Source organism: Aythya marila (genome assembly GCF_965140915.1).
Source record: "Aythya marila genome assembly, chromosome: 22".
NCBI classification, from domain to species: domain Eukaryota; kingdom Metazoa; phylum Chordata; class Aves; order Anseriformes; family Anatidae; genus Aythya; species Aythya marila.
Window position 1 is genome coordinate 2,853,997 of NC_139063.1, and position 138,691 is coordinate 2,992,687.

The 138,691-nt window shown below is 51.0% G+C and overlaps 6 protein-coding genes across 10 annotated transcripts; 2 read left to right on the forward strand and 4 right to left on the reverse strand.

The window, feature by feature from the left end:
* Window positions 1–19,727: 19,727 nt before the first annotated feature.
* ZC3H12A (zinc finger CCCH-type containing 12A) lies at window positions 19,728–30,033 on the forward strand. The gene is made up of 6 exons (XM_082777573.1): window positions 19,728–19,864; window positions 19,995–20,588; window positions 25,125–25,264; window positions 26,054–26,288; window positions 26,830–26,936; window positions 27,026–30,033. The coding sequence occupies exons 2-6, from the start codon at window positions 20,038–20,040 to the stop codon at window positions 28,024–28,026; spliced, it is 2,034 nt and encodes a 677-aa protein (XP_082633699.1). The 5' UTR covers window positions 19,728–19,864; window positions 19,995–20,037; the 3' UTR covers window positions 28,027–30,033.
* A 10,039-nt stretch (window positions 30,034–40,072) lies between these two features.
* On the reverse strand, window positions 40,073–47,133 carry MEAF6 (MYST/Esa1 associated factor 6). 4 transcript variants are annotated; one of them, XR_014318955.1, is made up of 9 exons: window positions 46,975–47,133; window positions 46,701–46,816; window positions 46,517–46,604; window positions 46,093–46,138; window positions 45,044–45,233; window positions 43,342–43,481; window positions 41,784–41,841; window positions 41,117–41,150; window positions 40,620–40,642 (listed from the first exon to the last, which is right to left on the reverse strand). XR_014318955.1 is itself a non-coding variant. In XM_082777607.1 (7 exons), the coding sequence occupies exons 1-7, from the start codon at window positions 47,068–47,070 to the stop codon at window positions 40,634–40,636; spliced, it is 579 nt and encodes a 192-aa protein (XP_082633733.1). In that variant the 5' UTR covers window positions 47,071–47,133; the 3' UTR covers window positions 40,073–40,633. The 4 variants fall into 4 exon arrangements, 2 of the variants coding, with proteins under 2 accessions (XP_082633733.1, XP_082633734.1); XR_014318954.1 differs by lacking the exon at window positions 43,342–43,481 and having other exon boundaries at window positions 40,073–40,642; XM_082777607.1 differs by lacking the exons at window positions 41,784–41,841; window positions 43,342–43,481 and having other exon boundaries at window positions 40,073–40,642.
* A 1,765-nt stretch (window positions 47,134–48,898) lies between these two features.
* Window positions 48,899–52,925, reverse strand: SNIP1 (Smad nuclear interacting protein 1). Its single transcript, XM_082777595.1, has 4 exons — window positions 52,724–52,925; window positions 52,538–52,634; window positions 51,600–52,189; window positions 48,899–50,935 (listed from the first exon to the last, which is right to left on the reverse strand). The coding sequence occupies exons 1-4, from the start codon at window positions 52,912–52,914 to the stop codon at window positions 50,671–50,673; spliced, it is 1,143 nt and encodes a 380-aa protein (XP_082633721.1). The 5' UTR covers window positions 52,915–52,925; the 3' UTR covers window positions 48,899–50,670.
* A 243-nt stretch (window positions 52,926–53,168) lies between these two features.
* DNALI1 (dynein axonemal light intermediate chain 1) lies at window positions 53,169–57,155 on the forward strand. Its single transcript, XM_082777652.1, has 6 exons — window positions 53,169–53,252; window positions 53,342–53,481; window positions 53,575–53,744; window positions 54,538–54,716; window positions 54,993–55,157; window positions 56,544–57,155. The coding sequence occupies exons 1-6, from the start codon at window positions 53,172–53,174 to the stop codon at window positions 56,571–56,573; spliced, it is 765 nt and encodes a 254-aa protein (XP_082633778.1). The 5' UTR covers window positions 53,169–53,171; the 3' UTR covers window positions 56,574–57,155.
* Window positions 57,156–57,408: 253 nt separating this feature from the next.
* Window positions 57,409–68,760, reverse strand: GNL2 (G protein nucleolar 2). The gene is made up of 16 exons (XM_082777651.1): window positions 68,645–68,760; window positions 68,421–68,505; window positions 67,143–67,237; window positions 66,505–66,644; window positions 65,384–65,568; window positions 64,919–64,985; window positions 63,429–63,587; window positions 62,754–62,867; window positions 61,839–61,967; window positions 61,549–61,653; window positions 61,280–61,438; window positions 60,756–60,863; window positions 60,009–60,433; window positions 59,283–59,362; window positions 58,488–58,582; window positions 57,409–57,703 (listed from the first exon to the last, which is right to left on the reverse strand). The coding sequence occupies exons 1-16, from the start codon at window positions 68,706–68,708 to the stop codon at window positions 57,554–57,556; spliced, it is 2,160 nt and encodes a 719-aa protein (XP_082633777.1). The 5' UTR covers window positions 68,709–68,760; the 3' UTR covers window positions 57,409–57,553.
* Window positions 68,761–73,743: 4,983 nt separating this feature from the next.
* On the reverse strand, window positions 73,744–101,189 carry RSPO1 (R-spondin 1). Of its 2 annotated transcripts, none has more exons than XM_082777285.1 (6): window positions 101,082–101,189; window positions 80,232–80,622; window positions 78,247–78,438; window positions 77,351–77,500; window positions 76,755–76,943; window positions 73,744–76,126 (listed from the first exon to the last, which is right to left on the reverse strand). In XM_082777285.1, the coding sequence occupies exons 2-6, from the start codon at window positions 80,323–80,325 to the stop codon at window positions 75,969–75,971; spliced, it is 783 nt and encodes a 260-aa protein (XP_082633411.1). In that variant the 5' UTR covers window positions 80,326–80,622; window positions 101,082–101,189; the 3' UTR covers window positions 73,744–75,968. The 2 variants fall into 2 exon arrangements, with proteins under 2 accessions (XP_082633411.1, XP_082633410.1); XM_082777284.1 differs by lacking the exon at window positions 101,082–101,189 and adding an exon at window positions 87,957–88,133.
* Between the last annotated feature and the right edge of the window lie 37,502 nt (window positions 101,190–138,691).

Below are 138,691 nucleotides of genomic sequence, written 5' to 3' on the forward strand. Positions count from 1 at the left end.
TGCTTCGAGCCCCTGTTCCCCACTGAGGGAAGAGACAGCTTTGTCTTGTCCTTCAGTGAGCGTTTGGGGTGCATGTGGGGAAGAACACTGAGGAAACACACGAAAAATGATTAATTATCACTTCTAGAGATACAAGCGGAGCTGGCTGCACTGCATTTGAGATGTAAGCTGGGCACAAGGCAGTGTCACCTACCTCAGCCAGGAGGAGCTGCGGGTGTTTGGGGAACATCTGGCAGGGGGAGCGATGCCAGAGCCTAGTGGCTGCCATCAAATTTCATCCCCATCCCCCTGTTTCAGTCCTTGAGTCCTCCCAGCTCCTCCCGTGCGAGGTTTCTGTGCCTCTCGTAGGGGACGTGCAGACCCCCGTACGAGGAGCTTGGTGCCGCTTTCTGCCTCGGGTTGATTTGAATATTAATTGTGTGTGACCCGTTGACTTCAGCTCAGGCAGAGCCCACCCCACAATTAGTTTACTGAGCTGCTCCGTCTCCTGCAATCGCTGTCAAGAATAATGAATTAACCCTGAGTTTGATCCTGAACAGAGGAACTTTGCTGGAACAAGTTTATTATTTCATGTGCTCTTCGGAGTTGTTGAACTTGGTGTTAAGATCTAATCAATTGAACATCTGGGTTTCCTGGAGGCTGAGGCAGGATCATGCAATATTCACGTCAATATTCCGAGATCAAAGATCTCCACGGGTCTTGGGAAAAAAATCCTCAAAGGAGAGGGATAAAGCAGAGCAGAGGAAATCGGAGCTGAGATCCAAGTCCCACCTTGTCCAGGCAAAGCCTGGCTAGGAGGGGACAGAAGGACGAACTCTCCATGGGTAGAGCTCTCCCCTGGGGGGGTCTGAGGACCTTTACCCATGGCTGGAGCTCCTGCCTGGGCATCCTGCCAGGGATGGGGCCAGCCAGACATCCCCCCTGTGCTGCAGCCCTGTCCCCATCAGCTGCCTGTGTGGGGACACCTCTGGATGTGCCCGATGATGCTCTGGGAGCAAGCTCCTTTGGTTCACTCTCAGAAAGATGCGAGGAAGGCAGCTTTATTGGCTTTCACCAAAATGAGAGGATCCCTTTGCTGGTACAGCTCCTGAAGAACTCAGTCTCTGTATGTTTGGTGCATGCCTTCCCTTACATGTGGCCATAAAAATGTGGCACCCTGGGGGACAGGGCACTGCTTCCCTCTCTGAAGAGACGGAGAGGCACAGAGTGCTGAAATGCACAATTTAGCATTTAATTAGGGAGATTTCTGGCAGGCTCTCAAAGAGCACTGCTGTCTTTGCTGGGTTTGTGAGGTCCGGGCTTTTTTCCCACCGGTGTGTGTGCATCTTACCTGTTTATGCACAGGAGCTTGTTCGTTCCCAGGCTCCCTCCCTAAAACCACCACATTGCTAAACTGCTCTTTGCTTCAGCTGTGAAGGGGAAGGAAGCCCCTTTCATGCCAAATTTTGCAGAGGAAGTTCTGTGACCAATTCCCCACGAAAGCACCCGAGAGCTGGAGGCAGCGGGAGATGGATGCTGATGGCAGCACCAGCCCGCTGCCGGTGCGGATACGGAGGAGAGCAGAGAAAGGTGAAAGCAGAAACCCTCGGAGATCTCATTAGCAGGAAGCATCCTCCAGCAGGTGCCTTATGGTTGTCGAGCCAGGGCCTATTCAAGCATTCAGCCAAGAGGATGAAGAAATCCGTGCCCTGCATGGGAGGGGGAGCACCGCGGATGGGCTGGGCCCTGGAGGTGCGATGATCTCCGATGAGAGAGGTCTGGGTTGTGGTTTGTACCCGTGTGTGCTGAGCTGTACCCATTATCTGATGAGCTGGACCCATCTGTGCTGATCTGTACCCATTAGAAGCCGAGCTGTGCTGGCAGCCTGCTGCAGGAGGACAGCGGCCTGGCCTTACCCACCGCAGCAGCACAAAAGTGAATAGACCGCTGCTTTTCTCACAGAAGCATCTCCACCTCCTTTTCATTTGGTGAACGACACCAAATAAAAGCTGTTTTCCAAGCCAGCACACCCACAAACCCACACGTGGGTTTCGCAGCCCCTCGCATCCCCTCCTGTACGGTGGTGCCAGGTCAGGGCCAAAGCAGGCCCCAAATCCGAGCTGCTGCCGCTCGGCCTGGCCGTGCACAGCCTCGGCTGGTGGAGGTTGAGCAGGGCCAGGCCTCGTTCACCCCTTTCCCTGTGCTGATAACGAAATGGGCAGTGGGTTCTGGCAGCCCCACGCTTACAGCCTCATGACACAGGGCTGAGGCACGTTCGGGTGCAGAGCGCCCGGCAGGCAGCTCCCTGATTGCAGGTTTGCTCCCTGAACAAGTGATTTCTGCCACGCCAGCACTTCCCAGAAGCATCTCCCTTCAGGGACGCTCTTATTTCCCATGCCATGAAAAATGTAAGCACTATTTAGGGCCTGTTTTACCGCTCTGGTATCCATGCAGCTCTCATTAGCAGTAGTGGGAAGCATTGTGCTGCACTCGGGGTGAAAGTGACCCCCGTGTTTTTAAGTCAGACACCACAGAAATACTTCAGGGCTCCTTCAGAAGAGAAATGAACACAGCTCTCAGCACTGCAAAGAGATCCTCGGTCCCTCTGGCTTCATCATTTAGTCTGCAGCTAGCAGCAAGGTGAATTTTAATTCCAGACCCCTCGTTTTGGCAGTCCTGCTGTTCTTTATTTGCCTGCGTGCTCCTTTCCTGACAACAATGCAAGCCATATGGTGCCTGCAGCGCTGGGACCGCAGCCATTGGGGTAACAGATGCAAAATGGCCCAAGACAATAGATTTTAAAGTTTGCCTTCTCACTTCGGAGGAGTTAGAAAAGCTACCAAACACAGCAGCATGAAATATTCAGCTAACTAAGCATGGCTGCAGCAGATAAAGGGCAGCCCTTCTGGAAATGATTTCTTCTGGGTACCCCTCCTAGGACGCGCTGCAGGCACAGCTCCAGACGGCACGGCTGCAGGATGGTGCTGAGCAGGGGCTGCCGAAGAGCAGCTACCAGCTCCTTCACCAGATCCCTGTAGGAAATGGCCTAAAAATGTCTGTCAGAGATGGGGCAGCTGGGCCTGGAGCAGCGGAGAGCTCAGACAGCACCCTGAGGTCCTTCCCTTCCCTGAGGATGAAATTCCTGGAGTTTTTCTTGCATTTTCCTGCCCATTTCCTGGCTGTGCCTGTGGTGCTCCAGGCAGGCAGATCCCTTTCTCCAAGAACTTCTGGCCCCCCTGGCTTAAAGGAATGGAGGCAAAATTAAAATAAGCTTTAGGGGTAACTGCCCCTGCTCCTGCAAAGGGCAGAGTCTTGGTAGAGAGCAAGTCAAAGCGGTTCCCAAACCGTGCCCACACACGGCTTTGGCCGTGCCAGAGCTTGGCTTCATCTCCTGCTCTTGCTGGGAGTCTGCTTCCCGGCCCTTTTGGCCTGTTCCTGACGAGGGGGAAGGAGGAATTTGGGAAGCAGACGTGGCAAAGCTCTCCAGGCCTGCAAGGCTGCAGAGCTCTAAGAGGCTTCATTGCTTTCATCACACGGCCTGATTTGCACCGAGCTAATATTGCTCATTAGAAGAGGCGTTAAAACATGACTTACAAATGACTGCAGAGTTCCCCAAATGTCACTTCCATCGAACTCTTATTAGCTTATTGATTCGTATTAAACAAGTAGATAAATACTTAATCTGAGCAGCAACAGCACTCATAAAGTGAATTAGTGTTTAAAGTGTGTCTGGCTCATTAGCAGACTTATTGCACTTTGTCACCGTTTCCAGGACCGGCAGCCAAACCTCTTAATTACCCGCCTTCACAGCAGAACTAATCAGCGGAGCTCCCCCCGACTGTGAAACGGGGCCGAGCTGGGGGCTCAGCCAAGGAGCCGTGCGTGGAGGTGGCAGTGCCACCTGAAACCAGCTCAAATGGGCCCCCTCATCCAGCACACACCAGTGGGTGCCTCTGCAGCTTGCAGGATGCTGTCCCAGCAGTGGAGAGGGGCAGATGTGGGTGGAAGGATGTGTAAGGACACAGCTGGTGTGGGGAGGGATATCTCTGCTGCTGCTGAGAACTGTGGAGGAGCCATGAGGGCTGCTCCAACCTTGCTTGGATCTTCCAATGAAGCCACCCTGCCTGGCCACTGCATCCCTGCAGGGGAGGAGGTCTGGGCTGGAAACCCTGAGGTGAAGCTTCTCCCCCAGCACTGGTTCCTCTGGAAGGAGCCAGCTCGCTCTCAGCCTGCTGTTACCTCTGGAACACTGAGGGAACACGTTCTCCTGGAAAAGTTTATAAGGTCAAGTGATAAACTGCAGCAACAGCCCATGAAACACAGCCCCGACCTGCAGGCAGCTGGGGAACAGCCGGCAAGCCCAGGAAATGTGCTGAGCTATTGGGGACCACGAGAGGCAGGGCTGGCTGGCAGCCCCCTCATCATCCCAGGGTGAGAAGTGTGCAGCTGGCAGAGCCCAGGGCTCTCTGCTCCGTCCCTGTGGGTCTGCAGCTCTCTGCTTGATACGAAGGACGCAGAGATGCTGTGCTGCTTTGAAATGTTTCCCTGTCTTCTGGCGAAGAAAATCATCGCCACGCCTCTCCTCCTCTCGTCTGGCTCCACAACTACAGCACTGCCCAGAAATACAGGAATTGGGAGGAATTGTTCCCAAAATGTGAGCTCCGTACCTGCAAGGTGCTGAGCATCACATGGGCTTCTCCGGCAACGTCCAGGCTGCAGGGCCAGGCGCTCTTCCCTTCCCCGCAGAGATGAGTGCTGTTACTCTGCAGGCAGACATTCAGTTTAGTTTCCCAGTGCTCCTCCTTCAGGTGCCAACGTGACGGCTTCCCGAGCGGCTGTGTCTGCTCCTGAGCTGCCTGCACGCCGCTGGAATATTGCTGGGGGTGCCACCAGAGCCTTTCATTAGGCACTGACGGGTTAAACCTCTCACAGCCCAGTTGATTTTGCTCTCCCTGGCTCCTGTAAATAACAGGAGAGGGGACTGAGCCTCCCCTGCTCCATCTCAGGTCGTGCAATAATATTCAGCTGCTGGATACAGGAAAACAGGGAAAAAAAAAAAAAAGGCCATTACCTGGTACAGAACTTTATATATTTGTTTTCCCCATGGGCCCTTTTTGGTGCTCAGCCCAGGTTTTCACCTTGTACGGCATTTAAATAGCACGAAAATGTCTTTGGAAGCAGCTGCAGTGTTGGAGGTGCTGTAGCTGGGAGCACGCTGGATGGGCTCATCCTGCCCCGGGTTTTGCACCACTCTGCTGTGCCCAGGACCACAAGGCCAACACGTCTGGTGCCATTTAGGTGGCACTGAACGAGCCCGAGCAGCTGCTGGGAGTCATGGAGAGAGCAGCGCCCCGAGCAGCTGCAGCACGGGGAGCAGGAGGTGCCCGGGGGCAGGAGCTGGGTCTCAGACATCCCTGCACGCACTGGGCTTTGCAGGTGGAAGATGTCAGAGGGTGAAGGCTGACCGCCTGTAGTCACACGAGGACTTTTTCTGCTCTGTTAGCCTGCAGCTGCTGCAGGGCGGGCGGCTCTGACCCTCTCTGCGCCGCACTCCAGGGCAGACAATCGTGGCTGATTGCCATTCATGCCCGACGCTGTGCGGCAGCGATTACTCCTGATAGCCAGAAAATGAGACCGGAGCCTGGCCTCGCCCTCCCTGCGGCTGCTGGAGCCGATTTCCCTGCGGGGTCTCTGGTCGGGGTGCTCCTGACCCAGCCCCACACCGCTGCCAGGCCAGGAGCTGCTGCTGGGTGCTCCCAGGGTGATCCCACAGAGCTGCGGCTTGCCTTCATCCCTGCAGGTCCCCCAGGAACACCCCAGCATCCCGCAGGTCTCAGCAGCAAGAGTCTAAGCCCCCAGCTTTTTTATTTAAGTGGTTTAAGAGTGGAGGCAGCTCTGGGTGCTGGCGCTGGAGGTGGCTGCGTGGCGTGGGGCTGGCAGGCACGGCAGGGAGGAGGGAGAGCTGTGAGTGGGTTGGAAAGGTAATTAAAACTTTGGACAAGTTTCTTATTACAGGTGGGAACTAATATTGATAATGCTATTTCTGGGCTATTCTCAGGTGAAAGGCATTGCTTCAGAAAAGCAACTGGATGGAATATTAAAAAAAAAAAAAAAAAGAAAAAGAAAAAAAATCCATTCTCATCATCCCCCTTCACATCCCATCTCCTTTCCCAGGGCACCTCCTCTCCTCCCTTCACCTATCAACGAGCAGTTTGGGTCTAATTACGTCGGACAAGCATTAAAGTCAGGAGCTGAGAGCCCGGCAAGATGGATGGGTGGGTGCGCTGCTCCGCACCTTGGCTTTGTGTCCCACCGCAGGAGGCGTGCAGCAGTCTGGGCTGATTTACTTTAGATTTGAGCTGGGAGTAAATTGCAAGGCATGAATCATCTTGACGCAGACGCTCCGGAGATGGATTACCTGGTTTGGCAGCTCGCTCTTCTCTTTCCACAGCCTTCCTTGCTTGATGCCTTTCAGTGCAGAGTTTCATCTCCAAGGCACGGGAGAGGGCTCCTGCTCCACGGTCCTGACCCCGGCACACCTTGGAGCCCCGGGTGCTGCTGGCTGTGAGTGTGAATCCCCACCAAACCCAGGCCTGCGGCCGGCCTGGCCACGCTCCCCCCTTCACCCAGCACTGCCAAACCGACCAGAAGTAGCTTAAGGCCAAAATAATGATATATTAGCTCCAACTCCCCTGTAAAGCGGGTACAGAGCACTCCTGGCCTCTCCCTGCCCAGGCTGCTGTTGGCTCACCAAATGGCTCCTCGGCTCTTCCTTTTCCGAGCTCTTCCTTCCAGGAATTGCCTCTTTCAAGGCATGGGGCTGTGAGCTGCTACGTGCAAGGGGTGAGCTTCTTCCCGGGGCTGAGCTGCTGCTGCCCCTCGTTAACAAACGACTTTTGCCTTTGCCACCATTTGCCCTGTGGCCCCCGGGGCTGGAAGCGCAGTGAATGACGCTGCCCCAAGTTTTATTAACCACGAGCAGGGATGCTCTCCCACTGCCAGCTCTGCTGCTCCGGCTCAGGGAGGGCTGCCTGAGACGCGTCCGTGACTTTTTCTATTTGTAAAATGCTGCAGAGCAGGAATCGCAGCCCCCGCTCTGCCCTCACGAGGCTAAATCGCTGCTTGAACCTGTCCAGAAACCTCCCCACCTTAACGCATTCAGCACTTCACCCCGCAAATTATGTGCAAAACAGGCAAATAAACCTCGGCCCCATTTTCTGGTGATTGCAGCAATCAGAGGCCAAGTCTGGCTTGCGCCCAGGGACCGTAAATCTGGAGCTCTGCAGGTGCAGCCCCCAGGCTGATAACGAGTGATTAGCCTTAATTCCACCTCTCCCCCTGTTGTAAGATGGTTCATCTGCTCCCCCCCACGGTGATCCTACTAATCCCAGCCCTGATGCAGGGCATTGCGGGTGCCTGGGCTCGTGGCCTTTCTCCCTGCACAAGCTGCCAGCAGTGTCAGCCTGGGGCGGGCACATTTCGGGAGCCAGCCCCTCCTGGCACTGACTTCAGACCTTCCCATTGCTTCCCTGAAGCTATTTCCAGACATTTTAGGGGGTAGCATTGGTGATAGGAGGACAGTTGGGCTGGATGATCTTGTAGGTCCTTTCCAACCTTGTGTTTCTACGATCCTGTGATTATCTTTGCATTCCCCAGTGTTTCCACCAAGCCTGTGGGGCTCTGAAGCCCATCTGAGGTACACAAGGTAGGATGCAGGTTTGTCTGCGTTTATTTCTTGGAGACATGTTGGCTTTCCGAGAGCAGCCCGGCTACCTTTCCCCCTGCCTGTCTCTTTTTCCTGCTCCCTTTGAACAAACCCGTCCTTCTGCAGAGTCCCGTTGTTTAATTCTGCCGAGCACCGAGTCTCAACCTCCCGTTAATTGGTTTTGCCCATCTTTGTGCATTCCGTTAAATGAGAAAACGCCACACATGAAATTTTAATTCTGAAAGCCGCCTTGTTTGTTTTATATTGAAATTACCCACGCCGCTCCGGCCGGCAGAAACAGACGCTTTCTCATTTCATTAAAAACTCTTTGTGATGATAAAAAAAAGCAGCAGAAAGGAGATAAAAAAGTGGTGTTCCCTTAAAGGCACATGAAAGGGAGGGAGATAAATCCCGTGTATTGTAGGGGATCAAACCCAACGCAGGGCTGCAGCGGGGCGATACTGGGGAGGAGGCTGGGCTGGTGGCAGCTCCTCTCCCAGGGCTCGGTGCCTGCTCTGGATCCAGCCCAGGACCTGGTGCTCAGCTGAGGGATTGCTGCGTGGCACTTGAGAGTCCAAATGCTTCTCCAGAGCTGCGCCTAGCCCTGCTGTCCCCTCCTGAAGGAGGACCTCGGGGAGCCCCATGAAGGGCTGGCACCGTGAGACCATCACCGTGGCTTCGGGTCAGGCCAGGAGCGTGGGTGTTGCGTGGGCAGGAGGGAAACCAGCACCCAGACGAAGGGCAGCAGGGCCCTTTGCTGCCTGCACCTTCCTCTTCCAGCTCCTGCACGAAACCCGGAGCCCAGCCCTGGTCTGTGAGCACCCCCAGGTGTTTTAAGCGGGTTCGGGAAGGGAGCTGCAGAAGGACCCGAGCAGCCCCAGCCTGGCCACTTGCTAACATCTGCTGGTCAGGACAAAATTCCCTGACAGGAGCTTTCTGCAGTCACCTGCTTTGCTCTTTCTTGACAAAAAAATACCAGACAAAATGGGGCTTGGTGCAGTCGAGGTTCCTGTGCTCACTGATCTGTTTTTTTTAGTGCTCTCATATTTATTCCGCCAAACAGGACCTGGAAATCAGTGCAAATGAAGAACAAACTTCCAGCTTCGCACTTGATTGCTTCACTTCTTTTTTTTTTTTTTTTTTTTTTCCCTCAATCCCTGAACATCAAAGTCTTTTTCTCTTCTTGATTTTCAGTATTCTCGAGCAGCTGCTGAATTGCTATTCAGCTTTACCGAATTTCTTCCACCCACTGCCGTTTTAAAGGTCATTTAATTATTATTACAAAGAATTACAGAAAGATAGAGAATTGTCTAAATGCCTTAAGCTGCAGTGGTTATTAGCAGGGATTTTTTTATTGTCACGTTAAATGGACTGATAGTTTGCAGCCTTGTGCTATGCGGAGCCCGGGGGGGGTCTCAGCACCGATGCTGTGTCACCCACTGCCCATTTGTCGTGGCAGTGCTGGGACTGGCCTGTGGTGGGGATGCTCAGCGTGGTGGGATGCTCATCATGGTGTGAAGCAGGAGGGGATGTCTCCTGCAAACACAGCCACACAGAGGTGTTCCTTTGGGGATTTCAGACCCGGTACCCCACACCTGGACTCGTGGCCTTCACAAGAGATAAGCCACTTCGGTGAATCTGAGGTCATTGCTTCTGATTTAGGCTGTACAAGGTGATGCTAGGTGCTGCTGGAAAAATAAAAGGTCTTTTATTTTTCCTGAAATTGCGTTTTTGCCGATTGGAGAGCTAGTGATGTGTAAAAAGGTATCTTCCTTAAACACCGGGAAAGGTCAGCAACAAACTTAAACTGCTCAGGGAGGCAGAAGCAGTGAAAAATAAAATAAAATAAACATGAAATGAAATGAAATATAAAATAAAAATGAAATGAAATAAATAAAATAAAATAAAATAAAATAAAATAAAATAAAATAAAATAAAATAAAATAAAATAAAATAAAATAAAATAAAATAAAATAAAATAAAATAAAATAAAATAAATAAAAGTAAAATCAAATCAGCAGGGTTTAACAACAGGTGTGGATGGGGGTGCCAGCCCCACGGGTGGGTGCCAGCCCCTGGGGGTGCCTGGGTCCCGTCTCCCCCGTGAGGGCATTTTCCAGCAGGGGCTGACTCTCACTGCTCTGTCTGAACCCCGGGACTTGCCGGGAGATTGCACCACCCCGCTCAATCCTCTAGGTGGGAGGCTGCGAACACGAATCCAGCCCAGGGAGCCCTCGGGCTCTGCCGGGAGCCCCGCCGGGCGCTGAGCATCCCCCACGGCCTGGAGAAGCTGAAGCTGGGGCTGAATGCTGGGCTTTTTGCTCCCCTTCTACAGCACCGGCTGTCTGCACCCCTGGGTCTCTCTGGGCCGTGGTTTCTGAAAGGAGAGGATGAGGTTTGATGTCATCTTGTTGAGGCTCTTTCTTCATCCTGGCACCGCTGCTCCCTGCTCACATGCTGCCCGACCTCCAGCTCCCCAAAGTGCCTCCGAGTCCTTCTGGGCATCTCCATGGGGCCTCCTGCAGGTGTGTGCTCGCTGTGGGAGCAGCCCGAGGCGTGCAGTGACAGCTGCACCCTGCGTGGAGGCTGCTGGGGCACGATACTGGGCAGCCAGAGCCTTCCCCAAGCAAGAAGCTAGAGCAGAGCATCAGGTCTCGATGTTCCTTCATGTTCCTTGATGCTGCACGCGCAGGTTTTTTCCTCCATTTCAACAGCACACCAGCGTGCAGCGTCGCTGCTAAAGCAGACCCGACTGTAAACCCAAAGTCTTCTGTTTTCGTGAAAATATGTTTTCTACCAAAATGAGTTATCTCTGGTAAGCAGCCAGCTTTTCAGCCTTCACAGAGACACTGTGCACGGATCAGGAAGGAGGGAGGGAAGGAGGTGCTGCTTGGTCCAGTCTGCAAATAGGCAGGGTGGTAAATGCACACCAGATTTGTCTGTTGTCCTGACAATCAGAAGCCGTTGGTATTTACTGTACAGAGAATTCAGGGCTAGAAATTGAAGGGAATCTTTCTATTTCTGCTCATCAGATTCGGACAGACGGGCCCAGAAATGCAGCAGGCCATTTATCAGATGAGCATGAGGCTGTCAGTAAGCCCCTCTCTGTATTGTCTCAGCCAATTTTCCTTCCACAAAGCTGGAACGAACAAGAAGGAAGTTTGGACGGCAGTGTAAAACCTTGCTCGCTCCTCTAGGCAGAAGACTGAGGAAAATCTAATTGTTATAAAAGCAGTGATTTGTCTCAAAGTGCAAAACTGGAAGTGCAATCACTTCTCTGCCCTCTTCTCTTGCTGTCAGACGTGAATCAGGCGTGTGGGCTGGGAGGACGTTGTAGAAGGTTTGCGAGTTCGTGTGCTGAAATATCCTGACAAACAGACCTCAGATCCCACAGGCTGCCCATGAATATTGTGTCTCTTGGCTCTCCTGGCCCGTTCGCTGTTTTGCAATGCGTGCATCACTTCTGTTGTACGCTGTTGTGCAAAAGTGGAAAGACGGGCTGAGGCCTGGCTGGGCTCTCCCGCTGCTGTCTGTCGGTCAGACCGAGGAGCAGAGCAGGATTGGTGCTGGGTGGTGCAGGACCCGGGGGCTGCAGCAGCGTGGTGGGAGCAGGGCTGTGCCAGGGGGCAGCTCCTGGCAGAAATTCCCTGCGGCACAGAGCAGACAGAGCCCGGGGCTGCTCCACGGTGCTCCTGGTGCAGGGAAATCCCCAGCCAAAGGCAGTGAAAGCACAGCCTTGCCCCACAGAGGCAGACACAAGCTGAACACCAGCACAAGTGCAGGGCCAGGCCAGCCCTGTTTGCACTTCTGCATTGTGCCCGTTGCACAAGGGCTACGAGCTGCACGAAGCACGGAGCCTTCTCTCCAAAACCAGCTGGCTCCATCCCCGGCGATGCTTGTGGCCGTCTGCCAAACGTTGCGAACGAGCTTTGGCACAGCCAGGCGGGCTGATTTAATACCACCTTCTCTGCTTTTTTAGCCCGCGCAGGTAGGAAAGCACCCCCTGGACCCTGCCGGCTGGATCCCCGGGCTGCCAGGCTGACACACACTGAGTCAGATCAGATCGGCGAGCGGAGCGGCTCCTGCCGCCACTGACATCATGGGAGCCGAGGGGAGAGCCGTGCTGGCTGTTTGTCTTTCTGCCCCGGCTGACACACATCCGTCTCGTGGGAGGGCTTTGGGGTAGCCGGCGTGTCCCGCATTGCGCAGGCACCCACCGGCACAGCCCCGATGGCGAAGGCCAGCCCCGTGTCCGGAGCGAGCCGCCAGCCCCGAGCTCTTTGCCAGGAGGAAATGAGAGCTCTGAGAGCTTCCTGAGCTGTGCCACGTGCTGCAGCACCGTGCCGGGCAGAGCGGGGTCTCCCCTTACACGCAGCTCTACCGGGAACCTGCGGGCTGTGGGGTGAGGCACAGCCTGTGTCCCAAAGCCTGTGCCAAACAGGTCCCAAAGGAATGAACTCCTTGGGGTTTAGAAGGGAAGGAGATGGAGGTTCCCTTCCCTGGCACTCTGGGTGCATAGAACCATGTTCACGGATGGGGTGATTCCCAAAAGGACACCCCAAAAGGGTGAGCATCACAGGGATTCCCCTTACTGCTCCCCCAAACTGGGTGCTGCCGGGTGAGAGCACCTCACCCTGACTTGGGAGAGCTCCTGCTCTCAGTGCCGGACACACAGCAGCAAACCACGGTGCAGACAGCACGGGCACATGTGTCCATTTGCTCAGGAAGCATTTGCCACTTCTGATACGTCTCCGTTCGTCCCTGAGCCATGCCCACAGCTGACTAACAGCTCCCAGCCGTGACACTGCTGCCTCAGCTCCTCGCTGCAACCTGACTCACCCGGAGCCCTCGTGCAGAGGCAGGGCGCGATGCCACCGCGTGCCCGCACACTGGGAGGCACGTGGTGGACACGCGGACACAAGGCTGAGGGCAGGACAGGTCTGCTGCAGGGTCCTGTGCTCTGGTTTTGATCAAGGGCTCTCTGCAAGGAGGTGCAGGAGGGCTCCCTGCACTGCCACCCCTCCTGTGCCGGCGTGCTGCACTCAGTCCCTCACAAAAAATGTGTTTCCCAGATGGCTGAGACTCCTCAAGAGGCATTTGCCCTGCTGTAGGTATAAATCCTTCTCCTCACATGCTCTGGGTGGGCTAAAATATTCAGTGACCGTCTGTTTAAACATCTCACATTGCTTCCGTGAAATGTTTGTTCGACATTCATTATTCTTTTAGCTCCGAAGTAGTCCATACTCCTGGGCACATCAGAGTACACCAAATCCATGGCTACAGATGCTGCTCCCAAACAAACCTCAGGCAGGGTTGTTTCCAGAGAAGGGGACGTTTCTGGAGAAGGGTGCAGCTGATATTTTCCATCAGAGGGGCAGCGACTGGGAAGGGCTCAGCGAAACGGTAAGTAGCTGCTGTCACAGACACTTGCGTAACCACTTGGTTTTCCCCACCATTATTTATTAGTTGAGTCTGTTGCTTCTCTCCCCTTCTGACTCCACTGTGGTAAACCCGAGGTTACCCAGTAAGTCCAGAGCACTGCTTGAGGAGAGGCTGCTGCCTGAGTGCAAGAGCTCCGGGTATTTCTGTTAGATATATTTTCTGGGACAAGTTGATTGCTGGAAGGAATCACCCAGATAATCAGTCACTGAGGCATCCTGGGCAGGATTTGGCATGGGGATGTGGCTGGTTCACTCTCCCAGGCCCAGCTGATGTGGCTGAATCACTCTCCCAGGCCTTTTTGTGCTGCCAGGACAGCCAGCGACAGGGTTTTTGGGGAGCTATCCTGCCCCTGGCGGTGCTGTGCCAATGCCTGGCTGCTGCCTGTCTCCACCTCCTGTGGAAGGTTTTGGGGGACACACTCAGAGCTGCTCAGCCCTTGGGGTCCTTGGTGGGACAGAGCAGGAGGATTCATTTCACAGCTCCCTTGGAGGGCACCTGTCTCAGCATCCTGGCTGCTCAGCCAAAACCCCACACCAGCAGCGGGTGGGACGGACAGGGTGATGGTAAGGCTTCTGCTGCCTCCATCTCCTCAACCTTCAGCAACAACATAGGTTTACAGAGTGAAAAAGACCTCAAAAGGATGGCTCAGTTGCTTGATGGAAGTTCAAGAGAAATAAATGGCCGGGGTGTGCCTGCTCCATCTGTCACTGAGGAAACAAGCCCATCCTCCTCCAACTTAACACCATCATTCACCAAGACCAAAGGTGGAGATCAGGGCTGCCTACTCAGAGCAGTACCTAAGGCCGTGTCTACTCAGGCACACAGGAGTCCTGGTGACAGCCTAATAAATTTCTCCAGTGTGGTCCCTCCGGAGTGGTTTGCTGTGTGTGCTCTCTCCCGGAGCAATTGTTCGTCCCCGTAACGGGTCTGCTCTGCGAGGAGCCCTCGGGCTACGCAGGGTGTAAGTTACCGCGCAGAGCGTTTACGGAGAGCTCCTTCTAAGCCAGGAAATAAGTTCAAGAGAGAATATTTCAGAGAAAAACGAGTCTATTTTTTCTGCAGCTGCAAAGGAATCCCACACTCGTGGATGAAGGAAGCAGCGCTGGGAAGACAGCAATACCACAAGCACCGTGGGCACACGGGCTCAAAACACAAGTTGGCGAGTTCTGCAAATCCGTGTTTAGCTTCTCCTTTCAGTGCCTCACTTTCCTTTTTGCTCAGCAGGCTCGAGGTACCTTTGCCCTTTCGAATCCCTGGGCTGGGAGGCCAGGACTCCTGGCTCGGCTCACATGCACCGGTGTGGAGCTGGGCAGCGGGGAGGGAGCGAGCCTCTGCTGGTGCTGCTGCGGGCTCGATTCCAAGCCAGAGCCATGCGTCAGCTGATGGAGTTGTACTCTGGCAACCAGCTCCCATGCTGCCATCAGAGACGTCTTTATCGAAGCAAGCGAGAGGAGCAGATGGTCTCTCAGTCAGCACCGCCGTAAATGTGAGTGCTCGTGGCTATAAAAGCAAGCTGCTATAAAGAGATGTTGCTAAGCTTTCCTTCCAACATTATTGCTCAGCTTTCCTCACGAGGCACGGTGACCCTCCTCCAAAGAAAGGGCGTAAATCAGCACTTGCTTCCCCCTTTAATTCCTGGGTGTGCTGAGGACTACGTAATAAATTACACTGCTCACTTTAAAAGAAAATCCAGATGCAGCCCTGCCAGCTTCTGAATCCCTACATCGCAGGTCACGGAAGGACTCAGTTAAACTGCCTGGTGCTGCTCTCATCACACAGAAGCACGTGTTGATAAACGGGGAGACCAGCCAGCAGGTCACCTGTTTATTTGGGCTTCAGCTACGGTAAACCAAGACCTTTCTGCTCCCGGATCAATGCACTGGCACGAGGAGTCAATGGAGTTTTAGCCCATCAGCACTGACCAGACCTCCTTAGTGAACACCTCCACCTTCAAAGCCAGACCTCATAGTGCCCGTAGCTCCGCAGCTGAAGGCACAAACAGTTTACAAGCTCACACAGTGCAGCGTTTGCTCTTGCCGTGCTGTCTGCCCTATTTCCTGCTCCACAGGCAAAAGGGATTTAGGACTGCGAAGCTGTGGGGAATGCACAGCTCCCAAGACAGCCAGGCTCTGCCCCTACCCCTCCCAGAGCAGCTGTTGGCTGAGCTCAGGCTCGGAGCAGATACGGATGTGCCTTCCCCTAATTGCTCGGGGCTTGTCTACACAGGATTTTTAAGAAAGTTAACGTGAAGTAACTAATCCAAAGTGGATTAAAGAGCATTAAAATTCTGCATAAAACTCTCATTCAGAATTAAAGTGGCCTTAATTCAGTTTAATTTACTCCCAAATGCTACTAAATAAGGCCATCTAAATTGTCCTTAATTAACATAAGTGTTCCCGTGTAGGCATTTATAAATGAGGTTTAATTAGCCCATTTAAAAAAAGCTAGATCTGAGTGAGTTGTCTTGAGTTTCTGCAGGTAGGCAAGCCAGGTCTGCGGCCACTTTGCTGACGAGGCTCCTGATTGAGGCTAGTTAGCAGTAGTTTTGTAGAGCTGGCATCTCTTCACCAGGAACTGGCACGAGACCAGCTTCCTCCCCACCAGCAGATGATAAAACCCTCGCATTCCACCTATTTTGACTGCTTTAAGTGTACGAGTGGGAGATGAAAGGCTTTGCAAGGGGATGAGCTCTTCCTTTAAAATGCAGGACAAGGGAGTGGTAATCCCTAGAAAAATCCCTAGAAAAGTGTGATGTCAGGACTTCCTGGGACTTGTTCGCGAGCACGAAACGAGCCAGGAGAAAAGCACTGCTTTGCATTGAGTCAGCAAGGAACTGAAAGGAGATGGAGGACCGGCAGGGACGGAGCCCATCCCTGGGACAAGGGCTCCTGCTATTTCTGGCTACCCAGCCACCACGGCTGCCTCCAGCTGCTTTTGCCTCTTTTTGGCTTAGCAGAAGCACCGATTCCGAAAAGATAACCCTTCCGCAGCAGGAAACAACACCGCTGGCCACCCGCGATGGCCAGATCTGGCGTGTCGTGTGGTCTCGCATCTGGCTTGGCCTGCCCGCTGCCCTCCCCCCCTGCTCTCTCACAAGTTCCTTGTCAGGAAAGGCCCCGTGCATGCGTGCTCGGGAGGGGATTTCCGCGCCGCCTTCCTGCGAACGCGCATCTCCAGCAACGGGCCCGAGCCACCGGCACAGCCCGACTCAACCCGATTCAACCCGAAATCGCAGCTGGTGGTGCTGAAGGGCCTGCCCTCTCCTCGCAGAGGCCTTCCCTCGACAGAAAGGGGGTGATGCAGACACGAGGCTGCTGGCTCAGCACTCTGCCTCCTGCTCAGCACCGCTGCCCAAAGCCTCCAGCCCCCCTGGGTAAGCCTCCAGCCCCTCTGGGACCAGGCTGAGTGTCCCAGCACTGTGTCCAGCCCCACCAGCCGAGCAGAAAGAAAGCTGAAGTGATGTCAGAGCGATGAGGACCTGACCTTTTGGGACAGGTTGGGGCACAGCTCAGCATCGCGGGTTGTGCAAGACCACTTCCCTAAAACACGGTGGTGTTGGTTGGCCTCTGGACAGGGAAGCAGGGCGTGCAAGACAGAATGCACTTCAGCAAAACGCTGTTGGAGGTACGCAGGTCCCTTTATGAAATCCACAGCATGGTTATTAGCGTGTCTCTGGCAGACTCGGTGCTTCAGGCTCCTCCGAATGTGCCTCCCTTCGCTTCTCTTGGACAAGTTCTCTGTTGTGCAACTCCTCCGGCATTCCCCGGCCTGGGACAGGTCGCTGCTCAAAAACTGATGTTTGTGGGCTGCTGCTATCATCGTTGGCTGCAAGGTATTGTTCACAAGGCAGTGATTTCACTGAGGTCCTGCTGGATGTTACACCCCGAAGTGAACAGAGAGGCTTGTCTGGAGAAAGCAAGACAAGCAAGTTTCTGGAAACGACACGCTGAAAGGCAGTAAAGCAGAACCTTACAGCATGAGGTCTGGGGGACGGGGAAGGAGAGACGTGACTGCCCCTGCTGTGGCATTGCTGAAGAAGCTGCAGGCTTGTTTGCACAAGGAGTTTAACTGTAGTTCCTGCTCCTCCATGTTGTGGAGCGGAGTGGGTCACTGTATTTCAACACCACTTTTAAAAGAGGCAGCTTTTGCTTTGGGACTGAGAAGCTGCACAAGCCTTTCTGACAAGAAGCTAGAGAGGAGGCAGCGTTGCAGGACAGCTGTTCCTGCTGCTCACTCCACTCAGAGGAGTCCTTGTCCTCTTTTGTGAAGAAACAAACTCTCTTAAATTATATATGACAATGAAGGGCTTCTGTCCATCAGTGATTCCATCGGTGGCTTTGGTCTGCAAATCTTCGTGTCCTCAGAAGCTGCAGCTTCCCCAAGAGTCTTTGCAATGCCAACTGCAGTAAACTTTCTCTTCAAAGCAATTTGCAAATGTGAAAAAAAAATCAAAAGTAACCACCGAGAGTGCTGGGGTGTGGCCAGTGTATGAACCCTTTTGACTTTTAGGGTGGAGAAGCCAACATACCCTCTCCCTATCCTGGCTTCCCTTTCAATGAAAAAAGGCAGCATGCGGCTGCTGTCACTGCTTTGCATAAATCAAAAGATCCAGCTTTGTGGATCTTGCGTGGGGGTATTTCCTATAAAAAGCACATCTGTGGCCATACTTTTTGGTGCAATAGACTTTAGCCTGGAAGCAAAAGCACACAAACAAATGCTAAATTCATGCTGACTGGAGTAGATTCCAAGGGAAAGAAGAGTTGGGAAAGCACCTACTTAAGTACTGACTAAGGATATTATCTCTGATCTGAATCTAGCCCGTGTGTGTGTGTTACTGTTGAGTACACAGTGCGGTTTCAGACATGGCCAGAGACAAGAAAAAATGATTGTTTCAGGGTAACCACAAGGAAGATGAATGCAAATGTATTCCTGTAACTGGGAGAGTTCCCTTGCTCTTAAGTTGGGCTCCGGCACATGGCCTCAGGGAAGCAAATTTGCAACTACCTTCATTAAATTGTTTAGGAATGATTAATCAGAAGTCGGAGTTGTACAATTTTTGCACGTTGTGAAATGGTGGTTCAATTCCTGCAGTTAGGTACAGCCCGTAAGAGTGGCTGTCACCACTAGTCAGGGGCTAGGTGCTGCCTGTTGCTAGGTGCTTCCTGCCCGCTCTTATCTCCTCCAAAAGCTGGGGTTGATAAATCTCCACTGGCTGAGTCACCGCTACCTGCATCACGCAGGGATCAAAGCAGCAGCTCAACGTGACAAACCCACGTCTGTCAGCCCTGCCAGCTGCAGGGCGCACACCCTGCGTGTGGCGTGTGTGGGCATCCTACGGATGGACACCGCTGACCAAGGCCGGCCACCACGGCAGGAGCTGCTGCCACCAACCCTGACCGCCTCGGCAGCGTCTGTCCGTCGGGTGACGGCAGTGTCAATATGTGCTGTGCCCACGCACCAGCTGCTGGAAGCTCATAAAGAACACACAAATACATCGAGTACCCTCGCTGATATGCCTGAAGCACGTGGCTGCACATTCACACATTCGTTTCGTACAAAGCTGGCCACCGCCCGGGCTTAGCTCAAACACCGGTTTTGCGTTTTCAGTAATACCCTGGGTGAGTTTGCACTTGAAAATGTACAACCTAGCGTTCCCTGCCCTCTGTCCCGTTTCTCTCCCTTTCCAGTTTCAGCCTGTGGGCTTCCTGTGCTTTCCTACGGACTGAAGTGCACCCAGGCTCGCAGTGACGTTTTCCTGACGGCCAGATCAAAGACTGCTCTTTGCCATGGTGAGGATCAGCCAGCTTGATCCTGTCTGATGCCCTGTGCAGGTCAGGAGCCATACGCTTGCTCAGCAGGCACTGAGCACAGGTTTCGAGCTCTGGGACTCAATCACCACTTGATATCCACCTCTAAACCTGCAGCTGTACCTCACCTGCGCTGGTGGGAGGAAGGAGGAAAGAGCCAGGGCTGGGGTCCTTCTGCAGCACACCTTTTAATGGTTTTCACCTCAGGACAGCAGCAGCCAAGGACAAGCTGGAAAGCCATCTGAGAAACCAGCTGCTCTACCACATCGACCTCTTTGATGCAGGGTTTTACCCCCGTGTGCTAAGCCGGGGTTTTGCCGGGTCTCCTGCTCCACTCGCAACCCCGAATCAGCCAGGTGAAAGTGCAGCAGATCGCGAAATCGAGAGTAAAGGCAAGCAGCAGACCAGGAAGCAGATGAATGAATTTCCCTAACGAGCGCACTTGTCGGGGCAAATCTGCCTTTATTGCAACACGATTTGCATAAAAACCAGGTGTTTGCAGGAAAAAAAAAAAAAAAAAAAAAAAAAAAGGAGCTGGCTCTACATCCAGCGGGGCTCATCCCGCGAGGGGGCTGGAAAGGGACCAAAGGGCCCAGGAAGGGGCTGGGGTGAGGCGGTGGGGACGGGGACGGGGACGGGCCCGGCCTCTCCTCAGCGGGGCCCGGGGGCTCGGCGAGGCCCTGGGGGAGGCCGCAAGCCCCGGGCCGGGCCCTGGCCCGCCGCCTCCCGGCCTCTCCCCGGGGCCGAGGCCGGGCGGGGCTCGGGGCGGACCGGGAAGCGGCCTCCGCTCCGCCCCGGCCCGTTCTGCCCTTCCGCCTTGGCGCAGCTCTCCCGGGGCCCCGGTATAAAGCAGGAGGCAGCGGCGGCGGCCGCCGCCCGGCTCCGCTCCGGCCTTATGGAGACGCTGCGGGGGCCCGAGGGGGGGAGGACGGTAAGGGGGGAGAAGAAGAAGGGGCCGGGTGAAGGTTTTGGGGTGGAAGCACGGGATGTGTGTGGGGGGGGAGAGGCCGAGGTGAGGCCCTCCGGGATCCATTAACGCCGCCGTTGTTTTTGTCCCGCAGGTCCCGGGGCTGAGCGGAGGCCGGGAGGCAGCTGAGGGCGAGCATGAGCATGGCCAGCGCCTCGTCCCTGCTGGGCTGCCCTGGCTGGCGTGAGGCCTTCCCGGGGGGCAGGCAGCAGGGCTCGAAGCTGGACGAGACGATGAGCTCCAGAGAGCCGTGTGAGAGCGGCTACCTCAGCCTGGGCCTCCCGCTGCCCGCCCGGGCTGGGAGCCGTGAGGAAGGAGGCCAGCCGGCCATGCTGGGCGCTGAGCCTCCCGAGGCGGCGGGGAGCCCCACGCAGGAGCCCCCCGACAGCCTGGAGATGCAGCTGAAGGTGGACTTCTTCCGCAAGCTGGGCTACTCCTCTGAGGAGATCTACGTTGTCCTCCAGAAGCTCGGCCTCAATGCCGACACCAACACTGTCCTTGGGGAGCTGGTGAAGCATGGCCCGGCCGAGCGGGACCCTACGGAGGCCCCGCAGGAGACCAAGGAGGCTCCTCTGGTCCCTCGGGGAGGAGCTGCCAACAAGACCCCTGCGCCCGTGCCGCCTCTGGAGGAGAAGGAGAGCGATAACCTGAAGCCCATTGTCATTGATGGAAGCAATGTGGCCATGAGGTGTGTTTGGGGTTTTGGAGTGGGGACAGTAGTGGGTACAAATTGGTGCTGCTTGTCCTCAGTGCAGTCCTAAAGGGACCCTGTAAGGTGGTGATTTTCTGTGACCCTCTAGGTGTGAGGTGTGCCAAGATCTATGAGCTTAGAGTCCAAAAAAACTCAGGGTTTTTCACAAAAACTACAACTGGATGTTTTGGTGGTGGCTGGTAATATTTTCCGAGGTACCTCACTAGCGTGTGTAGCTCTCTCTGGAGGATGAATGTCATGTTTGCAGATGGAGTCTGTCCTGCTGGCCTCTGCCAGCACTTAACAGTGGTCAAAGGGTGCCTGTTCTGACAACAGATGTTACCTCATGGGGAAACAGAAGCTTCCTTCTGCATTCTAGCTGCTGAGAATAACTGGAGATACGTTGTCCTCTTACCTAATGGCTTTATATAAGTTTCTCTAGCAGGAAGTTGCTCAATAAATAAGTACAGGTTAATTAGAGAAGGCTTTGTAATATGGAGCCGTCTCCTGCACTGAAGGCTAGTCTTCAAATCGGCAGACTCGTATTTTCATTGAATTTCAATACAGTAGAGAGAATTCAGGAGTCTGCAAAGGGACAGTCTAGCAAAAAATGTCTGGAATGGGCAATTCTGCTGCTTCTGACACTGACATCAGGGCAGTGCTGTGACTCATCCTCAGTGTCCCTGGCATTCTGGTGTTGGTAGAGAGGTTCTGTCAGACACCACAACCAAAGAAGGCCTATGGAGCCCCCTGGGTTGGAGCAGTAATTCCAGGACACAAGAACCCTAATATTTATGGAGCACCTAGAGTCCTTGTGCTGGTTATTTATTGTTTTGTCCATGTTGATATTCCTTTCACCTTGGCTTTTGGTTCTCCATCAGTGAGAGTTACTTGCCACCACCCCAGCTCCTGATGTTGAACTTTCCCTCAGTACACAGATAGTTTACTTTTTGTACCAGATTTAAGTTGTATTCTGCAGTTAAAGCAAGTTTCCTCACTGTTTTAGTTTTATAGGTCTTGTAATGTATGTTCGTGTGCACGTGCATGCTTATTAAAATGGGTGCACAGAGCTGTTGTGTACACCAGAGATGCTTGTAAGGTGAAAGTGCTGAATGGAGACTTGATTGCAGGTGTGGTTTTCCCTAAGCCTGTCAGCCATGGCTGACAGTTCTCAAAATAGAACTGCAAAAAGATAGGAGACGGTCGGTGTGAGCAGCTGACAGATCCTCTGAGTCCCCGTGTGTCCTGCTGACAGTAGATTGGGGCCAGGGAGTGAAACGTTTGACTTTGGAGCCTTCAGGAAAGTACTGACCTCAGCAGCTGCGTGGTCAGTTGAGAAAAATGGCCTGTTGAGAGATGTGGGCTGATAAGTACGATTCTTGTGGTGATGTTTACCTTGGTTAAGTAGTTTGGCTGCAACATCAGAAATGGTTTCATTTATTGAGCGAGGAGGCTCTTACCCATGAGAGTTACCCCATAAAGCGCAGGAGAGATTACAGCAAATGTGACTCAGGGCAGGCCGGGCGGTAATACCAGCGGCGATAGGACAGTTTGACATGAGAAACGTAGTCTGGCTTTTTTAAGCAATTTGCTAGAAGGGGAATTCCATTCTGAAACTTCCTGTATTGATGGTGTGTGATGTTCCCTGCTGATTCATTTGCAGTGTGTACAGCGGCCTCCCTGAACAGCTCTTGACAAACATATGCAAATCATAGTGGAAATTAGCTTTTACTTCCTTCTAAGGGAATTTTTTCTTGGCTGCTGCCAAATCAGATCAGCCCAATTAGCTACCTTCTGTAGGCTCTGGAGCAGTAGCAGGGACTCAAGAAATAAGAAATAAGCAGAGATTTTTTTTTTCTATAAGACTAAGTTAACTGTCTGATTATAATAAAAACAATCTGATACTGGAACAGTTGTAGATAATCAGGCTTCTGATTGTTAATGTCAGCCTTTCTGTAACTTGGGATTCTTAAAGAGACACTGAACACTTTTCATTAGGTGTCAGTTCTGTTGTTAAATGTCTAGCTCTTCTCAAATAATTCTTTTGGTAAAACTCTTCAATTTTCTTAATAGCTTCAGAGAAGGGTGAAGACAGGAGAAGGAAAAGTACAGTTTTTCTAATGGCACAGCTGTACTAGCAGTAACAGCACTTAGAAATACCTCTGGGATGTAAGCTGCCAGTAATCTATAAGGAAGTTTGTCCCTGAAGAAGGCCTCTTGCTGGGTTTTGGAAGTAGAGCATGCAGTGTTGGTTGGGTTTGGCTTCTCAAGCCCTCTAGAAAACAAACTGCTGGCTTTGGTTGCTGTAGAGGTGGGTGGGGGAAAACACTAAACTTATTCACCTAGGAAGTGGCCTTTTGCATATGCAAAACAAATCTGGGCTCTATTTAAGAAGCCTTGTGCATTTGCTTAAATATAATACAGCACAATGTGATGACAGTTGGGAAATAATATATTAGATTCATAATTCCTTTGTCTCAGAAGCCAAGAAGCAACAGTGTGTGTTCCTAGGCTGGGAGACACTTGCATGTTTTAATGGATAAGGGTAAGAGCCCTCTTATTAATAGGGTAAGAGCCCTCTTATCCAAATGCACAGTGCTGTTTGTTTAGTGTCTTTTGTTTCCATTCCCTTTGATACCTACTGGTCTGAAGTATTTTTCATGATGACATAAGAGGTTTGACATTTCAGAAAGTGAGGGAGTTTAAATGCAAATTTGTCAGCAGACTAGTACAGGTGAAACACCTTTGAAAGCTAGTGATGTTGATGCATTCTTGAGAGCTGGGCATGAGTGGAGCTCAGGGTTAGTACTGTGTTGTATGGGGTAGGAACTACTGCTGATGTCCCCTGTGGTCTTTTCCTCTCTGGCGTTGTTTGAAGATGCTTCAGCCCTTTCACATAGCTGTGCTTCAGCTTTTCTTTTACACTTCCTTAGTTTCATTTGTGCTCTTTAGAGGTAAGTGTAGCCTGCTGGCTGTTAAATCTCCACATTTGGGGGCAGTATCTTCTCTGATTATAGGACACTTCCTCTTCTGTAAGCTTGCATATGCTGTGCTTGACTACATGATGCTATTGACTACATGATGCTATTTTAACTTTTCCCCTAGTACTTATGTTCATCTTTCCCTCTCTTTCCCCTTCTGCACTTGAAACACTTCCCTTTAGGCTCTCTGTGTGCATTCAGACAATATCTGATTGTAGCGTGCTTGCTGCTTTGCTCTACATACTGCACTGGGCAGTCATGGAGGTGGTGGACATCTAACAGCATGTGCTTGTCTAGGATTTACAGCATTCTGCACTGATTCTGCCATGCCCCAGAGCTACGGGCCCTGTTTGTAATGCGTCTTTGACTACTGGAATTCTGTACAAACATCCAGAGGCATAACGAAGCATCTGTCCTGTTTAATACTATGCAAGAAATTTCACTTACAGAAGTGAAGGCTTATGAACAGTTGTCACCAATACCCTGAACTTGTTATTACATCTTGTGTTGCACAGGAGCCCTGCTGCTGCTGGCTCCCCAGCTGCTCACACAGGTGGCCACTGAGATCAGGCAGTGTCACCTTCCACACAAGGCTGACATCTGCTCACTGGCAGGATAAATGGTGTTGGGATCTGAAACTTCATTCAAGGGTAGATAGAATTAGATTTGAGGAAGGAGTAGTGCCTAGATAGGGAAAATCTTACTGAACTATGAGACCAGTTATCTTCAGTACAACACATGTCAGCATTGTCCCAAAATGCAGCCTCTCAGGTCCCCAGAATGACAAATCAGGCTTTAACACAGAAATATTGAAAGGCTGCCAGAACCATTATCAACAGGAGAGCTGATAACACTGTAAATACTGGCACTCACAGAACAGGACTGGTAGTTTCCTCTTAGAAGTTCTGGAAACTTACTGATATGAACGAATAATGAAGCAGCAGTTTTTATATTGGTAGCTAGTTTCTGATGCTGTTGTCAAACTTTGTTCCTTAGCTGCCAAGTGCTGTTAATGACATTTGGCACTGATTGCGTTAAGGGAAGTATTGCTGCTTCATGCAAATAGGGTGTTTATAGCTGACTCTTTGGGCCATAATATAATGAAGCATCTTGCCTCGGTGCTGATGTCCTTGAGGTGCAGAATAACGTAAGCAAAGCACCTTGTGAAGGTGCAGTTTACCATGGCAGAGGTTAGCCACTGGCAGTAGCTAGCAGAAAAGGACAAAGGAAGTTCAAGATCACACTGCTCAGGGCTAAAAATAAAGATCTAGGCTCTAGATTTAAAGCAAAAGGCTCTGCTTCAAAGAAGCAATTACTGCTGCTTTGTCTCTCCCACTGAGGATTTGGGTATTTATTCACATACTGAGGTGCTAAAAGCAACTGTGAAAGTGAAGATTTTGGTGCTGCTATTTGAGATGAGCAACAAATACTGATTCTGCTATTCCAACACTCACTTAAGGTTGTCTGAATTGCTGGATCCATTTGTTTAGTGTTTCCTGACTAACCTCTACATAACTGAATATTGAAATCCTCATTTTTTTCTTTAATGCAGCCATGGGAATAAAGAAGTGTTCTCCTGCAGAGGTATCTTGCTGGCTGTGCAGTGGTTTTGGGACAGGGGCCACAAGGATATCACAGTCTTTGTGCCGTCTTGGAGGAAGGAGCAGCCACGACCAGATGTACTTATAACAGGTGTGGAAATATGAAAACCAAAAGCAGCTTTTCAGGCTTACTGCTCTGTTGCTTAATGAGCTAACAAAGTTCTGGCTAGTTAGTAATTAACTTATGAATGGAAGATCTGAGTAGCAGGAGATCCAATAAGCAGTGCTGACCAGCGAGATTTGAAGTCATTAAATTCTCCCCTAAGCAAGTTCTTGCTTGGATCAGTTGGAATAATTCAGAGAACAAAGAATGTAATACTACTCTGCTTAACTTCTTTCATAATTATTGAATTATTCTCCTTTCAAGGACACACCTTCATGCTATATATTTGACTAACGTGTTTGACACGACAGTGTAGACTGTACAGTCTACAGGCAAAAAGGAAAACCTTGACAGTGTGGTCATAATTTCTCCAAATTGAGGAAGTTTACTCTGAACTTCCAAACAGCAGAGATTTGAGTGGATGTACTCAAAAGGAACTTACGCATGTGGTGTGGCACTGTAAAAGATACTAGCCTGCCAATCTTAAATGCAAATCACTGCTTCACTGTATGCAATGGGTTATGTGGATGGGACTCGCTGTATTCCAGTGGCCTCTAGTTCCTGAGTGTTCTCAGGTGCCACATAGGCACTGGGGCTGGGAATCCACCTCTGACAAACCTAACAGCTGGTATGGAAACAGAGGTGAGAGTACAGGCTGGGTTGCAGAGATTAAACTAATTTTCATGTATTTTGTAATTTATTATGTTTTTTATCTGTGGGAGGGCCTTTGGGCTGTGCACGTTTGTGTAAGTGTGTTCACAGTTGTGTTTGTTCTAGACCAGTACATTCTCCGTGACCTTGAAAAGAAGAAAATTCTGGTCTTCACTCCTTCCAGGCGGGTTGGAGGCAAGCGTATTGTCTGTTATGACGATCGGTTCATTGTGAAACTGGCACACGAGTCTGATGGCATTGTGGTTTCCAACGATACTTATCGGGACCTGCAGAATGAGCGTCCTGATTGGAAGAAATTCATCGAGGAGCGTCTGCTGATGTATTCCTTTGTTAATGACAAGTATGTTCCCAATCTTCCTTTGCTTTAAAAATGTGAGCATGCAACTTGTTTTTATGAAGCAATAGCAAGTGAGACATGAAAAGGGCAAAATGGGGTTGCAGGATGAAAACAACAGTCCCACAGAGATGTTTTTGTAGGAGGAGTGACAGGAAGAACTCCTACCCAGCTGTGGTGAGGTACAAAGGTGTGAAGAATTGGAGAAGTCTTCAGAGCTGTTTGTGGTTTGCAGCTAGGAGCTGTGCTCTAGAGGACTTCCTGGGAAAGCTCTAGGGCTTGATTTCCTCACAGCACAATCATTAACAGGCCCAGCTACAAATACTGCTTCTGGTCAGCAGCAGAGCACAAAGCCTCTTCTGTGAAGAGAAGTGCTTCTTGCCAGTGGTTAGCAAGTGACTACTAGAATTGTCTGTGCAGTGAAATGAGAGATTTTTTTTAGGTTTCACACAGCTCTTAATATCCAGTGAAATAGGAGACTTCTACAAGAACAGAAATCTTGACCCTGGAAAGTGAACTGCTCCTGACTGAGATCAATTTTTCCTAGGTTTATGCCTCCAGATGATCCCCTAGGACGACATGGCCCCAGCCTGGATAACTTTCTGAGAAAGAAACCTGTGGTGCCAGAACACAAGAAGCAGCAGTGCCCTTATGGTAAGACCTGCCTTCTAAACATAAAGACCAGTGTCTCTACAAGTATAATTTGTGCAGCTGTCATTCCATGCTATGCCTTTTCCTTGCAGGGAAGAAATGCACTTATGGAATTAAGTGCAAATTCTACCACCCTGAAAGGATCAATCAGCCCCAGCGCTCGTTAGCTGATGAACTCCGAGCCAATGCAAGGCTGTCTCCTACCAGAAGTACCAGTGCTGTCAAAGAGGAGAAAAAGGGCAAAAGAAGTTCCCAGGCAGAGAGTGATAAAAGCTCTTTGCAGAAGGTCTCTACAGAGAGGAAAAGCCTGACCCATAAAACAAAGCCCAGCGATGTTCCGCTTCAGGTCAAAGGCTGTGTGTCAGGCACTGCTCCTGCTACCAGTGGGAGCCATAGGTCCTCTGAAAGGTACCAGCACCCTCACATGGACTCTCTGCCTTATATCTCTCAGGAGCATCTTGACTCGGGCATTGGGTCTCTGGAGAACCAAATGTCTGACATGTGGCCTTACAGATCTACCAGTCACTGTGATCACTCCCATGCTGAGCAGGTGGCAGTCTGCACCTGCGGTAGGCAGAGATCTGTCTACCCACACTCTTCCAGCTTAGAGCAGAATGGTCTGGTCCCTTACAAGCACGGTTCCCATAAGTCTTCTGCCTCTGGTGCTAGCTTCTTGCAGTATAACCCTGAGATACCTCACTCAGGGCCACCTCACTCTTTCTCAGGCTATGGAGTACCTGTACACCCACCTAATGCAGGGCAGTACAGCCTGCCCAATGAGTACAACGCCCCTCCCTCTCATTCTCGTGAGTACTGGTCTGAACCATACCAGATGCCTCCTCCTCAGGTGAGATCCACCACTGTGCAAGATCCTCGGTCTGTGCAGAGAGCCCCGGGGCCATCATATGGGGACTCGTGCCAGTGGGTGTCTGACCAGTTTGTAGAGGAGAGGGCCAACGTGCACGTCAAGCTGTGTGGCATATTTCACCCCCATTTAGTCGATGCTGTGATGAGCCGGTTCCCTCTGCTTTTGGATCCCCAAAGGCTAGCTGCAGAGATACTAACATACAAGTCTCAGAATCCAGGTATATGAGGCAGATGCCAAGGGCAGCTGGCATGCCAAGCTTGCAGGGCAGTGTTTGTACTCTGTAGCTGCCATAGATGCCTTTTGAGGGCTCCTCCTTGTTCCTTGGGAGTCCTAGGCTCCAGCTGGAGGCTGGATACCAGATGTGGTGTGCTCCCAGTGATTTCTGGTGCAGTCATGACAGTGTGTCCCTTAAAGGTGTGGGAGCAGTCTGTGGTCCTGCCCTCCCCAGATGATGCTGAAGAGAATCTGGGTGCTGGGCAGGAGGAGAGGCTGCTGTTTCGGAGCAGGGTTTTTTCCCCTGAGGGTTACATGGTGAGTCAGGTACACCCTAAATTCCTGCAGTTCAGAACTGAGCATGGCCTTAACTCCTCCCAGCAGCTCAAGCTTTGAGATGGCTCAGTGTGATCAGGCATGCAGAGGGATGACTTTGGGGGGCCTGTGAAAGATAAAGGGGTACTGATCTCTGCAGAGGAGTGAGGCTTTATGTGAAAACCAAAATGCATTGTCAAGGCTGTTCCTAGCCCTTTACTGAGCATCTTTACTAAATTGTACTATGCACATCTGTGGAAAATGCTGGGTTATAAATCTAGTATGAAGCTAGGTTATAAATCTAGTATGAAGCTAGGGTTAGCTGACTTTAATTTGGTTTTATTGGTGCAATTCTTTAATACTTTCCATACCCCTCCCACTTAAGCTTACCTTCCTGAGACAAGGTGATTCTATGGTCTGTACCACAAGTGTTCAGCAAGCTGCTCAGTTTCCAGAAATGAGAGGAGCCAGGAATATAATCCTTCCTTTCTCAGGATGAAACACCTGACACTGCTCCAAAGCTGCATGTGAGTTGTGTTTGCCATTTGCTGGAAAAGGCATTAGTCAAAACGTGGGGCTGACCACGCTGTTGATGCTGCTCTAAAACATTGGCCCTGCCTGGTATCCTGTCTTTGGCTTTCTCTGTGTAACACTGACAAAGAGGATTTATGATACTGTGCCTTTTGTCTTGAGACAGCAATAGTTTTGAGCATTCAGTAAAACAGCTGTAGTCACCTCTGGACTGCTGCCAATACTGTTCCTGAGGATTCCTTAATATTCTCTGTAAAGCTGTTGCTTCATCTTCCTTCTCACTGTTTTCCTGCCCCCTTAAGCTTTGTCCAACTATAACAACATCCAGAAATGTAGAATGAGACTTACTTGGTAAGACTGTTCCCCTTTCGTTCCCTGTTACTCTGTAAGGTGTTTTTTTTACTGTAGATACTGTAACAGATTTTAAATATGCAAAAACAATTGCTGTAGTAATTGGTTCTGGTCCTGGAATTTCATTGTGCTTAGAGTGCAAAGAGGTTTCTTGTGCTGCAGGCCAGAAGCAGTTGATTTGTTGATACACATTGTATCTGTGTTTTCGTTTTGTTTTTTTAATATGTCCATCTTGTGGTTAAACCAAGGTCGTTGAGTGGCAAATTATGAAGGGGAGAGTGGAATACAGCTATTGCTGAAAACTCCTGAGGAATGGTTTTGTCTATTACTGTTCTTCCCTCTGTCTAAGGAGTGATCTACCCAAACTGGCACCATGTGCCATAAAAACCACAGGGACACAGAAACCTGTATACCTGGTTAATTATGATACATTACAAATTAGTAATGTTTCATGTTAGTAAGCAAAATGCTTCTTAATTTTAAGTAACCTGATACTTTGCATATTTGTAAATTACAGGAAAAATGGTTTTTAATGTTATTGTCAGCAACTTGCTGCTTGATGCTGGTTTTAATTAGTACTACTCTCGACTCAGCCATTGTGTTACTTGGCATAGTGTTTCTGTTTTTCTGGCAGAATGCTGATATATGCTTCTCTTGCAATCAGAAGACTAACAATTTATACTCAAACGCTGACATTTTACTGAACTTTCTGTATCCTTACGCAGTATATATAGTGTATGTACTGAATGGAGGCAGCCGTGTGAAAGCCATGGCAAAGTAAGAACTTGTGTTATATAAATAAAAACTGCTGAGTTGAATTATTTGGGCTCCAGTGGCTTTTTGGAAGACCAACACGTAGCTCACTTTCCAGGGAAGTCAGAAGATCTCCTGCCTCCCTGGGGATGCTCTGGCAGGCTCAGATCTCCACACACAGTTGAACAGCAGCAGCAGTCTGGCTGGATGTTGACAGGCTTAATTGATGCAGTATGATAGGTTTAAAAAAAAAAATGGTTCCAAATTGCTCTAGTAGCTAATAGCATGTCCAATTAGTTGTTTACTATCTGGCATTGCTAAAGTCCACCCACGGCTCAGGGGACACACTGAAATTAAGGTGTGATGAGACAGCAACGCCGTGGTATGTGACTCTGACTTGGCAGTATGAGAAGTGCAGTGTTGGGTATCTCGGGTGATAACACATGGTACACTCCTGATTACTACGGAGGGAAGTGTGGGCTGTGGATCAATGTTAGTTAATCTAAAATTTAGTGGTTCTAAAGTACAGAAACAAATGCATGTTCTCTCTGGTTACGCAGCACATCTGTGCCAGATGTGAGCGTGATGGTGTGCTCATCGTAACATGTCAAGACTTTGCTCTAAAGCTTTGTTATGAGCTGGGAAGGAAAAGCAATAAGAACATAAGTGCTTGCATTTCAGAAGATGAATCTTCCCCTCCCACCTGCTATATTGTAGTACAGCGTGTTCTTATCTGACTTGGCAAATCATTTTATGGTCCTTATTCAAATTTGTGCTCTTAATTTAATACAGGGCAATGACTATTTCTAGTTAATAAAAACAAGGAGAGCAGGTGCTCCTGGGAATATTGTTCTGCTTCAGAAAACAAATCTGAAGTCTGAGCCTCATTATCTGAAAGGTCGTTATCTGTTGCAGAGGAGTCCTTGGAAGGGTGTTGCGTGTGAAGTAAGCCTGCGTGGCTCCGTGTGCGTGTGAAGGGCTGTGGCGAGGGGGAATTAAGTGATGGGTCACATTGGAGCAGACCTTTTAACCGGGTGAAGACTTCTCTTTTGCAGTGGGGTTTGTATCTGCTGTGAGCTGCTGGGTATAAGGTTGAGGTGTTTGGTTAAACCTTCTTGCCCCTAAACTACTTCCTCTCTTGAGGTGTTACTGGCAGTGATGTTTTTTGTAACCCAGAATGAAATCTGTACAGCTGAAAAATGTTACAGGATTTCAGGGCTGGGTCTTCCTGTAAAATCCTAGTAAATGTTAGCTCTTCAGGATGTGTACATGTGGGGGGAAATTCTTGGTTTTTATTTGTTAAACTGGAACTGATACAACTAAAAGGATCTTTACAGAAACAGTTCCACTGCTGTAACCAGGAAGGGAAGAGCTGGTGCAGACTTGGGGTTAGCTGTGATGTTAGCAGCTCATTTCCATTGCAGAGGTCGTCCTGGTGGCGTAGGGACTGACCCTCCCAGATCTCTCCACAACACAAATCTGATCAAACCCATGCCCACAAACCGCTGCTGTGTGCGTTGCGATGCCACCTGGAAAACCCAGCTGAAATCCAGCCACTGTTCCTCCAAATTCTCTCACGAGGCTCCTGTGTAGGTGACCCTGCCCCTGCTTGACTGTAAGTACAGCTTCTGCTCCACGTGCCTGTGGTTATGTTCACTGTGGTGCTGAGATGGTCGTGAATCATGGGGAACGCTGGTCAGAGTTGTCACTGGTGGGTCTTTGGGTATTTTTTCTCCTTGCACAATCGTCCGCGTCAGGTTACAGACGCCTGCCTACCTGCGCAGGGGGTGGCTGGCCCTCGGCTCCGCTGTTATTGTGGAATTGCAAAGACATCCTGTGGCTCACCGCTTCCTGGCCTGAAATAGGTTAAATCTTCTCATCAGCTTACTGATCTCTCACACGCAGGTAAGGTCACACACAGGCACCCTGCTTGAAAGTTTGCTGTACTCGGGCAGGGCCAACCAGAGGGGTTGGGGTAGGAAAATCCTGTTGTGAAAGTGAGGAGGCTGAGCTGGGGGTGCTTGCAAAGAGGAGTTCACCGATATGCTCTGGGGGTAGAGAAGGGGAGCTGCCATCTCTTTGCCTTCCCTGTTATATTATGAGGTAAAAAGGTCGTTGAATATCCAAGTCAAAGCTTTGCTTCCACTGTGCGATGAAAGGAAGAGGAAGAGCCCTTCTTTTGGAAGTTGGTGCTGCAGGATAACTCAACTTTCCCTTTCTTCTTTAGATTATTAAAAAAAAAGCTGTGCTGTGGCAAAGGTCAGGGCAGAGACTGCTGCATTCCTGCCTTGATTCCTGCCTTGCCTTCCCACATGCAGGGGACCCAGCGTGGTCTCGGGGGCTCTGCTCTCCTCACCCCTGCGCCAGCTGCCCTGGGCCCTTCTTGCTGAACTTCCCCCTGAACCCGCCTGGCTCCCTCCCACCGGGGGATTTCCAGGATGTGGCTGTCTCAGCTCTTAACATTTGAAGGCGTCTTCAGAAGCAAGGAATCTGACCCAAGACTCCAGCCTGGGCCGTGGGAAAGGGGCTGCACCCTCGTGTGTGATGCTGCTGCCCGTCCGGGGCAGGCGGTGTCACACGGAAGCATTTAGAGCACCAGGGCAGAGGGGGGAAAGCGAGGCAGGAAGCAACCCCCAGCCCTGCAGCAACCAGCTGGGGAGGGTCTGGGTGCTGCGAGAGGGAAGGGAAGCAAGGCTGGGAGGCTGCTGGGTGCTGGGGGTGCTGCCTGTGCAGGTACCTGCCAGGGCTCACCCCTCCGGCTGCGCATTTCTCACCGTGCCTTGGGGTCTGATCCCTGAACATCCCTGCGCTCCTTAAGGCCAGGGTTTGCAAGTGAAAATATTCCCCTTGGGGAGTTGCATCAGGGCAGCAGGAGCACTTTCTCTCTCCTTTCTCCATCCCAGCTGCTCCTGGAGCAAACCGCTCGGAGCAGGGGGCAGAGCTCAGCCCCTGGCTGCAGCAGCGGAGGGGAGCAGCGGCCAACAAGGAGCGAGAAGCAGCCCCGTGGAGCAGCCCCGTGCTCCCCCCCGGCTGCCTCCCCCGCTCCCCTGAAGGCCCACATTGCACAAGTGCTTTGGAGTAAATTCAGCATCTGGTTGAGCAATAGGTCAGGAGGATTTGCATGGCGCAGGGGCCCTGGGGAAAGGTTTCCCAGCTCCTGCTCAGCCGGCGAAGGCGCTGCGAGGACTGCTGTGGAGGGAGCGCTGTGCGAGCGGGGCTGCTGCCAGCTGGTTTTGCTCCTGCCCCTGGCAAAGGCAGGGAGCTGCTCTCTGCATGGGGCTGGCAGGGGATTTCCAGCACAGCCCCAATCGGTGGCGACGTGCCATGGGTTTGCCTGCTCTGCTTTCAGCCCCAAGGACGAGCTGGGGACCTGTGTGCTGGGAGTTCCTGCACCTGTGGAAGCCGCCCTGGTGCTGAGACCCCAGGATGAGCAGGTTGGGAGCAGCCCGTGACCCAGCTGGGGAAGGACACATCTGTCCTGGGGCTTGCTGCCAGCCACAGGGCTGTGGCCAAGCTGCTTTCCCCATCTGTGCAGGGTTCCCCAGGGGGCTTGCATATTTCTTTCAGTGCTGCTCAAAGTGCTCAGAGTGGCTGCAGGAACTGCAGGATGGTCAGTAACATCTCTGGGCAGGTGGAGCTCTGATTTTGTGCCTATTTGCAGTGGGTACTGGTAACCCAGGAGGTGAAACACTCGAGAAGGGGCAGTGCCTGAGAATTGACTGTTTCTCAATATTTTGTTGCTTTTCCAGCCCAGAAAGAGGATGAGGGAGAGGCAGGGTCTGCTGCACCCACGTTTGCAGGTGCTGGCCCTGGGAGCTGCATGAAGCGACCAAGCAAACGCGTGGTCTTTGCCCAGGGATCCTTCCTTCCAGTGGCTGCAGCTTTGATCCCCGTGGAGGCGGCTGCTTTGGGGCTGGCGTCGTGCGGCAGCAGAGCCCCAGGCGTGGCTGGTTTGCAGGGCCCCACTGCTGCTGGTGTTTCTGAGAAGCGTGGGGCCATCCCACCTGAGGCAGGGTGCAGGAGCCAGGTCAGCGCAGGCTGAGTCAGGCTGCAGCTATGTGCATTGCATCAGGCCCCTGGGTGCAGGGCGCTGCATGGGCACGTCGGGAGGAGCGAGTCCTGCTCGCTGCTGTCCCCGACACCCCGGGGGAGCAGGGGCTGCAGGGGGGCCGTGCAGTGGATCCTGGAGGCTTCCCAGAACCCTGGGACCGGTGCAGGATCAGGCTCGTGGCAGCCACCACACAGCACTGCATTAATTCACGAGCAGCAGCAAACAAATCTGCCTGGTGCTGGCACCGAAAGCAGCATGGAAATACTCCCAAAAAAGCCTCGGTGCTGGAGGCCAGGTCTCGTGGCTGCAGGACGGAGACAAGCAGGGTCATACGCTCGCTGGCTGACCTTCAGAGGAGAGCCAAGGCAGAGCTCTGAGCTCAGGCCAGGTAAACTCCAGCCCACAGCAAGCAGCAGCTGGAGAGAAAACAGATCAAAGTTTTTTTTTTCTTTGTCTTTCTTTCTTTCTTTTTTTTTTTTTTTTTTTTTTCCTGGCCCATCTCAGGGAATTGCACCCCCCCTTTATCTGGGTATTGTTGGGGGCTGTTAAATGCCAAGGGTGGCAGCCGGTGCTGTGCCTGCCGGGAAGAGCTGAGCACGTGGGGCTGGAGACACAGCATGAGCAGTGGGAACCTCCACGGAAGGAGTTTGCCCATCTCCTGGCAAGGAGCGGCTGGTTTGCATAGCCTTCTCAGCAGGCAGGATTATCTCGGCGGCAGGAAGCGCCGCTGCCACATGCTCCTTTGAGCACCACGAGCCCGGCTACAAAATTGCCCTGAGCACTTCCGTGAGTGAATCACGGCGGCGGCACACGCGGGTCCCATCCTGGCACCGGCGCCACGTGTTGGAGCCACACCATGCTTCGGGGGGCACCTGGAGCAGGAACCCTCTGCCAGCAGCAGGGCCTTTGCTGCGGGGTGTTGGTGGGGGTGCTGAGAGCCATCCTTGCCTGGTAGAGTCAAAAAACTGAGTAATTGGGACAAAGCAGGAGGCTGCTGCCTTTATTTTATAGGGGCAGAAGAGAGGCTGGGGGGGAGCAGTGGGGTTCCTCTCCCCTGTCTCAGGCTGAAGGGGTGGAGGTGGGTTGGCATCGGTGCAGCTCAGCAGCACTCAGGATTGAGCCCTGCAGTGCCCTGTCCCACCCCAATATCTCATCTCACCCCGAGAAGCTCGTCCCACCCCTGGGCTGAGCCCCTCAGCCCCTCCCTGGGCGCTGGGTCCCTTCCAGCAGGGCCCCGGCTGGGTTGCAACACGCGTGGGGGACGCTGACGGAGCCGCTGGATTTGTCCAAGGAGGAAGTAAACGGGGCAGTGCTGGGCTTTTGCAATCCCTCTGTTGCTCCAGCATCTTCAGCGTGTGAAAGGCGCCGGTGGGGGCTTTTGGAGATCGGTCTCCTTGTTCCTGGAGGCTTCCAGTGAGTTGCAACAGGTAAGGGAGACGCTCTGAGCTGGGCTCCCTGGGGAGCACCTACCCAGTCCGCAGTCACATTCAGCAGGCAGCCATGGATGTGGGAACAGTGGGGACGTGCCCTGAGGCAGAGCAGGAGGCAGTGCCCGGCCTGGGGTGGTGCTCAGCACCCAATTTCCTTGCTGGTGCTGGCTGCGGTGGGTGCAGCAGGAGCCGCATGTGGCCAGGGCACTGTCCCGTCCCCAAGGCACTGTCCCAATGCCAGGTGGGGGGCAGCCTCCTGGCGGTTCCATGTTTTTGGGAAATGGTTGCAGTTCTGCTAAATGGGCAGGGCAGGGCTGGGCAGGGCCCGGCTGGCACCACGTGTTGTGGGGTGGAGGCTGATGCCATGGGCGCGTACAGGGACATGGGAACCCGAGGGGACGGCGCTGTCCTGGCTCTGCTGGGGTGCCTGGGCAGGGCCCTCAGTGCTGAGCAGACCCCGAAGGTATTCAGCTACTGCTTGTCACAGACCCCTGGCCCCAAAAAGCTGCCTGGGAATAGGATGGGCCCTCAGGGCTGCTCCATCCACTGCTGTCCTTTAACAGAGCACAAGGGTGAGCTGGTGCTGTGGGAACACCCAGCCAGGCTCCCAGCGGTGCCCAGCCACCAGTGCAGGGACTGGGAGCAGCACAGGGGTTACTGAGGGGGTCTCAGGGTGGCAGCCACGCTGTGGGGGCCTTGTTCTTCCCCAAAACACCATCTCCATGACCCGGAGTCCCCACTCATACCTGCTGGGCCCTCTCCCTCGCTCCCGCTGGCGTTTGGCTCCTCCACATCTCCGGGCACCTCGGGGCTGTCCCCACGGTCCCACGGCAGCTCCTGCAGCTGGGACAGGGCACGAATGGCTGGGGGGTGCCCAGAGACCAGGGGACCCCCCCTGGGGGACACTCACCCGCTGGCGAAGACCTTGCTGCTCCCTCAGCAGCTCCAGGAACCGGCTGCTCCACAGCAGTTTCTCAGCCCCCAGCTCGGTGCAGAGGAAGCGGACGTCGGCCTCCAGCGCCTCCAGCCTGCCCAGCGCGGCCTCGCTGGCCTCACGCAGCCGCTGCAGCTCCACCGCTGCCCTGACACCACAGCTCTGCTCCACCAGGGCCCACCATGCCCCTGATCCAGCACCAGGGACTCTCCTGCCCACCCCAGACATTTCCTCAGGGTCCCACCTGTGCTCTCGGGCTCCAGTGCAGCAGTAGAGGCCCTGTCTTCCTCATCATCATCCTCCTCGCTCCTCTCGCTGCTGTTTTCCAGCCTCAGCAGCAGCACCGAGCCGAGCTGAAAGCAGCAGGGAGTGACACAGCCGTGGGCAGCTGAGCCCCACAGCCGTCAGCACCGACCCTGAGTGGGGAACCCCATCGTGCCATGCCCCCCAGGGACCTACAGCGCCTCTGCCACCACCGGAGAGCCACCCGACAGACCGTGGCACCAGAAGGCTGAGGTCTCACCGCAGCACCTGCAGGTACTGGGGCACAACTGGGGATTTACCTCCTCCGTGAACTGGAAGGCAAAGTCCCAGCAGCTTTTGTAGCAGATCAGCAGGTACTGGAGGGAGAGGACAGCAGGTTCAAACCCACCTCGGGCAGGGCAGATCCTGGAGCAGGGAGCAAAGGCCCCACATCCCCAGGGCTCTAAACCATATGGTGCTCAGAACCAGCACCTCCTGCCTCAAGGATGAGGGTATGGTCCCACAGCGATGCTGCTGGATGGGGTAGAGACCCCCAGCAGCACCAAAAACACAGTCCCCCAACCCAAATGGGTGCTTTAATCCCACAGGATGGGCCCTGTGCCCTGGTCCCACAGCGTGTTTGGAGCCCCCATGGTACTGACCCACGCCAGCCTCCAGAGCCACCGCAGCCCCTCGAGAGCTGTCCTGGAGAGTGACAGGAGCCACCAGCACCCAGTGCCCAGGAGCTGCCTCCACCACACCACCGGCGGGCTGCGCCGCTTCCCCATGGGGACCCTGTTGACCTGGAGAGGGAGAAGGGACGTGCTGCAGCCCCAGGAGCTGCTGCCTCGCTCACCTGCCACGCACCACGCACTGATGGGACACGTGGTGGCAGTGCTACATGTCAGCACCAGGCTCTGCTCGCCCAGTGCCAGGCTCACAAAAAAGAAGGGCGAGCACCTGGAGGGTCCTGCTCCCCACGGCTCTGCCCACTTACCCGGCAAAGCAGCCCAGCCCAGCACGGTGCTGCAGGCAGGAGGCTGCCAGGAGAGCTCAGCTGCGCCCTGCAAGCAAGCCAAGCGTGGCCATGGGGCTGCTGCTCCTCCTGCCTGGTTGTAGCCTCTCGGCTGCTTGCTTGGGATCGATAAATGCCTGCCTAATCCTCTTGGTGACAAGGCTGCACAGGGGATTAGCGTTTCTCCTGCTCTACCTTCAGTTGCCATAAGGACAGCTGCTGCTTGGCCACCCTGCACTTACTCTGTTCAGGATTCATCTTCAGCAAGCAAAGGACTTGAGACTTTGTTTAACTGTTTTCAGCTTTCATTAGCATTCAGCTAAGAGCCTGTGCAGCTCTCTGACTCCAACTTCAAGGCAAGTCACTGGCTATCCTGGGAATCTTTAGTCCCCCAGGCTGGTTAAGAAGAAAAATAGAAGGCTTCAGAAAATAAAATAGAAGGTTTAGGCACAACTGCCAGAGTCAGACTTCAGGCTCTCCCTCCCACCGCTTTGTGGGTGACAGAGCTCATGTCCCCAGTGCTCAGAGGCCCTGTTACATTGGCACCACATCTGCAGAGCTGTCACAAGCAGTTCTTGCTCCGGGACAAGCAAATCTGCTCCCTCTGCTGGAGTAGACCCAGTGGACACTGCAGCCTTTTGATCTCAGATTTTGTGGCAGCCAAAGAGCTGCTGCCCATCAGCAGGACACAGGAGGGACGAGCTGCCTATCAGCAGATCTGGGTTCCTTTAACTACAAACAAAGCATTTCCCTTGTAGCCTACTAGCCCTGCCAGCTCCTCAGGGCTGCTAGCATTACAGCCTGTCCTAATGAGCAGTGGCTGTCCCCTTGTCCCCTTCCTTTAGGGACAAGCACTGCTGGGGGGCTGCAGAGGCTGCATTTTCACCTCATCCCTGCAGCACCGATACGTACCCCAGGGAAAGCAGAGCTGATTGACACTCTGCTGTATAAAGTGCTCGTACATCCAGGTCTCCAAGCTACGTGAGCCCTTTTGCTGTTTCTCTGCAGGGAAATGTTCTGGACAAAAACAGCTTGCCTTGAGGTCAAAGAGGTGGAGCAAGGAACCTCTTGAGTTCAGGCCCTCTTATAAGCCTCGCCTTGGAACAGCGGTATCAGTGTGAGAAAAGCATTTTTTGTACCAAGGCCAAGGAGTCAGAAACCATCAGATAAGTCGTCTTTTTCCTGTAACTATAGAAAAGCAAGGCCTTTTAGGAGTTTTTAGCATTTCCGACATCTTTCATCCCACTGTATATAACCTCTTAAGAGGAACTTAAAATACAAAAAAGTAGGACAGCTTTGCTGCTCTCCCATTAAGCCATTACATCCCAACATTTCCCTACAGATCAGCAGCCGTCAGCCTGACAGGCGTGCCAGCCACTTGCTCTGCTGTGGGATATGGCAGCTCCCACCATGAACAAGGACAGAGCTCCCTCAACCACTGAACCAGAAAACAAACCAGGGAGAACTTTGCTCCTCTGCATTTACCTTCACCCTCAGGTGCTGCACTGATAGGGTGGTTGCATGTAGGAGTTAAAGCTCTTGCTACTAACAGCAAGGAGCTGCAGGACACAAGACACCAGGAAAGCTGAGAGATAACAGAGCAAAATTAACACCCAGCTGTAACGAATGCACGTGCAAGTACAAAGGGGACTGGAAAGCAAGCGCCCCAACTTTGTGCACAGTACTTTCTCCATTGGCAATGTTTAAGCAAACAAAGGCATTACAGCACAGGTAACTGGTAATATATCATCTTGAGAAAGCACAGCCTACTTCAACAACAACACTTGTATCTTGACTTGGCTGCTGTGAAAAGCACCTACCATTCATCCCGCCGTGTATTTTTTCAGTGGCAATTAAAACTGCTCATCCCTTATCTGTGGGCATTCTTCCAATAGCAGCAAGAACTGACTTTAATCCAAGTCCTACCTTAAAGCAGGATTAGTTGAACACAGTCAGAGATTAGCGCCTGGCAATCCTTTCAAGTATTCAATGTTACATCTACTGCAGGAAAGAAAGCACAAGGGATACCTCCAGAGAGTCATGAGACAAGGAACGGCTACTATGTAAAAATGGAAGAACTCCAGCAAAGTCCTCACAATCAGATGGAGAATAAGAAGCACTAGGAGTCAAAATTTGGACTGAACAAAACATGAGAAGAGAGACAAATGTATTTTTATTGTTTATGTACAAATGACAGAAGTTTGTATTAAAAAGAGAATCCACCCAACCTCAAAGATAGCAAAGAGCAAGTTGGCTTTGAGCTCCTGCCTTCCCTGCATCTAAAAGCAGTGTGTAGACTTTAGGGGGTGTGTAAAGTTTAGGGGATGGTGTTCAAAATAAAAGTTAGAGAAAATGGTTAGCCACCTTGTTCTCTGCTTGCGTAAGAATCAAACTGAGATGTTGCACAAAATGAATTACCTTCCTCTCTACATGGATTAAAACAAACAAACCAAAAGCCAATTTATTAACTACACACTTTGGTTGAAAACAAAACAAAAACAACCAAAAAATTCCCCATCTACAAGCAAAAAACAAAACAAAACAAAACATAAACAACAACAAAAAAAAAACACATGAAGCTAAGTATCAGTAACAAAAGTAGTATAAGTCTTACAACATGGATGGGACAAACTGAATCATACCCCAATTCCAGCAGAAAAGAAAATGCCTCTCCATGGTTTTACAGATGACAGGGGGGGCAGCAGCAAGATCAGCCAATTGTAGGAAGTTCCCAACTGAGCTGGAAGCACAGAATAGTCAGGAATTCAAGACTACTACTACTACACCTTTGTCTTCCTGTAAGTCAGGTGATTTAAAAATGATGCAAAGTACATGGTCCAAGACTTTCTCCCCCAATCTGAGTTCTTTAGAGTGAACCACTCCCTTCTGCATACACTTGGCCAGAGAGCTGCCATCGTGCTCATTCAGTCGACTGGCATTTTTCTTGGTGGGGATTCATGTAGACCTAAATCCCAGAAGCTTCATCACTGATGAGTCTAGTAGTCCTGCAGAGAAAGGAAAAGACAGGCACATTCAGACCTTTCTACTTCCAACTCTGCTTGCAGAGCTGGGATTCTTAGTTTCCTCTCATTTCTACATACCATTAGCTGAAGGCAAAACAGAAAAGAGATTTAATTTTTCTCGTAGCTGAACATTTAAAAGAGAGAACCCTTCAAAACCTTAGTTCAAGAACGCATCAACCAAAACCAGGTGCTTTTAATGCTGCACTTCATGACAAGACAGAAGGACGCAAACCAGCTGTTTTCACAAGAGGTGCGTGTGACTTAATTGTGACCTAGCTTCATAACAAGCCTGCCTGCACTTATTTACTGTTAAATCCACGAGACAACGATTACTTCATAATAAGAAAAACAACATCCTAAATTACAGCAGAAGGAGGCTTTTTATGATTAGGGATCAGTCAGCCACTCAAGTCTATGGATGAGCAATGAAAACAATGACAGAGCACTGATACTTACGGCTCTTGGCTTTTTGTTTAACTTGAGATCAATCCTGTGGTTGGAAAGATAAGAGAAATGTCCATTTCAATACATTAAACAAACACTAGAGTTCAAAGAACCAGCTACTGCATATGGCACAGGCTACAACAAAGACTATTTGGTTAATTCAATCCACATTCTCAATTCGGCTGAGCCAAATCACTGTCCCAATATTACTGGACAAAGAGCAGCAAAGAGAGGGAGAGTGGATTCTTTATTCTTTGCCAAAATGCATATTCCGTTCCATTCAAAAAAAGAGTTAATAAAAGGTTCATAATAAAAAGTCACAGGGAAGTTACGCAGCATAAAGAAATAAGGTTAAATACGCATGCTCTATGTTAATTTGTTAGATGTGTAACTATGCCATAGGTAATTATTCAGACATAGTGGTAATGGTTATTTACTTTGAATAGAGATAGGAGTTTAAGATGACAGGAATTACAGGAGTCAAAGGTACTGAGTTTATTACATTTTCCAGAAAGAAATATCCAAGTCTACACTAAACTCCTTAAGAAGCAAAGCCAGAAGAATCAGTTTTTAAACTAAGTTTTAAAGTTAAAAAGTTTATCTATTTAAAAATGAAACAGAGAGGTAAAGAAGAGTGAAGTTAATTTAATTTTGCTGAAGTTATTAAATAAAATGTTACCTCCATCACGCTTTTCTGTTTTTAAAAAAAACTTCCCAGCCTAACCTAATATACATACCTACAATTAAACAGATAAACTATGGGTTAGAAAGGTCTCAAAAGGCACATTGGTGTCTACACACTAACAACACAGCACAAGTACTAATTCAAGTCAAACTTACTCAAAGTCATAATCAAACATGCCAGACGGGCTGAGGGGCAGCATTTGAAAGGAAGAAAGCAATAGAAATTAATATACTAATGAATTAAATAAATTAGTTGATTAGCCACCCTAGCGAGATTACTAAAAAAAAAAATAAAGAAAAAAATAAAGCCAGTGTTCAAATGCCATAAAGTTCTTAAGATATCTTAAACAGAATTGGGCACAAAAAGCACTCCAGATTTGACAATCCAGAGTCCCCCTCCCCAATTGGATTTCTGGGAAAAAAGAGGTGTTAAAACAGAGGCAGAGTAGTTTTATGGAGGGAATATTATGTGCTGAAAAAGGAAACTATCAGGTACTTAAGAGTGCGCGCTAGCTCACAGGCAAAGAAAAAAAAAACTGATTTGCTTGCAAAAACAAACAAATGGGTGGTCAGAAAGCAGTGGCTTTGTCTAGATTACTAAGCAAAGCAAAGCTTGTTCAGGCAGAGAGGTGGCGACAACCATAAAATTATGTGTCCAACTATGCATTCAAATGTTCTCAAAATGCACACACATCCACACATCCTCTTACACTCACTTCCTTTAGAGAGCTAAAAAGATAACACGGTGAATTGGCCGAATCTAATTACAGTTTGGTTACATTCCCACCCCACGTCTCAGCATTCACCCTGACACCACAGCACAACTCTAAAAGCAGTTCTGTCCCAGAGCTAATAGCTGTATTGGTCAGAGAGGACTCATCATCAACTCATCTGTAACTTAGAAGCTTCTCAGCATCAAATTTCTACGAGGTTGCAGTATTGTTTACTCCTGAAACACTTTGTAGCCAGGAAAATTGCTCACCACAGAAAATAATCATCTTGGCCTTTTGTGGTCTGAGGGAAGAGAGGACAGCTTTAACAGAAACACTTCCATCTGATTCCCTCTTTTAACTGTTAGAAATTTTACCGTCTGTTCATGGGAGTTCTGCCCAGTCTGAATCCAACTTTCCCCACTGCTCTTGATGGCAATTAAATTAGAAAAACCTAAGCTATGCAAGTGGAGTCGGTACACCTCCAGGGTGTCTGTTCCCAGCACTGTCTAATTCTTCAGGAACAGGTGAGCAGAACTCAGATGTATGCTGGCAACTGAAAGAGCTTCTGAACAAGACCTGCCATAAAAAGGTTGGGACCGGTCTTTGTTTTGTTAAAACCTAGATATACTTGAAAATTGTTTCGTCTCTTCTGCTGGAATTTAGGGGATAGTCATTAACAGCAATCACAATTTTAACAGAGCTTGTGCTACAGACAAATTGAATTATCTTCATCATCTGTCCATGCTAAGCATTACAGAATAGTCAACTACTAATTGCAAAAACCTTTCCATAATTTAGATGTGACTGACGTATCTCTTAGGATGATAAGAAGTGCCATACCAGATCAGACCAGGGCTCCTCATGTCCAATATTCTGTCTCCGACAGTAGCCAGTACGAGCTGCTTCAGTGGAAGGAATGCAGAAGAAACCCCAAAGCAACACAACCTTTCAGTAGGGCAGTTTCTTCCTAACTCTTGGCACTAAAGTTTGGGTTATGTAACGGAGCAAAAGAATTTATATTATTTACGGCATTTGTACTGGACCCCACTGTATCTGCAGTGGATTGGTTTGTTGTCCATGTAAGTGGTTAGCAGAATATAATCATAAAAATTTGTTTGAAATAGCAATTTTCTTATGCTGTACTTCAGTTCTACACGTTGTTTCTCTGAACTGGTTTATAAATGTAGCTTCTTGTGTTACTGCTGACCTTCTTTCCAATTATCTACAGGCAAATAATGACCTCTGAACTGCCTTTGATACCTAGCTCATAAGGAACCAAAGAGGACTTCCAATACTTGAGGATGTTTGCCTGATTAAGACTGCTGTAGGAGGAGAATCCTGATCTAAGAATTAAAGGTATGCTAATAAAGAAAAAGTAGTTAAATGGTATTCAAGCACTATACCTACCTCCATATCTCCCAGATATTCCCCCAGCAATCCTTGGGAATCTTTACCGCTTTTCTTTAAAACACTTATCTTGCAATTCTGTGGGAAGGTCCCTCAAAGAGGGAAATCCATCCATACACAATGCGAGCAAGCTCAAGGGTAGCAACACTTAACTTTTTTTAAAACTCTTTTACTTAATTATTAAAAGCTTCTTTGCTTCTAATAATCTTTAGGTATGAGTTCCAGCAATCATTTCCAGAGAAGCGCAGCTCTGCAGTTACATCTCTGTCTCTTCTTTCCAAAAACATGGATTTCCACAGACTTCCCCCCTCCAAGGGCACAGCACTATCGTGCTCCAGAGAAATCCAAGGGCTGTACCAAAGGGGTTCTGAGGCACGATAAGAGGCAGGGTATGTTGGCCCTGGGAGAGCAGCACTATAAAGCAGTTAGATTATTTCTGATTTCTGAGCCATCAGCCTACGCTGCATCATGCCTTACAGGGCAGAACCGGTCATCTAAATTCAACCATAAAGACTTCAAGAAATGTGTTTCGCATGAATTTCAGGCCAGTTTAATAACACTCTGAGGTTTAAAAAGCTTGAGTAAGCAACTCGTACATGTCATAATCAAAAACCCTCAGCATGGGACATGGCAACAGGAAAGGTTTGGAGTGGAAATTGTAGCAAAGATACTGAGATTGTCCACAATCCCCAAAACATTTTTTTTTTCATATTCCTTCCAAGAAAGCACTGACATTCCTATCTTCCTTGGATCTAGAGAAATCAAGCACAGGAAGCCAGGAATGTAATCTTCCTCTACTGGAGGGAAAACACGTTTATTCTCCTTGACAGAGAAAAGAATTGGTAAGGCCTTGTCAAAGGCAGAGCTGTACCAGAGCTGCAATTAGTACCCTGTGCTGACTGCTCGTGTAGCTACCTCAGCATTTTCTCCTCCTTGACACAATGGGTGCAATGGGATCCTGATGAATACTACATGGTACACACAACTTAAAAACAAGAGGAATTACCAAAACAAATGACCCGAGCTATTCATTACTCTAACAAGTTACTAGTTAGTTCTTTTCACATATTAAAGTCTATTCAACAACAGCTAACCATTCACAAGGCATTCCTAGAAGGCTGCTGGTATCACTAACCTGTGTCGATTTTTGTTCTTCCGTTTTTTGTGGCTGCTATGGTGGCTCCCAGAAGTGGAGGAAGCAGCTTTCTGGGGTTTCACCCCTTGCACGGATCCATCCAGCTCTTCAGCATCTTCCTGGTTGGGCTCGTTCTCCTGATTGTGAAAGTCTGGAGAAGTGTCACTCTCTGTCCCACTGCCTGGCTCCCCTAGAGTGGGTCAAACACAGAAGAACCCAGTGGTTACCTCCCCACAGCTCACATCCCAGGCAGCTCCTGTGCTGCCCCGCACAGAAGTCAAACACCCAGCAATAATACACAAGGCAGCTGACGTATACTGAGCCTTAGGCCAGGAGATACATAAGAGAACCTACAAAATAGTTCTGAAGTACAACAAGCAACCTTGCCAGTGACTGAAGCATGCTAGAATCGCATCTGATTTGCTATTAATTACATAAATATGTATGAAAAAAATCAAACAAGTGAACATAAGTAGCAAATATCCTCAAAAAAATCAGGGGAAGAAGTATGACAATTAAAATTTCTAGTACCAAGCACTGGAAATGCAGCACTGCTTCTTTATCAGCACATAACACGTAAGTTACAGTGGCAGCAAGATTACCTCAGGAGGGAAGGCCTAAACATTGTGAGCTCACAAGTAGTTTCTGAAAGTGGAGCTCTCAGCTCCTCCTATAATCACTTGCAAGTGCCCGAAAGACACACAAACAGAAATGGATTGCTTCAGTCCTTCTAGCCTTTTTCTCCACAGAGCACCAAATCCATATAAATATATTTTACGCACAGCAAACCCTTACCAAACATACAAGTTCGCTCAGGAAATCGAGCTCAACTTTATTCCTGTTTCTCAGTGTCTCTGTTGAATTTACTTGAATTTGAGCACTCAGGAGCTGGCCTGGGCAGACCAGCCACAGACCTCTGAAGGGAAGAGCTCCAGGGGGGCAGTGAGTGGGGCAGGGATCCAGAGAACTGAAGGCAGAGCTCAGTTGCGGGGAGAAGCTTAGCTCTTTCCAATTCTGCCAGTTCAGAGAGAAATGAAGAGGTGACTTACGCTTCTCAATGAGCTGGTCTTGAACTCCAGCTAATGCACTGACCGCCTAGAAAATTGAAAGGGACGTTAATGACAGCAGTAACTCACTCTCCACTTTTCAAACACTCAAGAACCGCGGCAAATTGCGTTACAGAGAAAGAGGCATCAGGCCTTTGCTTTAAAGAACTTGCAACCAAGCACCAGCGTGGCACAGCAGAAATGAGTTAGGAGCAAAAAGAAGATGAGAATGGCAACAACAAGTGCACAGCATGGGTGGTTGTCAGCTGTGGTTACCTTTTACTTCTCCAGGAGCTAGCAAAAGGGTTTCTGAAAGAGACTGCAAGGTGGGGATGAAGATGCTGGGGACGGGGAGGCAGAGGAGATTATACAGAAGGGTGGTCCCACAGCAGTGACCACCACAGGACCCGCCAGGACCAACACTCACCGCCGCCGAGGTGACCGAGGACTTGCTGAAGAGCCTCTCGGCCTCCTTGAACTTGCGGTTCCTCCGGTCGTTTTTGCTGTTGGAATTCCTATAAAAAAAAAAGAAACCCAAACTTCGTGGAGGGGGGAGAGCCCGGCGGGACGGGACAGGACAGGACAAGACAGGGACCCGGTGCGGGACTCACTTCTGGTTGGTGAGGTAGCGGTCCCAGCCGCGGATGATGTTGCCGTACATCTGCGTGTCCTCCAGGTAGCTGCCCTCGAAGGCGTAGATCTGCCGCTCCAGATTTGCCAGCGTCTCCTGCCGGGCACAGCGCGGGGCATGGAGCAGGCCCCGGCCCCCCACCGCGGCCTAGGCCCCGCCGCCCGCCTCCAGCCCCGCGGCCTAGGCCCGGCCCGGTGTCCCCCGGTCCCCCCCTCCTCGATTCCCGGCCCCGGGCCCCGTCCCTGCCGCCTCACCGCCAGCTCCTGCTTGCGTTTCACCAGCTCGGCGAGCTCCCGCCGGGTGTCGGGGATCTGCGGGGGGCCGCCGGCCTTGGCGTGCAGCGCGGCCATGGCGGCCTGCGGCGGGCGGGCGGTGGCGGGGACGGAGCCTGCGGTGCCCGCTTGGTGCCGCCGGGGGCAGCGCTGAGCCCGGCCGAGGCCACCGCGGATCCGCCCCGGTTCCAACTCCCGGCCCCCAGCCCCCGGTCCGCCTCCGGGGACGGCTTCGGTCCCGGCCCCGCTGGTTCCGAAGGGGAAAAAAAAGCGAAAAGAGCCCCCCCCCCCCCGCCCGGTGTCGGTCCCTGCCCCACACCGCGGGTAACGTTTGGGGTTTTCGTTTAGGTAATGTTCGGGTTTTAGTTTAGGTAATGATCGGATTTTCGTTTAAAAGAGGCTTCGTGAGGGTTTGCTGCACGCAAACGTGCGGGAAGGGGGCCGGTGCTGCGCCCCGTGCTGCTGGGATGGGGCAGGGACAGGCAGGTGAAAGGCCTTGACTGAGGGGTTTTCCCCTTTACTGAGGGAAAAAACGATAATCACAGAGTACAGACGCCTGCACAGAGCAGCTTGAACGGCCTTTCGGGGAGTTCTCAAAGATTTGGTGCCACTCAGTGGAAATGTACAATGCTCGACCCGATTCTTTGCAGCAGCTTGTTTGAAACCACATATGAGCATTCATCAGTGGATGCAGACACATCCTGTCCACGACAAGCTGAAATCACAGAGGAAGGGTATGGAGAAAGCACAAAAGTGATCCTGAACTTTCCTCCTCCGTCCACAGAGACCCCCAGCCAGCATGCCCGTGCATCAGCTGCGTAACATCCCTCAGCAATCTTCAGCGTGCAGCTGTGTGTAAACAGGCTGAGAACCCAGGTATCTTCAGAACCTAAATAAGGAATTTTTACACTGAAAATAAGGCAATAAAATATGAGACCTGGCATTCAAATGCTACACCATTTGTAAAAGAGGGTTATTTTTGTGTTCATTGCCACTTGGTACGCTGCAGCTCCTTGAATCCCATCATAAGCAGCCTGTTTTCCCCAAAATAAAGCCAATTAATAAAAACAATACAGCAAAAATCAAGAACATGGGTGTGCTATTATAACATATCCAGGTTTGTAAACATTAATTTGTAAAATAGATGCAGTAAGTTGTAGAGTATTTGGGGATTTCACTCGTCTCTTTTTGTTTCCAGCCCAAGGACTGCACAGGACTTAAGCCTGAAACCAGCCGAAGCCATTTCCTAGCTAGGTATGAAAGGATCACAAGTGGCAACCCCATAGGGTCATGTAAAAAAAATGAACCAATCTGAAAAAGTAAAAAAAAAAAAAAAAAAAAAAAAAATAAAATCATTTAGGCAAGACAGTATCATCGCTCTTCTGTCTCAGCTGTAAGGATTCCATCTTTGTGACTTCCTTTTGTGAAGAAATAACCCCAAGTAGATCATCTCAACATGTTCTAGAAGTAGCCGAGGATACTTTGTACTGAACTTTTTTTTTTTTTAGTTGTGTTCAAGCTTCTACTAAACTACATTAGTTTATTTAAATGCTCTGAAATAAGCGTGACTTGCTGGGCTGGTTTGCCCTTTCGTGCTACTGATATCCCTGGCTTAAACCACAGCTGTTTCCTAGCGTGAGCCTGTCTGCATCCAAGGGCAAGCAGCCCGGACACGGCACTAAGCTACCTGCTGCACACTCAGCTCAGAAAGGTCTGAGCAAAGAAAAGCGCTACCAACCCTTACCGTCCTCCAGCCTCAAAGCATCTGAAGCACACAAACATGCAAACTTTTCTTTTTAAAACTTCATGTTCTTAATATGGAAACGAATGCTTTGATAGCATGGCACAAAAGACACACAGGTACCAGACCGCAATTGCTGTGGGTGCTGCAGGGTCAGATCAGAGGTGCAGGGGAAGTAGCAGTCGTTGGTAGTGTGCCCATGGTGTGTGCAGTCTGACAGAGCAAACACACACACCGTGATTCTTCAGGGTATTGACACCTTGGTTCTTCAGTGTATTGACACAGGACCCATAACTGAGGCAGCTGCAACCTTACCAGTCCTGAGGTAACATGGCATCATCTATTCAGTCCTGCTTTTACTTAAAGATAATGCTTAAATAAAAAAAATAAAATAAAAAAATAAATGCATGAGTGACAGTGGAATGATATTCGTTAATTCTACACTTTACAGCTGCTGAACCACTTTGTTGAACATCACAGCTGCGATGATTTATACCTTCAGCATCTCTCTCAGCTTTCCAGGCTTGTCAAAAAATATACTGCACCTATTTCAAGGAATATAAAGAAGAGGGACACTAGAAAAATCTTATAACTAAAAGGAATTAGGGCTAAATTTACAAATTCTTTATTTAAAAACCCCTGGAGTATATATAAAGGAGATCCTCCTAGTCAGAACTCATTCTGCCTACTGCTTGAAAACCTACACCAATGCCCCATATTTACACCATCAATGTTCTAGCCTGTGTATACAGTGTGCAGCCCCTGCATACACCAAGTATATACACAGCACGTAGGGATAGCATGTGTGACCACAGAACAAACATCCAGGCAAATTAGTAAAACAGTGTGAAAACATTACATTTCTTACATCGTAAAGCAAACCATGGGAAGTAGACATCCAAAAATATGCAAGATGCAAGTACTTGCAGTAAGTAGAATCGGTTCTTCTCTTCCTAAAGTATTGTTTTAATTTACAGGGGGGAAGAAGAATATTTTAAACAAATGGCGGTTTAACTTCTTATATAAAAAAAACTTAAATAGTGCAAACTGGTTGAAACGTGCCGCCACGTGACAGGTACTCTATGTAATACAAACAAAACCAAGAAGTTCCTCACAGGGCAGTGGTGCTGTCGGAGGTAAAGGCCCTACCTTTAGAACTAGATATTCAACACCCAGTAACAGTTTCAGCATCCTTTGCTGCAACACATGCTGGGCATGCACTGACTTGTGCCTCAGCCCTCCCAAATCAAGTTATCGTAACCTAAAATTTTAGGAAGCGCTTCCTTTAGTTTCCATTTACCTGATAATTTCCAGGTAGTAGTCTGGTAAAATGCCCATGGCTGAAAGTTATCATAACGCAGTCTAACTACCCAAAACATACAGATACAAGGGGAGCTTTGCAACACTTCTGCCTTTTTAGTAGGAAGGCTGGTAAATTGTCCCGTCTAGAACTAACCTGGCAAGAAATTTGGCAAACTCTACCAAACAAGACATGTTACAAAGTGTATTGGGTCACCTTCTAACTAAGATCTCAGTTAAGTAGCATTGTCAAAGGGTTATGACGAAACAGGTAATAAAAATAGTTTTAAATATGCTGTGTTTGACATCATTTTCTAAAAGAGGAGAGAGTCTTTTAGCGTTCGCTGATTATTTCCAGCATCACAACATTCACATCCAGGTGCTCTTTTTGCTTGTCAGGGGAAAAAAAAAAAAGAAAAAGGAAATACAAAGCTGGATTTCCTGATATGCAGAACTATCAAAGATGAATAATCAGCGAAGTCCCCCAAAATAAAGCATGACAACTGATCAGCAACAGAAGGACTTTAAGGCAATAAGAGGCATCAGTGCTTTGATGCTCCCATGTTTACATCCCAATGTATGTTCTCTTGAAAAAGTTTCTCTCCCCTGCTCCCGCCCCCCAGTTTCCTCCTCATCTGTTAACTGTCAGACTCTTCCTCCTTCTCCTCCTCCTCATCATCGTCCTTTGTGTTGGCCTCAGATTTGTCTGAAGATTCATGGAGGAGAACGTACTCCCTGCTGCTGAACCCGAACTTCAGCACATCCTTTTCTTTCAGTTCATAGTAACGCTGAGGTTCGATCCGCTGGTTGTTGAGGAACGTGCCGTTGCCAGAGCCGAGGTCGATGATGTACGGCCTGACCCTCCGGCCGATCGTTCCGTCAGCACGAGTGTACTCCACAAGCCTGGTGAGACAAAAAACACCATTTCAATCAAAGCAGAGAAACAGAAAATCCCCTACTCCACACGCAGACGGATTTTGGAGCACATCAGCCCCAGTGCAGTTCAGCATCAACTGTATTTCAGAGATCTGAACAAGTAAAATGTGAGAAATGAGAGACAGGATGAGAACTGGAAAATCCCTGAAACATTTCGACAGGCATCACCTCCCGTAACTCACTGTGATCTAACGCAGTAATTCCTAACACACAACAGATGGCTCTTCCTTAAGAGAGCAACTCTGTCTTCTGAAGCACGCAACCCCTGCTGCTTCAAAAGGAGCTCAGCAGTCTTTGTTGTGAAAACCCAAACGCAAACCTCTCCTTGAAACGCTTTTACTGCCAATTACACCTGCTACTTATTCCAGCTCGGATGTACGCGCAGTTCTGTGCTTAACCCTGCTGGGTTATTTGTCTTAGTAAAAGGCTGCTTGTGGTTAAATGAGAGGAATCGCAAATATTTTGATTACTGCTAGGATGACATGCAGCAGTCATAAAAAAAGAAACAATTTACAATAAACACACACTTATAAACCATGCGTAACTACTTTTTTTTTCCCCCGTTTATTTTATTTTTCACAAATTACTAAATAACCCCGTCGCACCAGCAGGCAGGCAGAGGAATACTCACCGGTACTGGAACACAGCGTGCTGCTTTGAGCAGGAGGGGTGGTCGATGGGGATATCTGCAATCCTGCGGTGCCTGCCCAGCAGGTAAGCGCTCTGCCTGTGGATGTACATGACCGGGAGGAACTCGTCGTTTTTAAAAGGGTAGAGGCGCCACCGCTTCTTCGGGATCCGAGCCTCGGGGGGCTCGCTGTACTTGATCACAACCCCTCGGAAGGTGTTGGTGTCCTCCAGAAGGGCCCCAGACAGTTCAAAGCTCGGTTTTTCTTTCTTTACAGCAGCTTTGTCTTTTGGTTTGTTATCAGACTGCCCGAGTTCTGGATTCTGGTCAACACCGCTCCCTTCGTTGTTTTGCCTGTGCTCTCGCCTTCTCTCATTATAAAATTCTCTCTCTGCTTGCTGCTCACGTATGTTCTGAGCATCCCTCTCTCGCTCGTGGCCTCGACCTCCAGGCCTTTCACTGGGATTTTTCCTTCTGTCTGCGTGATCTCTGTGTCTGTCTCTGTCACCGCTTCTGTCTCGCCTGTGTTCCTGCTCTGATGAGTATTTCTGCTTTCGCTCCTCGTTTCCTCTACGAGGATGTTCATCTCGCTCCTGTAGGGAAGGATTGCTTAGGGTGAGATACTAAGAATTAGAACAAAGATGCTGAAAGTTACTTTGGCAAAAGTGACCGAAGCTGGGCTCACAAGCAGGCAGGAACACTGAACTACTTACAGCAACACTCGAAGCGCAGAGCAGTGAGACGTTACCCTATGAGACTTTTTATTCCCAAGGCATTTTACAAGGATTTGAGGAAGAAAACTGCCGGACCAGAAGCCGGTTTCCGGACCTCCCCCAGCCGAGCCTCTCGGAAGCCGCAGGAGGAGCCCGGCGGGCCGAACCGAGCCGCGGACAGCGCCCGGCACCGTGCCCGCCCGTTAATCCGTTAACGCCTCCATTTACCTGCTTCACCTTCACCGCGCCGTGGTGCGGGCTGCGGCTCCGCCTGCCGCGCGGGGACCTGCTTCGGCGGCCGGCCCGGCTCCGCCGCTTGGGCGACCTTTAAGGCAAGGAGAGGAGGAGCCGTGAGAGGCAGGAACCGGGTCGGGCACAGCGCCGGGCCCGCAGCCACCGGCCGGGCCTGCCTACCTGCTGCTGCCCCCGCGGCCTCCCCGCCGCTCGTCGGTCGGCGGCGACTGGCTGCCCCCCCGCGCCGAGCGGGACGCGGAGCGCCGCGGGCTGCGCTTCTCGGCCTTCACCGTCACCTCCCCGCCGCGCCGCCGCTGCTCGGCCCGGTGCTGCCGCTCCGGCCGCCGCCGCTGCTCCGCCGCCTCCTCCATGGCGCCGCCGCCGGCCGCCACCGCCGGAAGTGGGCTCCGCTTCCGGCCCTGCCCCGGAGTACTTCCGCCGGGGCGTCCGGTTGCTCCGCGCGGCGCATGCGCCTTAGGGAAAAGCGCGAGGCGGAGTCTCCATAGCAACAGCGCAGCCTCCAGGGCGGTGGCGCTGTCTCCATAGCAACAGCGCCGCTCCCTCCATAGCAACAGCGCCGTTTCCATAGCAACAAGGGCGCCGCCGCCACAGCAAGAAGGGCGCCGCCATGATCCCGCCGCCGGACTCGCTGCTGCGCTACGAGCCGCCGATGCTGGTCAGCCGCCGCACCGAGAAGCGCTCCCCGGAGGTGAGCGGGGCCCGGGGGCACGGCCGAGGCCTGATGGAGCTGTCCGAGGCCCGTCCCGGCCCCACAGCGCTCTGTCTCCCCCCGCACAGGCCCGCCCGCTGAAGGGGACCCCGCAGACGCCGCCGCAGCCCGGCCCCGTCCCGCAGCCCCGGCCCCGTCCCGCCGCTTCCGCGGCCGCCGCCGAGGGCAGGCAGCCCCAGGAGCTGCTGAACGCCATCCTACCGCCGCGGTGAGACCGGGGGGGGGAGCCGCCGAGATGGCCCCGCTGGGCCTCTCGGCGGTCCCCATCCATCAGCCGCCTTCCCGCTGCTTTTGGGTGCAGGGAGTGGGAGGAGGACAAGCAGCTGTGGGTGCAGCAGGTGTCCAGCGTGCCCAGCACCCGCCTGGACGTCGTGCAACTCCAGGAGCAGCTGGACCTGAGGCTGCAGCAGCGGCAGGCGCGGGAGACCGGCATCTGTCCCGTGCGCAGGGAGCTCTACTCGCAGTGCTTCGGTCAGTACCGGCGGGCACAAAAACACCGCTCCTCTCCCTCTGCCTCAGTCCCTGTCTGCCCCACTGCTGCTCTTGCCAGGTTTCACACAGCCTTGAACCCCACAAGAGGGGATGCAAGGCTGTGGTTGCCTTTCCCTGCCCCTCAGCAGTGCTCTGCAGCTGCTGTGTGACTCTTACACTCCCAGCCCATGCTGGGAGCTCTTATAGATGTAGCATTTTAAGTGTCCCATTATTCACAAAGCTGCCACAAAAATGACTTGTTTTAACACTAATCTTACATATATGTAAAAAAAGCAAAGAGGCTTAATATTGTCTTAGTTGTTCATAACCCCACCTGTTAATTTAAACTAACCTAAAACACAGCTTTACTCTTTAATACTCTAATATCCTCTGCAAAACTCTTGAATACTTTTACTTCTCTGATGACGAGGAACTGATCTTCCAAATGCCAGATGAGCAGAATTCTTCTGGAGGCTCTCGCCTCTTCTGACAGTTGCATAAAATCATTACAAGTATTAAGGGTTTTGCTATTATGATTTCCCTGGGACAGAAACACGTGTTACCAGAGTTTCTATACACCACACTGCTTCATGTCAATGGATTTATTTGCTTGCACTTCGTGCTGTAGCTGTAAAATAACAAAATCAAAATTGTGACCGTCTCCCATAAACCAATGTTGCTCTTGTGGTGCAAAGAATAGGTAGAAACCAAGAACTTCTGGACCCTGTGCATCTCCAGCATTCCCAGGTAAATGCCAGGTAGTTACTCAGTAATTTGTACCTTTTCTTTAAAGATGAACTGATCCGTGAAATTACAATTAACTGTGCAGAGCGAGGGCTACTGCTGCTTCGAGTCAGGGATGAAATCCAAATGACAATTGCTGCTTACCAGACGCTGTATGAGAGCAGCACCGCGTTTGGCATGCGGAAGGCACTGCAAGCCGAGCAAGGCAAACATGACATGGAAAAAAGAGTAAGTTGGTCTGTTAAACCAATAATAGTTTTCTGCACGTGATAATGGCATGAGAATATTATTTTTATATAAAAAACAATTATTTCTACTTCCACTGGGTGGCAGTAAAGATCATCAAAATATTTGTCTTGCTGCTTCCCTAAGGCTTAATTGCATTTCATAAGCTATTATACCTGTAGCATTTTAAAGACTGTACAACATAGCGTAAAGTTGAGAAATCAAATTAAAATTGACTGTTAACAAACAAAACTTGAGAGATCTGTATTATTTTCTAAGATTGCAGAGCTAGAAGAGGAAAAGCGGGAGCTGGAAAGACAGGTGAACGAACAGAAAGCTAAATGTGAGGCTATCGAAAAACGTGAAAACGAAAGGCGACAGATAGAGGAAAAGAAACACACCGAAGAGGTTCAGTTCCTGAAGCGAACGAATCAACAGCTGAAGGTTAGTAAAGAAACGCAACTCTAAATAGCAATGGTAAACTTTGGCATTTTTAGTTAGGAAGACGTAAAACAAACTTTCTCCTTCCTGTTTATAGTAGTTACATTTATGATGCACTTGTATTAATGTCCCACTTTCTTTAAATTCTTGATGAAGTGGGAAGATTGCAAGGATTTATTGTACTTGAGCCTTCTTAATGGAACTCTTTAGCAGCAGAGTTGAAGTGTGCTGGCAGTGCCATCACATTTTCTTGGAACTTCCTATCTCCATCTAAAATAGAAGCTACAGACAATGGAAACCAAAACCTAGGGAGGGCAAGCCCGTATTACTGGCTGGATTTCTAGGCCTCTAAATGTCTGTTATGTCACATTTGAAGTGTAGCTACTATATTATAGGTAAAAGCACTCTTCTATTCACTTGTTGCTTGCTAACATGCTCTCATGGAAAACACTGAAGCAATTTGTCCCATGCGGGTTTGACTGGATCACTGAAATTGTTTTGGATCTGACAGGAGTGATTTTGTGCATGCTATTTTAATGAAAAGAGGTTCTGTTAATTACTTTGTGTTTGGCAGGAATCGTAAACAACTGTAAATGTTTCTGGCTAGAGCTAAAATACTTCCTTTACACCCAGCTGCTTTCCTTATCTTCACTATCCCCAGTTTTCCTTTCTAAACCATTAACATCCTCAGGCCATCTTGAAGTATTTTAGGGCACGAAATAGAGTAACTGTTAGAGCAAATGTGTGCTGCCACCGGACCCATGTTTCTTCCTTTAAGTACAAGTATTTGAACAGCTGTGTATATACCACTGTTGTAGTTTATTTTTATGGCAGCTCTAGGAAGAGGACAAGCTAGGAGTCCTGGAAGCTTCACACATTACACGCTCCCTAAGCACGGGTAGCACTCTGATCAATCTCTTTAACTGGGCGTCAAGTTGTCTCAGTAACTGAAAAACTTGCTGTTCCCAGCTACTTTTGTCCCAGAGTCAGTTTGTGTTCCAAACCCTAGAGAGCCAAATATTTAATTTAGCTAACATAGTCCAGCCTGAAATCAGAGAATTCAGACCACTGTTTCAACAGCTTTTATTTAATTTCCTCTTCAATGCTTTACATTATAAAATGAGCCTTTCATTGTATGGAACCAAGGCCAGCTCTTTTCTTCTCAGAATGCAAAAAGTGTGTATGCCAAGAATGAAAAGCTAATTTATAAAACATGTAGTAAGGAATGGAATAGCTAGGGAAAAACCCTGGCCTGTTTCTCTTGAAGTATTGCAGCATCCCTCAGCTCCTCGCTTTGAATATCTAACAGACAATTTATCACTTTTCATCAACGGGGTTTTATTTTTTAGATTGAATTTAATTTGACTTACTGTCTTATTTGTTTTTCAGGCTCAACTTGAAAGCATCATTGCAAAGTAGGTTTTAGTTTGGTGTCCTCCATGCAGCGCTCAAAAGAGCTGTCAGAGCAAGAAGTTTGCAATTAGCGACAAAGATCTGTCTTCAAAAAACAATACTCAATTTTCACTTACCGGTAACTGAAAGCAGTGTAATTGCATTATTTGTCCCTTTTTCTCTTCAAGGAGTTGAAATTCAAAAGCTTCACTAGTTACTGTACCCTCTTTCAGTACCATCTCAGCGTGTAGCTCCTTGAATAGTGAACATGCCTGGGACTCACTTGTTGGTAATATGCTAATGATCTTCAAAGCAATAAACTAATAAATGCTTTTACAAACAAGCATCTCTGTAATGTTATTACTCTGAAAATGTTGCAGAAAACTTTGAAATCCTATATGACGTGTCTACAACTAATGTGTCACATTCATTATTAATCAATTTTCAGGTATCTCCTGGACGGAAGTGGTTTGGTGGGTATTTCCCCAAGTATGTGTAATTTGGTGTTCACTGTCCATCAAAATCCCTTTTCAGAAGTGGTGTAACCTAGGATGAACAATACCCAAGCTCTCCAAATCTTATTTCTGATGAAACAAAGAGGTGTGAGGCTGTTCTAAGGACCACTACTCATTGACAGCAAACGAAAACTTGAGTTGAGGTACCTGTACAACTCACTGATTACATATAGCGAGCTGACATAGGAAAAACCTCACTGTAGTCCTTTGAACAGCTCTGTAAAAGCTAGCTTCCAGAAAAGGAAAATCTGAAGAACGTTTCAGGATGTGTTTTGCAAATGCAATGTTTACTGGCCTTAGATGGTGATGTGGAAATACCACCATCTCCAGTTGCATAAAGAACTTTCAGATGATGCAGAAAAAGAGCGAGATGTTACTCCTGGGAACAAGACAGACAAGGCAAACAGCTTTGACTAGGAACTGCAAGTTTTATATTAAAAAAAGGCACTGCGTACTAGAGCTGTTTTATGTAAAATTTAATAGAATAAGCAGCTATTGCTTATGTTTATATTTTTTGTGCTTTGGTCTTTGTGCCTCCAAGCCACTTTTTTTCTTGTTCTTATTCTTATTTTTCACGTTGTGAGTTTCATAATACCGGACTCCGACTTTCTTGGAGCGCTGCTGCCTCTCAGCTCGTCTCCTCTGTAAATACACACAAAACATATTAGCAAGTCCACAGTATCCATAGCCTGAATTTGTTTGCATTCTTTTAAATGGTGTTTGCTTTGTATTCCAATACCTTAAGTGAAATAAATAACTTAATAGGAAACATTACTGATGGGCATGGTCACGTCAGAGAGCTTTAACAGAGGATGTGACCAAACATACATGAACAGAATTCAGTCTTCCATTCCCCTTTGACAGTCCTAGCAGTGCTCTGAAAAACCCTTGCTGTAGATTTGCTTACAAATCTTATTTAAAGTCCTATAAAGAGTCTCTCTCTCTTAGTATTTAAGTTACACTGGAAGAATTGTTCAGACTTGATTAGTAAGAACAGGAAATAGCAGCAGCATCTCCCTTTGAAAACAGAACAGAACTACTAATGACTTTTTGCCCACGTAGGTCCTCATTTTCACACCTCAGCATTTGGATCCCTCTTCTCTTACCAGCACCAGTAGGCAAGCTAACACCGAAAGCAGAACAGTTATCTACAAAGGATTCTCCCTTTCAACATTCTTTCTGTCATTGTCACCAGCCTGTCCCTCCTAGGGGCCCATGCTCAGCTGGAACACTATTGTCACATCTCGTGTCAGCAGCAGGTCACCCTGTCTTCACATTGCCCCCACCTCACCTACAGGCCTTGTGCTCTCTTCCTGCTAACAGTGCCAGGTCTCAAACCTCTTAAGTGATACTGAGCAAGCTAAGTAGAAAAAAAGCCAGCTCTATTATTCGGCCTGTTTGTTATACTACAGGAGATCTCACTTACTTCTTTGGATGTAAGCTTCTTGCAAGGCTGTTCAGCCAAATGGTCATCGTCATCTTCCTCTTCTGCTTTCCTTTTTCTTTTATTCTCCGTGCTGCCTGCAAATAGCAATGATCACATACTCAAGCACCTCCCAAAACAACCATCTGCTCACAAAACTTAAGGCTGGAGTCACTGCCCCATCTACTTTGGTCATGCCTTAATAGTTTTTACCAAAAAACCATGCATGTCCCTTACCAGGAAATCACTCCCTGTTACAACGAAAACCGCTCTTCATAAGCGGACTGATTAAAGCAATATGTAAGTCTAGAAATATTTCATAGCCTTGTTGGAATAAGGTTCTCCCACATCGTTTTGCCTTTTATCAAACTCGCTTTGGAATCTGAAGACACAGACTCTCAAAAACGACTGCAGTAAAACCTGTAGCCTGAAGTAGCTCTGTGCTTTTACAGCGTCATAAAACACTTCCATCCCCGCCTGTGTAATGTTGTACCACGTGGAACGGATGTTGCTCAGACTGAAACCTGCACACAGCAGCACTCAGCTCTGAACACAACATTTGTCTTCACTTTATCTTCATTCACTAGTAGAGGACATCTTACTACACAGACTATCCAGTCCTACAAAAAACCTAAAGCAAGATTATGAGGCACCCATTGCATTCGCTATGGAAAGATTTAAATAACTTAAGGGAAAGAAGAACTTTCAGTCAGGAACTAATGAATGCTCTCTCCTTCATTCCCTCTCTTGCTTAGTGCATTTCCAAACATAGGTAAGGAACATCTAATCTTGTTTTACCTCTGCCTTCATTTTCCTTGTGTTCTTCACACTTCTGCATTGATTTTGCAAACACTTTTTCACTCAGCTGCTTAGGGATTCTACAAAAGATAAAAACAGGGAATAAAAGACTGTCATAATACAAAATGTAGCCACCTGCAAGGAGTGATCAACCTCCAGCAGGTCCCAGTAGTCTGACATCAGCAAAGCCAGTTTTCACATGGAAGAGAGATACCAATAGGCTTGTCTCTGGGGTTACTGGACTTGTGCTTGGCACAAAGGGACAAAATTTAACACTTCACTTCGACATCTTTGTCCTCACAAAGCTGGAGGATGAGGTCTGCTAGAACTGGGCCTGCTGTATGACCTATGATACTCTTGTACATGCATGGAGACCCAATTAGCATATCCAAGTAGGATATTAGCCTTTGCTATTTCTCAAGAAAGAGCTGAACATCAAGGAGAGATCCAAGAAAGAAATATTGCTACCCAGAATATCCACAGGTTTCTAAATTATAGCGTAAGAGGCAACTTTCCAAAAGTGAGAACATTTCTAGCTACAACGGCCAATAGGACTTGGAATATTCTTTCAAAAACAAACTGCTACCTAGCCAAATTTCAAATATTTATGGCTAAACCAGAGAAGTCATGGCAAGAAATCAAAAATTGAGTGAAGTTACAGCAGAAACACAGTAACCCTTTTGTCCCTCTGTGAAAATAAAAACGAGTCACTGAGCATTCAGATACCTTATTGCTGAGAATCTCTTGGCTTTGGCTCTATCCAGAAATTTCTTGCATTTTGCAATCTTCTCCTCCAAAGCCTTAAGAACTGCCTTAGAGCTCTCCTTGGCACCTTGTACAGCCACCTGTGATTCATTCTCTACCAAATCTTGATGTTGCTCATTTTCCTCTTCCTCCTCCTCCTCTGCAGGAGAATCGCTGTCTGTTTCATCAAAGCCTGGCACATCTACAGGAACCAGGTCTTCTTCCGAGAACTGAGGTGCCACATTAATCCTCCCAAAGTTTTGCCGAACGTGTGACATGAGTTGCTTAATTTCATTGTCTGTATTATTCTTCTCTTCTACTGGCTCCACACTTGATGCTGCCAACTCAGAGATTTCCGGCTTGTCATTATCTTGGCTTGATGTCATCGCTCCTTCTAACGCAGGAGGCTACAAGAAAGGGTGTAACACATATAATATTATCCACAGAGTCAGTCTGTCCAAATGATCTCTTTGGAAGAAACCTAAGACAATTAGTTACTGACATTTCTGCTAGTAGATGATTGCAAAACAGCTCAGACAGTTCCGTGGAAGAGCACTGCCACCTCATCCTCTCCATGTACTTACCAACTCTAATTGAATGTCACTTTAATCACTAGTCAGAGCCCAAAGACATGCCCTGCCCAAGGCACTCCAGGGAAAGCACCAGTGAATACCATTAGGAAAACTGAGTAATACGCAAGAAGAAAAGGCACGAGCGTCACATCCTCACCTGGGGACCTGTTTCTGCATTGGGCGGCTTCACAAAGAATGGAATTCTGCCCCTCTGCCAGTCGTTGAGAACCATCTTGCTGACCGTTTGCACATCAGGCTCACCACCCTGAAAGAATCCAGTAACAGTTTCTGTCCATGTCTGCAGGGCATACCACCTTTATACCACCTTTGCAAATGAAACATTCCTATTTCCCAGGTTCAGTGCAGAAACTGACCCACACACTCCTCCAACCTGCAAATGCAGGAAGACCACGGAATCCTAGAATCGTTGAGGTTGGAAAACACCTCCAAGATCATCTGGTCCAACCACCCTCTACCACCACCATCATGCACTAACCCATATCCCCAAACACCACGTCCAATGTCTCCTCAAACACCCCAAGGACAGTGACTCTGCCACCTTCCTGGGCAACCCGTTCCAATGCCTGACCACTCTTTCTGAGAAGAAATGTCTCCTCATTTCTAACCTGAACCTCCCCTGGCGCAACTTGAGGCCATTCTCTTGTCCTAAAGTTGTCACACCTTTAGCAGTTTTCCAGTCCTAGAAGCAAGCTTCTCAAGGAAGTCTTCCGCATCATTCCAGGAATCAATTTTGTACGTCTTTCTGATGTACTCTGGTTTGGCCCTTTCCAGCACTGCACTAATATGATCTTCAGGGCTTTTAATCTTTTCAACTTGAACCTGAAAATTAACGTTAGAGTATCAACCCTTTGGAAAGCGTGCATTCACTTATTTGAATCCATCACACTGACAACAGCAAGAATTTTCCAGCTTTTAGCTCAGATACGTACCACTCCCTTCAGCACAATGTCCGTTTCTGAGTCTCCAGATGGATAAACTACACCTGGACAGTCAATTAGAAAAATCCTCCTCATCAGGGTAATGTATTGCCACACCTGAAACAGATCAGCAGTCACCTGTGTTACCTCCTTCCAAGAACAGCCCTTTGTTCTGCTTTTAAATAGACAGTTCTAAAATATAGGAGTCATCTTATAAACTTGGTATCACAGAAACAGAATTTAACTTGGCATTCAAGAGATTTTGCACCCTGCGCCTCTTTAATGCGGGAATCTATTCCTACCTTAGTTTCACCTGCAATAGGAGCCACATTGCAGACCTTCTTAGACCGTAATGTATTGATCACTGAGCTTTTGCCAACGTTGGGATAACCAATGAAACCCACGCTGATCTGTTTCTTGTCAGAGTGTAACTGTTAAGAAATAAAACTTCTTTTAATACATCATAGAGAATGCCAGAATTAACATTACAGTTTTAAGAACTTCTGTCCTCGTTGTATTGGCAAGCAAAAAGGGCTCTAAAGTCTACCAGATTAAAAAAAAAATCTTTTTTATTTTTATTTATTTTTTTAATACCAGGAGAGATGCACAAAGGTACAACCAACCTGGTATTTGAGAACTCCAGTCATTGAAGAAGACAATTGCTACTTCAAAAGGGAAGATACGAACCCTCTGCATTCCTCACTGCTTTAAAATTACTTGTATTAAATTAGAAACCTTTTAGGATGAAAAACAAAGCAAACACAAGCAGCAGCTGGGGGCAGCATATAGCACTAATCTCAAGACAAGAGAAAACATCTTTCTTGGGAAAACGAAGACACTTAAAGTGAGAATATCTTATTAGATTATGCATACATGCATGACATTATCATGCCTGAAATACATTCCCTTCTACACATTCAGTTCAGTATTCCATTGATACTCTCTGTGAGTATCTGTGTCTGTGTCTACAAGAAACTGAGGCCAGACAATGACAGTCAAACCAACTCTTTGGGATCTCCTTAGTTTGATGCACATTTTGAACGTGTTTGAAGGAGCATTTTCTATTTGTTCACCACAGAATGACGGCCACAAAAATGTATTGAACCTCAAACACTAACAAAACAAAAATCCCACACTAAACAGAAACGGGCATTTCCACACCCCCCCCCCCCAACAAGAACAAATCCCCAATACAAAGCCCCCAGATTGTTCTGTACCTTTCCAAACTGCCTTAAAAGCTGTATGAAGGCACCTTTGCCAAAAGGGTTTGTGAGGCTGGCGTGAAAAGCAAGTGTTGGATATTCCTGGGAAAGGACAGCAACCCAGCGCTTCTAAAGAGGAAAATACTGCTCCGTTAGGGATTCTGTGCTGCAGAGGTGGTGAAACAATCTGCTTATGAGAAGAACACAGCATCTTCGCTTGGGTCACAAATGCAGCTGTCTATGAAAATTGCTTTGTAAGAACCTTTGAAGCATTTCACCAATCCAATAGCTAAAAGCACTGGCTATTGTTTTTATAAAAAGACAATTTCCCAAAAACGCCTTCACTGCTAGCTAAAACTAATTAGTTTAACAATATAAAACAGACCAGCTGTGGTGGATATGGATCTTAAGCAGACTAACATTTAGCACACTCTGGAGATATCAGCTGAACTGTTAAATCCAGACAGAGGAAGTAGAGAATTTGTGGCTGGTGACTGTTGCTCAACTGAGCCAAACTTGGACGGATTTAAATGGTAATTGTTACTTTTATAGCAAGCAAGCAGAGAGTTCCCATTATCCCAGTTACGTTACGCCCTTTGAAACCAGCCTGAGGACTGGTAACAGAATTAAAATTGAGGATACAAAAGGAACAAAGAAGGCCCAGCGCACAACAGGCAGGACCATACTTACAGTAGCCCAGGTAGGAACAAGATCACATTTGTTCAGGACAAAAATGAGATGTTTCCAATGTTTCTCTTTTTTCAGAAAAGATTCCACATGAGGGGAGCGAGTACCCATGGGGTCTCTGGCATCAAGAACTTGAACAACAACATCTGATGAGTCTATCACCTGGAAAAAAAATCATGCAGAAAGAAAGTTTTAGACATAAACTTCCAAAATGAATGTCAGTAATTTTCTAATCTGCATCATTAATTTAAAAACCTTGTATTCTTCATGAACAATTGTTACTTTCCCGTGACAGAACCTCAGACTAAATACACATTGGTCCTTCACTCTCTCTTCCCCTACTCCCCTCCAAATTCAGGCTGGACAGCCCTGCAGCTTTTATGCGCTACAGCTTCTTATGTACTAGAAAGACGTTTGCAGCACTTGGAAAAGTAAACACTGCAACCAAACAGGGAAACAAATTGCTTTAGCAGACAATGTTCTCCATCCATTCTGCAGCAATTCAATTCCACCATTTCATAAAGGATCAGGATATAAAGAGTGTTTTCTGGATCAATATGAAACACAACCAAGTAGGAACCTGCTGTTAGTCCACTAAGCATCTACAGCAGGGAGCTGTCAGTTTATGACTTGCTTCAAGCCAAGTGAATTTGTTTCACAGCTATTTCCTGCATTTTTGGCAGCACCTTACTGAAATCTGTTTTGCTCTATCATTCCAGCTGCTTTTAGATCTAAGTGAGAAAGTTTTAAGCTACATTCAGAAATTCAGAACAAGAAATCAAGCAATTTCACATCTAACAGACACTGGGAGTACAAACTGCTCTTACAACCCTAACTCATTCTCAGCTCCATTCCTCTAGCAGTCAAGGTGACTCACTGGGACACGAATGTCAGAGCAGTCCAAAGAAGAGCCTATCAATGTGTCAGATGGTTTCAGTCTAATGAAACATAAGGGTATCTGACTGCTTTATTTGTGGTAAAGCCCCAGGAATCCAAGCAAAGCTTATACCTTTGGCTCTGCCAGTTCGTCTTTAGATCATGTATTTTACAGATGTTTGTCCCACTGGGACAAGAGCTCAAGGATCAAGCTCAGTCAAGCGCAGATGTGAAAATGAATCGCTACTCTCTTCTACAGCTGTTTTTTTTTTTTCTGTTCCAGTTGATGTACTGAATCAGAATCAGACTAATGTTAGAAGAGGGTGTATGGTGTCACGCAGTCACTCAGTACAGTTAGGCTAACAGGAAAATGAGCCAGCAAATTACATGCTCAGGACATCTCCACAGGAACGAAGACAGTCTCAACGTTTCTAAGAAACTTTACAGCATATTCAGTCGTCAAAGCTTCCCTAACATGGCAAGATCTATAAACTAAGGGTTTTCAGAGCTTTTCTGATTACTGCTGTACAAGATTGCCAGTGCTGTGCTGAAGCAATGGCCTTTGAAAAGACTGAAAGACAGAAAAATAACTGCTGCAAATTATAAATGTTACTGACCTTGTAGAGCTCACCCCAGATTCTTTTGGACTGTCCTTTCTTATATATATCCTCTTGTGCTTCATCCCTGCAAGTGGATTACCAGAGACATCAGCAACCACAGTAACACGGTTATAGTGCTCTCTTCTCTAAAGCCATTTGGTTATTTACAGACAAAAAAAAAAAAAAAAGGAGAGGAAACCCAGTCCCCAGTTTAACCCAAAATCTGAGTTTGCAGATTTTCAGACATGCAACAGGAAATCAGTTATGAATGAAGACAGAAGGGACCCCTGGGAGCAACAGTTCAGTTAAATATACTGGGATAAAAGAGAATTTTAAGAAGTCCAAGCCAAATTCAGCTGATTTTACTTTGCTTACTCATCAGACAGTAGCAACACTGAGGGAGGAAATAGACTTTTTTTTAATATATAATAATGCTGAATTTTAAGGAATGTAAACAAAGAATAATTTCTCTTCTCTAATTACCTTACACCAGTGTCTTCTGTGACCAGGTCCCGGTCCTTGCCCTGATCGTAAGATTCCGTTGAGGCCTCAGCATTCTCCAGCAGAGACTGCACATCACTTGCAGAGAGATTTGGCCTTTTTCTCTGTGCTTTGGGGCCAAATGTTGTTTCAAACGTTTCTGTGTCAAGAATGTGAACTCTGGAGTTCTAAGGAAAGATGGGTTGGTAAAAAAGAAAACAAAGCCAAAAACTGTTTTCAATCTCTCATGACACGCAGCGTACAAGACCTTAGTTCAGTGCAACTCTGCAACCTGTGACAAGAGTTACAGGCACTTCCCTAACAATGTTTGAGTTTTGCAGCTTAACCTTTGAGAAACATAAGAGTGGATATTTAATAAGCAACAAAACACACTGCATTTGCCAAAGAACTATGCTTCGGTTCTTTCTGCATAAATGATGTCAAAAGTAATTAAGGCTACAATGATGAAAATTTAGCTGCTATCTTTGATCATTTCTTATTTTTCTAACAAGTTCACAAATCTCGCCAAATTCACAGATTTTTGTCAGGGACAATTACAGTCAAAAATCATAGATTTTAAAGCCTGTAATGAATGCCAACTTTTATTGGAACAGCATACAGTTCAGAGCTGAAAGAAGCCATTTGTTTTTACAATGCACATTTTAGTTTGCGGTAACCTTTTCTTCAGTTTAGGAAACATTTTTATGACACAAACCTGGCAGATTTCCACACGAAAAAATAACTAACAATAATCCAAAATAATATTTCAGACTTTATGAAAGAAGCCTGGTAATAACTAAAATTATGTACTTGAAACATGATTCTACTTGAAAAGGAGGCTGCATGTACAAGAATTTCTGGTTCAAGATAAAAAGCACATATTTGATCTCGGAGTCATTGCAGAAGAGCGTGCTAGCAGCATGATGCATCCTCAGAAAAAGTCTTTCACATGAGGAATTTGAAGCATTACAGCAATATGTTTTCAAAAACATCCTCCCCCAGTCATCTGCCCTAATTCCTTCCAATACTCCTACAAACACATCAAGTCTCCCACAGGTAAATAATATTCACGATATCTGTGCAAGCAGCCCAGCCTTCACGAGGTGCAGATGAACAATACCTACATGAGGTTTAATCCGATCGTGGAAGAGGGACATTGGTAGCTTGGTTTGCTTCATGACCACTTTGTACGGATCTTTCATGACAGTTTCCATTTCCTCCTGAAACTTCTGTAGGGATGACTGCTTGATCACACGAGTATTTCCTGCAGGTAAAAATCAACATTCCCTATGTTAACTGCTTCACAGACATGGGGTACATTAATAAAACATTAACACTCTGTCTGGAATCAAAATACTAGTGACAAGAAATAGAAGATTTTATTCGATACAACCCCACATTTGGCATACATAAGCCAATCCCATTCTTTTCCATAATTTAAAGAAACTTTGACAAGTATCCCCAGGATACTTAACATGCACAGGCTACAGCGTATGTATACATGGGAAAATCCCACAAAATAACCAAAGGAGACAGAAAACCCACACTTTTCAGCAGTGTACGGGAAGCAAGCACCCTAAGTACAAGAACACGTAAAGTGTGAGCCAATGCCCTTGCCTACGGGAGCAATTTTTTTGCCTTCATTTCCAATATCTGTCCAACACAGCACTGAGATCGCAATTCCTAAATACTTAACACTTTAAAAACACAAGTCCAACAGGTTCTGAGCCTGTTGAGCCTGAAAGTAGAAAAAACAACTTACCAAACCATTTAATATTTGGTTCCACTCTTGCAACCGTGCCTGGTGCCACTGTTGACTGATACTGCAGAGGTTTAATCACTTTGCCACGCTTGTTTCTAAGTGAAAGATGAGAATGCACGTAAATTCACAAAGAAGCACACACCCCTCTAGCACTTTTGTTCACTGGAGTAGAAGTGCATCCATAAAACCCAGCAAGACCCTTCCTTTTGAACTGGTACACCGGGTACCTTGACCTCAGACTGGAAGGTTTCCCCTGTCGCTGCAGTTCAAAGGCCACAGGTGATCCTGTCCTGATATTTTTCTGTGTCAAACCACGTAGAAATGTCTCTGAAAAACACCCCACTAAGAGTTTCTGTAATTTGAACTCTGTATTTTTCCACGGGAGTACAAGTAACTACACGTATTTATAAGATTGGCCTGGGGACAAGTTAAGAACAACGGATAGAAGTTAGCATGCAACATGCAGAGGAAAACAGTATGCCAATTCCCTACAAAACATCTCAAAACTCCTCATTCTCACTCCAGCTTGACTAAATTCTTCACGGAGGCTGCATACAAATGCCTTACTGTAATGCAAAAAGCACTAAAGTTTGATTTCCTAACATCACTTTCTTCTCTCATGCGACTTTCTAATCAGCTGAACCCATCAGCTTGCACTGAACCCTGATCATAAGATAAAGTTCCACACTGAAACCTGGCTTAAGTTGAGTAGTTTTTAAAATACATATTCCCCAGTCCTCTCTCAAAACAAAGAGGAATCTGGCAAAACAAGACAAAGCTGCTAATCTGATCCAGAACCTTAAGTAACCCCAACGGCATCCACAACACGGCAGAGGCACGTGTTTGTAAGGTGGGAACCGTGCTGCAGCCAGAGGTTCTCACGTAGAAGGAATGAATCTCTTAGTAAGAGAGCCTTGGGGACATCAGGCTCCTCAGATGTTCTGAGGTGAGCTTTTGAGCTGGACACGAGGGAAACATTTGGGGGTTCGTGACATTCCTGAGATCCTATCAGCTGTTCCTTGGCATGTGTTTTCCAGCTGAGCCACACTCCCTGATAGCATCGCTGGCCTGGCTGGAGCTCGAGATGAAGCCTCCCAGCTCCTGACACTACACACAGGAGGGGCTCTGCTCCACCCGGCGGAACCTCTGCCACCAGACGAGGCCGCAGCCCCTCTCTGCGCAGTCCCCAGCCCGCACCACGGCAGGGCCTGGCCGCTCCGCACCACACCACACCACGCACCGGCTCCCGCAGCACCGCTGCGACCGGGCCCCGCTCACCTCCGCTCCTTCTGCCGGTACATGTTGAGGCGCCGGATGGTGGCGCGGTCCCGCATGTTGTTGCCTCCCGCGCCATCAACGCGATCTGAGGAGAGAAGGCAGCGTTAGGCCCGGTACAGCCCGGTCCGGTACAGTAAGGCCTGGCCCGTCCCGGTAAGGCCCGACCGGACCCGGTAAGCCCCGTCCCGTCCCGGTAAGGCCCTGCCCGCTGTTCCCAGACGTACCGGGGTTGGTGCTGGCGCGGGAGGGGTTGATGGTGCTGCGGCCCTTGTACTGTGGCTTCACCATGGCGCCGCCGTGCCGGGGCCGCTCTCGCCGCCCGCTCCGCCACACGCCGCCAGCCGGAAGAGCTGCCACAACCACTTCCGGCGTGAGAACGGGCAGCGGCGTGACGTCATTCCGCCGGCTCCAGCTCCCTACTGCGCAGGCGCCGGCACGTTGCCTTGACGACCACTCGCGGCCTCCCCCCTCCCCTCCCGTCTCCGGTTGCCATGGCAACGCGTGGCGCGGCCTGGCCCGGCCCGGCCCGGCCCGGCCCGCTGCGGCCTACCCCGGGCCCCGCCGCCCCCTCGGCCCCGGTCGGTTCCCCTCCAGGCCCCGCCGGTGCCTGGGAGCCCGGCCCGCAGTGCCCGAGAAGTGCAAGAGCTCCCCGTTGTCCCTCTGTTGTCCCGGCCTCCGTTGTCCGCCCCGGGCAGCGAAGGGGACTGCAGGCATTCAAAGGCGTTGTAATAAAAAGGGCGCTGGCACAAGAATCCTCATTGTTGTGTTGGTTCATTTTTTTTTTTTTTGAAATGGTGTTGTTCGCAGAAACATAATCAGAATCATTTGGGAGCTTGGCGTTAGCACTTATTTCCATTTGCAGATGAATGCATGTGGTCAGCGAGCTGGGTCCTTGGTGCTGGTGGGAGCGCTGGCGCTCGGGCGCGGGCTGGCAGGCAGCGGGGTTGGGTTGGGGAGGTGTTTATAGGCACACGGGGCTCTTTGTCCTGGCTTCCTGGCACCCACTTTTTAAATTTAGAAATAACAACGCTCCCTTTTGTGTTTGCATGTAAAGCGTTGCACGGACAGCGCAATAACTTAAATTTAGGCAAATTATAGGTCTGAGGACTAAGCCTACATTCATGTTACTGCCAGTTTTTACTAGAAGTTGGAAGGATCCTCACCTAGGAGGAATTAACAAAACTCCAGTGAAATCGTGTTAATTTGTACCAGAGATTGGGCTGGGACCAGGCTGCTCAGCACACTGGGGAGCCATTCGCCAAAATGAAGGCCTGGCCCACCATTTCAAAATGCTTATTAGCAGCAGAGTATTCATGGCTATTTCAATTTCCTTTCAGTTCTGCTAATGCTCTTCTAAATCCAGAGCAATTTTCAGCATTTTGCTTTTAGGTAGTACATAATCCCTGCTGCACATAGTCATAGTTAGTCAAGACTTGTGAGATGTTTTGTAAGATGGCAGCCTTGAATTTTCAGTTTGTTTTGTTTAAGCCTATGATTTCTTTCTTTCTTTCTTTTTTTTTTTTCTTTTTTTTTTTTTTTTGTATGGTTGGTTGGTTGTTTTTTATTTTTATTTTTTATCCTCCTCTTAATAGAATTATCTATGCCTTGGGCATTTTAAAAATACACAGTCATGTGGGCATAAAAAATTAATTCCAAATTGTAGATAATTGTTTAAGCTATCAGACTTGAGGCTTATGTAGAAGAGTTTTCTCAGGACAAGAGTGTTTTCTATTAGAGTTGATATTAATCTGTCAGAAGATCCTTTTGATTTTCAAATTTTTAGACTAAATAGTTGAGTAATACTCGCCCTGTTCTCCCCCACTCTTTCTTCCTTCTCTTTAAGAAAACACTCGTTTTATTGTTAGCAAAACATCTTGGAATGCATCCAGAAAATTGCTGTCTCTTTCTTTGTAAGAATAGAAATAGTGTTAGACATTAGGTTATGTCATGGAGAACTTTTGTTGGTAATATAACTGAGTTAATCATTGGGTCTCCACTTTGAAATCTGTGACACTGAAGTCTCAGCACCGCTTTGTTCCCAGCATTGCTTATGGTGAGCCCTGTCATCCAAATCGGAGTAGGCTACAGCCCTGAATTTTCTGTCATTAGGAAAGATTACACTGATAACATATGGGAATTGTATTCAAATTAGAATAAATTCATTTTTTTCAGCTGCGCTCACCTCTCTCAAGTTTTTTCTGGACCAAACTTACATTTCTGAGGCTAACTGTTAGTATTTTACTTGCAGTATCTCTGTAGCTGTGGTTATTGGAATTGCTTATCTGCTAACACACAAGTCAGCTTAGTTTACTTCACTAAACTAATTTTATTTTGCTGCATGATTCACCAGCTTTTCATTTGCCATTGATGCATGCTTCCATTTCTTTCTTTCCTTTTTTTTTTTTTTTTCTTTTTTTCTTCTTTTAAATTATCTGCCGTGGGAAGCTGTCCATACTGTGCACCGAGCAGGACAGGGGGCTCGGTGATGTATGCCAGGCCCAGCAGAGCTGCCAAACGGCCTTAGTTTCATAGACAAGACTAGCCTGACCATTGTTGAATTTAAATCATTTGGAATTTTCTGTGGCCTCTTCCTTGTCAAAATCCCAGTGAATGTGGTTATATGATGCCATCAGAATGACTCATTGCCATAATTGCATATGTTCTAAGGGGTTATTCCCATTGTATTATTAAAAACTAGTGATGTTTGATTTTTGGCAGGGGCTGTCTTCCTTGTATGATCTACAGATTTTGTCAATTAAATGAAAGAAAAATAGATTTCCAAGACTTAAGAACAAGACTGGACTTGTACTCAGAGCACTTTTTCAGTGTGTTATTGAGCTACTTTGCGTTATTTAATTGGATAAGGGCAACATCAGCCATCTTACTCTCCATGCTGCAGTGATTCCCTGCAGAGTACAAGGACAGAAGTGAGCTTCATATCTTTCAAAATCATCCAGAGCACTGCCAGAAGATACCGTAGATTATTTATCACTACAATCATTTTCCCAACTCAGTTTCTCAGGAGTTGGTTTTCAAAGATATAACTTACAGGAGTGGGAGGCAAGACTCCTTGGCAAAAGGCTCCAGGTTTGATGTCTCCCTAACCGAAAAAAACAAGAGTGATCTCAGATATCGTTGCCTTGGATTTAAGAGATCCTAAAACAGCAACTGCAAGCAATAGGGGAAAGCCAGAGGGAGGAGAGAGGAAAACTCTGAAGTCAAGCAAAAAAAGTCAAAAAGTTGAAAAAGGATTTGGAGAGCCAAGACTGTTCTGTGCCCCCAGAATCAATCCCTCAGAGCAAAAGTCATGCTGAATCCTGTGCAGTTCTCGCAGACATGCAGAGCTTTCTGCATTACTCTCTGAACTTAGGCTGCAGATCTGTCTCATAGGAATTAAGTGTTTACTAGCAATCTGGAAGTTAAAGCATTTGCATGTAACTAATTTACTTTTGCTATTTGATTTTAATGGTAAGTAAAAGTGGCTTCTTTTCTGGAAAGCTGCACATGCTGCACCATACATTTTAGCCTTATGTGTCCCTAGATTTGGCCTTTTTGCAAGCTGCCTCAGCGGTAATGGCAAACGAGGTCTTAACCCAGCATTTTTGCTTGTGCTGTAAATAGCTATAGTATCTACCTCATTGCCTTTTTTTTTTTTTTTTTTTTTTTTTTTTTTTCCTCCAAGAAAAATCCTGCCGTTCTTCAGAAACTATGGAGATTCTAGCATGCAGCTCCAGCTACACTATGGTTTGGCATTCAGTTGGGTATAATATGCTATTATGTATATAAATGCCATCAGTGTGATTTATTTATGGTGACTGGTTATATAGAGCTGATATTTCTGTCATTTTAATAGAGGTGTTTTGTTTTGTTTTGTTTTTAAATTGTTATGCCTAACGTCTCATCCTGTGAAGACTATTGACTTAATAAAATCTGTAAGTAAATATATATAGAAAAGGGCCCTTCTAATGGTTTAAGACAATGTAATCCAAATAACAGTATTAATAATGACCATTTTCACTTTCCTACTATATTTCCTTTAATCAAAGCTTTCTTCTGAGTGAGAAATCATTTTAACATAAACATGAACTAAAAGTCTACACATTGCCTTCATCTCCATGGGGATATAAAGCTAGTAAATTATATTTTGAGGAATATGTGTGCACACATTTAACTTGACTGTAGCTGATGAAAAATGCAGATTTATCTTGCACAGGAAGGATAAGAATGTAATACAACCAACCTGTGTGAAATTTGTCTGCCTCAGCTCCTAAATCTCAGCAAATGAGATAGAAATTAAACAGTTTAAAACAGTAAGCTGTTAATGCATTATTCCTTGCACTTTGTTCCCCTTTACCTAGGAATATTTACCTAAGAGGTAAGTAAACTACCTAGAAACTGTCCTGCAAATTTTGAGTTGGTCTGTCCAGTGAATAAACATCGGTTGGCTCATGAGTGTACATGAAGACCTTTTCTATGCAAAGGAATTTTCTACAAAGGATCTATCTCACTGTCTATACATCTAGCAACTACTTTTCCAGTTCAGCAAATAGGTGGTCAAAGTACAGAACATGAATACATGCAGGATCCACAGCACTAACATTTTTGTGCTGTGACTCACGGAGGTACATTTGGTTTCTGGATGGTGGTGGGTGGCCAAATTACTTCAGGAGAGACTTAGTTGCTCTTTCTAGATATTTTTGACCAGTTGGAATTTGACTCTTTTTGGTGAATAAACAAACAAAGCTTGTTCAGCAAACCCATTTCTTTATTTATTTGTTTAAAGAAGCATATTTTACAGTGATGCCACGGAGAGAACACCACAACAGATTTTATTTGGTGGGCTGAAAGAGAGCATTCATGTGCATGTGAGTTGAGATGATATCAACCTATCTAAGAGATCTCCGTTTTGGACTGTCGAGCTCAGCGTGCAAAGCACGTTAGTCAAAGGCAAAAGGTTTCTATATTCTGAAATGAACCAGCTGTCTGAGAGTGGGAATAAGCCCTATTCTTGAGCTGATTAAAAAAAAAAGAGAGAGAATTGTTTTTATTTATTTATTTATTATTATTTATATTCCTTCTAATTTTTATAAAACAGTTTAATTTTAAACATCCATACTGGAAAATCCTGGATTTTCTTAGTACACATTTTAATCTTTCCTTTTCCTTTCTCCCTTTTTCTTCCCATTTTACTATGAAAAAAAAGGAAGAGAGAAGGGAAAAGGGTGCAACAGAAAGAAGTTCTTCACTTTTTCTAAAAAAAACTCTAGAAAAGTCTACAAGATATGTTGTGTTGATTTATTATAAGCAGTTTAGTTTTGAAATATTTGCACTAATATTGCCATGAGTTAGGGAATCCAGTCAGTTAACAGAGCCTTAGTGTCTAAAACCTTACTAATGCACCCTCTCTTCTCTTTAATCCTTGTTGAGAACTGGATTGAGATACTGAAGCAGGAGGGAAGAAAGAGTGGTTTATGAATTAGCAAGCTGAGGTTCATGAAAGGGTTACTGATTATTGCTGCTAAAAAGCGGAAGGGAAAAATGATTCTGCTTACAAGCAGTGCCATGTCACAAACAAAATACTTATCTCACAGGCTAGCTGAGGCTAGAAAGCAAAGTGAGATCTGATCTTTCAACTGGGAGGCCTTCAGGAATCGTCTGAACATGATCCATAAACAACTCAAAGGATGACTTTAAGAACCTCTTTCTCTCTCTGCTTGGTATGCTGGTCGTTTATCATTGTGCTGAAATGGAATCCCCTTTAAAAGATATAACGGCTTCTTGTTTACTTAAACACAAAGTGGATGATGGGCTGAAAGGTTTTGCTGCCAGCAGAGCAGTCACGGAGAGCTTGGTACAGCCCTGGGGCTGAAACAACTATGCAGCTCCCACGTCCTGACCTCTGCCAAAGCAGCCGCAGTGCAATGGGGCAAGGGGAGCCTCGGCTGTCCCCACCAGAGCTGTGCCGCCCGTGTCCCTTTGTGGAAAAGCACCAGCATCCCACCGGGGAGGCACCCAGAACCACATGCCAGGGGCTTTCTACCACAGGCACCCCCTGAGAGGCAGAGGCAGTGGTACAAAAGCAAGGGCAGCGCTACTTGGGTTGGACAGCTTTAGCTTTGGGGTCAGCTTTTCCCTGCTCCTCATTTTACTGGGGGAGCCAGGAGCTCCAGCGGTGCAGCACAGCACATCGCTGGGGACCTCCCCGGCTTCATCCCTTGGGACCAGAGGGGTTTTGCTGACCTGTAAAGGAATTAAATATCTGCCCCTATTTATATTGAGGAAGCATGATTTAAAATATAAGGGAAACTGAGCGAGGTGCCACATCATGTCAAGGGCAAGGCTCTCTGCACAGAGAAGGGCAGAGTGAAGCATGCACCCGCTCCGGTCTCACCACGTCTCCATCCAGCACCATCCTCCTCCTGGCTCCTGGTGCCAATTCCTGCAGAGCAGGAGCATTTTTGCTCAATCCAGGACATTCCCGTTGGTGACAGGGAGACCAGCGCTTTCTACCAAACTTAAAACATTTGCTTTTCTTCACGGGGCCTGAACCGTGCCGTTCCCCTCCCGCCTTCATTCCCTCCTACTGTGCGTTGGGGCAGTGCTGGGCCGAACGGACAGGCCTGGCCCTAGCCCCGGAGTGGAGTCTGGTAGTTGTGACCGTACGAGCAAAGTCACAACGTTTCGGCAACCTTTGGTGTTTTGTAACCTCTCCTTTTCTCAAGCTGGATTCTTTAACTGGAACTTCCTTGGGGGACGGTGGGGAGCAGCGTGGGTCCTGTGTGGGCAGTGGGGCTGAGCTCAGGCTGCAAGCAGCTGGCAGCATTTTCTGGGATTTTCTTACAGCTTTTGTGTGTTTCCCTTCCACAAGTAAGTCTCTGTCCTGTGGGACACCAGCCTCCATAGGGGCCAAGGCATGAACCACACACTCAGGAAGCTGGTTGTCATCTTTTTTTTTTTTTTTTTTTTTCTTTTTTTCTTTTTTAATTTGAAATAACTCTTTGAAGCAGATTCAGGGCAGATACCACTGACCTCTTACCACAAACGTTTAACATGTATTATTCTCAATGATAAAGTCATACAGCTTAAAACACAAAATAAAGGGGAGGGGGAAGAGAAAGAGGCCACTGCCTTTGCGTGAGTCCAGTTCCCTGGTCTGGAAGAGCAGAAATTCAGTCCCAGCCCTGTCCGCCAGGCTGCCACCGTGCTGTGCCGGGGCCAGGCGGCTGGCTCGGCGTGGAGGCACTGTGTCATAAGGTCCCGTGCCCTTGTCCTTTGCTCTGGTTCATCCTCACCTCTCGTCCCCGCAGCGTCCCACTGCCACGTCCCTCCGCGAGCACTCGCGCTCCTCGCCCCGGAGGGGTGCCGTCCGCGTCCTGGGGGTGCAGCCTCCTTAAGTATCGTGTATGTGGCTTCTGTCGGGTCTAGTCTAGGAGTATATGTCTGTCTTTCGGAACATGTGTAATGTTGTGTAGCAGTGCTCTGGTTCAATAAAGCTTTCATATACATAGCAGCAATGAAGTCTTGCCATCAGGTGACGGAAAGGGGCAGCTATTGGGTAGGGCTGGCAGATGTGGCGGGGACCACGGCCCCTCTCTGTTTGCTCTTCCTCTTCTTGGTGCCAGACTTAGCATCTTTGGTGTCTTTCCGATTTCTGTTCCCATTGGTATTATCTTGCTTTCCTTGCTCTTCTTTTTTCTTCCTTTTCCCTGCAGTAAAGCAAAGGGCAAGGGTGAGGTTCCCAGCAGGACAAGTGTGCCCAGCGGGGTCCTGTGGGCTCCTGGCATGGCTTGAGGGGTCGCTGAGCCCCTTCCAACCACACAGGTGCCCACCTGCCAGCCTGCTCTTTGTACTGTGAGCTGTTCCTAAATACACACAGGGAAGGTGGCTCAAATCTGGATTTAGCTTTGCATTTCCCAGCCTCTGGCAGGAGATTTGAGACTCGCATTTCCTTGCCACCACAGCCTGTTCCCTTTTGCTAATGCACCTTGCAGCCTGAACCACTGGCAGCCAGGCGGGGCTCGTCCCCCCCCTCCCTGCTCGCTGGTCCCGTGCTGTTACTCACTGCTCAGAACCGGTTCCCCTCCAAGCAGTCAGCCCAGCCACAATCTTGTCCATCCCGTAAGGGGATGACCAAGCCACCATTCATCCTGTGGACACAGCAATTCCCGGGAAAAGCACAGACCTAAGCATTCCTACAAAGGAGGTGACACCTCCCACCTGTGCAGCACACGGAGCTTGCTCAGCTGCCTTTTTATCGTGCTGGGCCATTAGGCTAAATACTGCCACGTGGAGTGGTGCTGGGGAGAGGTGGTGAAACGCCCGGTGCTCACTCACCTTCGGGGCACTGGCTCTTCTGCACGGTGCACCTCCGCACCTCCGTGGTGGCGGGGCACAGGGACACGTCTCCGGAGGGAGCCTGCAGGATCCGCCGCGTTCGATCCTCATTACCCTTCTTGAAGCCACACAGCTTCCTCTTCTTGGAGCAGGGCCCCCAGGGCCCCCACTCGCTCATTTCACATTGTGCTGCCAGATAACAAGAAAGGCCAGAGGTAACTCTCGTCTCTCCATGGCTGCCTTCACCCTCCCAGGAGCCCCCCTGCAGCATTGCACCTCTCCCTTCCCAAGGCTGGAGGAGCGTGTGTGCTTCCCCAACAGCTTCCTAGGCTTTCACAACACCCCCTTTCCTACCATATGGTGAACCCTGAGCTGTACACACTCCACGAGCAGTTTGCATTGATGTCATGGTGCTACAGTGCCCAGCAGGCTCCAAAGGGCTGGGTACAGGGATGCCGATACCATCACCCACTAGACACCAGTGCAAACCCTCTGAAGGGTTTGTTTTATCACCTAAGCCAACCTGAAGCAATACATGCTACAGGACCCAACGGATGCACAGAAAGCTCAGTGGAAGGTGCCTGAGTGTCGCTTACCAGGACTGCTGCACTCCATGGTGCCGTTGGCAGCAGAGTAGCCTTCAGGGCATGTGACGTAACATCTCCCTTTGTGCAAATACAAACCTTCCTTACATTTTGTGCAAAAGTTTCGGCTGAAACAGGACTCACAGTTCTCAATTTTGCATTCTGAGGGGAACAAAAACACAAAGCCATCACGCAGTCTGACGCGAACATGAGTGCTGGCAGGCTGGGCTAGCCTGAGCACCACAAGGGAGCTGTGATTTGTGCTGTGTGCGTGTGCTGGGGCTGAGGCTGTGGCTGTGCAGGCAGGGCAGCTTGGGGAGGGTATGGGTGGGCAGGGAGCAGGCATGGGCAGTGGGAGAGCTAAGTCCCAAAGGCTCAGGAGGCTCCTGATCTCTCTCACCAGTTTGATTCTGGCTCCAAGGAGGCTGCAAGCAGCCAGGGCGAGCCTCTGGGTGCCCTGCCAGGCCTGGTTGTGCTACTCGAATAGCCATTAGTTTTCTTTGCCCTGTTCCCTGCTATGGGACAGAGCCACTGTGCTGCGGCAGCAGCTTCCAGGTGGAAATCAGGCAGGGTGGAAAAGGTCTGGGCTTGTGTTCAGCCCGAGCACCAACTGGCTGAAGTGGGAAAGTGGAAAGAACAAAGCCCGGTCTCAGCCGCTCCAGCTGCAGCCACAATATGGGCTGCAAAGAAACTGAACTGGACAGAAACCTGGCCGTCAGGGTGGTTTGCATGAAACTGCCAGGGAATTGAGCGTGTTTTTCCACGTCCAGCTTCTTTCTGGTGCTCTGGCTGAACGAGGCAGCCCCGGGCTGAAGTTCTCACTCAGAGAGCTGCTTCATGACCGTGGACAGGCAGAGGAGAGGAGCACCACGACCTGCCCGCGGCACGGAGACACCACTGATACTCACTGATGCACTTGTTCATGTCTGTATTGCGAAGGCCAAAGTATCCCAGTGGACAGGATGGTAGGCAGATCCCAATTTGCCGGATATCATTCCTCTCCAGAAGGATGAAGAGCTTGGGGGAACATCTCAGGCACCCGTTGAACTCGGAGCACAGGTCGCAGCCCCTGGCACAGCCCTGACTCAGCTCGGTGCTAACTGGAAGAGCAGGAGAGAGGCAGCAGTGAGCACCCACCCATGGGCTCAGGGACACCAGAGCTCTGCAGTTCCGTGATTTTTCCCCAGCCTTGCCCTTTCTGATGGTCCCCAGGGCTTGGGGTTGTCCCATGAAGAAGGACACGGCCAGCTTGAGATGGGGCATCACTGCTGAGCCCTGCCACTCGAGCAAGAGCCAGCTCTTTGGAGAGCGGCCAGCAGCTTCCTGGAGACAAATCCCCCTCTGAGGGAAGCTGCCATAAATATTTGATGTGAAGTATGAGTTCATGTCTTGACATAAGTGCCACCCGGAGAGAACAAATCAAACCCAGCTCAATAATTCATTAGCCCTGTCCCTGCGCATGGCTTTGCCCAGGGGATGCCTTGGCTCCCCTGCACTCACTGCAGCTCTGCATCTGCTATGTCCAGGACCCCAAAGCAGCCACCAGCTACAAACAGCACCCCACTGCCTAAATGCCCTGTAAGAGCAGGATTTCACCCAAACAGAGGTCACACAGCAGTGCCTCTCCGGACACCTCCAGGGCAAGCAGGGACCGAGGCCATGCAGTGCTGGAGGGAAACGCTCTGAGTAATCCTGCCTTGTGCTCTGAGCCGGGCTGAGGCCAAGCTACATCTCACTGTGACCCCTCTTGCATTCACTGTATCTGGCAGCGTAGGAGATTTCACTGCCCCCAAAATAGAGATGTGTTCTCAGCTCCTAGATTCAGTCCAAGAAAAATACTCAATCCCATGTCTTGAGAGTTTTCTGCTTTTAATTATCATGTAAAATGCTGCTTGTTTTGAAACCAATAGCATTCTTTGCAGGCTAGAATGCAGGTTATTTTTATTAGTTTATTATGCAAGCAGTGTCCTTGTTTATGGAGAGACCGTGTATTTTAAAATGTATTCCTTTAAAAGCTGTGTTTACTACACTTCAAAAGCAAGTGCGGAGCTCCAGAGTGTTCACATGTCAGCCTGAGAGGTGGGGAAGCTTTCCTCTCCCTCCCACCGTGACCTGGGGTCCCAGCAGCTCCCCTGCTCCTTGTCCTTGCCCCGTCACCAGTCCCCACTTGTCTGCAGGGTGCAGAGGCTGCTGCAGCCTCAGACAATGAGACAGAAAGCAAGAGGGATCCCCAGGCTGGGGACCTGAGGTGCCCAGCTGCTAGGAGGGCTGGCCAGGTCTGGGCTAACCTCCCCGCTGCATTTTGGGCTCTGGAAGCAGGGATCCCTGCAGGAATCCAGCCCCATCCCTCCTGCACCCCACAGTACTGAGGTTTGCTTCTGTGGCAAAGGTACGAACCAAGACTCACTGGGAATCGTGTTTAATAGCTTTAGCCATGACCTCGAGTTTTCCCTGTTCTCACGGAGCTCCAGCAGTCCCCATTTTAACATAAAATCATTTTTCTGTAATTCAATTTAAAGCCGTTTGAATGCAAACCAGTTCTAAAACGAGCTCGCCTAAATGAGGGGAAACCCATGCGGCTGCTTTTGTGCTTTTCGGGCTGCTCGAGTCCTGGGGTGGGGCTGGCCAAAGCCCGTCCTGGCCGCAGGGGATAATTAAAACCCGCCCTTGCCATGCACCTCGGGTTGCAGCTCCCCGGCCATGACCACAGGAAAAGGGACCACAACAGGCAAGATCCTGCGAGCAGGAGACCTGCACAGGACCAGGGGAAGGCTGAGACCTCGCTGGGCACCAGGAGGCTCTGCCCACCCTGCGCATCCACAAACATTCCCGTTCTCCACGAACGGCAGCGCATCACGAGGAGCAGAGAAGAAGAAAAACGTTTCATACGTACTTCGTCTTTGCCTCTTGCCCTTCACCACTTTGCTGCTGCCTGTTAGATCCATCGAGCTCAGAAAAAACACCACCACAAGCAGTCCAAGCTGCATAGTAACTCTCCAGCGCTGCAGCCCTGTATCGCAGGGTGATCGGAGTCCGTCCCGCGCCCGGGGGGCTCTGCTGTCACTAAAACCTCTGGGGCTGGCTCAGAGCTGAGAGTCTGTGTGTGAAGCCTGGTGCAGGACCATATCCACAAGCTACCGGCGCAGCAGCAGAGGCCTTAGGTAGCAGGTAACATGGTTCTGCCTTCATCCCCATACGGAGCGCAGGAGCTTGGGTCTAGTCCCATCTGGGGGCTCGCGCAGTGAGCGTTAGCTGCTCGTAGTTTCCACGGGCACGCGCAGGAACTGGAAAGGAAGAGGAGAAAGGATTAGCTCCACTGGATAATGAACACTGGTCTCCATCGTTTCTGTCTGGAGTGGGTCAGCACGGTGCCAAGCATAGAGCAAAATCTGGGGGAGCAGCACAAGGGGAGGGATCACCCTCCAACCCCACCTGCACATTTCTGCTTGCCTTAATAAATAACTGCATGTATTTTTTTTTTTCATGGAAATGCCTGCCGTGGTCTTGCCAACTGTGGCTGCTGAACCCAACTGCAGCCGTAACTTGTTCGTTGCAGTGCCAGTGCTCCTCAGCCCCTGCTCGCCAAGCAGCAGACGGCTGCTGCGGGCTGCCAAGCACAAAATATGTTTCCTATCAAGGGGGCACCTCTGGGGGCTGGGAGTCGAGCTGGGTGTGCAGCGCTGTCCCTGGGGACAGGGAGGGATTGTCCTGAGAGCTGCCGAGATGCTGCGGTTTGCTCCAAAGGCAATTGCAACGCCCTGAGCTCCCCGTCCTTGCAAATGCAGCTCTGGGAAATGGCTGCGGAGGTGGATTTGGGTGCTCTAGGAGCAGAGGAAGAACGACTCCCAGGCTGAGCAGTAAGCTCTGGCACAGCATGGTGGGGCTGCACTCTTCTGTATGCAGCTGGCAGAGCGCAGCCCCACCAACTGCTGCCATTGTGTGGGAATAAAGGCAACAACATTCACTCAGTGAGGTCAAATGAAACAGAAAAGGGTTTTAATCCCTTTATAATAACTGTTCAGACACTGATGCCCCCAATGGCCAGTGGCAATGGGGCTGGAACAGTGCCCGGCTGCAGCCCTGGGCATCACAAAGGGTTGCAGGACCCTGCTGCTCACACACCTTGTACTCAGCTGTCCTGGGGAGATACCTTCCAGCCCCACGGCACACAGGGACCAAAGAAACCATGGGAGCTCACCCTGCTCCAGCTGGGAGCAAGCCCTGCGCCCAGGAAGGTGCTTCCAGGGGCTGACTGCACCCCAGCGTCACCACCAGGAGCCCCGAGCAGCCACGCACGCAGCAGAAAAGCTCTTGGAAACTGCTGCTCGTAGCAGCAGTAGCAGGTTGGCAACATCTCGAGGCAGCAGCTGGAGGAAGATGTGACCCGTGTGTTGCCGGGCCTTGCAGCAGCACGTCTCGATGCTGAGCTGAGCACCAGAGCAGAAGCCTCAGGGCAGCGTTGGTTCAAGAGCACCGGCGCTGTCGGGAGGGCACGTGGCACCGCGGGGTGCTGCTGGCATCCTCCCGCCCCAACAGCCTTGAACTTTTCACCGTATCCCCGCTGAGACTCCCCTGAGAGCTGCTGGGGCAAGAGCGCAGCGCTGCCCATGTGCTTGTCGTTACAGCCCGCAGCATCATCCAGGGGATTTTCAAATAAATAATTAGTCACTTGTGTAAACACCAACTTGTTCTGCACTTCCAAGCCTGTTTGCTGCAAGCTGCTTTATAAACACTGTCAAGTGCTTAAGCTGGGCTGTTGGGAGTGTTTACCGGAGCGGAGATCCGCGCGGAGATCACAACCCTCACCCGCTGCAGCCTCCCTGTGCTCAGCATCCCTGGGCACACGTGTGGGGCAGCCCTGCAGGGAGGGGTGAAGGCAGCACGGCTCCCTGCATCCTCTGAGCAGCACAGAATGGCACGACATGGCATGGCACGGCACAAGGTGATGTGGCACGGCACGGCATGGCATGGCACAGCACGGCATGGCACACCTTGGCATGGCATGATGTGGGTGGCACGACACGGCACAGCATGGCCCAGCACCACCAGGTGGACCCCAGAGATGCTCAGCAGGGCCGTGTCAGCACAGCTCAGCCCAAACTCTGCCCAAATTAGCCCTGAAAGCCAGCTGCACCGGGGGGAGCACCGCCGCTACCCGCTCTGGCTGCCCCTTGTTGCTAATCCCAGTGCTCACGCAGGTGACGTGCCCCGCAGGACACACACGTTGGACCTGCTCCACGTCCTTCCATGTTTACACAACAGTCACAGCTCAGGCAAACCTCCCCCACTGTTTCGGGACAGCAGTGGGGATGTTTTCAGGGAGCCAACACTCCCCCAGCGTGCCAAGAGCCAGCGTGAGGCTTGAGCCTCAGCCGTATGAGCCCATCCCTTAGGGCTCGCTCGGCGCAGGGGCAGGGACCTGCCATGGAAAACCTAGAACACAAATGGAGAAAATGCTTTTTCCTCCTTCTTTCCTTGCAGCCTAGCCCCAAAAGAGCCTGAGCGTCCAGCAACAGCTGCTCACTCAGCACAGAAAACTACTGGATGCTGAGAAGCCTGTGCCATGGTGGGTCCCCAACACATTCTCCACATTCAACCCCCCCCAAATTCCCTGCGCAGGACTTGTGCCTGTGGTCTGCCCCCCAGGAGAGGAGCCGGGTTCTCAGCTCTTCCCACCCTCACCTCAGGACACAAATTATGATTCTTGATGCTATTGCAGCCATCAGTCAAGCTCAGGTTGCTGCAAACAATTTCCAGTCTAAACATTAGCAGGATTTATGCCATTATCCCATCGACAGGAAGAATTCGGGGTAACCTGAATTGCTCTGAATTCATTTATGGAGAGACCTGGCCCCTGCATCTGAGATGACAGTAAGCCTTGTTTGCAATTCAATCAGGATGAATTGGTCCTTGGGAGCTCCAATACAAACCAGAAAATGTAAACCATCCAGATAATTTACCATTAGTCCTCCTACACACAAGGTGAGAAAGACCGACGTTATATCCCTGGGATATTCGAGACCTAATCCGCAATAACTAAATTGCTGATATATTGCCTCTCACCGAACGTATCGGGCTATCAGTAATGTAAACGGGCTCTCTGAAGGTTTACTGAAGCCGGGAGAGAAGGACCAGATGCTGGAGGGCTGGAGGCAGGACAGCGGCCAAGTGCAGCAGCAGCAGTAATGAACCCCGGGACCTGCCCGCTCAGCTGCCAGCACCCGGCTGGACACCAGCTCTGAGCACAGAGGATTTGGAGTTTCCACATCCTGGAGTTGAGGAGAAAACTTGAATTTCACCTTGGCAGCCTGCTTGGAGGGTGGGAGCGGTGCAAATATGCTAGGAGACCGGACTCCAGAAGTTTATTCATTCTTCCCATTCTTTTTTCTCAATTTCTAACTCATTTCTATTTCTAACTCATTTCTATTTCTAACTCATTTCCATTTCCATTTCCATTTCCATTTCCCTGTCCAGCCCTGCTGCTGCAGCAGAGCCGAGTCCCACCAGGTGGGACATAGACAGCAGGAGAGGAGGCACCTTTCAAACAAGCAGAAGCCCACACACGCGTTTATCTCGCTGCATGCCTTGCCCTCCCTTGGCAAAAGCCTCGGGCAGCCTCTCCGAGACATCTGAAGCTCGCAGTCTGAGGTGGGGCTGGGAGCCGGGCGGGCTCCGAACGCACCCCTTTGGGTGCCCTGGAGCTGCGGGTGTCAGGATCCAGCCCCAGGGGGCCCCATCCCAGCCCCTTTGGAGCTCCTCACATCAGAGGGGCTTCCCCAGAGCTGGCCTTGGTGAGCTGAGCGCAGTTGGGGAGTGGGGCAAGGAGATGAGAACCAGAGAGCAGCTCAGCACCAGTCACTTGCACGTGGCCCTTGTAAACACAGAAGCCTCCAAGCACCCGCAAGGTGGGTGAGGGCTGCAAGGACGCTGCGAGCTGCAAGAGGAGCAGCAACACCAAGCACTCCATCTGTCTGTGAGCCCCCAGGCGTCTTCCTTGGCTGTGCAGCACTGTTATGCCTACTTGACCCAGAGATGTGCCCAACTTGCATGCCCGTGGGTGCTCCTTGCACCCGCTGCCTGTGCCTTGCCTGCCCCGTGCTGCCTGTGGGGTCATCCTGCACAGCTGGGGACCCCCAGGGTCACCCCACACGCAGGGGTGGCTCACCCATGGGATGCCCAATACTGCAGAATCGGCACAAGAAGGACAGTTTCCACCAAAAGCTCATTGTGCTCACAGCTAGGACAGTCTCCCTCTCAGTCAGCAGGGCAGAGAGACCTACACGCTACAGAAGAAGCTCTTTGAAGCCCTGGGTGGTGGAGAGTCCCAAGGGTGCCCAGCGTGGGCATCGCGGCTGCCGCAGGGTGTCTCACCCGGCCAGCGGCCCCGTGCAGCACATGCAGAGCCACTTTGTTCTGCCTAATCCTTGAAGCAATAAAAGAAGGCTGCATTAAGTCAAATTTCCGAACCAGAAGGTCTTCATTTGATATTATATCCGAGTGCCAAGTTCTGCAAAATCCCTAACCCATAAACTTCACTGAAAAGAAAAAAAAAATAAATAAAATAATAAAATAATAAAAAACAATCTGGCAGCGGAGCTCTCCGCAGCATTGTTGAGGTCTGACTCCTTCCACCAGCTTCTGCACTGCATTCCCCCACAGCTGCGGAGCCGTGCTGTGACCCTGCAGATGGGGAATGGGACGAGGAGGGGTCCTGCTCGCGGGCACCCCCCTGCCCCATCCCCAGCAGCAGCACCCAGCCCCGGTGAGCTCGGGCTGCTCCAAGTGCTCCTGCGATTACCAGTGCCACAGTCCTCTCTCTGGGAGCGCTTGTGCTCGGCACTGTAAAACACCAGGAAATTTTTTACTGGGGGATTTCCACTGCCCTTGCTGCCGGGCCGGGGCGAGGAGCAGCAGCGGAGCTCTGCGGCAGGCTGCAGGCTCCGCCGTGCCCACGGGAGCGGGGCAGGAGCTGCAAGGCAGGAGCTCAGCTGGGGTCCCAGAAGGATCCAGCTTATTTTGCTTTTAGGTACGACTTCACGTGGCTTTAAGCCTCCCCTAAATCTCAGTAACTCACCAAATGCCAACTGGTGACAGGATGCACTGCAACAGTAGCAACCAAAGCAAGTTTCAGGCCAGGGATTTCAAACCAGAGCTTTTTGGAGCAGCGCAGGCCGGGCGGACTGAAACCCAGAGCCTCCCACCAAAACCAAAAATCCTCATTAACCCTTGGAGGCTGTGCTGCTGCACACTGGGGTGCTCGCTGGCAGCCAGGGAGGTGCAGGGCAGACACACATGGTGCCCACAGGTTTGTGGGGATTTAATGCCATGTCCTACGTGAGCACGCAGCAGCTCAGCTCAATGCCCAGCTCCTATCTGATTTCCCTGCGAATGTGGCCAAAAAAGGGTTTTCAGCAATATCATACAATTGACTCTAAATGCGTGGTTTTAAAAGCAAACTTCCCAGGCTGACAGCAGCCTAGCGAGCCACAAGCTATCGTGTAACCCACTCCTTTGGGCAACAGCAGAAATGAAGCCCGGGGCAAAGACCCTAAGCAGCACCTGGGGCTTTCTGCTGGGCCATACGCAAAGAAAGCGTCCTCCAGGTGGGAGCTCCCCATGAGGACTCCCCGTGTGCCAGCTCTGCCACCGAAATGTCACGGCGTGGGAAACCTGAGCCTTGCAGAGCCCAGCGAGCAGCGCTGATTTCAGGAGCAGAAGGAAAAACATAACATGAAAAAGAGCCAGGAGCCTCAGCGTTGGGCATCAGGGCAGGGCCAGGAGTTGTGCTGGTGGGAGGCAGTAAGCAGGGCAGCCCGAGCTTTCTCCTGGCCAGCTATTGCTGCAAAAACTTTTGAGTTCTGTGTTTTTTACAAGGCTTTTTGCTATCACAGAGGATCATCCCAGCAACAGGTTGCCTGTGGGCATGGCTGCCAGCTGTCCCTGTACCAGGGTCTCCAGCCAACACCTCCATCCTCGGGGGAGGACACTTTCCCACCCCGTGGCTGTCCCCGCAGGCTGTCCCGTCCCCTCCAGCTCTTGCTTTGCCAGCAGAGCCTCCCAGCCCCACGGTGGGGGCAGAAAGGTGCTCGGGTCTAGCTCAGACAACGGGACCACGGGGTTTGCTGTGGCTGGCTTATTTTGGGTGTGCTGGCAGGGTCGCATCCATGTCCCCTCTGCCACCAGAGCGGGTGCTCCCGCGCCCCAAACTCGCTCCCCGCCACGTCCCTCAGGGTGGTGCTGCTGCTCTCGCAGCCGGGGCTGGGGCACGGAGCCAGCTGGAAGGAGCCTCTTCCCCAGGGTGGCTTCCAGGCATGGCACAGCGCCCGCGTCCCGCAGAGCCACCGCGTCCCCGGCCCGGGCCAGAGGTGAGCTGGCAGGCAGGAGGTCAGGGGCACAGGTGGACTCCAGGCAAAATAATTCACAGGGGATGGAGCTGCGGGCAGAGGTTTCGCTGCAAGTGCTGGGTCCCCACGGGACCTCAGCTAAAGCCTGGCCACCAAAAAACATCTTTAAGCACTGCCTCAAGTTCACAGACCTTCACCTTGCAGGGCTTCCTGCACTCATGGCCAGTGACCAGTGCTCAGGAGAGCAAAGGCTCCATCCCTACCACGCTGTGCAACATTTACTCCTGCCAGCATTGCCTGATTTTAATGCCTTTTGCTGCAAAACACTCCTTTAAACCCAAAGCACATCACCTGCACACCCCCACACCCACCTCGAGGGCCGTTCAGGGGAACACACATGCCTGAGCCTATAGAAACCATAGGAGCCTGAGGATGAAAATCCCCCAGCGCCTGCATCACGCTGCAGCCCAGCTCTGTAGGTGCACAGGACCACGAGGACGGGTCTGAGACTTCGCCACGATCCGAGCACACGTTGGGGACACCCAGAAGGGAGCCAGGTCCCTGCCCAGCCGTGGGATCACCGCCGCATGGAGCCCAAGCCCCCGCTAACCCCTGGGCTCAGCCGCCCAGCGCCCAGACACGGCAGCACTTCCCCTGCACGGCAGCACCCGGGGTGTTAACACGGCCGTGTAATTATTCCCATGATCGCCGTTAACCATTTCCCCACTGATCCCACCTCCAAAAACCCCAAGGAGCACTTACTTACCCCGCGCTCCTCGGCTGCGCGCCGTGCCCCCATGGGTGCCGTGCTCCTCAGGAGGCTGAATTAAGGGTCGGTATCGAGGCAGGGACCACTTAACGGGTCAGTCCCCAAATTGTGCAGCCCGAGCCCACTCCTCTCCCCGCGAGCCGGTGCACGGCAGCACACCGAGCAGCCACGGCGGGTCCAGGAGCCCTAACGAGCTCCGCGCACTAACGAGTGTCACCGACTCGCTCTGCACGCCCCGGTGCCAGCTTTGGGAAGGGAAAGCAGCGGGAACGGGAGGGAGAGGCAGCCCGGCTCCCCTGCACAGCCCCGCTCACCTTGGGGGTGGGGGAGCTGGGGATCCCGGCAGATCGGGCTGTGATTTCTCCCAGCTTTCATTGTCTGAACTCATTATCCGCGTTGCACAAGGCAAAGCCGCAAGTCGGATGCTGACAAGGCTCGCGTTCCTCATTAGCAGCCCACATTGCAAAAGCTTCATCTAAACAAACATGCATTCTGAAGCCCTTACCTCTGACTTGTCACTCCCTCATCACTGCTGAAAAGACTCTTACTGGTTTCCCAGCTTTAAAACACTACAAGACCAACTACAAAAATCCTCGGTTCCTCCAGAGAAAGTTACATGCACGTCTCTGTCAAAAAAAATGAAAAATACTTTCATGGCGAGTTCATGGAGAAGTCTGGTGCATTTGGGTCTGGGGGGGTTTGTTGACTTGTTTTTTAAAAGCAGGTTTCTAACAGCTTCCCAGGTTTTGCGCAGAGAAACAAACCCTTCTGTGATGTGCAGGATTTCAGCTCGTAAAGATCGCCCAGGCTAGTTCATACTCCATCAGCCCACGCTGCTCCCTGTGTGTGCAAAGCAGAAAGTATGTGATCATATCAGAGCAATTTGCACATTAATAAATCCTGGTCTCAGTGCCGTAGACTCCATCCCCATCCACCGGGTAGGGTTTTTTTATTATTATTATTACCGGAGTATCCAGCTTTGTAAAGGCATCTAGTGCAAACTCCTGCATGAGGGAATTCCACCCCACTAGTACCACCTCCTAAGACAATATCCAGCCAAAATATTGTGACTGTTGCAAAACCCGGACTGGAGCTCAACAAAGGACCTTCCAGCGTTGCATCCAGAGCCAACGGGGTCTCAGTAAATTACTGCAGAGTGACACAACATCCCGTTCTCTTTGTAGTCTTTTTTATTTATGACAGTTAATTCCGAGTTATTACTAACATTTCAGTGGTAACTGGCATATGAAGTCATCAGCTGTCACAACTGCATCTGTTAATAAACATGTCAAATATTAAAAGCAGCTTATTATCCTCGGGAGGGAGGAAGGCACCAAGGCGATGAGCTTTAAAGCCTGGTTATTTTTCCATCCCTGGCTGTGCAACGGGAGGAAAGGCTCACGCGTGGGAAAACGTCCCTGCGGTGGATCCCTGCTGCTCCCTGCCCTGCGTCGCACCCAGGCAGCCCATGAGCCCTCTCCCCTCTCCCTCCTCACTGCTGCACCATCCTCATCCCCCTTCCTCTTCTCCTGGGACAGACTCTGCTCCACATGGGGTGTGGGGTGTGAAGGGGAAAGCCGAGGTGTGGGCACCCCGCTGGGGTCCCCAAGAGCCACCGTGCCCAGAGGGCTGAGCAGGATCTGGCCACCACCCTCACCAGCATCCCCGTGTGCCTGCTGTACTGGGGATTTGGGAGAGGGATGGCAGCAGTGTCCCCGTGTGTCACTGACCCTAATCCCAGCTCCCAGGGGGCAGACACAGTGCCTGCAACATGGGGATCTGCAGGGAGCTCCAACAGCTCATCCCCCAGCACTGCTCCATCGGCACCTGGAGCCAGAAATCAGGGTCTTGAGCCCACTCCCACCCATGGGTGGGTTCGGGAGGACACACGGGTGCTGTGCAAGGGGCAGCAGTGGCTATGCCATCTTCTCCCTTACCATTCAAAACCTTAATTCCCAGCACAGGAGAATGTGGCATGTCTTCTCCTGCGCTCTCTGTCTCCGTGGCTGCTCCACGTTCCTCATCCCTTGGTGGCAATCCCAGGCACAAAGCCTGCTCCTGCCCAAGGCTCTCCTCGTGGCACTGCCTCTGCCTGTCTCTGAAGGTAATCTGCAGGTCATGGTCTTTGAGGGATGCTACAGAAATCAGTGGTGGTGTCTTCTGAACTATCTACTTAGGGGTTATTTGGTGATAACCCAACCAAGCAGTTCCCTTAAAGCCCAGATGTGAGACTTGCAGTCTGGAGAGATGCAGAAGACGATGCACAAAAAGCTCCATCCTTGCCTTCCCCCTTTTGTCTTTCATTCCTCCTCCTCCAGCCATCCTTCCCGTGGCACTACATGGGTTTGAACCAGAAGATGGGCGATTATCCCCAGAAACCACCACCAGTGGAGCTTGCCCAGGCTCAGGCTGCTGGCTCCTTACGGGGAGGAACCCCATCTGCACAGCGCTGGGACCAGCAGGGAAGGAGGCAGAGCTTCAGGGCTGGCAGCTGAGCAGCCCCAGCTCTGCAGAGCAGGGAGAGGAGCTTCAGGCTCCCAGCTTGTTCCTCCTCCTATTCTGCATCTTCAGGGAGCCTCAGCTTTGCCACAGCCCTGAGACCACTGCAATGCTGCAACGGAGCAATCCGCTCTGGGGCTGGCGTCCCTCATTACAAGGAAAGAGTCAGCAGGAAGGATCCCATACCCAGCCCTGTCCCATTCCCGGAGGTGCCTGCCCTCTGCAGCACACAGGAGCAGGGATTCCCTCCGGCACAGCCCCTGCTCCTGCCTTTCGGTGCGACGCAGCCACCAGCGCCTCTTCCGCCAGCTGTGACCGCGGCCGGCTCCAGACGGCTGCGCTCCCCCGGGAAGTGGGTCAGCTCCTCTAACCATCTGAACACATGTCAGCATTTATTTTAGGTGTAAGATCCACTCGAGCAGATGCCATAATTCTTCTGTAATGAATAAAATTCTGTCTCAGCTTCCAAGTTTTCCTAGGGACATTACAGGACAGCATGCTGACATATGAGCGATGCCAAGCAGGGTGACTCACCAGGCAGCGCGTAGCAAAAGTCTTGAAGAAATGAGCTGCATTATCTTCACTTCATCTTCCCCAAGCTTTCACAGCTCCTGGCTGAAAGGCGGAGGGCACAGGCTCTTCCTCAGGCTGTCATGGGACCGATAGTGAGCTCCCGAATCCTCCTCTTGTGTCCCTCACTTGGGTTCAGAGCAGGTCCCTGCTGATGCTCCGCGAGCCACCTCTGAAGATGTGTTTCTAGGCATCCTTGGGAGCCTCTGGCAGGAGCTCTGGAGCTCTTCGCTATGAGGAAGAGGAGGGATGCCAGAGGGGACATGGCATAAAGTCCCCCAAACACGCTGGGGATTTGTGTTCTTCAGGTAAGAGCACAAAAATACAAAACAGCCCAGAACAGGCAACAAAAAGAATCCACCCTTCATGCAGCTTTTCCTTTGCACTGTGCATGTGTTAATGCATGTGGATATGGACGTTTTATTTGTCCTGAATTGTCTTCGGCACTCTTTAAATGTCCCTGGTTTCCTACTTGTAAACTGCATCTTCTGAGCTCACTGCTGTCTCGCAGGAGCATTAGGGAATGTGGTTTGAAAATTGCACAGATGCTACGTGGTCACTGCCGTCAGTCTCCGCATTAAAGACCTTTTCTATTTATATTTAGAGGTTTTCTGCTTTCTACTCTAGGAATTTCTGAAGGGCCATCAAACGTCGCTCTGGGACAAAGTCATGAAATTGAACGAAAGAGTGAAAAATCTCACGAACTGAGGATTTTGAATCCTGTGCTTGCATTGGATGGCCAAACCTTTTCCTTTCTAATCTTTCTCGGATCACTGCAGCTCCATTTGACAGCTGTAGATCAAGTTTCAGTGTGGAGCGAATGTTTATAAGCGAGCAATAAACCCCTGAAGACAGAGCTTTATAATGGAAACGCTGACAAATCCAGCAGTAGGACCAGGGCTACCGGGCGCATCAATAATTAGCGAGCAGCGCAGTGTGTCCGACTGAAGGCAGGGCGATGTGCTTGCCAGCTCCCTGGTGTTAGAAGGTATCATTGCAGAGGACAGTAAATCACACTAAATCCTGCCTTAACACCCTCCACAATAAATCCAGCATCAAGTCCCACATTTCTTCCCCTTCTGACAGGCAGCTAATTTACCGTTTTGTTTTGCTTTAGCTAATGGCTCTTGAGGCTGATCCTAAATTAATCCTAAACAGGCTGTTTCTCTCTCGTACAAAAGGACACGAAATTCCACATTTTCACAGGGCAAAAACGCCAAGCCACTCCAGATTGAAAGCAGAGCCGCTGACTCAGGAGGCTTTCCTTGCAGCCCACAGAAGTCCTGGCCACGCAGGTGCTGGGGCAGCGTGGTGGGCTCCTGCCGTCCCCATTCCTCGTGCTCTGCTCCCAGGGGCTGCCCCAATATTCCCTTCCCAGCAGCTTCTCCTCTTGTTTGCCAGCTGCCCGGATGCAATCAAGGAGAGGTTTGTGTAGAAAGGGCTCACCAGATTTGCTCCTCCAACAGCCAGGGCATCGGCCCAGTGAAGCACCGCGCTGGCTCCAGCAGGACTTGGACGCTGCCCGCAGTTGCCAAAAGGATTGATGGCCGGTTTTCCATCATCCTTATGTTTGTCCATGTTATTTAGGTGAGATGAAAAGCCTCTTCTCCTAACCCAGAGCCTGTCCAGTGCCCAGCACATTGCAGACCTGGTGCTCCTGCCTAAACCCAGAGCAGGGAAAGGAGCAGGGCACCTGGCTCTGTGTGCTGGATGCTCCCTGGTTTGGAGCTGGCTCCAGACCCTCAGCTGAAAAGGTCCTGGGCTTGGGGACCAGGGCACGAGCAGGCTGCAGGGATGATCCTCGGTGGGGATGGCACAGCACAACCTGGGGCAGATGCATCCCTGTCCCAGCCCACTCTGCCCAGGCCCAGCCGTTCCCTTGCAGGGCTCCGTGCCTCACCCCACACAAACCATCGCTGTGCCTGCTCCGAGGAGGAGCCTCCCCCTGTTTCTGCAGAGAAAACGGTGACTCCCACATCCCCAAACCCACTGCTGGAGCACTTGGTTCCCTTCCCCATTAAAACCCTGCCTTAATCTGGTGGAGCTCACCCAGCTGTGGCTCTGGCTCTGTATCTTCTTATACCCCCAGGTTCCAAGTGACAGCAATCCCCCCACGGAGACCCCATAATGCCTGGGGACCATGGGGACATCCTGGATGGGACCCATTGGTGTCCCCCCCAGCAGCTCCAGCAGCGAGCAGCACAGCTCCTGGCAGACAAAGCCTCTGGCATTAACCCTGTCTGCAGGAGATACCAGCACCTACAAGTTCTCAGCTGGCACAGAGGATGTATTACTCATCCCCAGTGCCTCATCAGCCTTTGATAGTATCTCAGCATAAGCAAAAAACAGAAAAGACGCTCGCTGAGACACCAGAAGGAAAAGGAGAACGGTTTGAAGCCTCTGCAGCAGTGCAGCCCCAGCCCTTCCCCGTGCTGTTTGCCTGCACCCTTCTCGGACACAAAGCTCTGCTTTTCAGGGGGCTTATCTAGCGCAGGATGATTGATAGCCTGGGCAATTGTTTTTAATAATATCTGCACACCTGCAGTCCTCAGTCCCCGGTAATACAGTTATCCCAAGTGCCTAACTTCTTGCATAAACAACCGCTCTGGTTGCAAAGACAACTATCAAGTTCCCATCGCAGCCTGCACAAGCCCCGCTCGGGGGTCAGGCACGGGGGCACGCGGGATCATTCCTTCCACGGGGGAGCCAGCAGAAAGGGGCTGCTCTGCCATGGGGGATCACCGGGACGTGCCTCTTTTCCCAGGGCAGAGAGAGCACCCCGGGGCTCCCCGGTGCCCGCAGAATGACCGGGGCATCCCGTGCTCTCCGTGCTTGCCAGGCATGGAAAAAAGGGAAAAAAGGGGGATGAATGTAGGAGAGGGCAGCGTGTGGGTGGTGAATTCGTGCCCCCAGTGAGCCGTCCTGCATCCAGCACCTCGCCTCGGGGCCGGACACCGCGTGCAGGCTGGGCACTTCGCCTCCGCCCTTGGAGCGGCGTTACGCGCATGCTGGGAAAGGCTCCCCTCCCGCTCGCTTCGAAGGCCCTTTTCCCCTGTTGTTTGAGGAATGCTGTTTGAATTAGCTCCACGGATTGCAAACAGACCCCGTTGTTTTCCTTTTCCCGGTGCAGGGAGGCTTCTGTTCTCTTTGGCCTGCTGGATTAACCAGGGGGCCTCACACGCTGACCCCTCTGCAGCTCAGGGAAGCTAATTTAATCCCAATATTGTTACAGATCACAGCAGGACAGATCTCACAGATTCCTTGAGGCAAACCAGCGCTGAGCTCTGGCAGGGACAGCAGCGCGCTGTGTTTGTGGAGGCAGGAGCCTCTGCCATTTTTTTTCCAGAAAATTTCCTCTACAAAACTCAGGAGGCCAGCACCGGGGTTGTGGGGCAGCCCCGGGCACGGGGAGCTCCTACCGGGGAGCTGCTCCCCCTACACCCCACAGCATCCCAGGGTGCACAGGAGGGTGGGGGGCAGAAGTGAAGGTAATACAGGCTGGCACTACCTCGCTATTTCTTTCTCCTTCTTATTTTTCCCCACTGGATGCTCCTGGAGCTGTATTTTTGAGGTGTGTTGTTGTCAGGTCGTACAGAAAAGCCGCAGCCAAGCTGTGCCTGCTCCCAGCACCCATCACCTGCCCCATCCCTGTGTCACTCCCCCAGGCAGGTCCCACCTCTTCACATCTGAAAGGGGGACCAGGGCTCCATCCCTGGCCCTGCTGGAGCTGTCACAGTCCTTGCACCAAGCACTGGGCAGGATTGGGCTCCCCCTGCCCTGGTTGTGCATTGTCCCCACCCCAGCCCCAGGCACTGCCCCCTGCCTTGCCCCATGCATTGCCCTCCGCTGGCTCTATCCACATTTCTCATTTCTCTTCTGTCCGTAGAAGGCAGACAGGATCCCAGAAACCCTTCTTAGCTCTTCCCCAGCTTGGATCCTTTCTGTCCTCCTTCCCCACACACAGGACACGGCCCCACGAGCTCGGTCAGAGCAGAACCCCAGAGAGCCACGGGCACTCCTCTGTACTGCCTCTCCTGTCCCGTGCCGCAGGGAGATGGGGAGCTGCTGATTCCTGGGTGGCTGCTCGCCATGCCAGGGCAGCGCCCACGCACCTTTGTGGTGCTTTGCTTCAGGAAAAGGCACCTGGCACCTTTGTAGCAGGGCAATCAGACAAACCTCACTCGTGCTTTAATCTGTGCTGTAATTTCCCTTCTCTTCCTGCGTGCAGTGTCTCAGCTCTTCCTCCCCTTGACCTCCCCTACCCGAGGCGCACCGGTAGCTCCGGGATTAAAGTCAGTTTTTCTATTTAATAAACCTGCAGAAACCCTCATCTACCGCCCGGTGCACCTTTCCAAACCACATCATGCTTTTCTTTCAGGCTGAAGCAGGGTCTGCTCCAGAGGAAAGCCAGCCCATGGTGCCACCACCACCACCCAGGACCGCATCCAGCGCCAGCAGCGGGGGTCCTGCTGCTCCCCAGCGTCGGTGCCGGCGGTGCGGGGAAGCCCTGCCTCCCCCAGCATCACTCCAGGGGGCTTTGATGTTCGGGAAACGTAAATTGCTTTGAGACACTATTAAAGTCAAGCTTAAATGATGACAGGCCACAGGGCTGGGACTTCCAGCACGTCTCGGAACTCTGTCCAGAGCTGGAGCTGGGAGAAGCACAGCAAGGAGGACACAAAACCCGGAGTGTTTGCAGCGGGGGCTGCCCCACGAGCAGCTTCTCCCTCCCCGGGTTTCTGCCCCACTGCCAGGCTCGGTGCTGCCATGAGCATGGGGCAAGGGGGGCCCCAAAGAGCTGCTGGAGCCCAGCCTCCCCTCAGCCACGAGCGGCTCTTGGGAACATTCCTGCTGGATGACATTTCCCAGGGCACTGAGAAAAGAAAAAAAAAAAGAAGAGGCACTTTTTCCCAATATAAATTCTTGCAACATTTAAAAAAAAATATAACACAATAGCTGTAAACTCTGAAATGGCTGGGGGTGAAAAAGCTACAGCTTGGCGTGGAAATAGCGCTGCCATCCTCACCGACTGGTCAGATCCCAGATGTGAGACATCATGCGTGACAAAAACCCCAGGGGAAGGCCACGCAGGAAGCTTGTCATTGCCGTGGACTCCCACCCCGGCACGGGGACACACGCAGGTGACCTCAGGAGACCCCAGCATTGGGGTCAGTCACCTGCGGTGGCGTGAGCAGAGCTGGGGTGGCCCTGGACCCTCTGCAGGGTCAGCCAAAGCCTGTGGAGGTGGCGAGGAATATCGCTGTATTGAAATCAGGAGAAATAAATCATTTCTATAGCAAAAGCAAAAGTATAGCAAAACCAGCAACGTATTTTGCTGTACCAGTGTAGCAAAAGCTGTAGAAATGTGCTTGCTCGCTGCGTTCCCTGAGACATTTGCAGCACGTCTATAATTATTTTAATTATAATTAAAGGCTCTATGCTGTGAGTGTGCTGAAGGAGCACGGCTAAGGCTGCGCATACGGCCTTAATTCTGCTGCACTCCGGCTTTTGAGAGGTTTCCAGTGGAGCCCTAAGCTTTGCTGGTGCGGATGGGATATGTCTATGTATTGTGTTTTAAACTATATAATTAATTGAGTGCAATGCTCTGCAAGGAGCTAATTCTGCCTAGGGATTTGGGTAATTCTATAAACATGGAGAAGCAGCAACGCCCAGCCCCGCCGCCGCGCTCGGCGGGGAGCTGCAGGGAGGAGGCTGGGCAGCGCTGGGAGCCGGGTCCTGGGGTTGCAGAAAGCCAGGACTGGGGCTCCTGGGGCCTTGGGGGAAAGGGAAGGGAGAGACAGGGATGGGGAGGAGGAAGGGGAAGATGAGAAAGTGGAGGGCTGGGAGCAGGGGGTGGCCGGTGCCACCCCGCAGCCGCACCGCGGCACTTCTGCACATGCTGTCCGCTTCGAGCTCAGCGTCTGCACGGAAAGAGCCTGTGCATACTTGAAATATCTTCAAGATGACGGCGCGAGGAAGAGAATGGATCGTGCATGGCTCGACAAGATGGCAGAGCCGAAAACAATGGTCTGAGGCAAAGGAAAGAATGCTTCAGCGAGGCCTTAGCCAGAGAGCCGCGCGGGGCGGCAGAGCAGATGCTCGCGACGTCTGCTTTGGGGCTTGGTGGTTTTAGACAGTCAGTGCAAGTTCATATGAGCTATTCTCTGGGAAAATGCAGTGACGCCTCCAGGGTGCACAGGGGAATGACTGAGCGACTCTTCTCATCTGCATGAAATATGTCCCAAACCCTCAGCCGCCACCCTCCCCGCGGGGACAGCCATCCTGCGTGGCCCCGCGCCCCCGCTGCTCGGAGGGCGCTGAGCCACAAGGTTCAGAAAAGGCGGATTTAAAAAAATATCTCATTGAAATAACCCAGGGAGCTTGGATATTCAGAAGCTTTGGGTGATGGGCAGCTCCTCTCCTGCCAGTCAGTGGGATAAGGTCTGAAGCACAAACCATGTAGGAACACTTGCCTCATTCCCTGCTTGGGAGTTTTGGTGATTTGAGGGAGACGCTTGGGCACAGAGTATAGCAGACAGCCACCCCAAAAGGGACAGGACCATCCGGAGCCCTGCACCACAGGGACTCATCCAGCTTCCACCCCATGTTTACGCTGCAGACAGCACCAACAGCCCCCGGGGCACCGGCAGAGGGGCGAGGGGCAGGTCGGAGCCACGCTCCTGGTTAACATTACTGGGAAATGCGCATCCATTTCCCCGTTGTGCCTTTTATAATCTCCTCCAAGCCGCTCGTGCATATTCCAGGCACGTGCTGCGGGATCTGTGAAGGGCACGGGGCGTGCGTGGGAAGCGCCTCGCTGCTGCTGGCAGGAGGCTGTGGCTTCGCGCCTCTGCTCCCCGAGGAAGAGCCGGGGCTGAGCCACACAAAACCCACGGCCAGCCCCTCTCTCCAGCACCGCTGCAGCAACAGGCATGAGATGCTCTTTCCTGGAGATGCCTTCTCGTTTGCTAGGAGGGAGAGCAGCTCTCCAGTGATTGCAGTGTCAGCAGGAGCTACCAGGGACGTGACAGCCTCTCGTGGAGCCTCTGCCCGGGGAGCTCCGGGGTTTCATTTCCAATTAAGTTTTTCATATGGTAGCATTCAGAACTCTGATGGGAGATGAGGCTACTTTTGTCTAAGAGAGAACATACTTTCACTGTTGCACCCGGCCCAGAAATGACTTCTCCGCTATTAAAATGTGATTTAATTTATCTCCATGCATTCTGTGATGACTAGGACTTGTTCTAAGGAGACCTTTAAAGGAGAACTTTCACGTTATTAAATGTATGTGCTAGGAAGTTGAGTTCTGGCATCCTCTGATAACCAAATTTCTTTTCTAGCCTCCACTATATCCATCATGATAAAAGCCCCTGCCAAAGCCCTAACTCAAGCCATGCTTCTGGCATATTGTGAAACGAATCGGGGTGGGGGGCGGGGGTGGGGAGAAACCCACAAGATGCTCCAGTCCAGTATTTTTTTTTTTTAATCAAAGTTTCAAGGATATTGATGGTTTACCTCATAAGGTAAACATTTGTAGCCCAGTTGCTTTCCCAGGGTTAAACCAGAAACAAGTGGCTATCCGAAACTGCAACTAATTTGCTCTGACAGACTCCAGTCAGCTTCAAAATGAGTTTTCTTAAAAATCACAGGCCCTCGATATACTCACAGAGCGGTGGCGTTAGTGTTTCCCCTGAGGACAACAGGACAAATGCATTTTGGGGGGACAAACCCTCTCCCTCCCCACAGCACGGTGCCTGTCCCCTCCGGACACTCGGCTCCTGCACCACGGAGGGAAACCCTGGCAGCCCCCAGTGCTGCCTAGCCTGGGGCACAGCACCCATGGGTGCACCCCCAGCCTGTCCCCATGCTCTGCACTTGTGGTGGTCATACAGCCGTGGGCAGCAATGGGTGACAGACCCTATCCCCTTGCTCCTGCCTCACCACCAGCTGGAGTAGCCTCGGGAAGGTCATTATGTGCTGCACCAAAGTCCCCCCCCAGACCCTCTGCCACCCCCAAATTCACCCACCAGGCTCTTGTGCCAGCCACCCCTTTGGGTGCCACTCATGGTGCACCCAGGACGGGCACTGAGGGTGTCAGGGTGCCCCTCAGCCTCCCCGCCAGCACCATTCGTGCAGCCCTCCCACAGCACCACCATGCTTAACCCCAAACCGAGCCGCAGCAGGGCTGGCTGGAATCAGGGAGCAAAATCCATGCTCAGGGTGGACCGAGCCATCCAGGTTGGGGGGATGCCGCTGTCTGCTCGGGCAGCGGGTGGTTAACAGCAGCATCCTGCTGCTCTGCCTCCTGCGAGCTGCCTGCAGCAACCCGGGGCTTGTAGGGCTCTATTTATTCTGCACTGACAGCTGGCTCACTGAGGACGTCACCGTGCCAGCCTTCCTCCTTGGCATACCCAAGATTAACGCGGCTCCAGCTCCGCGTACACTACCTGCTAACAGATCCTGGGTCCGATGCCAGCCGGCACCCACCGACGTGCCAGCTGCTAGCTACAGAAACCTCAGTGCCTCGAGCTTCAGGCCCTCTCTGCCCTCCCAAATCTCATCTGGGAGGCACTGGTCATGCCCCCCCTTCCTAGCAGTCCCCCCGATGCTCATCCAGCTGCGGGGCGTGCGGCTCGGCAAAGCTGCGCGGTGGGGAACGGCACGAGGGAGCTTTAATTCAGTTCAAGACGCGCAGCGCTACTGTGCTCGCTATTAAAAGCTCCACGCAGAGCGTGAGATTTCCTGCGCACAAAGAGGAAGGTATCTTTTTTTAGAGCCTAATTTTATTGTTTCCCCAATGTATTAGCTCGTGGACCGGAGCCATGGCAAACCGTGCCGTGAAAGGAGCTCCCTTCCGTAAAAGCGTCTCCAGGGCACGACGACGGCTCTGGAGCAGGGATGGTGCCAAGATGCTTTCACCACCAGGGCTGGCATTGCCCCCGGGACTCTGCACATGGCACAGCACCACGCTGGCACCGCTGGCGTGCCCGCCTGGCACAACGTGCCCGTACAGCCCTGGCTGCCAACCGCAGTGAGCTGTCGCTCTGCTCTGCGTATAAGTCAGAACCTGTAAGCGGCTCCTCGCCGTTCGAAGAGGCTGGAGAGGGAGAAGGGAAAGTGCTGCCAGACCCCAGCTGGTCTGGGCTCTGGGAGCTGGTGGAGGATTAGCCCAGCAGCGTGTCTTTACAAATCGCTGGTTCCCAGAGCACACAAAGCAAAGCTCTGAGTGTCTCGGCAGTGAGGCAGAGACAATTACTTGGGGAAAACGACGGCGTTTTCCAGGAGGGCACACACAGACGGGACCCTGGCTTCCCACAGCTCCTGTCTTACAGCAGGCACAGCACTGGGGCTGGGCTGAGCAGATCCCTTCTGCTACAGCCTCTGCATCCTGGGCTTGTGCCTCCCAGACCAGAGAGGGTTTGCAGAGCAGCCCCAGTCCTTCCTGGCATGGCCTGGAGTGAGGAAGCTGTCTGACCCAGGAGACGGGGAGGCTACTGGGGATGGTTTCTCTGCTCGGCACAGCCTCATGCCTTCTCTGCAAGGTGTCCGCAAGGACTCGGGACTGACTAAAACCCTGCGAGAGCCTGCAGGCAGGCCCCAAAGCGCACCGACCACAGATACAACCCCACTCCTTCAGCCCTCCCAGTGCGTTCTGACCTGGATAGGGAGGGAAATCCAGGGCTGCACTGGCTCGTGGCAGAATTATCCATCCCAACACCCCCAGCCGACTCCACTGCTGTCACATCCCGCTGCCAGCCCCAGTCCCCGTTCCCTCTGTCCCCTGCCCGCTGCCCACCCCGGGCTGGGGCCTCCCCACCGGCCACCCTGTCGCAGGCAGCGGCCGAGCTGGAAGCGCTCGCTACTTGTTTCACGGGCACTTCCGACATTTCCAAAATTGTTTTCGTTCTGGCTTGGAATGAAGACAAATATTTCAGAAATTTCCTGGATAACATAAAGTTTAAAATATCCTCCAAACTAAAATAGAAATAATAGGCTATCTCAGCTCTCGCATTATGTCATATCATGCCAGCTCATGGTACACTGTGCAGGATTACAGATGGCTCGTGACGAGCAGATGTAAACAAAAATACAAATAATGTCAACAAGAGAAGAGAAAAGAAACGCTGAAATGAGAAATTCTCTAAAACAATCTTTTTTTTTTCTGCCTTGTGCAAATTAATTCTCCATGGGAAATGGCTGGGATTTCATAAAAGAGCACAGTCTGGTCAAAGCAGCCTTGTCTGGAGGAGGAGAGACGCCCCGGGAGCGCTCCCCACCAGCGATGCCGCGGCGGCGGGGCTGGGCGCGAGCTGTCCCCGGTGCCCCTCGCCTTCCTGCCCCCTCCTCCCCTTCCACCTCTTATCTGCTTGATGGAAAGCCAAGGCGAGCGTGGGGCCAGCCCCGCTGCGCACCCCCAGGTCCGCGCTGTCGGGCGGCAGAGATAAAGCCAAGATGGATAAAGCCGGGCGCCGGGGTTAACCGTGGAGAGCAGCAGCTCAGAGGGGAGCGGAGCGCTCATGGTCCCCCCCTGGCCACGCAGAAGGGCTGGGTGGGCTCTTACCTGGAGCTGGCTCCTGCCGTCCCTGCTCATCTCCCACCCGGACGGGTGCTCAGCGCCGGCACCGCTGCCCCACGCCGGGGCTCTGCGCCGGGCGGACCGCCGGGCGCCGGCTGGCACCCATCCCCGCCTGTCCCGTGCCTCTCCAGAAAGGCTCTGCTGGGAAGCAGCGCCGAACCTCATGTCTCCGACGCTGTATCCACCCCTTCCCACCCTCTTGGGGTTCGGTCCTGCCAGTTCCACTTGTGGGCTGTCCTCACCACTTTGGGCCTTTCTACCGCTCCCCTTCTTGTGGCTCCGGATGTCACCACAGACACGCTTTTATGAGAGTGGGCTTGTGCAAGGCTTGTATAAAGTGTTCTCAGAAATACGAGGTCCTGTCATTTGTAAAACTAATAAAAATGTCCAATAATTTTTACAAGGGAAAAATGAGTCATTGGATGGCACATTTCTCATTACTGGCATTTTACAATTAAAATGAGTATCTATTGAATCAACCCAAAGCTCTTATTGTTAGCAGACACTAATAACTTCCTGAGCTATTGAAGATACTTTTTTTCTGAAGAAACATGACCCCTGACCACTGCATTTCTCGTCGAGAGTGGTATCCAGCTGAGACCAGCTCTGCTCAGCTCCTGCTGGAGTTGTTTCAAACACATCCTGATGAGACTGGTGGCTATAACTGGGTGGGAAATTGTTTTTGAGCCCTCAAAAATGTTCAAGATTTCAAAATTTTTCCCGTTCCACATGGGGATGAATCCAGAATTGTTCAACTTTTTTTTTTTTCTTTTCGAACAAAAAAAAAATTAAAAAAAAAAAAAAAAAGGAAAAAAAAATCATCGAAACCAGCTCCGGAATAGCCAATAGCCATCGGTCGCACGGAGCCAAACGAAACGGAGACTCCCGCCCGCGGCTCGGACCGCGGCGCTGGTGGCTGTGCTGGCAGGAGCCGACTTCTCCTCCCAGCGTGGGACACCCACCCCGGACCTCCCGACCTTCTCTGGTGACAAATGAAGCCAGGACAACTTTCCCGATTCACCGCAGCACTCGCGCGTGCTCCGCCAAGCGCTGCTCTGTGCCGCGGGCAGCCGCCAGCAGAGCGAGACGGGGCCATCGCCACCTTCTGCCCTGGGAGGACGGGGACTGCTGCAGCTGCTTGCATTGTCAGAACCCTCCAGAAGCTTCAGGAGAGTTTAGAAACGGCCTGACTTTCAACAGGCACTAAGCCTGTCTGCTGGTAGCTCTAAAAGTCAGCCTCTGTTCGTCGTGGGATGGATCCGAATCGCCTCCTGCTTGAATGCACGCCCGTGTGGGCTCTGCGGGGTATTTCGGCAGAGGGCCCCCAGCAGCCAATTTTGGGGAGGGATTGAGCATTCTGGAGGCGAAGGGTTGCTAATGAGCAATGAAAAAGGGGCTCCTGATGGAAGAGATCAAGGAGAAACAGCCCTCCAGCAGCTCCGAGGCTCCACTTCCCCCAGCCCTTCCTGCTCTGCCCACGAGGGCTCATTGCCTCTTCATGAGATTACTGCGAGAAGCCAAGTGGAGTGCAGGAATTACTCCTGAAAGCTGCTCCAGATGAAGCAAAAGTGATTAAAACGCAAAGCCCACGTAACTGCTATGGCAGAGCCTCCAGGGAAAGCTCCTGCTGTGGGGTTTAGGAGGGAAGCTCGTGGCTGCCGCATGGCCAGCTGCAGCCAAAATCCCAGCACATGCCCTGAGGTGCACCCCTTGGGACATGGTGCTGAGGACAGTGCCACCAGAGTGCCCCTGGGGTTTCTGCTCGCCCAGACTCTTTCTTTTGATATACTTTTGATATACTTTCTTTTGGTATATTTGTCCTGAACCCCCGGGCTTTTTTTGGAGGGTGTGCTTTTTTCCCACCTGCACATCCCAGGGGCAGAGGAAGAAGCTGTTTCATTGACATGCCACCAGAAAAGAGAAGCCAAATTCTCCCCACATGCACCAAGAATACAGTGAGTATCTAGACGGGAATGGCCATCATTCCTCCAAAATCCCAGCGGAGCCTGGGCAGCCAGGCTGCTGTCACATGTGGGGAAGTTCAGTCCCTATTCATACGTTCAAACACGTGCAAAGCTGATGAAAAACTACCATGAAATCCCATTGCACAGCAGTAACAATGAGCAAGTGCTGGCTTCTAAACACCGAGTGCCCTGCCAAGGAGCAGGCAAGTACCGATCCTGCTGGGCTGCGGGGTCCAGGCGCTGCTTTTGCCATCGCAGCTCCTCTCTGAGCAGGTCTGCACGAGACAAGTCCCCGTCCAGCTGCGTCTCCAAGCCCTCTGCCAGAAACAAATGCCCAGAAAAGACTGATGGAGACTTCACTCTGTCCTTGCTAGAGGAGTTCTTATCCACGATGAGCAGAGGGATGGAGCAGGCACCGCATGTTTGCTGGTTGAGCAGTCGTGGGGGCGCATGGGGAGGATGCTGGGCTCTGCTCCTTACACACCAGTCTCTCTCTGGACTCTCCTTGGACTCCATCGTCCCCATTTAGCTCTGGAGGAGATGGCTCTTTCTCTTGGGAAAACGCTGTGGGAGTGGGGATGCGGGGCCCAGATGCTGGGGACAAGCAGATGAAATTGTTTTCCATTCTCTGTTATTGTGCAATGGCTCCAGAGCTGGAGACACTTTTCCTTTGCTACTGAACGTGGGGGCTGGGACGACAATGTGTATTGTCATTTATAAGTACTCTAAGTCTCTCCTGGGACCTACGTGCGTAAATCTTGTATTTGCTTTAGCATCCTTTTTCCCTGTTGTATTTTTGCATCTCAGCTTCTGCCTATGCCGTCTATGCGAGACTGAGCTCTCCAGACACCGGAGTCCTGCTCCCAGCAGCATCCAGTTTGTGCTGCTGCCATCCCCCTCTCCCGCTGTGAAGGGAGTGCCGTGGGAGCTGGCTGCTCACTGAACGCCACGAGCTGCTCACCAAATCCATCCCAGCCACCGTCCTGCTGCGGTGCCAGGTGCCTGAGCGAGGCGCTCGCAGCAGGCACTGCCGAGAGCCTGCAAGAATTGCCAAGAGCTTCCCTTTACGGCTTCGTCTTTCCTGTTAAAAGTTTTATGGGATTTCCTCAGCGCTCAGATTTACCAACATGCTCGCCCAGCCGTGAGTGCCACCAACCTGGCCCCGGGGATGGCTCCCAGGTGGCACCACAGGCGCTCAGCTCCCGTCCCCATGGGGCTGCGCTGCGCTTGGCCCTGCAGCGACTTTGGCGTCCCCGCCGCGGGGACTTATCGGCTGATGCCGCAGGATTTCCTCGCCCCGCCGGGGTCGCACAATAGCGAGGACAGGCTGCTCCGCAGACACCCTAATCCCCGCGCGATTGTGCGGCGTTTCGGGGGGTGACGGTAGTTCAATGACACTTTGCAAGGTTAGCAGGAATGTTAATCCGTGCAGAAGAAAAAGGTGACGATTATTTAATGCCGTTGGTCGGGAGCTTTTGTGCTGCCCTTAGGATGATGGGCTCGTACCGGGTGATGTTTTAGGGCACTGCTGAGGACCAGCTATGCGTGGGCCACCTGGGCACTGCCAACCCTGCTGCAGTTCTATGGGGCACAGGGAGGGAGAGGGGATGGCACTGCCTGATATCTCTGCAGCCTGGCCCTGCTTCTGCTCTGTCCCTTTGAATTTTCAAACAAGTAACTCAGTTTCTGCCATCACCCAATGAAAGCACAAACATGCACATGGCCAGAGCACACACGGACAGCTCTGGAGAGCAGCAGAGTTACTTATTGTCTGAACTCAATTTCCAGAAAATTGGGTGTCTCTTACAATTCCGAGATGCTTCAGTCGAAGGGCAGCTGACGAGCTCCTGCTCTCCGACTGCGTGCTGTGGCACGGGGACTGGTCAGGGACAGTGCAGGGCACACAGCCTGCTGAGGGAACTGCAATGAACAGGCTCTGGAGACCCGTAGAGGTGTGGACCAGGCAGTGTGGCTGTTCTTTCCCTGTGGAAGTGGTTGGGTATGGTGGGAAGCACCATTCCTAGGAAGCCGTAAACAGATGCTGGAGGCTGGAGGAGCTGTGCAAGTGCCACCCTGTCGGTGCAACACCTTGGGCACTCCCCACAGGATGGTTCCATTGGCATTGGCAAGAGGTGGTGGAGTGAAACTGCCTTGGTACTGCCAGCTGGAGATCCCTGACAGCCATCCAGGGATTCCTCATCCGCAGGACGGGCAGGGTGGGATAAAACACTGAGATAACAGGCAGGATGATGCCCGCTTGCCCAGAGGCAGCACAGCACCGCAGCACAACCCTGTGACCTGCTCCACGCTGCAGGATCTGGCATGCTGTCCCCGCCTGACCCCACACACATCCCCACCACACACCGAGAGCCAGCAGCATCCCGACAGCCAGGTCTGGTGGCTCCACGGTGGCCCGGGCAAGGCCAGCCTCAGGGTGACCTCCGGGCAGTGCCTGGTGACAGCGGGGACATGCAGGGACAGCAGGGACGTGCACGTGGCTGGGGAGCAGGGGACAGAGCCCACGGTGGAGGGCACAGAGCACGGCCGTGGTGCAAGGCAGCGTGTGCAAGCGGTGCTGGTGCAGCCCCGCTCATCTGGCGGCGTGCATGTGTGCGCGCTCCTATGTGCGTGTCTAAATCATCGCGGCTCAGTGGATTTCAGGCACTGCAGGCAGAAAGTACAAATCTGCATTCGATTAAAAGAGCCCTTTGTAATATAACCTATATGAGCCTGCACTTAACACCCATCATCCTGAGGAAAGCCCAGGCACTCTTCCAGCCAGTTGGGCTGCGTGCCTCCGGGGCAGATCTCCCAGGGACATGAGACTGCTGGGGCAGGAACTTGGACCGAGTTTCTGTGCGGATTCTTCCCCCTTCGAGAGAGGCACAATGGGGCTTTGCATGAGTGATACAAACATGCCAGTTGTACTTAAGGTTGACAAATAATGTAAACCACACAATCTGGTTTGAGGGAAACGACTTCACCACAATTTATTTTAGTGCTTTAAACATCACGCCAAACTCTGTAGTGAATTGCTAAATTAATGCCGGGCTGCCATCTAAATAGACATCTTCAGATCACAAGCATGTTATAGGGGGAACGGTTTCCTTTGAAATGGTTCCCACAGCTTAAAGGCTGTGCAGAGAAAAAATGTGCCCAGGATTCAATTGCTGCCAACATGTGGTGGCCACATTTCTCTGCCGCTATTGGCCAAGATGCTCCGCGAAGCTGAGGAAGCATCACCGAGGTGGAGAGATAAACTGGTAACCGTGGGGAGACAGGGAATGCCATAAGCGGCTCGCTCCATGGAAAAGGATAAAGAAGAGTGCTCACTTCCAAGCTGTAAGCCTGGAAAAGACGTGCCCTGCTCAGGCAGGCACCTCTCTGTCCCCACCACGCTCTCTCTGGGCTGCTCGTGATGCAGCAGGGAAGCCCGGCAAAAGCACAGTGGGTGTTTATTCCACTCTTGATTTTCCATCAGCTTCTTGGCTGATGTAATCAGCATCGCTGCATTAACTCTGCTCCCCTGGCGGCCGGAGATCAATGGCAATTTCCACCAGCTTACAGCGGTGTCCCAGCCCTGCTAAAAGCAAAGCTCGTTGGGTTCATTGGGCGAGGGCAGCCAGGCTCCTGGGGGACAGAGCTGGCTCACTGGTGCTGGGAAGCTGTGCATGGGAATCACAAGGAACTAGGAGCTGCTTTCACACCTTTCTCATCCCAAAGTCCACGGCCAGTGTGGATTGGAGAAGTGCAAAACGCCTGTGGGTGTTTGAGCAGGGCTTGATGAGGATGGATGGCAGCAGTGGGGGGTACAGAGAGCAGAAGTGAGCCTGCCCCTTGGCTGGAGCAGCCAGGTGGGGTGGGAGCTGGGTGCTGGATGACATCTGAGGATGTCCTCATCCTCATTCCCATCCTCATCCTCATCCTCATTACCTTTACCCTGGGTGGCTCCAGCTGCTGGGTGCTGGAGAGCTCATGGGAGCCATTCCTCATCCCAAAGAGCACCCCGGCACCCTGCTGTGACAACAGGGCCAGGAGAGCTGCCCCTTGAAGCCCAAAGGAGCAGGGGGGCTCGTGTTGGGCACACACGCCCCATGCGTGCTTCACATCTGCACTTCAAACGCTGCAGATAGCCTTGCGTCCAGTGGGCAGGCTGCTAGCAAGCACCCTGTAGACAAAGGATGAGAAGACAAAGGAAAGGGAAGGGAGCTGTCACTTGGCCACCGTTCCCACCCAGGCAACTTGGTTTTTGTTTCCCCATCACCAACCCGAAATCCATCTTCCATGCTTTCGTGGCTCAGTCGCTCTTTCCCCTTATGGTTTCCTTCAGCTGAGCTGGAGGAAGAATAAAGAAACGTCTCTCAGGGCCCCAGCCTCTTACAAGGCTCATAAATATGTCTCTGCTTAAAAACTCAAGGATTAATTAACTCATGAGTATCTCCTGCCCAAAGCTCTGGGAAAGAGCACCCTCCTGTGCGGGACGCAGCCCTTCAGCAGGAGTTTTGCCCGAGCGGGACGGGGACAGGGATGGGTGAATGCACCCCCAGCTCCACGCCACCACCAGGCTCCTGGGCCCCCGGCACCACCAGCCGCCGGTGGGACCGTGTTGCCCTCACAGTGTTTTCAATTAGGCGCTCGACAATGCCCACGCTTGGTGGTCCGTCGTAAATTTTCAGGCTGACGGTGCCACGGGGGAAGCTTGGAACAAGGGGGCTGGTAGCTCTGGGCGCATCTCGGGGCCGAGCTTGCAGAAGCGCTGCCCGACTTCCCTCCTGCGCCACCCGGCCGGCTGCCCAAAATGTTGTGCAGCCACTGAGCCCCTTGCCTGGGGGCGCACACTGGGGGTGCCTCTCCTGAGAGCTGCGGGGTTTCTTGCTGCCCTCATGCCCCTCGCCCAGCATAAAGAGGCACCAAACCCTGCAGCAAGCATGGGGCAAAGCGGTGCTGGGTGTGCGAGGGCATCCCCTGCCCTCCCCGGGCTCCTGCACCCCTGCTGCCACACAGCACCTGGTCTGCAGCCCGGCTGCCCCGGGGTCCCATGGGGGCCATGTCCCTCGCCCAGGCTTGGCCATGCCCAGCACAGCCTCCGGGCAGGGTGGGTGTCTGCAGCAGTCGTTTGGTCCTTGGCACAGCGTGACAGCCCAGCAATCGCCGGTCTCTGAAGAGCTGGAGCTGCCAGGAGCCACTCCTTCCTCAGTGGGTCCGCGCGGAGCTGGTACGAAACAAACAACTTTTGCAACATGTTTTGTTTTCCATCATTACATTTAAAAAGTAAATAAATTAAATCCATTTTGCTGCCACTTTGCTATGTCAAGTGTAACCTGAGCGTCGCTCGTGTGGGAGGCGCGGCGCGGGGCCTCGCCGGGGCTTTCCAGTGCTCGGGAGCAGCGCAGGGAGGCTCTCGGAGAGCTTTGTCACACCTGTGACTGTCACCAGGAGGGATGTCCCTGTCCTGCTCACCTCCTGAATCCGGCAGGGCTTGAAGGGAGCAGAGAGGGGAACAGGAAGCTGAAGCATAAAGGAACCGGGGATGGCTTGGGTTGTGTCCCCAAGGAGAAGGCACCAGGTCTGTCTGCCCCCTGCTCCATTTCCCACTTTCCTCCCCCTGCTCTGTCTCCAAATTTCCTCTCCCTGCCCCATCTCCCACCTTCCTCTCCTCTCCTGCAGACCCGTGTGGGGAGGCACAAGCTCCACAGCCCCCTTCCCACACTGCTGTGCCTCCCTCTGGGCTGCATCACCCAACGCCACCCAGCAAAGCACCAGCACAGGCAGGAGACACCGAAATGACCTGACCTCCTTCTCTCCTTTCCTTCGTGTCTCTCTCCAGGAAGAGCCTTTGTGACAGAAGAGCCCGGAGTCACGGAGGTGAAGGCATCTCACCTGCTGTGCTCCCACCTACCCAACCACAGCAGAAGGCTCGCATCGTAGCCCCAGGGCGATGCGCTCCAAAGCCTCTCAAAAATGCAGAGCAGGGAGGGGATCGCTGGGAGCACCCTCCAGATGCCTGGGCTTTATCCTCTCCATGAAGGAAGCTGTCTGCACCCCGGGACAGGCCCCGATGCTGTTGGCACCGGGCTCAAAGTGCCCACTGATGTCATGGGAAGTGCAACTTGGCCCTGGGTGCGAGAGGGCTTGGCACAGCTTCCAGCTGGCCTCCTCGCTGCTCCTCTCCCTGGCTCTGGGCCGTAATTAATTCGCTCTGCTGGAGGGGTAGTTCCCAGCTGAGGAGCAGGGATCCTCTGGGTTTACCAGTTGGCAAAAGGGGTTTCCAAAGCACAGGCCACCCTTTCTGCTCAAGAGCTGGTTTAGAGAGGTGGCCGCAGCACCTCCGGGTTCCTGCCCAGCACATCACCTTGCTGCTTTCCACCCAAAATGTGAGAGTTTCCACCCAAAATGTGAGAGCACGACGGCAAGCCCAGCTTCCATGCAGGTCTGTACACAGAGCAATTACCATGAGCAACAAAAGGAAGAGAAGCCCACGCCCCTGGGAGCAGGCAGGAGCTGCTGCTGAGGAAGCTGCTGCAGAAATTCAAGCTGTGATTTTTAGCTGCTTATTTGGTGCAGGACGCCGAGCCCTGTCTGTGGAGCTCTGGGCAGGCAGAGGGCACGCCGGCAGCCCGAGCAGAGAGCAGCACGTAGCTTTTCTGCTCCGACCCAGAGAAGAGGAAACATTTCAGCAAACCATTTTACCAGAAAACACGCGAGTGACTTTTTTTTTTTTTTTTTTTTTTTTTTTTTAATAATAACATCCAAATGAAAACAATGTGGGCTTCAAAGTTCGTCCTCAGGATGCTTTGTGGTTCACGGGCTTTCCAAAAGGCGCTCTCCTTTTGAACCCACAGAACGAGCCCCAAAGCCCCGGTCCCTTTCCCGGAGGTGCCCATGGTGCCCTCGCTGCCCCACGGTGCCCAGGTGTGGGCAGCGGGGCCGGGGGCTGCCTGTGGCAGCAGGGATGCTGAGATGCTTGGGATTCTGTCACTGCACAAATGGGCCCTTTTGCGGCTTCCTCTCTCCCACCATTTGCCAGGAACAGAGGCAGGAGCCCTGACGATCAGCGTGGCGACCGCTGTGGTTGCTCTAAAAGCGGTCTCCTGTTACCGAAATGTAAATGTTGATGTTTTAGGAGGGGAGATGCTGATGAAAATGGAGCCGGCCCTGTTTGTTTGTTAAAGCAGCTATTTTAAACAAGTTCTGCTCACACAGCTTGCAATTCGGAAGGAAGTTTTTCCAGCCATAATATCCTAGCTCAGCGCTGGGCAGACAATGGTTCAGCAGTTGCCCTGGATTAGCTGGGTGAAGTCACCCCGTGGAGCCCCGGGAAGGGCTTCTGGGAAGCGGCGGGGCTTAATTCAGTGCCGCAGGGCAGGCGGCGGGGAGGGGACACTCCCGCAGTGCTGAGCCACCCTGGGGAGCCCCGAGCAGGGCACCGAGCAGCCGCCCCGGCTGGCACCGGCCAGGCCCCTTGTCCCAGGACAGGGCTGCTCAGCACGTCCACACCATGCTTTTTTTTTTTTTTTTTTTTTTTCCCCGAGGAAAATGCTTCCATTTAAATGCATTTTTATATATTTTTTTAAACAAATGCAGAACGTTTCTTTCCTTAAAACACTTTCTCGAGCAGTAAGCCCGGGGCACCTTCCCACCAGGAGCACCGGGAGCAGCATTGCAACACGACGGCCACCAACAGAGCCGATGGGATGAGGCTCCCCGAGCCGGGGAGGGCGCACGACACCTTTCAGAGCCTCCATCCCCGGCGCCCTGAGCGTGGCCGTGCCCGGTGCCCTGCACCAAGCCCCACGTCCCATGCTGGGCCCCGTGCTGTGCATCACGTCCCGCGCTGTGCCCTGTGCCGCGGCCGGCCGGGCGCCGAGGGCCTGGCGTCACGGCCGCTGCTCCCTGATGTGTTTGCTTCGGGAAAGCAGACGGGGCTCTTGGAGGGTGGCGGAGGCGGCAATGCCAATTCCTTTATTCATTACAGCCTCATATACAAATAAAATCTTTACAAGCTTGCCTTGAGCCTTTAAAAATGCCGTTTAGGACGTGTCATTTGTATTGTCTGACTTCAGCTCCCTCGCACCACGACTGATCTCAGAGGCAGTAAAATCCTGCTTCCACGTAAAACCCAAATGAGTTTATTTTATTTGCTGGGGCAGGGCGAGGGAAGCACTTACTGAGCTGCTTCCTTGGCTCTGACCTGCCATCCTGCTGCCCTGGCCTGCAGAGGACACGGCCACCCTGCCCAGCGGGGATGTCTGCGCCCCTACGATGCAATGTCCCCGTGGCTGCTGCTCCTGCAGGGACACAGGCACCCGGCTGCTTTGCCCACAGCAAAGTTTCCTGAGCGGTCTCTGCCCCATCCCTGCAGGGGCACAGCCAAGTCCCAGACCCCCCAGGGCATCCCTGCTGCATCCCCATGCTTTTGCAGGAGGACATGGGGCAGAGCCACCCGCCACCCCATGTGTTCGTTCCCACTTGGGACGTCCCAGCCAGTGGCTGTGATGATGCCACAAACATCAGAAGGAGATGCAAAAGATTAAAGTGAGGAAATCTCTGCCATCTCTTCGGCTGCTTGGCGAGTGCCAAGGCGTGAAGGCTCTGACTCCGGAGGTGCACATGGAAACGCTCCATGAAGGGGAATTAATTGCAGCAGCACTGGCCTGTAGCATGAAGATTCTTTTTGTTAAGGGCTGAGATGAAGCTTTCCATTTCTTCCTCCTCTCGGTGAATCTCATTGTGATTAAATTAAAGGAATTCTCGTTAAAATGTTAATATCCTTCTAAGACTGTTTGTTGTTTTTCTCAGCTGCCTCTGGTCTCCCTTCAGAGCCTTTGCTGCTTTTTCCTAACGTTTTCCAGCTCTTCCTCCCTTTTCTCGCCGCCCTCCCCCCTTTTTCCGACACTCACTGGAAAGTTACAGCTGCGGCTGCCTGGTGGCTGCAGGCAGTGAGTCACACGAGGATCCCCATCGCAGCTTGTAAACAGGAGGGCGAAACACATGCTGCTGCCCTGGGCACCGGGCTGCGAGCTGATGGCCCCTGGTGCTCCCCAGGGGCTGCCCCGGGGGCTCGCTGTGCCCTGGTGCCCGGCAAGGGAATGGGATGGGATGGGGACAAGGATTGGGATGGGATGGGATGGGATGGGATGGGATGGGATGGGATGGGATGGGATGGGATGGGATGGGATGGGATGGGGACAGGGATCAAGATGGATCGGGATGGGGACAGGGATCAGGATGGGGACAGGGATAGCGATGGGGACAGGGATAGGGATGAGGATGGTGAACAGGAAAAGGAACAGGGAAAGAGGTAGGGATTAGGATGGAAACAGGGATGGGGATGGGGACTGGGATAGAGATGGGAATGGGGACTGGACATGCATCCCCCCCCTCCAGCCATGCCTTTCCCCAGTAAGCAGTGCACTACCAGGGCAAATCCTATTTCCCTGTGCCCATCAACAAACCATGGGTTGGAGGAGAACCCAGGCAAGGAGCTGGTGTCCTTGACTGCCCTGATCCCATCAGCACATCCTCTGCAGGCATCATGCAGGTGGGGACCAGCACCCCCCATCACATTGCTGCTGCCACCAAGCACATGGATGTTCCTTACGTGTGTCCCCCCCATTTCCCATGTCCCTGGGTTTTGGCCGCTGTGTGGGGTGAACCTGACAGCAACACCCACAAATTTACTAAAAAGTGACCAAAAAGTATGGGAACAATATTTATTTTTTTCCACAGCTGAGGAAAAAATGCTTATTTGTGGGCATTTTCCATCCAGGAGCATCCAACACAAATGCATTGTTCCTCTTTAAATTCCTAAGCATATGGTATTTTGTGCTGTTAGAGTTTAATATTCTTTTCATTACTGATATCTAATACAGACAAGTCTTGAGGGTTACACAAAACATATGCGAACCTAATTTGTTTTTACTGTGCCACATGTTTTTACTCCCTGCATCATTCAATTAGCTTTTTTTTATATATATATCATGTGATCAGCAAAAAGTTAATGCTATTTTTAAGCATGGTAAGAAAGTGAAAAACACATTTACTGTGACTGCAGAGTAAGGGGAGTGTAGATTCACCCTCTGCAAAAATAACTGTTACAGTGTGATAGCAAAATGTGGTGCTGCTGCTGCGAACATGGCATTTCTTTAGCAGTGCAGCTTTTCAAAATGCTGCACAGCTTTTTAGGCAAACTCCTAAGAGTTCTGGGTTTGGAATAATTTATCTGGTTGATAGAGATGAGAACAAGTTTTACAAATACATAGATCAGTGGTCAGCAAACACCACCTGCCCGTGTGTGATGAGAAACTTGCCATCCTTCTTCCCCCATCTTGCACCCCTTCATCCTCAGGAGCCTTTTCCACCTCTTCTCCTGACAGCTCTTCAGAGAAGTGGACGTTAATTTATTGAATCCATCATCTTTAATGCTTTTTCTTTCCCCAGGTGTTCACGTGGGATTCATATTTGTATGGGAGTTGCAAAAGGCTAAGTAGTTGTTAGTTGTGGTCAGCATGCCAACGCTGATGAACTGGGGCTTTATTCTCTGCTGTGCAGTTGCATTCCCCATCCGTTGCTCAAACTGGGGCTGAGCTTATTTGGGGATTTTGGAGACTGGAAATGAGAGGAACAGGGAAAACAGAAGAGTTTGGGCAGACGAGATTTGCTTTGCTGTGCAAAACAGCTTCCTGCACACAAGTCCCTGAGAAGCAATTAACCAGTGCTAAACCACAACCAGCCTGGGATGTCGATGGCTCCAAATCTGAGCCCCTTGGAGACCAGCAGGGAAGAGGAGGCCAGTGGCAGGCCCATCTGGTTGCCTTCAGATGCTCGTGGCCACCCAAGGCCCCTCCACACCAGGGCTGGTGCTCCGTGCAGGTGCGGAGGAGAAGTGCGGCGATGGCAGCCTGACGGGTCAGGGAAACCTGACCCCGGTGGCTCGTCGTGCCAGAGAGCTCCAGACAACCCCAAACGCAGGAAATCCTGGTGCTGCCACATGCTGCGTTCTCCGTTCCCACACATGGGCCTTATTAGCAGTGTCAGAAGCCTCCAGCTTGTGGGTGACTGCTAACCACAACCACCAGCATTAACCTCCTGCTTGGGGGTCATTTGCAACAGCCCGCAAAATGCCTCAGAACTGGGCCATGTTGAAAGAAGCTGGTGGGTCCCTAAAAAAAATTAAAAAAAAAAAAAAAAAAAAAAGCTTTATTATTTATTTATTTATTTCGGCCTCTGAGGATTCTGGAGGACAGTAATAAAAAGGCTGTGGACATCTGGAGCCTTCCAGGCCAGGAATCCAAGGCTGGCCGTGGGGTAGGAGAGCTCCATTCATGGGTTGAGGTCGTGTTTGCTGGGCTCTGTCCGCTTTGTTGCAGACATACATTGGTCCTTGCCTACCCTCTGGTGACCAAGAGATCCAGTGTTAAAACCATCTCGTCACACCAAGACAATCCCGGTCCCAGGCCTAGGTCATGACAGCCATCTCCACCACATGTTGGCCTACAGCTGCTGCAGAGAGCTTTAATTGCAGCTGAAGAACTGAAAGGATCCAACCTTGGGGCACAAAACAGCTTGGAAATGCACCTTTACCTCATGGCTTCCAGAACTAGATGTCCAGGCTCTTCCCAGCCCCATGGCAGCCTGGCTGCAGGCCAGCTGTGGGTGCTCCTTCTTCTGTCAGTGTCCTGGTAGCTCCGCTGGTTGCTCACTGTGTCTTTTTTTTGGCCTGTTGTGCTTGAGAATCCCCTCAATGCTCCATCCACCTGCTTAGAAGCACCTCACAGCCTGTGGGAGCCATGATATGAGAAACACACAGTGGGGTGCTCACCCCTCCATGCACCGTTTTGTGGAGCAGGATAAGAGAAGCAGCTTGCCTCGACCAAGGAGAAACAAAATCCTCTTTCATTACATAATGCATGATGGAAGAGAAAAACAGGACAACCAAAAACATGCCCAAAGCAGCCATATCTGCTCCCTCCAGCAGGAAAAACCCTACAGAAACCAGAGCTAGGTGTCACTGAAGGGACCCCCGGCTTGCACGGGCCGGGTTCGCCGCGCTCGGAGCCCAGAGGTTGGATGCCATTCGAGCCACGGGGCGCTGCACCACACATCTGTGTCAGATACTGCTAGCATAAATAATCCATTGTGCTCGGGAGCCTGAGTCAGCCGTGCAGCTGGGTTCTCCTGCAGGTCATGACTCACTCGGCCAAGACTCTGGATGTGTGTCATGGAGTATATCGAACCTGAGCCGCTTTTGTTAGGGGCAGGGCCCGGTCTTCAAAGGGTTAAGGGTAATTTGAATGATTCCTTTTGTTTAGATTCATTTCAGGTTTCGTGATTTCTGTTATTACTGCATAAAATCACTTGCAGGCGCTCGAGGTGGGGGCTGGAGGGAAGGATAGCTGGAACAGATGTGAGCTAATTGGAAGCACAGCAGCAGCACCAGCAAGTGCCGCATGGCGCTTTGCAGGCTGCGAGCAGCCACAAAGACTTTGTCACACCCTATTTGTGAATTACGCTGGCTGTGGGGAGAAACTGGGAAAGGAAAAAGATGCCAGGGTCAGACAGAGGATGCCAAAGAGCAAGTCTCTGCACTTAGTGCGCATTTCAGCCCTCCTCACCCTCGCCCACCACCAAACGAGAAAAGAGCACCAGGTGTTGCCCAGCTCGCAGGCTTCTCAGCCCAGCTTTGAAGTTAGATCATTCCGATTTCCATTCAGTTTACAAATAAAGCTGGCTGCGCCAAGGCAAATAGGCTAATGGCTGCAGAAAGCAGACCCTTCTGATTGCCCCTGCTGCTGGATGGGGAGGAGACAGAGCTGGGGGCCTCGCTCAGCAGTGTTTTGGTGGATGGGCAGCGTGCTGCTGGACAGAGACATCCCTGGCACTGCCTCGTGTGGGGTGGGATGGGATGGGATGGGATGGGATGGGATGGGATGGGATGGGATGGGATGGGACGGGACGGGACGGGACGGGACGGGACAGCAGTCATGCCCAGCTGGGAGGCTGCCTCTGGAGTGACTCACTGCTTCTCACACTGGAGGCCACAAAAGGATTTTGCAGAGAGCACCAGAAATAGGCATAAACCCCCTTTTCCCTCATTCTCCAAGCACCTCCACATCACTATGGGCAACATGCAGCTGCCTGGTTTCTGCTTGTGGCCACCAGGTGCTGAGCCCTGCACTTTTCCCATGGGAAACCACCCAGATCCCCCAAGAAAGAGCTTGACTCCAGCACCGCGATCTGCAGGGCTTTGATGATGGGCCATACACAGGCCCCTTCACTCCCCTTGCCCTTCTGCATGAGTCAAGCTGGTGAGGACCTGATGCTGATGCTGCAGTGCATGGTCCTGAGCTGCAGAGCTGATAGCAGCAGGAAGGGGCTGATAGCAGCAGGAAGGGGCAGGTGACAGAAAGCAAGGTCCCTGGGGCTGCTGGAAACGTTGCATCCTCAGACCTGCCGAGGAGCCAGCCCTCTGCATTCCTTTGTGCTGGAAAACATTTGCTGTACCACAGCTACATTCGTCAGGGCAAGTCTTAAAGCTGCCAGATTATTCATTGCAGTGATTCAATACTCATAATATTAATAAATACCACTCCGAGACCCAGCTAACAAACTTCCGTCGAGGCCGGCTGGCAGCTGTCGCTTTCATAACCTCATCACCTCCTGCTCCTTTGAAGCAACGTGCTGGAGAACATCGGGGGCAGTTCCCAAAGGTGGATTAAAGCCCTAAAATCCCATCTGCACAGGAAAATTACAGTAGCAGAGTCATTCAGCAGTCAATGAACTACACTAGCTTGTGACAAGCATCACCTCCTTATTTTGCCTAAAGCAGCAAAGAGATGCTGAGGCTGGTGTGAGCGATCACACCTCTCCTTTGCAGCAAGCAGGGCGAGCAGGAGCATGGGGATTGGGGCAGGTGATGGGGGCACAAGCCTGGGAACCTTTTGGGGAAGAAGCTGAGCTGCCCACTTGTCTGTCCATGACAGCACGGAGCAGAGCACAGCCAGGCTGCCTGTAGGGCATGGCTAGAGCCTTGCTGCCCCAAACCAGAGCAAAGCTCCCGTTTCTCTAAATCCTGCAGAAAAAGCTCTGCCACATTGGGAGACCTGCTGGTGCCTGCAACCTGCCCCAGCCCTGTGCCTCACCCCACAAGGCAGGGGGAATCCGAGGGGTCCACACAATAAAAATTCAAAGCATCCCAATCCAATAACCAGATGGAGCTGCAGGTGCTAATGAGATTGCGCATTGTCTGTCGTTCCCCAGCTTGCATCTGTCAAGAGCTTTCTATGCCCCACCATGGCAACATTTGCTTTAATTAAAGAATCTCCACGCTGCACCAGAGGGCAGATTCACCCCAGCCAGGATTTGCTGCACTCGCCGAGCCGCTAGACAGTCTGTCTCTCTCTGGGGATTAGGCTCCGGGAAACTCTCAGGCTGCTTGGCATAGAAAAACAGGACAGTTTCTGTGGGAGTTTGAAGACCAGAGTTCAATTAACTTTTCTCACTCTCCCTTTGGGCCAGACGTGGGGTATGTCTGGTGGCTCGCACCCCCGGCAGGTGACGAGGCTGGGGATTAATTACGGAGCTGACATTGCTGGGGCCATGCCTTCCCAGGAAAACCGCCTGGCGCTGGGAGCTGCTGGTTCCCAGCCACCTCCAGCTCCTGCTCCCACCGTCGCCTGCCTCTGTCTCCACCACGGTGCTGGAAAATCCCATCCATCATCAGGCTTGCTGGCACAGCTGGAGAAAGCAGGCATACTGCAGGTCAAACAGAGCCTGCCTTCTCCAGGTCTCCACCGTCATAAAATACTGGAATAAATCACAAATAAAATACTGGAATAAAGATAGAAATGGGGAATGTGTCTGCCTATATCTTGTCACAGCACATGGTTCTTCCAAAATCACTGTCCGCTGGCACCTTTGGGAGTGAGGCAGGGGGACAGGCTCTGCCCTGAGCACCCAGGTGGGGATTCCCCAGCTCCCCCAAACCTACAGCTTATCCTTTACCCATCCAAAGCTTCCACCTGCCAGGGCTCCATCACCTGCAGCCCCCAGGGAGTGCCAGGACCTTGATAAATACCAATGGAAAAGGTCCAAAGCCCCAGGGAGAGCCTGGGTCTGTGCCCAGCCTCCCCAGGTGAACTTCTGGGGGCAGTTAGCTCCAGGGCAGGAGGTGACGGACCCACCCGTGGGTTGCCTATCACCTGCTCTTTGGCTGCAGCATGGACAGCTTTCTTTGTGCCACCAGGACGAGGCTCCTGCAGTTCATCATTTTCAGTTATCTCCACTCTAAGTGTCCTTGTACCAATAGGACACAGCTTTTACCATGCTCTGGAAACCAGCCTCCAGCTCGCCCATCACCTTTCCTCAGCAGATGTGCCGGGTGAGCGCGGCGCTCAGCAACCCTCCTGCACCATCCAGCGATGCCATTTATCAGTGCTGCATCAATGCTGCTGCTCCCGGGGCATCCTGCCAGCCTGCAGGGCTATCCTTATCCCCCAACCCTTTGCAATAGCAGCGTGGGAGACTGCAGAGGGTCCAGGTCCTGGTGAGTGAGGTGCTGGGAAGTGGAGGAGACAGGGGATAGCACAAAGCAAGAGCCTGCGCTCTTTGGAGGGTTTTGGGTTTGGGCAACGATGGAGAGACTCGCTTGGATTTTGGGGGAAAAGTATTTTTGCAAAGCACCACGAGTGTTTGCCCTCAGCTCGGCTTCCCTACTCAGCTTTTAGGATACGAGGTGTTGAGATTGGAGCCCGCTCAGCAGCGGGTCTTAATGAGTGCTGGAAGAAAATACTGGAACAGACAGAGCAGTGGGAAACGCGTCTGCCCGTATTCTGCCAGAGCACGCAGCCTGGCTTCCAAAATCACAGCACCTTGTGCAACCTGGTCGATATAACCAAAATGTCTTTCGAAAGAAATCTGGAAATAGCCTGTTGATGCTATCAAAACATCCTGTTTTGACATTTTCTGAATGAATCATTTTGATTTTTTTTTAATTTGAAATGACCTCACTGCCTTTTTTTTTTTTTTTTTTTTTTTTTTTTTTTTGTGGAGTGGAATAGGTTGCAGCTATTGAAATGCTGTTACCAAACCAAACTGATTGATCTGTGCCTCAGTGAAGCATTTGATCACCCCTCCCTCACAATTTACTTCAAGTTTTTTAATTATTTTTTTTCTTTTTTTCTTTCCCTCAGTGGAGAATTTCTAAATATTTGAGTTTTGTTCCAACTTCAAGCCAAACTTTGCAGCCTCAGGATGAACCCATCACTCTGGACACTCAGCTCCTGATCCAGCATCTGGTGGCTCAGCACCAGCCTGTTTTGTCCCCTCCTGTCCCCAGGGACCCTGCACGGGGTGGCTGGGGAGTGAGTGGCCACGGGCAGCCCCAACCTGGCTGGGGTGACCTGGCGATTAGCGCTATCTGACAACGTGTTAGAATTAGAAAGCTCATCATAAAAATCTCCAAAATGAACGCTTTTTGGTGTGTGTGTGCGAGTTAAGCTTTTCTGCCCCAACCAGGAACAGATGTCTGAACTGGTTGATGAATTGGAAACATCTGAAACAACTTTCCAAGCTGAAGTACAATAAATATACCTTTCATCACAATCCCTGCAAGAGGGTTTTAGAGGCAAAAATCACTGAAGTGTTTAATATGGCCCACGGTGAAGAATCATTATAACAAATGAACCAAATTAAATGAGCATTTCTCCCCTTCTTAGTGACTTGCCTGGGACTCCAGGTGTCACCTTCTGAGCTCTGTCCTGCCAGCCTTGCCCAGGTCGCTCCTTGTTTGCTTTACACCATCCTCCTCCGTGGGCAAGGGAGCGCACCTCAAGGTGCTCCCGGGGTCTTTGGGTGTTTCTGCGCCGAGGCAGGCAGCTCTCCTCTCCTGGGAAATCTGGATCTGCACCCACCGACAAAGGGAGGCGAGTGTAGGACAGGTGGCACAAGCCCTGGGTGTCTTTGCAGTGCTCTGGTGGCTGCTGGTGAAGCTGGAGCTCTGCAGAGCCATCTGCACCCTGTTGCCCATCACCTCCACACTGGGTGGGACACTTGGATATCTCCCCCCGGGTAATGCCCTGGGTGATGCTCTTAGTAAAATCAGTGTCTGCCAAAGGGATGGAGCTCTCTGAAGGCTGTGACTGCCTCTTGAAGCCCCATGGTCATGGTCCCTGCACGCTGGGGCTTGCTTTCCGTCCAGGAGCGAGCGCTGTCAGGACCAGAAGCAATCAGCAAAGCATCCTCATGGGTTCATGCCAGAAACATCTGTCAAAGCCATGGAGGGCTTTCTGCCAAAGTTCAAGTGGCTGCCATTCTTGCTGTTGATCCCATGACCTGGATAGATGAGAATCTTTCAGCAGGAGTTGTCAGAAAGAGTTTATTTTTCCATGTCTCCACTTGGCTTATTCCACTGAGCAAAGTCATGTTCTATTGATTTATTCCGAAATCACATTTATTTTCCTTCAAGAAATAAAACCCAATATTTCTCCCTTCAAAACTCATGTGCATTGCACGGGATTTGAGGGTCAAATTTTCAGGCGTGAGTACATCCATAAAAAGCTCATGCGCTGGCAGGTAGCGTCATTTACACTTAGGAGCCTGATACTGAGAACATGTGCTGGTGCTCAGTGAGCAAGGCGAGTTACGGCCTTGCAGCAGCTCTGCTTGGAGGAGGGTTCGCTCCTGTTTGTGTCCTGCAGCACCTCGGGGCTTAGCACAGTGGTGGGTACCACCCGTGGTGGGGACACACCTGTGATGGGGACACACCAGTGATGGGACAAACCAGTGATGCGGCCACTCCAGCCCCTGCTGTCACCTCCTCATGGACCCTCCTGCCCTGGAGCACTGCTGCAGCATCCCAGCCAGTGCCACCATCCCTGCCGGTGCCACCATCCCTGCTGGTGCCACCCTCTTGTCCCCACAAGAGCAGGGGACGTACGGTGCTAGATAACAGCCGGGTACTGCTTTTACACAAATACATTACCAGAAGGGCTAAAACATCCCCCAACACGTGCTCTGACCAGAATGAGTCACTCGAACATGACTCATAAATAAAGCAGACACCTTTGATGTCTCCATTTTCAAACGCACGGCGAGCTGGCCGGCACGGCGAGGGCTGGGGAGCGCCGGGGCTATCGCGCAGATGTCCGTAATGGGATACCGATGCTCGCACATCGCCTCCACGCCGTAAAACGATGGTGCCCCTTCTGGAAAGGAAGCATGTGCAGGGATTCATTTCCTCCAACTTGCTTGGCTAAAACTTCTCCGGGGCTGCTTGCTAATCCCCGGCAGCGCTCAGGGAGCAGCGTTTGCTGTTGTTGGGGATTAGGAGCGGCTCCCCGCTGGGGGCAGGACGGTGAGATGTGTGCGCAGCCGGGGTCTGGCAGGTGCTGCTGGTACATCCACGTGCTGGCCAGGCAGGGCTGCTCGGCTCTGGCTCCCTTCGTGCCCTTGCATCCCTTATAACAAGCCCTGCAATGTCCCAGCAGGAGTTTGTGAACAAATTGGTGGGAGCTGGGCTTTAGCAGCGTGGGGGGCAGGATGCTGCTGGCACCATCTCCCGTTCCTACACCCCAACCATGGCCATGTGCACAGCAGCAAGTCACCAGGGCTCCATTCCCAGACCCGAAGCACTGACCGACCAAACCCCAGCCCCACTAATCACCTGCCAGCTTCCCCCCTGCCTCAGCCTGCGGTTTGCTTTGGGAGCCGCGCATCCCTCCCAGCCCAGCCCCTCCCGTGCCAGCAGCTGGGCTCTGGGGACACGGCGGTGACAATGCGCAGGCTGTGGTGGTGCTGGCTGAAAACTAGATTTACTTCTTTTTAATTTTTCTGCTATTCTTTATTCTATTTTTTTCCATTCTATTTCTACATCTAGACAACTCAAAACCCTTTCCCAGCCCTTAAAATAAAAAGCCAATGGCACAGAGGCCATGGCAAGGCTGCCAGGCACCTTGCACTACGAGCACCCGCATGAAGTTGCTTTGAAATCTGCAAAACACAACTCAACTGGGCTGACATTTGCTCGACTGCATGCCTGCCTCGGGATTTGTTTTTTATTTCATTGCATTTTGCTTTGTTTTCTGGAAGGTTGCACCTGAAATGGTTCAGTTGCATCTAAGAATGATACTAATGGAAGAATTTTTACCATGCCTTAAAAAAAAATGTATTCTGGCAACCCCCTTTCTTGAGAAGCTCTCATACTTCTATGCCCTAAACCAGAGGATTGAAATTTGGCAGAGAGCAAACATCATGTCAGGGATGCAGTTTTTGCTGTCCTTTTGGAAAATAAAACAACACCCATATTAGGCCAAAGCATAAACCTCTGAAAATATCCACACGCGCTCATCGGAGAGATGTTGTTTGCTACACTGACCCGCTACAAACTCCGCTCCTTCGCCCATCGGCATCGACAGCTCCTGGGCAGCACTGGGCATTGCTGGGGGGAAGCGGGGCAGGAGAGAAGCTCCTGCTCTTCCTAGCAGAGGCTGGGCTGTTCCTGATGCCTGCTCAGCACCCAGCCCCTCCTGGTACCCGCAGGGTGATGGCTGCAGCCCTGATGGGTGCTGCTGGAGCCTGGTGCTGGCTTCTTGGAGCACGGTGACTTGAATCTGGGTTCAGTTCACTGCCTGCTGGGTTCCAGGCAGGGCTGCGCAAAACCAAGCTCCTCCCTGCATGTGCCAAGCCAATTTCTCCATCGCCCCTGGCCCCAGGCAGCTAAGAGGATTGGGATGGCAATGCCCTGAGCACTGCACCCTGCACCTTGCACCCTACACCCTGCACTCTTTATCCTGCACTCTGCACCTTGCACACTGCACCCTGCACAATGCAAACCAAACCCTGCATCTTCCTGCCCCCTGCACCCCACATCCTGCACCCCACACCCCTCATCCCCCCCTGCACCTTGCAGCCCTGCATCCTACACCCTACACCTCCCACCCCACACGGGGACAGTCCCCTATACCAGGCCATGATGCCTGGGCTGCTCCCCACGTCTACCCCCCGGTGTCCCCAGCTCCCCAGTGCTCCCAGTGCCCCAGTAAGCCGGCGCTGCTGGGCTGTGCTGGCTCTGGCAGAGGGCAGCGTGGCTCCTGCTGTGAGCGTGGTGAGCTCAGCCCGCAGCCCAGCCTTTGTTTTCCTTCGCCTGTTCCCGTTCAGACGCAGCTCGGCCCCAGCCCAGCACGCCTGCATGAGAACCCGCTCCATCTGAAGCCGCTTTCTCATTTAAGAAAAAAAAAAAAATATATTTTGGAAGCCGCCGCCTCCTTCCCCTTGCCAGCGAGTTTAGGGTTTCATAAAGCCCATGTGGTAATAGGTTACAAATGTACCTATCAGTTTTACATTTGTTTTCATTCAGGCCTCGTGAACGCTCCGCAAACCCCGGCCGAGGCAGGGAAAGGCCGGCCCTGCCCTGCCCGCTCCTTCCCTCGCTCCTCTCAAAACAAGGCCACGAGTGAATTGTTCTTCCATAATCTAAACCAACACTCCTCCCCGGCAAATTGGATTTCAGTTAAACCCTGTGACTTATGTGCAAATCCTCGCGGCCGATCGCCTTGCGCAAAGCTCCCCAAGGGGCGCGCGGGGGGACGACGGGCATGCAGAGCCGGGGCCTGCCCAGCTGCTGGCAGGTCTGCAGGCATCGCACCCATGGGTGCTGGGCACTGCACCCATGGGTGCTGGGCACTGCAACTCCACATCTGGCCACTGCAACCCACAGGTCACGGGCATTGAGCTCCTGCTCCTTGGCATCGTGCCCCAGGGCCTGGGCATTGCACCCTTGGCTCAGGGGCACCCCCAGCCTGTGGGCATCGCCTCTCTGATCAGAAAAGGAAAAATAATCCCAACGACAAGATGAATGGCAAAGTCTTGAGTTCAAAGAGCCTCATTTTGATGTCAGAAATTCAAAATATTAAACTTATCACGGTAAAAATCTCAGCTCCAGCATGGCAAGCACTAGCGAGATATCATAAAAGCTATCTTTCTTCTGAACATTATTGAACTTTTGAAGATATAATAAAGTGCAGCTCCCAGATGAGTCAACCAAACAGGTCTTGTTTGGATCATGTGAAATTGAAACTAAGCAAAGTCACCCATTTCTAATTTAGTTACATGGTGATTACATGGGTTCTCGGCTGAAAAGCAACAAGGACTTTTATTTTCTATGATGAATGAACATTTTTAGTGTCTGGAGTAGCAGCTGTCACACAGCTTGTTTTTTCGCCAAGAAAGTAACTCCAAGGGGAAATACTAATTTTGGCTTTTTTTTTTTTTTTTTCTTCCTGATTTTCAGATTTGGGACAGGAATGTGACCGAATGAACCAGCTCTGGGTCGTGCCTTCGGAGCTGTTGCGATGCAAGCCAAGCTCGGCGCAAGCCCCAGCACTTGCAGCGCTGGGAGAGGGCCTTATAAGCGATGCAGTGCAGCCCTCTCAGGGCATTATAAGTCACGTAGTGCAGCCCTTTTGGGGTTTTACAAGCAATGCAGCTCCTGCACAATGCCCCTGAGCACCACGTGTGGAAGCAGCAGGGAAGGAGCCCGTGGATGCTCAGGTAGGGACCGAGGCACAGCCGGGATGTGCACGCTCAGTGCCCGGCCACGGTTTCGGGTCTTTCTTTTTGCCACAGCTCTGCAACGCTGGGGCAAAAGCAGCAGCAATTAGTGATCCACTTCCTGCACAATTCTTCAGAGATATTATCGGGTCCTCCGTGATTGACTCTGCTGCGGAGAGTTCTCAGATGGAAAAAATCTATTTAATTTTGTGGTCTGTTAGCAATTTAAGTTGAAGAAGTGGTGTTCGGTTCTATTGTTTTCAGGCTGCGATGTTCGTGTGAAAGATTTCTTTGATTCGGGGTGCTGCAATATACGAAGGAAACCCCGCGCTATACAGTAACAGCGCATTTGTAAAAACACAGATAATTGATCAGGAGCTGATTGGTAGCGAGATACCAATGTTGTTGTTTGTTTAAAGGGATGTCATCAACTTAAAAACCATGTTTAATTTATAAGTCACTTCGCATGCTAAGACTGGAGAGATCTTGGAGCTCTCTCACAATGACTAAATGAATGGGATCACAAACTGGGATTTTTCTCTCTTTTACCCATCTTCTGGTGTGCTTTGCACTGCATCTTGGCCATGCCCTGCGTTCCCCTAGCGTGCAGGCTGACACGCACAGACCTCGGGGGAAATCCTCACCGTTGTAAAACCAAACACATGTGTGCAGCCCTGCCAGAGTGGGGCCCGTGTGCCCAGGCGGCTCCGAGGGCTTCTCCCTCACCTTGTGCCTCAACTTTCCCTTGGGGACAGCAGGATGGCACACTGCTGCAGGTCTCCCAGCCTCCCCATAATGCTTCCAGGGGGCCAAGCTGTTTAATCCTCCCCCTGCCTCCTCTTTTCCCAATCCCATATCTGGTTTGCATTAATCAGCTCCATTGTTTTAATCAGAGTATCTCAAAGACGAGCAGCAGCGGCTGCAGTTGGTTCTCCGGAGTCACTTCCCGGGTGTGGGAACGCCGGTGTTGGGCTGCTGTGGGGTCCTGTGTCTGTCCCACCACAGCAGCAAACCCAGTGGGGGGCTCGTGGGGAAGCAGCAGGGCAGCAGCAGGGCTGCGGGAGGGAGTGGGCGAGCTGGGCAGGTGGAAGGAGGAAAGGCAGTGCTGCTCTGGGACCGGGCTCCTATCCCCCTGGTCCCATCCACACCAGCCCCTTGCTCCTTAATCTGGGGTGCATAGGGCAGAATTATTTCCATACTCTTCAAAATCACATATTTGAGGGACGTCCATCGCATCTGCCCACTCCCAGGCTGAAAAAGCTGGGTCCTTCTCCCACTCTCCAGACCCCAAACACTTTTCCCAGCTGGATCCATCTCATGCTGCTCCCCAGCACCCGGGCAGGGTGGGTGATGCTCTGGGCCCCCTGTTTTTGTGCAAGGCGATGGGCAGCCGAGCCCCAATTCCCAGGGCTGCAATCGCAGCCGCGCTGACGGGCTGTCCGGCGCACTCTGCTTTTATGAATTTGATTGAAGCAGGGAAAGATCTCACTTCATCCAGCCCCCAGCTGAATTACGAGCAGCAGTCCTGGGGCTCTACTCTCATAAATGAAATACATGCTGCGATGACTGCTCCATTTGCCAAGAGGCTGTTAATCGGTGACCCAGCGCAGTGCTTATAATCTGGTGTTTTCCTGATTTCACCAACCTCCTCCGGTAGTTTATGAGCACCAAGTGGTACCAGAAGAGCCCCGCTAGGGGTAACCTCATTGCTGACACGTGGTAACACAGAAAAAGGCTTTTTTGTACACGGGCAGGCTCAGCTTTCACAGATTGCACGCTGGTTTGGCTGCTCTTAGATCCCCTTGAAGAAACACAGCGAAATTTCTTCCTGCTCCACCAGCCACAGATGCCACCGGGGTCCATGTCCTGATGGCTGCGACCTGTGCCACCGGGGCTGGGGACCACACGGGGACTGCAGCCAGGACAGTCAAGCAGCCAAGGAAGCACTGAGACCTGCCCAAGGAGGAAATGGCCAAAGTACAAACAGGACTGGGCCAAAACGTCCCGGCTGCAATTTTACCTGCTCCGACAGCATCGCACCCACTGTATTCACTAACAATTAGTATTTATTGTGCTTTATTAGCACAGACGCTGATGTAGCACAGAAGGCAAACTGAACTTGGCCCACTAGCTCCACAGTGACATTAAGCAAATCTGCTTTTTATTATTATTTATTTCATTCATTTAATGAAGCAACAGGGACAGCTCCATAATTAAGGTCAAGCTGGGTTTTGCACTCAAAGTAAAACTCTCATTGCAAACTCTCCCTGAAACTCCACCACTTTAGAAAAGAAAAGAATGCTGCTTCTGAGATTTTTACAAGCGAGCCTCTTAGGTCAGTAATTTCAGTGGGAATTTTCCTGAAGGGGAAGATTTTATATATACCAGGATCAAAGGAAAGAAAACCTCTCAAGTTATGAAGAATAATGACTAAAAGTGTCTATTAATGCTGAATAATAAAAAATCACCTTTTTTTTTTTTTTTTTTTTTTTAACTAGCCATTCTGCTAGCTGGGGAAGCGGAGCAGGGGGTGGAGGTGAGGTACACATGTGTGCAAGGGCACGTGGAAGCAGAAAGGCATCGGTCAGATCTTTCTGCGTCGTCCTCCTGACTGCAAGGAGGGGCTGAGCTGGGCTGCTGGCCCCAGCCGCACCACCTAAGGGTGTATGGGCGCAGCACCTTCCATCAGGGCTTTCCAAAATGATGGGGTTTGACCCAAGCCAGGCATAATCTTGATTTAATCCTTAGGAAAGGCTGAAGAGCAGGACTGCAGCACACCAGGTTCACAGCAGGGGTTGGACCAGGTGATTTCGAAGGCCCCTTCCCACCCAAAACACGGGTGTCCCACATCAATAAACGCAGGGAAAGAAAAGTAAGTCCCCTTTCCAAGCTAAATAAATGCTATATTTTTTTGTTAAGGCTGCAACATCCCTGTGAAAGCAGCATCAAGGGGCACGGTGCTGCTGCCAGCCCCTGGACCACCTGTGCTCCCCAACGTGCCCGATGGCAGGGATGTCACCAATGTCATCGCTGTCCCTTGGGGCCGTGCTGGTGGCACCACTGCCAGAGCCCTGTGCCTGTGCCAGGCACCTTGTAGCACAAGGGGAAAGGGATGGGGGAATATACCATTTAAGAACACCTTTAATAATAAAAAAAGAGCATTATATTGGCTTGTAGTCCTCTTGAAACTTTAATAAAAGCTGACTAATCATTTTTCTTCTTTTCTTTCTCATTTATTTCTGATGCAGACCTGCACTGGGGACAGACCTTTTAACGACTGCTTTTAACCTGGCTGGAGGCACGCCTGGTGCACAGGGGGTGGCCCCAAGCTGCCTTTGTCACCCTGCAGTGCGTGGGGACATCTCTGTGTCCAGCCCCGTCACGTAGTGATGTCCCACTGGCCCCACCAGGTCCCACCATGCCGTGTCCATGCTGCTCCTTTCAGCATGTGGCAGCGTAGCAATGGGGATGTCCCTGTGAAAGCAGCATTTTTTTTTCTTCTTCTTGGAATTCTGATTAGCTGCGCTTGGTAGAGATGATGAGATTTAACACAATGCAGTTTTGTAACTTTAATGAAACCCAAAGATCCACCAGCGTTCTGGAAACAGATATCCAGCAACCGGCTCGGAGACTTTCAACAAGGACACACACACACACACACATGCAGCCTGGCCTCACTCACAGCTCTGCCCTCAAGTCCAGCGCTAATTCTCCTGCCTTTCATCAAGCCCTTTTGCAACACCAACTCATTTTCCCTGCCTCGCTCCCCACGCCGCCACCAGACGTGTCGCAGGGCTCCCTGCTACCGCGAGCCCCGCACCGCGCTGTCCCGCTCCCGAGCAGGAGGCGCTGCCAGGAAACAATTGCATTTCGGCTTCAGATGGGATTAATCGTAATCTGTTTGCATTGGCCTTAAATTCTCTTGAGGAGCTTTAGCCCTAAATGCAAGCCAGGCGGGGGCTGCGCTGCAGACCTCTGCAGGGCCCCCCCTGCCCCGCCAGCAGCGTGGCTGCAGGAGGACCTGGCTTAGTGGGATGCTAAGGAAATGTATGCCCAAAGGTACAAGGAAAAGAGTGATTTAGGCTTAGAATTGCCTGAAATTCTTTGTCACTGGGTTTCTTAAAATGCAAGTGTGCAGCTAAACCTGCAGTCCCCAGACCTCAGGGAGTTTTCCACGAGCTTCTTTTGCCTGTCTCATCGAGTATGCCCTGGCTCTCCAATGTATCTGACAAGAAAAAATTTTGAGCTGTCATACTAAGATAAAGAGATTTATTTTTTTCCTCATATCGTTGCACCTCTGTGGTTTTTCTCTCTGTCTGAGGACTGCTCTGCTCCTCCTGCCCACGGTGTGTTAAGTGTGCTCAGGCCCCTGCTGCGCTCAGCCCTCTGGGGCTGGCACAGTTGTGTCTGACAAGCTGGGATTCCCATTTGGAGGAAAACCTCTGGGTTTTGTAGTGAGAGATCTGAGAGAAGGGAATAACACTGCTGGGTGAGTGGGCTTCACTTAACCCTTCCCGAGGCTGTGCAGGGCTGCATCTGCTGAAGATAAGAATCTGCAGTATTGCTCCCCAAAAAAATCCTTAAACTTATTAAAGTGGCTTCATAATCTACCTCACCTGTTATGGTTGGGCATCAGGCAAGATGTCCTGGCCAAGAAGGACCTCTCCTTCCCATAGAGAAGTTAAAGCTAAAGTCTTGCTACTAATTTTGAATCCAGCCTTCAGAGAGGTATTATTTTCACACAGAGATGTCAAGAAAAATGTGACAATCATTATTCAGCAGGATGTAAAGACACTCCACTTGTGCTTTTCACATTTTTCTTATCCATTTCACAGCACCGTACTGCAGTTGCCAAAGCAAAGCGTCATTTGTAATCCTAATATCTTTTTCTAAGTGTGGGACCCTCCTCAGACCGGCCAGGTCTTCAGCTGGTGTTAAAGGTGCCACTCTGCTAAGGGCAAGGGCTTCACATCAGCACACACCAGCAGCTCACCTGGCTCAAAATTTAGGTCTCTGCAATTATTGGATAGTGCAAACCAGGAGAGGAGAGGGACAGATGCAGGTGAAGGCAGAGGAAGCTGAATGAGGCCGGGATTAGTGCATTTCTCCGTGCTCTGTTCTTTTTAAGACTTAATGCCCTCAAAGCCTGGCCATGCAGCTGCATGCAGACTTCCAGATCAAATTCCACACTTACTTGGTGGAAACAGCTTGATTTGCCAAAGGATAAAGGAAAATGTTTTCCATTAACACATCTAACACCCCCATTAGTGCATTCTTGGTAGTACTCAAGTGCTAATGAGATTTCACTCTTACACCAGAGGAGGAGAGGCAGTAATTGGGGCACGTTTCATTTGCACGGCTGGAGAGGCTGAATTAATTGACTGAGATTAACCCTTCTGCATGAGACAGCAGCTATCCTGGATGGTAGCAAGGAGGAAATTAGTGGCTACTGCAGTGATTATTAGATGACTAATAACAGGTGCAAAAACAGGTGAAAATGAGCACTTTTGCAGCAGCAGTGCTAACTTGTGCACCCCACTAGGGAGAGGGGTACAGAAACCAGAGGTGCTTGTAGGGGTGTTAAAGCATTTTTATTTCATTCTCTGAAGATTTTGCACATGCTGTGCCCTTTACCTAGGGAAACTCAGGGGTAGCTCGGGGAATTTCTCTCCTAGGGCAGCTCTCCATTGCCCAGGGATGCACCGGGAAGCTTCCCTGGTCGGATGCAGCTCTGGAGAGGGACACGTCTTGTCTTAGCAAATGAGAAAAAGGCAAAATAAGGTGAGCAAATGTTTTATTTAATGGAGGAATTAATTGCTGGCATCTGCCGTAAAAGCTCAGGGTTTCTTTTGTTTTGTTTTGTTTTGTTTTTGTTTTCCAAAGTGGAATTTGTTTCTATCTCAGGATGAAGCAGGGATGTGGGGGCAAATTCTTTGGAGAGTCCCTTTGAGTCCCATCCAAGGAGGATAGTGAATAAAATGTGGCACATGTTAAACATGTAAATGAGGTACTGATTTACTGATTTATCTGTTTCTCGCATGAGATCTTCTTTGGCTGCATCAAAATTACTGTATTATTTATAAGCCTTAAACATTTAAAATTAGATGTGTGGTTTTAAAACAAAACATCAAAACCTTCATGCAAACCACATTGTTTCAATAAGAAATTAGATTAAAAAAAGCAAATTCAGAATGTTTCTGTGCTGGATCAAACCTGCACCTCATGTGGTTCACATCCACGTTGGATCCATTCTGCAGGACTGGGTTCTCTTTGCAATGATTTGCAACAGTGAACTCAAAATAAACAGATCTGGTTTCATTCAGGAATATTTCCTTGTTATTGAAAAGCATCATTTTCTACACTGTCCCCTGACATTTCACGGGGAAATACTGGAGACTCGTAACCCGTCTGAGACACCGGGACACCCTGCTGGAGCCAGCAGTGCTGCAGCAGCTGCTCGCCCTGATGTGCATTTGAGAGCTGCTGTTGGTGCTGCCCTGTGCTGGAGCAGAGCTGCCAGGGGGATGAATTTTTGCAGCACCTCTGCTTGTTTCTAAGTACAGCATCGTCTGAGCTACCAGCTTGGTCAGGGCTTGCCAGCTCCTGTTTTAGGTTGTACAACCACCGAGAGCTGACGGTGCCACCGGGTTGTTGGCTTTGCTGTGGAAGTCTGCTGAAGGTAAAGCATGTTTCCTGAAAGGAGCTGGTCCTCGTGGAACCAGCTGATAAAGGATTTGTTGGAAAATGCAGACCAGGGCTTGCTGTCATTTCTATTTCATCCCGCAGAGCATGGTGCTTACCTACCTTCTCCAAAAAAGATGCTCTGAGCTACTGAGCCTGGCCCTGTGCTGGGGTTGGGATCCCCTCTGGCTTTAGGAGGGGCTGTAGATCCCACTCCAGGGGGCTGCCATGGCCATACGGAGCTGGTGGGCTTGGGGAGTGATGTGCACTGAGCTCAGCATCCATCAGCTCGAGGTTTTGATGTGCTGGGGTATGGCACCTTGAGGCTGCATGAGTGATGTGCTGCAGCACGCACCCAGCAGACACCGTATCTGACACCATATCTCATCCACCACGTTGTGCAAGCAGACGCTTGGACATCTACGTCATGGCTGGAATCATTCACCAGAGGTGAAATAAGTCTGCCCTGGGAGGGTGAACCACTGAGCTGCGTGCTGGAACGTGAATGTGGGCAGCCTCCCGGCCCCTCTGCACACCCCTAGGTCTGCAGAGGATGTGTGGAGACTCACAGTCCAGCTGAATTCTCATCTCAGTCCCCACCATCTCCCCCTCCCTTTCCAAAAACAAGATGAAAAATAACTATTGCAAGTACCTTGATGACTTGTTTGCTTGTAAGGGGTTGGCTGCTGCATACCTTTCCCAAGCCAGGCTAGATCTGCACCTTGTGATCAGAAGAGCAGGGCTGGGGCTGCCGTGGCCTCAGACCTTTCAGTGAAGCTGTGAGAATCACGCCTTGGAGCATTGCAGGGTCCTGGATTCACTCATACCACAACTTCCAGCTTCTGGCTGTTCCTGCAACTTGTGCGTTCTTCAAACAGGGGGGAAAAACGCCGATGTCTCTCGCTTACCATCACGGGCCGTTGCCCCAGCATCATCACCCCATAAACATGTCAACAGTGAAATGCAAACCAAATTACACTGGAGAAGCACAGCCATAGTCAGAGTCACGTTAGCCGGGTTGCCGCTCAGCCTGTAATTGAAACTGGAAACAAGAAAATGGGCGAGAGGGGCTGAAGGACTCCAGGGCTCCTCGTCATGGGGTGAGGCACAGCTCAAGGTGTGCTGGGACCCATGCTGCACCTCTTCATGGGCTTGGGCCCTATGGAAGTGATTGGTGTTCCTAGCTCATGGGGGGAAAAAGTTACTAATTTGGGGAAGGACCAACAAATCCACCCAACCGCGAGGCCGAGAAGCCTGGTGGCAGGCACAGAAGTGGCACAGTGCGCTGCTCGCTGGGCAGCCCCTTGGCTAAGGCAGCGCTCAGCTGTCCTGCAAACAGCAAGACCAAGTGCTGACCCATAAAAAACACCAAGCGAAGAGCCAGGCTGCTCTCCAGGCTGCCCTCTGCATGCTGGTGGGTCCCACGTGCCACTGCCCATTGTCATCGTGGGGTCTTTGTCATTCTTTCTTCGCTGACCCTGATATATCTCCTCTGCTCTGAGCCCTGTGCTGGCCGGCAGCGTGAGTCACGGCTGCCCTCCGTGGCCCTTCCCCTCCATCCTTCTCAGCACCCAGAAAACCAGAAATCTTACTGGAGGACAGGAAGCATTTGCTAATGCCCCATTTAATGCATTTTTATTTATTTATATTATTTTTTTTTTCGAAGAGCAATGGAGGAGTTGAGGGGAAAAGCAAGAATTGCAGGAATTGCTCATTCCATTTCCTGTGGTTTCATAATTTTGTTGCTTACCAATTTTGAATTTCACGAAGCTTGTGGTTTCCCAACAGCCTTCGTCTGTGGGGAGGATACATTTCAGTAGCATACTGAACTGACATGAAATTCCAAACAAAAATAATATGACAGCAATTGGCATTCTAAACTATGTGAAAAAGAAATACAAATACCCCGCTGGCTGAGTTTGGCCCAGACGAAGGAAGCAAAGCAAAACATCCCAATGTCAGCAGGTCGCTTCTGAGCCGTCAGAAACTGAGATCATCCGAGATCCTCGGTCTCCATCTACGTGTGAATTATGGCCAAGGGTGGGCCGGGGGGGGCTGCAGCCGCACTGCCCCACAACTGAGCGCTGGCTCCCGGGAGCGGAAAGCGCCCGATTGCACTTTGGAAAACCACTGCGTGTTTCCACTGACCGTGGGTGCTGGCAGCAGCCAGGTTGCAGTGGGTGGCAGGAAGGAAGCAGAGGGGGCTTTGGTGTGGTTTTCACCCCCCAAATAAAAAAGAAGAGGTTTGCACTTGGCACACTCTGGCTGTGTTTCTCTGCCCCTTGGGCTCGTGCCCGCAGCCTGGTGCATGGCTCTCCGTGCTGGGTTGGTGCTCCACAGTGATCACAGGGACAACGATAAAAGGCAACCAGGAAAGAGAAAAACATCCTTCTAAATAACCAGAGGAGCAGGAGCACGCTCTGATGATGCTTTGCAACAGCATGAGCGTGGGCAAAGACATCACTATGAGCAGTGCTGCTGAGCCAGGCTGGGGATCTTCTGTGCTGGGAGCTTTTGCGGAGGAGCCGGGTGGGTGCTCCAGGGAAGCACCATCCTGCTGCAGCCCAAGTGGGGCTTGGGGATGCCAACAGAGGGAGCCTGGTGGCCTGGGACCAGGTCTTTAATGAATGAGGCCCTCCGTGATGTTCCCTGCTGACCTCAGAGGCTGCGAGGTGAGCCTCATAAAATCCCAGAGTGCTGGGACAGAATTAAAATCTGTTCTTAAGTGTCCTGCTGGAACAGCCCGTGGATCGCAGTTGATTAGATACAGTAATAGCTGCTAACATCCTCCTCTGGAACCTTCTGGAGATTTAGCTTGTGTTTATTGAAAATAAACTCTCAGAGGTGAAGAGAAGCCTATTGGTGACATGAACTTGCAGTGAAGAAAATACATTTGTGAGCTCAGAATTTATAGCCTGCCTCCATAAAGCTGTCCAGAATCTGTGGATCTTTGCTTTAGATACTCATGTTAAAATAATTTTCATTCTGTTAAATGAAAAGTGCTTTAAGTTTGGCAGGCCTGTGCTGCTCATGCTCTCACCACTTCATAAATAATTCTTTATAATAACAGCTCAGAATAAAACAAAAAAAAAAAGGGGGGGGGGGTAGGGGGGCCAAGGTCTGCTCCAAGCTCTCCTTGTCGGCTGTAAATACCTCTCGCTATGATGTCAGCGTCGCTCTGACAGCGTATCTGCCCAAATCACTACCACATGTGTAGCCAGGGGATGTGTTTTACCTGGACTTTCCACTTATTGAGTAATGTGGCTCGCAGTCCTGGCAGCCCTCTGACGTGGCTCATGGTTCCAGGCTCCTCTTGATTTTCCTGTTAATCAGTTACTAATAATGGACCAGGCTATTTCATCGGATCATCTTCTTTCGGCTCTCCCACCGCTTTTTCATCCTCTAAATAAAAATTGCTTCACACTTTCCCGAGTGCCTCAGATATGACTTAATTCAAAACATGCAGTCGCAGGAATGGGACGAGGATGAGCGCTCCTCATTTGGACAGAAACCAGAGCCCACGTAAGGACGGAGAGTAGAACAGCCCTCCTCTGCGAGGGCAGGGAAGCAAGTGTCAAGAAACCAACTCCTCCTCGCTGCCGAAGATGCGTCCAGCCATTTGAGGCTTTCCTACAACGTTACAGGATTGGCCTGGGTCGGATCTGTGGCCAGAGACACCCAGCTCGTGTCCCGTGGACTGCTAAGAGGCACCAGATGCGGCTCGGGGAGGCTGGGAACACTCAGTCCTTCCCTCCCTGCGGGCCAGCGGGCAGAGGCAGCATCCTCCCAGCGTCTCGAAATGTTCGAGGACGTGCAAAAGGAGCTGGGGGAAGCCGCAGCCTCCCATCACATCCACCGGCAGCGTCCTGCTTTGCCACGTGCCCCAGCTCCTGCTGGCTTGCAGGCAGCCCGAGCGCACTGGTCCTACCGGCAACCCAGGGATTTTAGGTTCAGTAACGCTTCTAATGACCCTTGAAAATTGTTTACCAGCCCTTGAAGGGGCCGAATTAATGAAAGCTGCCCGGATTTCGCATGGGTGTGACTGAGACCAGGGAGGAACCCGCCGGTCACCCTGCAGAGTAGCCTGTGGGCTGAACGTGATCCCCTCACTCTTTGGATGCCTTAAAGAGGGCTTTTTCTCCCTGCATGGCTTTGTACCCATGATTTTAATTAGTCTGCTCTGTGAAGTGGTTTGGGGATGCAGCTTGTATGAAAGACACAGTAAAAAAAGAGCACAGTCTGGTACTAAATAGCAGGAGGACGTGTCCACATGTGGCAGATGTTAGTCACATTGCCGAGCCCATTGTCTGCAAGGGCTCGGTCACATACTGCCTGGCTCTGCGACCACGAAAGGACAGGAGACAGCTTGTGAACTGAGCAGGCGCTAAAAAAAATCGGGTATTTCAGCCAAAAACCTTGAGAAATACGTGTATAATAGCCCTTCACCAATGTCTAAAGGCAGCAAGGCATTTCTTAGAGCGTGTTTGCCTTGAATCCTGAGTGCTCTCTTGCTTGCACCTCCTCATCCAAGCCAAGCTGATGCTCCAGGGTCATGAACTCTAGTCTGGTTGATGCGGGTGCTTAAACTCAATGGTACGGGTTGGTGTTTCCCAAGGCAGGGCGAGGAGACCTGGGGGGCTTGGGATGCTCAGGGGCAGGCTGGCCCCCAGCCACGAGCTTCGTTATTCTGCCCAGCCATGGTTCAACTGGCTTTTGTGTTAGTGGGAGGGAGATCTCTGAGGATTTGGCTCAGAGCAGACAATGATGCCATGAGCGCAGAGTTTTTCTCCGTGCCAACTAGTCTAACCTAATAAAAGGGGGAAATTTCCACTGACCCCAGGGGAGCAGGATGGTTGAGACAGAAAAAAGAGGTGGAAAATTATTTATGACAGTGTAATTGCATTTGAGACAACTTGTGTCCAGCCAAGATTCCACAAGAAATTTAGGAAAGAACAACTTTAGGTCAATCTGATTTGTTGTCCTGTGCGTGGGGGGGTAAATTTCCCTTGTGAAAATTGGGCTTCGTAACCATATAAGAACTCATAATCAAAATTAATGTGGAAAATAAATTGCTGGCTGGCATCCCTGTCAGCGATGGACACTCACTTTAACTCTGCTGTCCTGAGACTGCTGCGTGTTTCAGCCTACCCAGCCCCGCAGAGCTGACATTTTCCTTTGGTTCCTTTAAAATCTTGTTTTATTGTCCCTGGGGCTGGAGGGAGGAACAAAAGGACGCCAGTGCTCGGGGCAGGGTGGCAGGAGCTGTGTAATCCCAGCTGGGAGAGGAGGGGACAGCTCACAGCCCGGGCTGAGGGCAAGGCACCACAGCTCCCAGCTGCCTGCCCCGACAGGGCGATGTGTGGCACAGCATGGGTGTACCAGGGCTGCACCACAGCTTCCAGCCCTGGCAGATGCTGGCCACTTTTTCCTGACTGTGTTACAACTCTGGTCGGGTTTCTCAAGCACATCGAGCCTGGCTGGTGCTCCTCTAGCAGTGCTCAGAACCCCAGGTTGGAATAATTGCTGATATTTGCTTCTCCTTAGCTCTAGTTGCAATTTTAAGTCTTTAATGGTATCATATTTTCAAGCTTTTTTCTTCCATTTCCAAGGAAGCTAGAAACCTTCCTTTTTCTCAAATAAGGGTAACAGTTTCATGAACTCTTGAGCCTCCCCATCTCTGGATGCATTCACTTGAGTCCAGAAGTTGGAGCTTTAAGGAAAAAAACACCGGTTATTGCAAAAAATTGCATCCTTGTTAGGTCAAAGGCTATTTGTTCTCTCTCCCAACACAGAAAGGAAAATTCAGAGAGTCCCGGGTCATGCTCAGAGACTCAGTGATTGGGCACTGGAGGTGCAGTAGAGAGGTTACGAGGATGTGACCCAGGGATTTTAACCTGGCTCCATTAAAGAATGTGCTGCTAATTCCAGTGGTTAATTTTATTATGTGTCATTTCCCTCCATTATTTGGTTCAAAAGATGAAGACTAAACGTAGATCTTAAAATTGTCCAGATTTCAGATATTGCCCTTGGGAAAGCTTCAATCTCATCTTTTGTTTTCGTTTAGTTTTTTTGCAGGTCTGCAAATGTGTTTGTTTTAATAATACAGCTGCAGGACAGATTAAAAAAAGCAAGTATCGCTGGCATTTAATATCTCTAATCCAGCAGTAAGACAAGCCTGCCGACTGTTTGCTTAATGTTTAACATCCCTTTCTGATTAAGCAAAAGGTTTGAAGTGATTATAGTTTATTTACAACAAAAGTGGACTTAAATGAGAGTTAATTCCTCCCCCTCCTCCCTCATTGGGCCCTTTGCCAGTTACCATGTGTCTGCTCAGCTCCCTTTTCAAGAGCATCCACAGAAGCCAGGGCAGATGTTTCCACCAGGGCCCTCCAAGAAGGGTTTCTCCCCTGGGTGCTGGGGGTGCTGGCTGCCCCCCAGCATGTCCTGCGTGCCTCCGTGCTCAGCCATGGAGACAGGCTGGCAGGGCCAGGAGAAAATCCCTGGAGCTGAGCATCTTCCCAGCTGAGCAGGAGCAGGATGCTGCCCTGCACCCAGGGGACAGGCAGTGCTGCTCCCCCCAGCCCCAGTTTGGCCCAGCTCCACTGGGCGTTCAAACCACTGGTGTGCCAAGCAGGGAGACCCGGCTCGTGCTGCCGTCAGCCTTTCCGTGCCCTGTTCCATCTCCAGCCTTTCTGCCTAGCTCTCAGAAATGTCTCATCTTTGGAGACATCAGCTCTCAAAAATGTCTCATCACTGCTGCACAGATCACTGTTATCAAAAATACCAAACAGAGCTTTATTTCTAATTTTTTTTTTTCCAACAGACATCAACATTTGCCAGATTAAATAAATAAATAGATAAATGAAAAGTAGCCAGAGGCGCATCGTTTGGAGGTTGGTTTCCAGTTCCACGCCTGGAACTGTCTAACACCACCTGGCTCCTCTGCAGCTCATGGCCACGTCCTCGCCCAGAGCACTCATGCCAGGATCTGGTGCAAGTCCCAGCCACGGGGCTGTAAAGAGATAATTATTCAGCCCCCTAATTGCACCTAGTCGGCACAGAGTTCTGGGTACCCGACAGGTAACCACGTCACTGGTATCTCGCTTTGCAGCCTCCTGCAAGGTCGCTGCAGAGGAGGTGATGCTCGCAAGGAGGAGGAGGCAGGGAGGCAGCACCCAGTGACCTCGGTGCTTTCCTCCCCGAGGGGCAGGTGCAGTTTCTGTGCTGTTGGGAATCTGGGGGGTTTCGGATCTCTTTGAGGAGCAGGAGGGTCAGGACAGAGGACAGTGTTACCACTTACTGCCCGGGGGCTTTGGCTTTGCCCCCGCTGCACGAGCGCAGCTGGAGACCTCCGCTGTCCCCGTCGGACAACTCATCATCCCCGAGCGCGGAAAGCCCCATTTG

Bases quoted from the DNA above. Each gene is read 5' to 3' on its own strand.
- ZC3H12A (XM_082777573.1), top strand. From the start codon at position 20,038: ATGAGCATGGCCAGCGCCTCGTCCCTGCTGGGCTGCCCTGGCTGGCGT. The intron at 20,589-25,124 runs GTGTGTTTGGGG...TCTTTAATGCAG, and splicing joins GGAAGCAATGTGGCCATGAG to CCATGGGAATAAAGAAGTGT. The intron at 26,937-27,025 runs GTAAGACCTGCC...TTTTCCTTGCAG, and splicing joins GAAGCAGCAGTGCCCTTATG to GGAAGAAATGCACTTATGGA.
- MEAF6 (XM_082777607.1), bottom strand. From the start codon at position 47,070: ATGGCCGCGCTGCACGCCAAGGCCGGCGGCCCCCCGCAGATCCCCGAC. The intron at 46,605-46,700 runs GTGAGTCCCGCA...TTTTTTTTATAG, and splicing joins CGCTACCTCACCAACCAGAA to GAATTCCAACAGCAAAAACG. The intron at 46,139-46,516 runs GTGAGTGTTGGT...TCAATTTTCTAG, and splicing joins CCTCGGTCACCTCGGCGGCG to GCGGTCAGTGCATTAGCTGG.
- SNIP1 (XM_082777595.1), bottom strand. From the start codon at position 52,914: ATGGAGGAGGCGGCGGAGCAGCGGCGGCGGCCGGAGCGGCAGCACCGG. The intron at 52,190-52,537 runs GTAAATGGAGGC...CCTTCCCTACAG, and splicing joins GCGCGGTGAAGGTGAAGCAG to GAGCGAGATGAACATCCTCG. The intron at 50,936-51,599 runs GTGAGTATTCCT...TTGTCTCACCAG, and splicing joins CACGCTGTGTTCCAGTACCG to GCTTGTGGAGTACACTCGTG.
- DNALI1 (XM_082777652.1), top strand. From the start codon at position 53,172: ATGATCCCGCCGCCGGACTCGCTGCTGCGCTACGAGCCGCCGATGCTG. The intron at 53,253-53,341 runs GTGAGCGGGGCC...CCCCCCGCACAG, and splicing joins CCGAGAAGCGCTCCCCGGAG to GCCCGCCCGCTGAAGGGGAC. The intron at 53,745-54,537 runs GTCAGTACCGGC...TTTTCTTTAAAG, and splicing joins GCTCTACTCGCAGTGCTTCG to ATGAACTGATCCGTGAAATT.
- GNL2 (XM_082777651.1), bottom strand. From the start codon at position 68,708: ATGGTGAAGCCACAGTACAAGGGCCGCAGCACCATCAACCCCTCCCGC. The intron at 62,868-63,428 runs GTAAGTATGGTC...TTTCCTCTTTAG, and splicing joins TTGTTCCTACCTGGGCTACT to AAGCGCTGGGTTGCTGTCCT. The intron at 58,583-59,282 runs GTAAAACAAGAT...TGCTATTTGCAG, and splicing joins CAAGGAAAATGAAGGCAGAG to GCAGCACGGAGAATAAAAGA.
- RSPO1 (XM_082777285.1), bottom strand. From the start codon at position 80,325: ATGCAGCTTGGACTGCTTGTGGTGGTGTTTTTTCTGAGCTCGATGGAT. The intron at 77,501-78,246 runs GTGAGTATCAGT...TGTTCCCCTCAG, and splicing joins AGACATGAACAAGTGCATCA to AATGCAAAATTGAGAACTGT. The intron at 76,944-77,350 runs GTAAGCGACACT...GTTATCTGGCAG, and splicing joins CATGGAGTGCAGCAGTCCTG to CACAATGTGAAATGAGCGAG.